Source organism: Dipodomys spectabilis, unplaced genomic scaffold (genome assembly GCF_019054845.1).
Source record: "Dipodomys spectabilis isolate Male_0828 unplaced genomic scaffold, ASM1905484v1 ptg000098l, whole genome shotgun sequence".
Classification (NCBI taxonomy): Eukaryota; Metazoa; Chordata; class Mammalia; order Rodentia; family Heteromyidae; genus Dipodomys; species Dipodomys spectabilis.
Window position 1 is genome coordinate 13,137,335 of NW_024870775.1, and position 144,179 is coordinate 13,281,513.

General features: G+C 42.7%; 1 protein-coding gene across 4 annotated transcripts; it reads left to right on the top strand.

Annotated features, from left to right (window-relative positions):
- The first annotated feature begins 52,325 nt into the window (after positions 1–52,325).
- Positions 52,326–118,605, top strand: Spin1 (spindlin 1). Of its 4 annotated transcripts, none has more exons than XM_042686666.1 (6): positions 52,368–52,436; positions 78,273–78,482; positions 96,561–96,609; positions 104,669–104,922; positions 109,373–109,606; positions 115,037–118,605. In XM_042686666.1, the coding sequence occupies exons 2-6, from the start codon at positions 78,431–78,433 to the stop codon at positions 115,234–115,236; spliced, it is 789 nt and encodes a 262-aa protein (XP_042542600.1). In that variant the 5' UTR covers positions 52,368–52,436; positions 78,273–78,430; the 3' UTR covers positions 115,237–118,605. The 4 variants fall into 4 exon arrangements, with proteins under 4 accessions (XP_042542603.1, XP_042542600.1, XP_042542601.1 ...); XM_042686667.1 differs by lacking the exon at positions 52,368–52,436 and adding an exon at positions 52,487–52,508; XM_042686669.1 differs by lacking the exon at positions 78,273–78,482 and having other exon boundaries at positions 52,326–52,436.
- The last annotated feature ends 25,574 nt before the right edge of the window (positions 118,606–144,179 follow it).

The window sequence follows — 144,179 nt, forward strand, 5'->3', positions numbered from 1 at the left end:
GTGATGTCTGTATTTTCTTTTTTTTTGGTCGGTTGTGGGGCTTGAACTCTGGGCCTGGGCGCTGTCCCTCAGCTCTTCAGCTCAAGGCGAGCGCTCTACCACTTGAGCTACAGTGCCACTTCCGGTTTTCTGGTGGTTTATTAGAGATAGGAGTCTCACGGTCCCTCCTGCCCGGGCTGGCTTTGAACCGAGATCCTCAGATCTCAGCCTCCTGAGTAGCTAGGATTACAGGCGTGAGCCACCAGCGCCCGGAGTCTATATTTTCTCCATTGAACAGTCTCCACTGGGCCTCACAACATTCCAATTTTCACCAGGAAAGTCCATCAAGCCAGCACATTCTTAGGCAAACCAAGAAATTTGGTCAGTGACTTGATCTTTGTGGGCTCAAGATGAATTCATCCACAGAGCCCCTAAAAAGAGATGCTGTGAGAGCCACAGCTCTTCGGCTGTCCCTCAGCTCTTCGGCTCAAGGCTAGCGCTCTACCACTTGAGCCACAGCACCACTTCTGGCTTTTTTCTTTTTGCTTATGTGGTGCTGAGGAATTGAACCCAGGGCCTCAGGCATGCAAGGCAAGCGCTCTACCACTGAGCCACCTTCCCAGCCCCTGGGCTATTTGTTAAATGCTTCTATGACTGAAGGGATTCTTTGGGTTCTGAACATTCTCAGATTTAGAGAAAGCTGGAATCTATGTGTGTACCACTCTGAACACACGGATCTGGTCTGAGCTCAGCAGCTAAGCAGAGTGGGACCTGATTAGTGTTTGGATGGAAGAAAGCTGAAAGGTTCCACCATTCATGGGTTGATAAACTCAGGTTCAGTCAGGAGAAGTCCCAAACCTAGGGTTATATCAAGGGAAAGTAGGTTGTCTGTTCTTCCTCCACCTTCTCTTCCATCTGCAGTTCTAATTCCTCTCATGTCCACAGGAACCATTTTATCCCAGAGATCAGAAGAGAAACAAGCTTTCTTTAACACTTGTGCTTTCTTCCTGTGTTCTATATTTAGCCCTTCAGGTTGGCAACCAAACTGTGCTAGGCAGTCTCCACTGGCATTCCTCCCTGCATCTTCCATTTCCATGGTTTCGGTATTTTCCCATTTTCAGAACCAATTTCATTATTACATCTGAACGATTTCATGAGCTCAAAAAAAGTCTAGGATATTCACACCTTAAATTTATAATATTCAGAGGCCAAGCTATTTATTCTCACTGCATGTTGTCATTCCCAAACAGGAGAGGGTCTAATGACAACAGAGTCATGTAGGTGAGTAATTCTCACTGTGTAAAAGACACCAATAGAACTTTATTGAGATAGCACATTTAAAGTACATTTTAACAAAGCTGACAAATCTATCTACAATCAACATGGGGGCATTTAAAAGTTCACCCAAGCACTGATTGGTTTATGCTTATAATCCTAACTACTCAGGATGCTGAGATGTAAGGATCACAACTTGAAGCCAGCTAAGGCAGACAAGTCCATGAGACTCTTATTTCCAGTTAACCAGCAAAAAAAAAAAAAAAACAGAAGTGGAGATGTGGCTCCAGTGGTAGTGTGCCAGCCTCAAGTGAAAAAGTTAAACAAGGGCCTGGGAATGTGGCTTAGTGGTAGAGTGCTTGCCTAGCATGCGTGAAACCCTGGGTTCCATTCCTCAGTAACACAAAAACAGAAAAAGCTGGAAGTGGCACTATGGCTCAAGTGGTAGAGTGCTAGCCTTGAGCAAAAGAAGCTCAGGGACAGTGCCCAGGCCCTGAGTTCAAACTGCAGGCCTAGAGAAAGAAAGAAAGAAAGAAAGAAAGAAAGAAAGAAAGAAAGAAAGAAAGAAAGAAAGAAAGAAAGAAAGAAAGAAAGAAAGAAAGAAAGAAAGAAAGAAAGAAAGAAAGGGAAGAAAGAAAGGGAAGAAAGAAAGGGAAGAAAGGAAGGAAGGAAGGAAGGAAAGAAGGAAAGAAGGAAAGAAGGAAGGAAGAGAAAAAGTTAAACAAGGACTCACAGTCCTGAGTTTAGACCCAAGTATTGGCACAAAAATAGATGACAGACATACAAATAGACAGAAAGAAATTAAAGGCAGTCAATGCCCCAGATCCATGAAGTGCACCATATTCACTCGATATAATAAAATACTTGGAACTAATCATTTTATAAAAAACAAAAATAAAGGTTCATGGTCCTGGAAACTTGGAAAGGCTCAGGAGCTGGTATCTGGCTTCATGATAAAATGGAAGAGGGCATTCCACAGTAAGACACAGCAAGAAAATACTCAGGTCTTTTCCTCTTCTTATAAAACTACTAATGCCACCATGGGGTCCACCTTAATGACCTCATCCAATCCTAATCACCTCCCAAAGCCAACACCCACAGCATATGTGGGAAACTGCTATCCAACAGACGAAATTTGGAGGTCAGAGTTAAATTAGAGCATATAGTCATCTAGACATTTTAACAATTTTTTTTTGTTTTTGTTGGTCATGGGTCTTGAACTCTGGGCCTGGGTGCTGTCCCTCAGCTCTTCAGCTCAAGGCTAGTGCTCTACCACTTGAGGCATAGAACCACTTCTGGTTTTCTGATGGATAATTGGAGATAAGAGTCTCACAGATTTTCTTGCCCAGGCTGGCTCTGAACCATGATGGTCAGATCTCAGCCTCATAAAAAGCTAGGATTACAGGTGTGAGCCACTGGTGCCCAGCTAACAATATATTTTTGTATGAAGTTTTTTTTTTTTGTTTTTTTTGGGGGGGGTCCAGTCGTGGGGCTTGAACTGTGGGCCTGGGCGCTGTCCCTCAGCAATTCAGCTCAAGGCTAGCACTCTACCACTTGAGCCACAGCGCCACTTCCGGCTTTTTTTCTTTTTGCTTATGTGGTGTTGAGGAATCGAACCCAGGGCCTCAGGCATGCAAGGCAAGCACTCTACCACTGAGCCACCTTCCCAGCCAGTTTGTATGTTCTAGGCAGAGACAGTAAGAGGATGAAAATCTTTAGTGCTGCTGTGGCACAGAAATTCTCAAGAAATGCTCATTGACATTCAACAGAAATAATCATTGATGTTAAACAGAACTTACCTTTTTCTTTTTTTCTTTTTCTTTTTTGCTATGACTCTGTGTTATCCTTTTGCACAGCTATTGTTGGGGATTTCTGAGATAAGAGAGATTTATTTGCAACCTACGTCTCCTAGTGAGAGGTAAGAAGGTCCAGCATGGCAATCCAGAACATGAAACTGTAGGACTTAACCCTAAACAAAACACTGAGGAATCGTCATGCATCTCTATTTGGGAGGTGGAGATTGGAGGATCTTGGTTTGAGGCCAGACCAGGCAGGAAACAAGTCTGTGAGGCTTCATATCAACCAAAGGCTGGGCACAGGGGCACAGACACATCCCAACTATAGGGGCAGTACAATGGCTGTCACAGTGGTGAGTGTCTGTCATCTCCAGCAACATGGAAAAGCACAAGAAAGAGGATTACAACCCAGAATAGTCCAGGTATCAAGCAAGAAAACAATCAATGCACGATGAGACTGGGAGCATGGCTCAGGTGATAGAGTACCTATCTAGCAAGAGGACGGCTCTGCATTTAATACCCAGTGCCACCAAGAATAATAAAATAAAATACAGAGGCATCAGCCCAGCACTAAAGGCTCATGTCTATAATCCTAGCTAATCAGGAAGCTGAGATCTGGGGATCATAGTTCAAATTCAATCCAGGCAGACAAATCCAAGAGACTCATATCCACAAGTAACCAGCAAAAAGACAGAATTGGAAGTATGGCTTGAGTGGTACATAGCCAGACTCAATTGAAAAAGCAGAGTGGCAGGTCCTGAGTTCAAGTCCCAGTCTTGATACCAATAACAACAACAAACAGAAGTACTTCTCCCTTATATTTTTAGATCTTTACTCATAATTGCTTATGGCCCATAGAAGCAAGGCTTGAATTCTTACAATACATCTGTCAGTATTTTTTTTTTTTTTGTCGGTTGTGGGGCCTGAAATCTGGGCCTGGGTGCTGTCCCTCAGCTCTTCAGCTCAAGGCTAGTGCTCTACCACTTTAGTCATAGCGCCACTTCCAGCTTTTTCTGTTTATGTGGTGCTGAGGAATCGAATCCAGGTCCTCATGCATGCAAGGCAAGCACTCTACCACTGAGCCACTTTCTAGCCCCTGTCAGTAATTTTTATGTGTAGACAGATTTTGGGGGGCGGGGTGGGGTGGAAGCTGGGCACTGTTGGCTAACACCTGTAACCTTAAGTACTCAAGAGGCTGAGATCTGAGGATCTTAGTGCAAAGCTAACCCAAGCAGGAAAGTCTGTGAAACTCTATCTCCAATAAACTGCTGCAAAAAAAACCAAAAAAACTGGAAATGGAAATGCAGCTGTGGCTCAAGTGGTAGAATGCTAGTCTTGATCAAAAGAAGCTTAGGGACAGTGTCTAGGCCTTAAGTTCAAGCTCCAGGGCATGTGCGAGTGGCAGGGCTGCTATTCCTAGAATAGTCCTGTTTGTGGTCAGTAGCCAGAGTGGGAAGGAAAAACCAGGACTCATCACCTTTGTGTCACTTGTAGAGACCAGGCCATTGACAGGTGCCAGTACCTTCTCCCTGCTTGGCGTCCATATTTTTATCATCCTTGATTTAAAAAAAAAAATCTGAAATCCAAAATGGGTCAAACTTTGAGACATTTTGTTGTTATGAGTCTAGTGATTCAAGACTGTACACAACTGTGATCCCAGCAGCTTGGAAGGCAGAAGCAAAAGGACCTCAAGTTCAAGGCCAGCCTGAGCAAAGTTAATGAGACTCTATCTCAAACACAAAATAAAAGCCAAAAAGGCTGGGCTAGGACAAGTGGGGGGTGGGGTAGGTACCAAGTGGTAGAGTGATTACCTACTAACATGAACTCTTGTGTTCAATTTCCAGTACTGAAAAAATAAAAATAAAAAAACCAGTGCTGAAATATTTATAAACTTCGTTTTGTGCACAAAATTATTTTCAACATTAATTAATATAACACGGGCCATGGTATCACATGCCTATATTTTTGGAACTGAGGAGGCTGAGGCAGAAAGATTGTGAGTTCAAAACCAGCCTGGCCTAAATAATCTTGTCTCAAAAACATAACAACCACTATCAAAGCATTTAAAAATCACCTTCAGCCTATGTGTATGAGGAGCATATAAAATATAAATTAATTTTATGTTTAAACTTGGGTCCCGGGGCTGGGAAGGTGGCTCAGTGGTAGAGCGCTTACCTTGCATGCATCAGGCCCTGGATTCGATTCCTTAGCATCACATAAGCAAAAAGAAAAAAGCCGGAAGTGGCACTTTGGCTCAAGTAGCAGAGCACTAGCCTTGAGCTGAAGAGCTGAGGGACAACGCCCAGGCCCAGAGTTCAGGCCCCACGACTGGACCCAAAAAAACAAAACTAAACTAAACTTGGGTCCCATTCTCAAGATACTTCATTACTCATATGCAAATATTCCAAAATCTTAAAAAAAAAAAAAAAAAAGAAATCCAAGGGCTGGGAAGGTGGCTCAGTGGTAGAGCGCTTGCCTTGCATGCATGAGGCCCTGGGTTTGATTCCCCAGCACCACATAAGCAAAAAAAAAAAACGGAAGTGGCGCTGTGGCTCAAGTGGTAGAGCGCTAGCCTTGAGCTGAAGAGCTGAGGGACAGCGCCCAGGTCCAGAGTTCAGGCCCCACGACCGGACCCAAAAAAAAAAAAAAAGAAAGAAAAAAAGAAATCCAATAGCCAACACATTTCTAGTCCAAGCATTTTGGCTAAGAAATACTCAGCCAGTGTGCAGTGTCCATTCCCCATATTTTGGCCTACAGCCAGAGTAAGTTGTGGCCCCACAAAGTTCCTGGGACTCTTTTCTCCTTATTCTGAGTTTACACATTTCATGTCTCTGTAGAGAACTTCGAGCAACATTCTAAAAATCATTTCTATCTTTAATTTGACCTTGTTTACTATTGAGACTTTTATCAAGGAGAAAGTTGACCTTTGGTCTTATTAACTGAAATGCCTTGTGACTCTACACTTAATTTATTTTTATTATATTTACTTATAATTATTATTATAAAGGTGATGTATAGAGAGATTATAGAGTGTATTTCTTTTGGTATAATGTCATTCCTTCCCTCACTCATTCCCAGTTTTTCCCTCCCATCCCCACATACCAGTTGTATAGTTCATTTTCAACAGTGTCCAGTGAGTACCGCTGCTGCATTTGTACATTTAGTTTATTTAAATTCAGACTTTTCCCCCTCTTTCTCATCCCTACTCTTCTTTTTCTCATGATATCCCCCAGGATTGGCATTTCAAAGATTCAAGTAACATGTGTCAGCAGTCACCAACTCAGAAAAAAGTCATCAGATGGATAATTTCTTCTATGGTCTGTAGATCTCTCCGAGTTCTAACTGCTTTGTCTCTCTCTCAACCTCAGCTGCCTGATGGCTTCTCCGAATGCCCTTGACATTTATTTAGCCTGAATTCTATACGACAGGTCTGTATCAGACCTGCCAGCTCAGCAGTATTCCTACTCCCATTAAGGCAAGGGTCACTTTGTTCTGTGCTGGCATCATCAATAAACATTAGCTAATTGATTGATCTTATGAGTTCTTGGCACTTAGGAAAAAAAAAAAGCTTGATTAATGTGCCTGGTAATTACCATCATTTATTGCTCCTGTCATTTCTAAGTTTTTCATATGGCAGAGTTCAATTTCACCATGATACATTTTATTTGGAGTTTTGTAATTTTTGTTTTTATGAGACAGTATCTTGATTGCTATGTAGTTTCAGGCCGGCTTCAAATTCATGATCCTCCTGCCTCAGCCTTCCCAGTGCTAGAATTACTACCACGTACAGCATCACCATCCAACCAATTTGAAGTGATAATGAGGCCTCTCAATGCAGATTTTGCTATGCAACCAGAATTGCCATGAGGGGCTAGGCTTGCCTTTAAAAGTGCCCCAATATATTATTATATGATTGATAGTGTGATTTTACCCTTGCTTGGGAATAAACCTTACACTCAGCTTGCTTTTCTTAATCTGTTCTATTTTCCATGGTGTGTGTGTGTGTGTGTGTGTGTATTCGCACACGCATATGCGCACATGTGTGCATACATGCACTAGTACTAGGGCTTGGACTCAGGGCCATACACTCTTGTGATGTTCTACCACTTGATTCATGCCTCTACTTCTGGCCTTTTGCTGATTAACTGGAGATATGAGTATCATGGACTTTTCTGCTGGATCTTCAGATCTCAACCTCCTGAATAGCGAGGAGTATGGGAGTGAGCCCCCAGTGTCCAGTGCCCATGGTATTTTTGAGTCTTCTACTGGCTCCTCTCCTGGATTAAATGATAATTTTCTCAAGGTAGTGCCACAAACCTAACACAATGGCCAGCACTAAGTCTTCAGTAAAGGTTAGTGAATAGGATGGGGCTCAAGTACCCAGTTTACAAAGGCTGACATGAATCAATCTTTTTCTTTTTTTTCCCTCCAGACAGTGGCATGCAGACTCAGTTTATTTCTGTTGAAAGCCTCCAGATCTTAAAAGGCAAACTTACACCAAATTTTCTCTTCCACACACCAGGTGTCAATTCCAGTGAAGTTTATTTCTATCTGCAAAGCTTCTGCTCATCCTGACAACCCACACATCCTGAGCTACATTGGGGTCACAGAGATGTAGGTCACTGCTCACAATAGAAGTAGCAATATTAGCTGTGTGTTGGTGGCTCACACCTGTAATTCCAGCTACTCAGGAGGCTGAGATCAGCAGAATCAAGTTTTGAAGTTTGTCTGAGCAACAATTCTTTGAGACTCTATCCCCAAATAACTAGCAAAAAGCCAGGCTAGAGGTATGGCTCAAATGGTACAACACTAGCCATGAGCAAGAAAGCTGAGCAAGAGCACAAAGCTCTAAGTTCAAGTCCCAGTACTGGCACACATAGGCATGAACACACACACACACACACACACACACACACAGCCGCAGCAGCAGCAAAGTGACTAAATGGGTTGATTTAATTGAGAAATTTGAACTTAGCAGATGGGAGTGTCACTCAGTGGTAAACATGCATGAGGCTCTGGATTCAATCCTTATGACCAAGAAGAAAGGAAGAAGAAAATGAGAAGGAGGAGCAAAGTAGGAAGAAGAGGAGGAGAGGTAGTAGGAAGAGGAGAAGGAAATATAAAAGAACTTAACATGTAACCATGCACTGGTGGCTCATGTCTGCAATCCTACCTAATAGGGAAGCTAAGATTAGAATTGTAGTTCAAGGCCAGCCAAGGTAGAAATTTTCTCAAGGTCTTGCTTACAAAGACCTGTTCACAAAGAAATGTGCCTGTTTCCCTTGCTATACAGGAAGCCTAACATAGGTAGATGGCATGCAGATATACACCCATGCCTGCAAGACCCTACCTTAAAAACAACCAGCAAAGATCAGGGCTAGAGGCATGGCTCTGTGGTAAGAATGCTTGCCTAACATCTGTGTGAGATCCTGATTTTTAACCCCATTACTGTTGGTGAATGTATTAAAAACAAACAAACAAATATTTTACTATAAGAAATTATTTGGAGCCTGGCACCGGTGGCTCACGCCTGTAATCTTAGCTACTCAGGAGACTGAGATCTGAAGATCGAAGTTCAAAGCCAGCCCGGGCAGGAAAGTGCATGATACTATTATCTCCAATTAACCTAGAAAACTGGAAGTGACACTGTGGCTCAAGCAGTAGAGTGCTGGCCTTGAGCTGAAGAGCTCAGGGATAGCACCCAGGCCCAGAGTTCAAGCCCCATGACCGATTTAAAAAAGAAAGAAAGAAATTATTTGGCTGGGTGCTGATAGCTCAAGCCTGTAATCCTAGCTACTTAGGAGGCTGAGATCTGAGGATCATTGTTCAAAGCTAGCCTAGGCAGGAAAGTCCATGAGACTCTTATCTCCAGTAAACAGCCAGAAAACTAGAAGTGGCTCTGTGGCTCAAGTGGTAGAACACTAGCCTTGAACTGAAGAGCTCAGGAACAGCGCCCAGGCCCAGAGCTCAAGCCCCACGACCAAAAACAACAACAACAAAAAGCACAAAGAAATTATTTGAATGCCATCATCTGAGGTTGTGTTGAACACTATCAGAAAAGAGGTTGTGTTTGCATGAGACCTTGGTTTTATCTGCCGAAGCAGGTGACTGACAGTTCTCCAAGCCATCTTGTAAATTGGCCCTCTGGAGGGATAATAGGAGAGACCTCTAACACACTTGAAATTTATATTTGGACCCTAGCAGGAGTCACCAATGGCTTAGCATAAATGGGGAATTGGTGAGAAAGGAATTGATCTGTAGAGGGATGGGCCCACATAGGACTTGCAAACCTTTCTGGTAGAGAGGTTCAGAATATGTTACCCCAGAATATACCACTTTGATGGGATATTTCTTTTGATCTGAAGACAAATTAGAAAAAGCAGGGTCAGGTAGAGCTATTTGCCTGAAAGCAGGACATAAATTTGTGTAGGTGTCCTTTCTCTTCTCTACAAGGAAGGACAAGCAGATCACAGAGATAACTGGACACAAGAAGAACCTACAGGTTGTCAGAAGCTGGTGGCTCATGCCTGTAATTCTAGCTACTCAAGAGGCTCTGATCTGAGGATTACGGTTCAAAGCCAGCCCAGGCAGACAAATTCCTAAGGTTCTTATTTCCAATTAACCAGCAAAAAGCTGGAAATAGAGCTGGGACTCAAGTAATAGAGCACCAGCTTTGAGAGAAAAACCCAAATGAGGACAGGAGTTCAACATACACACATACATTCTCTCTCTCTCTCTCTCTCTCCAGGTCAAGTCTTCCTAAGTAGTCTTCTCTATTAGTTCTCCATGTATACTTGCTCTTCAACTTACAAAGAGGTTAACATCCCAATCAGCCCTTCCTAAACTGTAAACATCATTAGTTAAAAATGACTCACCACAGAAGAACTCTAAGTCAAACCATCATTAAGTACTGTCTGCCCATGTCTGTAATTCTAACTACTATGTGGCTGAGATCTGAGGATCCCAGTTTGAAGCTAGTCCAGGTAGAAATTCCAGAATACTCTTACCTCCACTTAACCAGCAAAAAGCCAGAACTGGAGTTTTGACTCAAGCATCAGAGAGCTAGACTAGAGCAAGAGCATGTGGTCCTGAGTTCAAGTTCCATGTGTTTTTGCTTTCAATAAACCTAAGGTGAGTAGGGGAGGTAGGGCTGGGAAAGAGTAGAGGTAGGAAGGATTTAATTTTCCCCTCTACACATGGAAGTCTTGACAGGAAATGGGCAAGCAATACGGTTTCTGGCTCACACTCCACTTTTAAGGAGCTCTGCTTTGGGCTAGGAAGGTGGCTCAGTGGTAGAGTACTTGCCTTGTATGCATAAGGCCCTGGGTTCGATTCATCAGCATCACCTAAGCAGAAAAAAAAAAGCTGGAAGTGGCGCTGTGGCTCAAGTGGTGGAGTGCTAGCCTTGAGCTGAATCGCTGAGGGACAGTGCCCAGGCCCAGAGTTCAAGTCCCACAACAACAACAACAACAAATAAGCCCTGCTTCTTGGACACCTTCATCTGAGTGAAGACACTATGTGACATTTAAAAACTGTGAGAACTTTGTCAAGGCACACAGAACAGAAAGTCAAATTTTGAACTCGAAAACTTCAGCCAATTCCTCTTTGGAAATTACTCTTTTGTTTTTTTTGGTTTGTCTGTTTTCATGCTAGAGATGGAACTCAGGGCCTTTTATATATAACCTACCACTGAGCCATACCCCCAAATGCTTAGAAGTGACTCTTAAAATATATTCCTCTGTATTTTAAGATATAGCTTAAGTCACACCATATATAATATGACCAGTGTGTGTGTGTGTGTGTGTGTGTGTGTGTGCGCGCGTACACGCGCGCACGTGTGCTTGAACTCAGGGCATCACACTCTTTGCCTAGTTCACAGCTTGAGCTCTACCACTTGAACCATGTCTCCAGTCCAGCATTTTGCTGGTTAATTAGAGATAGTCTTTCAGAAACTAGTGTTGAACTGTGATCCTACAGGTCTCAGTCTCCTGAGCCCCTAGGATTACAAGTGTGAGCTGCAGACCCCGCCCCCCCCCCCAGCTCCTCTTCACTTCTCAAAGGTTCTACCTGGTACCAACCTTTGACTATTCTCATAACAAGAATTCATTTGTAGTATGAGTTTCAAAAGGGCCAAACCATATTGAAACCATAGCACAACCTGTAAGAATGTTTTATTTTTAGAAGGAATGTCACTAAGTCAATAGTAATGTTGTACAGTCTGAAGGGCTTTTCTTTTTCCTTTCCAAATCAGCATTTTAGAAAATTCCATGCACATTTGAAGAAAGAGAAGCCCCTGAGCCATCAGGGCTATCAGAGCCTGGGTCTGCCGGGTTTCCTGCCTTTTCCTCGGACAGCAGTAATAAATGCTAATTTGCGGTGGTGTGTCTTGTAACTTTGTCCCTGCACAGGAGAAAGTGCTTCTCCTTCCTTCTCCCATTTCCTTTTTCTTGCTGGTTTCTCCCTTTCCTGATGAGTTTTTATTATTGAAGCAGTTAACTGTATGTTATTTTGTATCTAGCAAGAGAAAATGAAAATGAAACTTAGGAGTCTTGTTGCTTTTGGCGTTGGGGGACAGAGATATCTGCCTCAGAGTATTACCTACTGTTGGGGTGGAGAAGTTACAGATGGTAGCAAGGAAAATACCAGGTTCCGAGACATGTTAACGTAAATAGCAGAGCAAGGCTATAGAGAAGTGGGAAGTGTCTGCCGAGCCTCGAGCTGAAAGCTTTTGTTTTGTTTTGTTTGGTGCTGGTTCTGAGGCTTGAACTCAGGGATTGGACACTGTTGCTGAGCTTTTTTGCTCAAAGCTAGCTCTTGACCACTTAAACTATAGCTCCACTTCCAGCTTTTTGGTGGAGATAAGAGTCTCACAGATTTACTTGCCTGGGATGGCTTTAAACTGGGATCCTCATATCTCAGCTTCCTAAGTAGCTAGGATTATAAGTGTGAGCTACCATCACCCAGCTTGAACATATTTTTATGACAAAAACTTGGGAATTGAAAACATAAGCTGTCTACATGGAACCCATTATGGCTGTAGATAAGAGGAGTGGGGTTATGCACATGAAGGAAATTTGGGAGGTAAGAGGGTTGTTGCTGGGGCTGGGAAGGTGGCTCAGTGGTAGAGCATTTGCCTTGCATGCTTGAGGCCCTGGGTTCCATTCCTCAGCACCACATAAGCAAAAAGAAAAAAGCCAGAAGTGGCGCTGTGGCTCAAGTGGTAGAACGCTAGCCTTGAGCTGGGGAGCTGAGGGACAGTACCCAGGCCCAGAGTTCAGGCCCCACAACCAGACCCCCCCCCCAAAAAAAGAGGGTTATTGCTAAGGAGATGTACCATTGCTTCTGGATGAATTGAGGTTAGTGATCCAGAACATCAACAGAGGGGTACAGTGTCCTGGTGATCAGCCATCAGTGGGTGAAGTTAAGGTTCCAACCCACAGGCAGGAATGTAAAATAATCTTGTGTTGGTTTCTACCCACAGTTGTTAACTGATAATTATCTCTCTACCACCCCCATCCTTGGCCCTTGTGATTAGATTTAAGACATCTCTGAATTTTTCTGTTATTACTTCTCTTTTTTTTTTTTTGTTGGTCGTGAGGCTTGAACTCTGGGCCTGAGCGCTGTCCCTCAGCTCTTCAGCTCAAAGTGAGCACTCTACCGCTTGAGCCACAGCGCCATTTCTGGTTTTCTGGTGGTTTATTGGACATAAGAGTCTCATGGACTTTGCTTCCCGGACTGGCTTTGAACTGCGATCCTCAGAACTCAGCCTCCTGAGTAGCTAGGATTACAGGTGTGAACCACCGGCGCCCGGCTCTGTTATTAGTTCTTTTTCTTCAAGTTTTTATCCTTTAGAAGGATAAGAATGATGTCTCTAGATGCAACTTTTCTAACTCATGTGACTAAGAGATATGCTCTAAAATGGGGAGGAGAGAGGGATGGCTAGTATAAAATCAGTCTCCTGTAACCATTTGATAAGTCCAAGTCAGAAAAAGACATACATAATCCCTGACTTCCTGGCCAATACACCAATGTTACCAGAAAGTTTAGGGCAGTTAAACAACCTCAATTATTGCATGGAACACGATAAGAATTCAAAAATGGCACAATAGAAGTCAAGGTGATAGAAAAGTTTATTAGAAAGAAATATGACTGGGCTGGGAATGTGGCTTTGTGGAAGAGTGCTTGGCTAGCATGCATGAAGCCCTGGGTTCGATTCCTCAGTACCACACAGACAGAGAAAGCCACAAGTGGCTCTGTGGCTTAAGTGGTAAAGTGCTAGCCTTGAACACAGAGAGCGGCTCAGGGACAGTACCCAGGCCCTGAGTTCAAGCCCTGGGATTGGGAAAGCAAGAAAGCAAGAAAGCAAGCAAGAAAGCAAGCAAGCAAGCAAGCAAGAAAGAAAGAAAGGAAAGAAAGAAAGGAAGGAAGGAAGGACGGAAGGAAGGAAGGAAGGAAGAAAAAAGAAATATGACTGAAAAAGAGAGCTCATGACATAGATATACCATGAAAAGATAGAACTTCATCTTGATCATCTTCCTCATAACAGAGCTTGGCCTTGACTTAAGTAGGGAGAACTGGAGTCCTTATGGCGTTCTGATTGGTAGGTATTCCTTTCTGTTTCCTGTAAGCTTATGACACCAGAGATTTACTGTCCCATCCTTATTTCCTCATTCTTTTGTAGCCCCTATTTGTCAGGCAGGTTTTGGTATATAAGTTTGCCCTGCCACTGCAAGCATCTATTAATGCATATCACCTGGACCTAAAATTTAGCTCCATTGCTTACTGTAGAATATTAGCTAAGGTAGTTAATATGCTTGAGCCTCATTTCCCTTGCCTGTTAAATGGGTTTGTGCACTGACTATATGTCTGTCTCCCTGATAATCTGTGCCAGGGAGTCCTGCCAAATCTGCTGTACCTGGGCCTGGCCCCAAGTGGGAACCACCCAGGCTCTGAGCTATAAAGCTCTCAGCCTCCCCTTAAGTTTGGTTTGCCTGGAAAGAGTTCTGAAGAGTCTTGCCTCTGATGCCTTTCTCTTCTCCCTTCACATGCTGTGTGGTCCATTTTCACAGAGCTCAGATAACGGAGGGAGGTGAAGGATCAGAAAAGAGAACACCAGAATGACTGAGTTAGAATTCCAACAGCCAATTTTTATGCAGAAGCAAATTAATTCTTCATTATTAGGCAAGAAATCCTCCGGATAGGGAACTCTAAATTATTTTTTTCTACTTTGAGTCTAATTCTATTTAAACAATTTTCTGTTTATTTATTTGCTTACAATGGCTTCTGTGTGCTGGGGCCTTGTTGAAACACAAATTATACAGTCACATGTATCCCTAGAGGAGAAGCCGCAGTTCTCCAGAAAGGACACATAAATATTTCTTAAAGTGTAATCAACATTACTAGGATAACGGCTAACGTGGTAGAGTACTTGCCTAGCATGCATGAAGCCCTGAGTCAAATCCACAGTACCATAACAGCAACAGCAACAATAACAATGTGGTCAACATGTTCTAATTTAAGGAAAACAGGCAGCATGCCTTAATAATCTAAGAGATCTCACTTGTTATGGCTAGATTCTGACTGTCTGAATTATGGTGGCTTTGGGTGGGGTCCCGGGTCTTTGGGATGAGTACCTGGTCTCACCCCAGCATACAATTAATATCTACCCAGTTGTGTTCTAAAAATCTAAGACACTAACACTTTCTGTAGTCGAGGTATTTGCCCTGAAGAATTCAGTGTTTACAATATCTTCAGTTTGCCATTATTTAAGCATAACTTACTTGTATAAAAAGAGATATCTCAGGCTATAAGTCACCAATAGAGCTGGTAACTTTTCAATAAGTTTGAAATATTCCCAGAGCTGGCAATGTAGTTTAATTGTTAAACATTTGTCCAGCATGGAACCAAGGGCTTCACACATGCTAGACAAGTGCTTGACTGTATATCTATATCGATATATAATTTTTATTTATTTATTTGTTTGTTGGATGTGGGTCTTTAACTCTGTGCCTGGGTGCTATCCCTGAGCTCTTCAGCTCAAGGTGAGAAGTCTACCACTTGAACTAAGCACCACTTCTGGTTTTCTGAGTGGTTTATTGGAGATAAGAGTCTCCCGGAGTTTCCTGCCCAGGCTGCCCTGATCCTCAGATCTCAGCCTCCTGAGTAACTAGGATTACAGGCATGAGCCACCAATGCCTGGCTTAAATTTCAATGTTTTTTTTTTTTTAAGTAACTGGATAATAATCCAGGTTCAGGTGGCTCATTCCTGTAATTCTAGCAATTCAGGAGGCTCAGATCATGGTTTGCGGTTCAAGTAGAAAAGTCCAGTCTGGGCTGGGAAGGTGGCTCAGTGGTAGAGCGCTTGCCTTGCATGCATGAGGCCCTGGGTTCAATTCCTCAGCACCACATAAGCATAAAAGAAAAAACCCGGAAGTGGTGCTGTGGCTCAAGTGGTCGAGCACTCGCCTTGAGCTGAAGAGCTGAGGGATAGCGCCCAGGCCTAGAGTTCAAGCCCCATGACCGGACCCCCCCCCCCCCCAAAAAAAAAAAAGAAAGATCTAGTCTATGAGATTTTTTTTTTTTTTTTTTTTGGGTCCCTCATGAGGCTTGAACTCTGGGCCTGGGCGCTGTCCTTGTGTTCTTCAGCTCAAGGCCAACGCTCTACCACTGAGCCACAGAGCCACTTCTAGTTTTCTGGTGGTTTATTGAAGATAAGAGTCTCACAGTGTTTCCTGCCCGGGCTGGCTTTGAACTGTGATCCTTAGATCTCAGCCTCCTGAGTAGCTAGGATTACAGACGTGAGCCACCAGCACCCAGCTTCTATGAGATTCTGATTTCCAATTAACCAGCAAAAAGCCAAAAGTGGAGCTAAAGCTCAAGTGGTAGAGCACCAGTGTTGAGGGGAAAAGCCAAGTGAGAGCATAAGGCCTGAGTTCAAACCCCAGTAACAGCATTAAAAATAAGTAAGCCTTAGCTAGGTGCCAGTGGCTCACGCCTGTAATCTTAGCTACTCAGGAGGCTGAGATCTGAGGATCCAGGTTCAAAGCCAGCCCGGGCAGGAAAGTCTGTGAGACTCTTATCTCCAATAAACCACTAAAAAACCAGAGATGGTGTTATGGCTCAAGTGGTAGAGCGCTCGCCTTTTACTGAAGAGCACAGGCACGGTGCACAAGCCCTGAATTCAACTCCAGGACAAGAAAGGGGGGGGGGGGAGGGAAAGGAAGGAAAGATGGGAGAGAAAGAGAGAAAGGAAGAGAGAGAAAGAGAGGGAATGAGAGAGAGGAGAGAGAAAAGAAAAAGTAAGTAGCCAGGTGTTGTTGGCTCACTCCCGTAATCCTAGCTACTCTGGAGGCTAAGATCTGAGAATCACAGTTCAAAGCCAGCCCAGGCAGAAAAGGTCCCGTCAGACTCTTACCTCCAATTAACCACTCAAAAACTGAAGTGATGCTGTGTCTCAAGTGGTAGAGCACTAGCCTTGAGTACAAAGAAGCCCAAGGAGAGCACCGAGGCCCTGAGTTCAAACCCCACAGCCAACAAAAATAAATAAATAAATAAAAATTTAAAAAATAATAAAAAATAATAAAGCAAGTTACTAAGTATTTCTAGATGCTCTCAAATTTCTATTTTTTTTTTTAATCAGTTATTTGAACTCTGGGCCCGGGCCGCTGTCCCTAAGCTCTTCAGCTCAAGGCGAGCTCTCTACCACTGGTGCCACAGTGCCATTTCTAGTTTTCTGGTGGTTAATTGGAGATAAGAGTCTCACAAAGTTTCCTGCCTGGGCTGGCTTTGAATCATGATCCTCAGCTCTCAGCCTCCTGAGTAGCTAGGATTACAGGTGTGAGCCACCAGTGCCCGGCTGAGCACACCTGGCTTTTATGCTCACAATTTCTTAATTTCCTTAGAGTGATACAGCAAGAGAATGGTCTTTCTTTATAAGAAAACCATCCAAATTGGTTATTCATGCTCCATCTTTACTCCTTTGATGAAGAAAGCAATAGTATTCTTCCCATAGCTAAGGTAGTAAAGTAGAAATGTATGGATGTCTTTTGTCTAGTGTGTCCTCCAAAGAGGCAATTTTCTCCTGGGGTCTCTTCTTACTACCCCTGGGAGTCCTCCCACTGCCCTGCTGGTTTACCAAGTATTATACTACTTGTCTTTGTTGTTTTGTGTAGAAAACAAATAGACTTATTTCTGTATGTCTTTCTGCATTGGAGGAAAGAGGGCAAGAGAGAAGGATTAGGAGTGAACCCTCTGGTAGTAAATAATAGGCAACAATACTTCCAGTGTGCCTCTCACTGATATCTGACACCTGCAGTCAAGCAGAATCGATATCTCACTGCATTGTTTCCATTTCAAGTAGCATTTGTCTGTGTTCCGTGGAGGGTTCACATTCCTCTTATTAGTGAGCTCTTAACAGTAAAATTGACTGCAAGTTGTCTTTGTGGTTATTGTTGTTGGTCATGGGGATTGAACTCAAGCCTTGGCACTGTCCCTGAGCTCTTTTGCTCAAGGCTAGTGCTCTACCACTTTGAGCCACAGCACTACTTCTGGTTTTCTGCTGGTTACTTGGAGATAAAAGTCTCATGAACTTTCCTGCCTGGGCTAGCTTTGAACTGCAGTCCTCAGATTTCAGCTTCCTGAGTAGCCACAGGTGCCTATGCATGACATAGCTTGTCATTTCATTATGGACCACTCCTGTCTAGGACATCACCAGAAAACCAAACCAACGTCATCCTACCTCTTACCAATTTTGCCCACTTTAATACTCAGTCTTCTCATCACCTGAACTCTTTATGACAGTTTCATTAATCCCATTCTTAACCACCTGCATTGACTCTTTGTTTTTGGGGGGGGGGGTCCAGTTGTGGGGCCTGAACTCTGGGCCTGGGCGCTGTCCCTCAGATCTTCAGCTCAAGGCCACGCTCTACCACTTGAGCCACAGCACCACTTCCGGCTTTTTTCTTTTTGCTTATGTGGTGCTGAGGAATCAAACCCAGGGTCTCATGCACGCAAGGCAAGCGCTCTACCACTGAGCCACCTTCCCAGCCCTGCATTGACTCTTTAGACTGACTAACTCTTACAGAATCTTCTCCCATTTCTGCAACCTAGATATAATTGTTTAGAATGTATTGCATGTCACATCACATTTGAGTGTCATGCATACTAACGATTAAGATTGAAGTAGAGGGGCTGGGTGGTAGAGTGCTTGCCTTGCATGCATGAGGCCTTGGGTTTCATTCCTTTTCCTTTTTCTTTTTCTGGGTCCAGTCGTGGGGCCTGAACTCTGGGCCTGGGCGCTGTCCCTCAGCTCATCAGCTCAAGGCTAGTGCTCTACCACTTGAGCCACAGCGCCACTTCCAGCTGTTTTATTTTTGCTTATGTGGTGCTGAGGAATCCAACCCAGGGCCTCAGGCGTGCAAGGCAAGCGCTCTACCACTGAGCCACCTTCCCAGCCCCTTGGGTTCCATTCCTCAGCACCACTTAAGCAAAAAAAAAAAAAAAAGCCAGAAGTGGTGCTGTGGCTCAAGTGGTAGAATTCTAGTCTTGAGCTGAAGAGCTGAGGGACAGTGCCCAGGCACAGGGTTCAGGCTTCATGACTGACAAAAAAAAAAGATTGAAGTGGAACAAAAAAATTTGCCTTTCCTATGGTCAGGACTCCAACCAAAACCAGGAGTAATCAGTGAAGTAAAGACAACAAAATCAATGAGCCTTATGAATCTACTGATGTTCAGTGTGTTCTGACAATGTGGAAAGATATAAGCCTGAGCGTATAGTCATTCGTGACATTCCTGCTACTTCCTTACTGCTGACCACTTCTCGCACATTCCTGAGCACCATGAATGAAGATCTAGCTTTCCTGAGAAAGAGCAGCTGGAGATAGAGAGTTATCCAGACAGCCTCCAGCTTCCTTAGCTCTTCCAACTAAGTCCAAATGTTTTGAGGGAACTGAATTGAATGTGTCAGTTATAGATGTTCTAGAACTTGGCACATTTGTTCACTGACCCCCACATGAAGGAGATATGTTGAGCTGAATTCATCTCCAACTCTGGACCTATAGAATTTTAGACAAAGAAAATGATTATATTCTCTCTCTCTCTCTCTCTCTCTCTCTCATTGTTTCAGAGTCTCATTTGTTTCACCTATGGCTAGGCTTGGACCTTGTTTCTCCTACCTATGATACTAAACGTAACTTTGATTACAAGCAGGGACTTGTAGGTGTGAGGTCCTGCATTAGCCTGATGATTATCTTAAGCCACAAAACATCTGGGTGATTTTTCATTCAGTGAAACAGCCAAGTGGCCAGATGTGGTCAGAGTTCCCAGCAGTCTGGCAGTGAATGGGAATAGGAAATCCAGACGTAGTAAAAGGGAAAGTGTGGACAGCCAGGCCACCATCGCACGCAAGTGCATCACTAGTTATTAATCCATAATCCCTGGAAGAACATTAGCTACAGGGATTCCACACATTGAACCAAAGCTGGATGCTAGAGCTGTCAATGGGCACAGATTTAACTCTAGAGTGGGAGGAAACATACTCACAGGACTCAAAGGCATCAGAAATGTGTCTCAGTAATTGAACCATGGACTTGTTTGCAGATGAGACAAAATGTCAGAAATAAATTAATAGTCTGTTAAACAAAACAACAACAACAAAAATAAACACTACTGGACACTACTGACTATCTACTCAGGAGGCTGAGATCTGAGAATTATGGTTTGAAGCTGGCAGAAAAGTATGTGAGACTCTCATTTCCTGTTAACCAACAAAAAGTGGAAGTTGAGGTGTGGCTCAACTGGTAGGGTTGAGTACAAGTTGTGAATGAAAAATAACAACAACAACAAAAACCAAAACCAGCTAGATGTTAAGACCTTGAGTCTAAGCTCTGGTACTGGCATACACACAAAAAAGTTATGGTGCTGGGATATCCTTTAGTGATAAGCGTGCTTGACTGGTATACACAAGATTTTGAGTTCAAATCCCAGTGCCAACAAAAATTAAGTAATTAAAATTAAAAACAGCTGAGTATTAGTAGTTCATGCTTATAATCCTAACCACTCAGGATGCTAAGATCTGTAAGATCACAGTTTGAGGCTAACCTAGGCGAAGGAGTTCATAAGATTCAGTCTCCAAAACAACCAGCAAAAAGCTTTGCTGGAGGAGTGGTTCAAGTGGTAGAATGCCAGCCCAGCAAGAAAGCTGAGCAAATGTGAGATCTTGAGTTCAAACCCTGCTACTTGCAAAAAAAAAAAAAAAAAAAAATCCAAACCAAAACGAAAGGGGTTATTAAAGAAAGTGGAGATAGTAGAAAACAAGGAAGAGACTCTGACCAGTTACTCGGAGTTCTTATCTTTGCAGTCGATATTGGCAAGGAAAGCGTGAGTAGTCACCCTCCCATTTGACAAAGCTTCTTAAAAAAGAAACCCACGCCAGGCATTGGTGGCTCATGCTTATAATCCTAGCTACTCAGGAGGGTGAGATCTGAAGATCAAAGTTCAAAGCCAGCCTGGGCAGGAAACTCTGTGAGACTCTTATTTCCAATAAACCACTCAGAAAACCAGAAGTGGTGCTGTGGCTCAAGTGGTAGAGCGGCTGCCTTGAGCTGAAGAGCTGAGGGATAGTGCCCAGGCCCCGAGTTCAAGCCCTAGAACCAGCATAGAAAAAAAGAACATACACGGGAATGTGCCTATCTGTCCTTTCTCTGAATGCTGCAGCTTCAGAGGGGACAGGAAGGGAGGCTGATATCACAGAGACTACAGCCACCCATCACACTGAGCTGAGAGTCCCCATAAACCTATGCAAGTTTCTCTGTTTCTCCTTTTTTTTTTCTTTTTCTTTTTTTGGTCGGTCATGTGGCTTGAACTCTGGGCCTGGGTGCTGTCCCTCAGCTCTTCAGATCAAGGGGAGCACTTTACCACTTGTGCCACAGCAACACTTCAGCTTTTCTGGTGGTTAATTGGAGATTAGAGTCTCACAGACTTGCCTGCCTGGGCTGGCTTTGAACCATGATACTCCGATCTGTTTCCTGATTTACTAGGATTACAGTTGTGAGCCACTGGCACGCGGCTTTCTTTTCTGGGGGCTGGCTTTGAACTCAAAATCCTGTTTTAGACCCTCAAGTACCAGGATTACTGGCCTGTACCTCCCATAGCTAGTGAGTTTGCTGCTGTTTGCCGCTAGATGCAAGCCTTCCCTGATACATTTGTTATGTCATTGTCTCGTTTCTTAGCAGCACTCCACAGTCCCATGGCAGAAAAGCCTCCCGAGAAATACTTTCTGAGTGCTAGAACTCCTCTCCCGATTGCTCTAAGTTAAGTCCAATGGAGAATAGCACCTTGGAAAGACATCCTTTAACAGCACCACCTCAAGACTGCCCCGAAGACCTGGCAAAGAAAACAGAAGCCTTCCCTCGGAAGGAGCACAAAGGACTGACAAGTGATCCCCAAGCTGCCTTCCATCAGTCCTGCCTAAGGAGCAAAGTGTACAGACCGTGCCAGGCAGATGAAGTAGCAAGACTAAGTCCCTCAGTGATTTACGCTCTTCAGTCCCCTGGGAAGCCAATTGTCTGCAGCCAATGAACTTGTGGGCATTAGTGCCATGGAGCAGGTGACAAATTGCCTTCTGCTCATTACAGATGAAGCCAGAATGCCTGAGCTCTCACAGAGACTAAAGTTAACCCCTCCCTGTCCACTTCTGGAGGGCTAGGTGCCTGTGGCTCATGCCTCTAATCTTAGCAACTCAGGAGATTAAGATCTGATGATCACAGTTTGAGGCCAGCCTGGGAAGAATAGTCCATGAGAAAATCTCCAATAAAGCAGTAAAAAAAACTAGAAATGGAGGAGTGGCTCAAGTGTTAGTGTACCAACCTTGAGTGGAAAAGCCAATGAAAGTACATGGTCCTGAGTTTAAGATCCAATATGCACACTAAACAAGAAAGAGAGAAAGAATAGAACAGAATGTTACTCTTTTTTCATGGCATCTCTTGGGCAAGCAGCTTCATCAGGATACAGTTGAACTATGTTGAAATGAACTATACAACTTGTGGGTGAGGATGGGAGGTAAAAACTGGGAACGAGCAAGGGAAGAGGTGATATTGTCCAAAAAGAAATGCACTCATTAACTGACTTATGTAACTGGAACTCCTCTGTATATCACCTTTATAATAACAATTTTCAAAAAAGATGTAGGTGAAGATCTCCTCCCTAGCCACTGACTTCCAGAAACTCACTGAAGTGGACTTATCTTTTTCATGACAAATGCATGGGCACAGAAGTTGTCACTGATGTTCTAGGGTGAAGAATGGAAGGTGTACCTGCTGCCAACCAGCAGGTTGGGAATGACAAACAAGATTTTCCCATGAAGCAAGTGTCTTGACTCATAGTCGAGTTAATTATGGAGCAAGGAGAACTGGAGAGAAAAAGAGCAAATATGTTTGAGGTTGCATTATAGATGTCAATCTGACTGGCATCAACTTAGAGTGGGAGAGACAGAGAGAGAGAGAAGGATATTTCTGGACTGTTCGATAGTGTTGCTCCTCATCATTTATGGCCTAAAAGAGCTAGCAGAATCCACAAACTTTTCAGTCTTTCTAAAGCTTTAAAGAGAGCTGGGAAGGTGGCTCAGTGGTAGAGTGCTTGCCTTGCATGCATGAGGCCCTGAGTTCAATTCCTCAGCACCACGTAAGTAGAAACAGCCGGAAGTGCCCTGTGGCTCAAGTGGTAGAGTGCTAGGCTTGAGCTGAAGAGCTGAAGGACAGCGCCCAGGCCAAGAGTTCAAGCCCCATGACCGATAAAAAATAAAAACATAAAGCTTTAAAGATAATGTCTACTAGGGCTGGGAAGGTAGAGCGCTTGCCTTGCATGCCTGAGGCCCTGGGTTCGATTCCTCAGCACCACATAAGCAAAAAGAAAAAAGCCGGAAGTGGCGCTGTGGCTCAAGTGGTAGAGCGCTAGCCTTGAGCTGAAGAGCTGAGGGACAGCGCCCAGGCCCAGAGTTCAGGCCCCACGACCGGACCCAAAAAAAAAAAAAAAAAGATAATGTCTACCATGTACTATCATAAAGCTTTGGAGTATAGGTTAGAAAATCAGGAGAAAAGCCACCAATTTTCAGTGTCTTGTTACTCCATGTGTCCTGTAGCACAAACACCATCATATTCTTCTAAAGAAACAATATACTAAGAAAAATATCGAGGGCTGGGAAGATGACTCAGTGGTAGAGTGCTTGCCTTGCATGCCTGAGGCCCTGGGTTCCATTCCTCAGCACCACATAAGCAAAAAGAAAAAAGCCGGAAGTGGCGCTGTGGCTCAAGGGGTAGAGTGCTAGCCTTGAGCTGAAGAGCTGAGGGACAGCGCCCAGGCCCAGAGTTCAAGCCCTACGATCGGACCCAAAAAAATAAAATAAAAAAAAAAAGAAAAGAAAAATATCGAGGAAGCTGGGCGTCAGTGGCTCACACCTGTAATCCTAGCAACTCAGGAGGCTGAGATCTGAGGATCTCAGTTTAAAGTCAGCCTGTGCAGGAGAGTCCTCCAGACTCTTATCTCCAATTAACCATCAGAAAACCAGAGGTGGCGCTATGGCTCAAGCGTTAGAGGGCTCGCCTTGAGCTGAAGAGCTCATGGACAGCGCCCAGGCCCAGAGTTCAAGCTCCATGACCAACCAAAAATAAAAAAAAATAAAAAAATAAGGAAGAGGGCCAGGCTTTCATGGTCATGCTTATAAGCTAGCTAGCCAGGAGGCTGGGATCCAAGGGTCATGATTTGAAGTCAGCCAGGGCAAACAAACCCAAAAGACTCTTTTATCTCTAATTAATCAGCTAAAAGCCAGAAGTGGAGCTGTGTCTCAAATGGTAGAATGCCAGAGCTAAGGGACAACTCCCAGGCCATGGATTAAAGCCTCAGTGTGTGTGCACATGCACTTTCTCTCTCTCTCTCTCTTTCTCTCTCTCTCACATACACACACAGAAATGATGTACTAAGAAAAATATGGAGGAGAAAGGTTCTGGTAGCTCATGTCTATAATCCTAGCTATTCATGAGGACTGCAGTTCGAAGCCAGCACAGGCAGAAAAGTCTGTGAGACACCTATCTCCAACTACTCAGAAAAAAGCCAGAAGTGGTGCTTTGGCTCAAGTGGTAAAGCACTATTAGCCTTGAGCACAAAGAGGCTCAGGAACAGTGCCCGGCCCTGAGTTCAAGCCCCCAGGACTGGCAAACAAAACAAAATGAAACAAAAACATGTGAAGCCAGGCACTGATGGCTTATGCCTATAATCCAACCTACTCTGGAGGCTGAGATATGAGGATCATGGTTCAAAGCTAGCCCAGACAGGGAAGTCCATGAGACTCTTAGCTACAATTAATCATCAAAAATCTGAAAGTGGAACTGTCACTCAAGTTGTAGAGAGCTCAGGGATAGCACCCAGTTCCTGAGTTCAAGCCCCAGGACAGGTACAAAATTTTTTTTAAAGAAAAAAAAAACAAAAACCAAACCCATGTTAGAGTGTGACGCCTTGAGTTCAAGCCCCAGTATGTACAAAGAAAAAAGAAAAAGAAATGAGGAAGAGGATGTAGAATATGCTATACTTTTGGCCAAGAAGATGAATGAAGCCAAAGAAAAATACCAGAGGGCTGGGAAGGTGGCTCAGTGGTAGAATGCTTGCTTCTCATGAATGAGGTCCTGGATTTGATTCCTCAGCATCACATAAGCAGAAAAAAAACAGAAGTGGCACTGTGGCTCAAGTGGTAGAGCGCTAGCCTTGAGCTGAAGAACTAAGGGACAGCATCCAGGCCCAGAGTTCAGGCCCCATGACTGACCAAAAAAGAAAGAAAGAAATACCAGAAATAGATTGCCAAGAGATAAAGGCTATCCTCTCTAATAGCTCCTACTTCTAAGTCAAAAATAAAAATCTTTATCAGGAACAGATGAATGATTACACCTCAAAAAATAGACTGTTAAACCACAAACCGCACTGGTCATGGAAGCATAGAAAAACACTCTGGTGGCTGGTCCCCTGGCCTGTTGACATCAGAAGCAGGGCTGAAGGGTCTGGGGCTGCAGCTCAGTGGTGGTCTGCTTGCCAAACATGTGCAAAGCCCATGTGTTCAATTCCCAAACAATAACAATGAACAACAACAAAAAAAGTGGGGGCAGAACTGGGTGCTGGTGGCTTACACCTGTAATGCTAGCTACTCAGTAGGCTCAGATCTGGTGGATCACAGTTCAAAGTCTGCCCAGCTGGTCTGAAAAGTCCAAGAAACTCTATTTCCCAATTAACCAGCAAAAAGCCATGCTGGAAGCATGTCTTAAGTTGAGTGACAGCGGAACAAGCTCCAGGCACTGAGTCCAGATCTTAGTACCAGCTTAAAAAAACAAAACAAAAAACTTAAGGCTAGAAAAGCTAAGTATTTATCACCAGTTTAGAGACTCAAGTCCATGCCTGAGAAAGTCTTAGAAGAAAAATGAGTGATTGTGATATATTTCCTAGTTATTCATGGATTATCCTAAATAGTTACACATGTACCATCATCTAGGAGGAAAAAAATATCCAGATGCCTGTTCTGTGTTTAAATCATCTGATTTATACTTCTGTCTTTCCCTAAGACTGTGCTTATAAAATGAAGACCTAGCCTCTTCGATGGTGGCTACTCTTCCCCTTTATTATTTTCTTTCTTTTTTTCCTTTGTGCTGGTACTGGGATTCACACTCAGAGTCTCCTTTGGTTTTTTTCACTCCAGACTGGTGCTCTCCACTTGAACCACACCTCCACTTCTGGCTTTTTTGCTATTCAGTTGGAGATAAGAATCTCACTGACTTTCCAGCCTGCACTGGCTTTGAATCACAATCCTCCCATCTCTACCTCCTGAGTAGCTAGGATTACAAGTGTGAGCTGCCAGACCCCTAGCTTCTTTTCTTAGTTTCCTTGATAGCTGGGCACTTTGCTTGGTATCCAGATCAAGAAATCAATCATACTCTGGCTAGATGGTCTAACATGTTAGTATAGGGTTAGGGCTGCTGTTTAGAGATAGAGGACTTATCTAGTGTGTATGAGGCATTGGGTCTAATCCTTAGTGTCCCACCAGAAAGAAAAAAACAGCTGTACAAGAAAGTGAATGCAAAATTTTACATACTCTTCTGGATTTTAGTTATCTTGCTATTTGTTTTTAGGTACTGAACACTGAATTCAGTACATTGAAAATGCTAGGGGTTATACCGTGGGGGAGGGACATACAAAGGAACAAAGAAATAATCTTATAAATGTGTTAGAAACAATCCCATGAAAGAAAAAAATATTTGAATACATATCTTAGGGTTCATTTCCCTAACATCAACTTATCTGACCTACTCTGCTTGACTCAGACATATACTAGTTATTGCAAATAAGGGAAACCATGGGACCTGTGTTTCTTTGGGCCTGGCTTACTTCACTTAATATAATTTTTTCCAAGTCTTTTCATTTCCTAACAAATGGGGCTATGTCATTCTTTCTGATGAAGGCATAGAATTCCATTGTGTATATATACCACATTTTCTTGATCCATTCATCTACTGAGGGGCATCTGGGTTGGTTCCATATCTTAGCTATGGTAAATAAGGCTGCAATAAACATAGTAGTGCTGGTAGCTTTAGTGTGGTCTTGTTTGTGAACATTTGGGTAAATGCCCAAAAGTGGGGGATACAGGTGGACCCATTGCAACAATGAGACGTACAAGTTGTTATGTCGAAAACGAACTTTACAACTTTGGTGGGGGCGGGGAGTAGGGTTGGGTGGGGGGATGAGGGAAGGACGGGATGGGAAGGGGAAACAAAGGAGGAGGCTACAATGCTTCATAAGAAGTGTACTCATTGTCTTGCTCATGTAATTGTAACCCCTCTGTACAGTATTTTCACACTAAAAAAAAAGAAAGAAGATGCTAGGCAAAGACTCTACCACTGAGCTATACCCATATCATATTCTGTTGTTGTGGTTGCTGTTGTTGTTGTGTATGTGTGTGTGTATATGTGTGTGATGGTACTGGGACTTGAACTCAGAGCCGCTTGCTCTTGCTTACCTTCCCATTTAAGGCTGGCACTCTACCATTTGAGCCATATTTCCCCTTCTTGCTGGTTAATTGTATATGTGTTTGTATATAAGAGCCAGACACCAGGGCTGAGAAACTTTCCAGGAAGAATATTCAAAGCACTTAGTTTTTTCATTTGCTTGTACAGAGGATCAATGTTCTTTCAAGGCAACTGTAGTTGCTTTGTGGAGGGTGAAAACAGAGAGTCAATATTTGCATCTGTAGCATTAATATACCTGGTCTTGCTTAACTGATTGATTTCCAATACTGGGCAGCATTTTGGATGGGGATTATGCAAGTAATATTGACACATTTGTAACTGATGTATGTTTGTTCATGAATCCATCTAGCTTTTTTTTTTTTGGGTCCTGTCGTGGGGCCTGAACTCTGGGCCTGGGCGCTGTCCTTCAGCTCTTTAACTCAAGGCTAGTGCTCTACCACTTGAGCCACAATGCCACTTCCGGCTTTTTTCTTTTTGCTTATGTGGTGCTGAGGAATCGAACCCAGGACCTTGAGCATGCAAGGCAAGCGCTCTACCACTGAGCCACCTTCCCAGCCCCTCAATCTAGCTTTTTTATTTTCTCCTTCCCTTTCTTTTTTTTTTTTTTTTGGTCCATCATGGGGCTTGAACTCTGGGCGTGGATGCTGTCCCTGCGCTCTTCAGCTCAAGGCAAGTGCTCTACCACTTGAGCCACAGATCCACTTCTGATTTTCTAGTGGTTTATTGGAGGTAAGAGTCTTATGGACTTTCCTGCCCAGGCTGGCTTTGAACCTTAATCCTCAGATCTCAGCCTCCTGAGTAGCTAGGATTATAGGCGTGAGCCACCAGCACCTGGCTTCCTCCTTCCCTTTCTCTTTACAAAAGAGTTGTTTAAAAAAATAAATAAATAAAGGGGTCGGGTGCTGGTGGTTCACACCCATAACCCTAGCTACTCAGGAGGCTGAGATCTGACGAGAGCAGTTCAAAGCCAGGTAGAGCAAGAAAGATTGTGAGATTCGGATCCCCAATTAACCACCAGAAAACCACAAGTGGCACTGTGGCTCAGTGGTAAAGCATTAGTCTTGAGTGAAAAAGCTCAGAAATAGCACCCAAGCCCTGAGTTCAAAACCTACAACTGACAAAAAAAAAAATCAAAGGGGAACAGATGGAAAACTCTTCTATATGTATTAAATCTTAAATGTGAAAATTAGGTGCTGGGAAGCTGGCTCAGTGGTAGAGTGCTTGTCTTGCATGCATTAGCCCACAGCACCTTAGTCTTCAGCACCACATAAGCACACACAAAAAAGCCGGAAGTGGCACTGTGGCTCAAGTGGTAGAGTGCTAGCTTTGAGCTGAAGAGCTGAGGGACAGTGCCCAGGCCCAGAGTTCAGGCCCCATGACTGACTCCCCCCAAAAAAGTGAAAATTAGCTGGAATTGCCATGTGCCAGAGATGCCATGTGCTGGTGACTCATACCAGTAATTCTAGCTACTCAGGAGGAATAGCTGAGATCTGAGGATCTCAGTTTGAAACCAGCCAGGACCAACAAATATGAGTGTGTTTTAAATCTCTATTAAGCTAACAAAAAAGCTAAAATGAGTGGTATGGTTCAAAACCAGCAATAAAAACCAACAAGTCAGAGCTTGAGGCTCTGAGTTGAAGCCTCAGCACACACACACACACACACACACACACACACACACACACACACACACACACACACACACACACAGAGAGTTAGCTGAGATTAAGAAATTGATGGAGGGCTGGGAAGGTGGCTCAGTGGTAGAGCGCTTGCCTTGCATGCATGAGGCCCTGGGTTCGATTCCTCAGCACCACATAAGCAAAAAGAAAAAAGCCGGACATGGCGCTGTGGCTCAAGTGGTAGAGCGCTCGCCTTGAGCTGAAGAGCTGAGGGACAGTGCCCAGGCCCAGAGTTTAGGCCCCACAACTGGACCAAAAAAAAAAAACAAAACAAACAAACAAAAAATTGATGGAGTGATCTTATGGTACTCCTAAACATGTTCCAAAACTCTGGGACATGTTTTGTTTTGTTTTTGTCAGTAGGGAGCTTGAACTCTGGGCCTGGGCACTGTCCCTCAGCTCTTCAGCTCAAGGTGAGCACTAATTGGAAATAAGAGTCTTACGAACTTTCCTTCCCAGCAGGCTTTGAATGAGATCCTCAGATCTCAGCCTGCTGAGTGTCTAGGATTACAGGCGTGAGCCACCAACGCCCCACATGCTTTGTTCTTTAAGTGCCCCTCCTGCCATGTTTCTCACAATTCTGGGTTACTCATGGCCACTTGCTCTTCCCCCTAGCACCAGAGACTAATTGGTGGGCATGGAGATTTCTCTCCTCTAGGAGTGGTGAACACTAGCCTTGAACTGAAGAGCTCAGGGACAGAACCCAGGCCCAGAGTTCAAGCCCCACGACCGACCAAAAAAAAAAAAAGACCATGACAGAAGCCAGGCACCAGGCACCTGTGGCTTACTCCTGAAATCCTACTTACTCAGGAGGCTAAGATCTGAGGATTGTAGTTCAAAGCCAGCCTGGGCAGAAAACTCCATGAGACTCTTATCTCCAATTAACCACCAGAAAACTGAAAGTGGTACTGTAGCTCAAAGTGGTAGAGTGCTAGCCTTGAGCTGAAGAGCTCAGGGACAGCATCCAGGCCCAGACTTCGAGCCCCATAACCTAAAAAAAAAAAAAAAAATTAAAAAAGACTATCACAGGGCTGAGGGTATAGCTTCATGGTAGAACTCTTGTTCAATATATATATGACCCTAGGGGAAAGTGGAAGACAGTTACAAAAGGGAAGAGAGAAGGGCTCAAGTTCCAATCAGCAGAGACCTCTGGGGATTTAGAGTTAAAGATCAGTGGCCCAGGAGGGTAAACAGATGAGAAATTACTAAGAGGGGACATCCAGCAGAGAAGGATGCTTGCTAAAGTGGCTGCTATCACTGAGATAGGACCCTCCAAAGGCTATGCGTTAAAAAGTTAGTCTCCAGCTTGTGGAGCTACTTGAATGTAGAGGAACCTCTAGGAGATGGGGCCTAGTGGGAGGAAGTTAGGTCACTGAGAAGTGTGTCCTTGAAGGAGATATTGGGACCTTGGCTTCTTCCTGTCTCTGGTAAGAGTTTGCTTAGAAACTTCATTTGCCATGTTGACCCTGCCATGTCATATGGCCTTACCACAGACCCAAACCAAGAGATCATGGTCTGAAATCTGTGAAAATATGAGCCAACATAAACCTTCCTTCTTTGTAAATTGACTATTTTAGATATTTTGTCACAGTGTCAGGAAGGCTGAGTAACATACTGGACTAACAGGTTTCCTGCAAAAGGCAAGCCAAGAACATAAACTTGGAAGATATCACTTCAGGGATGGGAAGGTGGCTCAGTGGTAGAGCGCTTGCCTTGCATGCATGAGGCCCTGGGTTCGATTCCTCAGCACCACATAAGCAAAAAGAAAAAAGCCGGAAGTGGCGCTGTGGCTCAAGTGGTAGAACACTAGCCTTGAGCTGAAGAGCTGAGGGACAGTGCCCAGGCCCAGAGTTCAGGCCCCACAACCGGACCCCCCCCCCCCAAAAAAAGAAGATACCACTTCATCAAAAGTGAGGGCTGGGAAGGTGGCTCAGTGGTAGAGTACTTGCCTAGCATGCATGAAGCCCAGGGTTCAATTCCTCAGCATCATATACACAGAAAAAAGCTGGAAGTGGTACTGTGGCTCAAGTGGTAAGAGCTCCAGCCTTGAACAAAAAGAAGCTCAGGGACAGTACCCAGGACCTGAGTTCAAGCCCCAGGACTGGCAAAAAAAAAAAAAAGTGAGAGATAAGAGCTAGGCTCTGGTGGGTCAAAACTGTAATCCTAGCTACTCAGGAGGTTGAGATCTGAAGATCACATTCAAAACCAACTAAGGAAGAAAGAAAGAAGGAAAGAAAGAAAGAAAAGAGAAAGAAGGAAGAAAGGAAGGAAGGAAAGACAGAAAAAGAAAGAAAGGAAGAAAGAAAGAAAGAGAGAAAGAGAGAGAGAGAAAGAAAGAAAAATGAGGGAGGGAGGCAAGGAAGGAAAGGAAAATATCTATGAGAATTTTCTCATTAACCAACAAAATTCTGGAAGTGAAAGTGTAAAAGTAAAAGCCTTTCCTCTTCAATTTCATTATCTTAGGCATTTTGTCACCCTCACAGAAAGATGGCTTACACAATACTTACTAAAGTCTTAGAACAATACTCAAAACATAGTGATTCTATAAATGCCATTTTATTAGTTAGCCATTAAATGAATTTAACAGTATTTATCCTTATAGAAATCTTAGGAACTTTGGGGTAAGCAAACTATAAATCAGACAGAAATAAAGAAATTCAATATTGTTGCAAGAAGCAACATACTTTTTTTTGGCCACAGACAGAAAAGTGAGTGAAAAAAAGTCATACTAACATAATTTACAGAGGAGGGGATATAAAAAGAAAAGCTTGGGCTGGGAAGGTGGCCTAGTGGTAGAGTGCTTGCCTTGCATGCATGAGGCCCTGGGTTCAATTCGTCAGCACCACATAAGCAAACAGAAAAAGCCAGAAGTGGCACTGTGGCTCAAGTGGTAGAGCGCTTGCCCTGAACTGACGAGCTGAGGGACAGCGCCCAGGCCCAGAGTTCAGGCCCCATGAAAGACTGGAAAAAAAAAAAAAAGAAAGAAAGAAAAGCTTTGAAAAATGATAGCATTTTATTCTATTGAAAACTATAAGCTATTACAAGGATGGGAGGTCAGTCATGACTAGGTTAAAAATATTAGACTGGCTGGGCATCAGTGGCTCATGCTGTAATTTTAGCAACTCTGGAGGCTAAAACTGAGGATCATGGTTCTAAGCCATCCTGGGCAGGAAAGTCTGAGACTCTTATGTCCAATAAGAGAAGAAGCCCTAAGTGGTGCTGTGGCTCAAGTGGTAGAACACTAGCCTTGAGCCAAAGAAGCTCAGGGATAGAGCTTAGGCCCAGAGTTTAAGCCCAAGGACTGTTAAAAACAGTTAACAAAAAGAAACAAAAGACGAATATTAGGCATAATAGTAACATCTCCTAAGGACAATGATAAATTGCATCCCTCCTTCCTCTGTGTTCTGGAACCTTCTGCAATAGAAATGACAAAGTAGCAGAGCACAATGTCCCTCTCCCCAATGATAATAACCATCCTTGGGCCTATAACTGGAAGGCCAAGTGAAGGGAGTAATGTATAAGGTAATTTTAGATTAAAAATTGCTAATGTCCCAACAATGGAATGTTATTCAAGTTGTTCCTAAAAAGTAACAAGCTATCAAGTTTTAAAACGAGGAAGAAAGTTCCTGCTCCACTGTTGTTGTGAATGTAGAAGTGCTATAGAAAATAGTGTATTAAAAAAAAATTTATATGCCTGTACTGGGGCTTATACTCTTGGCCTGGGTGCTGTCCCTTAATGTTTATTCTCAAGGCTAGAGCACTATCACTCAGGCCACAGCTTCCCTTCTGGCTTTCCAGTGGTTAACTAGAGATAAGAGTCTCATAGACTTTCCTGTCTAGGTTGGCTTTGAACTTTGATTCTCAGATCTCAGCCTCCTGAGTAGCTAGGATTACAGGCATGAGCCATCAGCTCCTGGCCTACAATAATGTTTGAATAAATACTTTTTTATTGGAGACTCTTATCTCCAATAAAAACCACTAGAAAACTGGAAGTGGCTCTATGGCTCAAGTGATAGATCGCTCGCCTTAAGCTGAAGAGTGCAGGAACAGTGCCCAAGCCCAGAGTTCAAGCCCCATGACCCACTCAAAACAAAAAATATTGTAATAAGTGTGCAAGGACAAGGAACAACATTGTAGTTTTTGTTGTTGTTTTGGGTTTTGTTTTTTTTTTGCCAGTTCTGGGGCTCAAACTCAGGTCTTGAGCATTGTCCCTGAGCTTCTTTTGCTCAAGGCTAGCACTTTGCCACTTGAGCCATAGCTCCACTCCAGGCTTTTTGTTTTTTGGAGATAAAAGTTTCATGAACTGGGGGGAGGGGGGAGGCTGGGAAGGGATGTGAAGGGTAAACCAAAGGAGGAGGCTGCAATGCTTGGTAAGACATGTACGCATTATCCTGCCCATGTAATTGTAACCCCTCTGTACAGTATGTTCACAAATAAAATAAAATTAAATTAAAAAAAAAAAGGATTTAGCAATATAACCAAAATTGTTGTTACTCAGAAAAGATCATTAAATTATGTGTACATATCCTTATAGTTTTATATCCAATAGATCTCTTTTTGGTAACAGGGTCTCATTTTTTCCTGAAATTTCTTCAAATTTAATAAATTAAACATTTTCCACACACAAAAAAAAAGTTTCATGAACTGTTCTGCCAGGGCTGGCTTCAAACTGTGATCCTCAGATCTCAGCCTTCTGAGTGGCTAGGTTTACAGGTGAGAGCCATGGGTGGCTGGCAAAGGAAGTATCTTTAGATACTTGTGAAAACATAAAACAAAACAGGGAGAAGATGAAAAATCAGTGTCCAAGGAATTTTTTTTTTTTGGTTGGTCATGGGGCTTGAACTTTGTACCTGGGCGATGTCCCTGAGCTCTTCAGCTCAAGGCAAGTCCTCTACCACTTGAGCCACAGTGCCACTTCTGGTTTTCTGGTGGTTTTTGGAGATAAGAGTTTCAGGGCCTTTCCTTCCTGGGCTGGCTTTGAACTGCGATCCTCAGATCTCAGCCTCTTGAGTAGCTAGGATTACAGGCATGAGCCACTGACACCTGGCTTCAAGGAAATATTTTTAAAGAACATAAGGAAATGGTGTTGCAGATGCTTTTAATAATTGTCTATTAGTATTATTTCTCCCTTGGCTTTCTGCCTGGGCCTCTCCAGAAGGTACCTATCAACTTCACAGGTATCAACTACATGGTTATCTAACACAATTTGGTCACTGGGCAGCAGTCCTACTGGGAGACACTGAATCCTGTGTCAATATCAGTCTCTGTAGACAGAGCAACTATGTGTATGACTATAAGTCCATAGGACCTTTCTTTTCATTGATTAGCTAGCTCCAAAAAGATGAGGTGATAAAAATGCAAACTGAATATCTTCCTTCATATTGTTCAGGATATGCTCCCCTCAAATATAGCACCATAATATTTGAGAAAGCAGCGAGGCAAGAACGTCAATCCTACCTTCCTGACACTTCTCTTCTGAAGCAGGTCAGAAAGCCTCCATTCCAGAAGTGCCTTCCTACTATCTGGAGAAAAAGAGAACTCTGATCTCTGAAGACACAGGGTCATCGGAGAAGAATCTGAACAAACAGGCCTTCCTAAGTCCTTCAGTGTAGCACTATTAGGTCCTATCCCTTTGACTAATCTTATTTCCACTTTGGGGGGATTTAGACCTGCCTCCCTGGCAAGGAACAAGATGGCAGCCAAAAACAGCTGCATCATGGCACAGGGAAGAGGATGATCAGCAAGATGCATGTGGAGATGGGGAAACCAATCACAAAACTGCCCACAGTGCAAGTCCACTCCTTGACCAATCAGCTGGAGTACAACTCTAAGGGAGAGGAGGCAATGGACCCTTTAGATATGGATCTGGGAGAGAGACTTCAGGACACTGGGTTTGAGGACTCCTTCTTGTATAAGGAGTCCAACCAATGTTTCTTTCACTATTTCCTTAGCTTTCATATAAATCTACTCTGCTTTAAACACTTTCCTGTGCTTTAGTTCTTTAGTCCATGAAGAAAAGGAATCTGAATCCTAGACAATTTTACACTCTATCTACTTTAGCATAAAGGTGTAACAGTTTCCCCTAACCAATAGTTTTGTACTCTGTGATTTCAGTTATGCCCAGTCAACTACAGTCCAAAAATGCAAAAAAGGGACAGTGCTTACTTCCAGCTGCAGTACCAGCATACACATACAAAACAAAGACAAAAACAAAACAAGAAAGAAAGATTACAGAAATAAATTTTAATTCTGTGCCATGTTGAGTAGTGTAATGCCATTTTTTTTCCTGGTTGCAGGGCTTGAACTCAGCCTGGGCACTGTCTGTGAGCCTCTTTGTGCTCAAGGCTAGTGCTCTACCTCTTGAGCCACAAAGCCACTTCTGGATTTTTTTGAGTAGTTTATTGGAGATAAGAGTCTTACAGACTTTGCTTCCCTGGCTGGCTTCGAACTGGGATCCTCAGATCTCAGCTCCCTAGGATTACAGGCATTATCCATCAGTGCCCAGCTAGTGTGATAGCATCTTGCACCATCCTGCCTGAGGACACCAATCATATCTTTGTCGAGGGAATCCAGAGTGTATATGTTACCCTGCTGTTAGTCACTTAGTGGTTATCTCAGTTATTAGATCAATTATTGTGGTACTTGTGTTCAAGGAATCCTTATTTTCCTTAACAAGGACTTCAAGCACAAGAGTAGTAAAACTTGATTACTATAATTATTCTATTTCATTGTTCTAGATTATTATAATGGTTTGATCTTATATCTTTTTTTGGTGGAGGACTTGAACTCAGTGCCAGAGTACCAGCTCTTAGCTTTTCTGCTCAAGACTGTTGCTCTGCCATTTGGGCCACAGCTCCACCACCAGCTTTTTACTAGTTGGACTAACACACACACACACACACACACACACACAGGATTAAGTATTGTAGCAAACCTGGGCAGAGAAGTATATGAAATTCTAGGGCTGGAGGCATGGCTCAAGTGGTTGAGCAGTAGCCATATAAAGCAAGTCAAAAAGCTCAAGTCCTAGAGTTCAAACTCAGGTATCAGCAAAAATTTAAAAAGTAGCCTTTCTGGGGCTAGGAAGGTGGCTCAGTGGAAGAGTGTTTGCCTTGCATGCATGAGGCCCTGGGTTCGATTCCTCAGCACCATATAAACAGAGCTGGAAGTGGAGCTGTGGCTCAAGTGATAGAGCGCTAGCCTTGAGACGTAGAGCTGAGGGGCAGCACCCAGGCCCAGAGTTCAGGCCTCATGACCAACAAAAAAAAAAGAGAAAGAAGGTAGTCTTTCTTCACACTTTTTTACCCAAAATCTACTGCTGATTTTTTTTTTTTTTTTTTGTCAGTGGTGGGCTTGAACTCAGGGCCTGGTCTGGGCGCTCTTCCTGAACTTTTCTTGTTCAAGGCTAGCCCTCTACCACTTTGAGCCACAGTGCTACTTCTTTTTTTCTGGTAGTTAATTGGAAAGAAGAGTATAACAGCCTTTCCTTCCTGGACTGGCTTTGAACCACAATCCTCACCCTCCTGAGTAGCTAGGATTCCAGGGCTGAGCCACCGGTGCCCAGCCTGCTGGTCCTTTAACACTTTTGCAAATTTTCCTATTCTAGTCTCCCTTTTTCCCACAGGGGATTGCTCCAGGACTGCCAGTGAACACCTGACCCAACAGCTAGTTTCAAACCTTATATGAACCTTGATTATTCCTATACATAAATGCCTACGTTAAGGTTTAATTTATGTTAGAAATAAGAGATTAACAATTCTTAAAAATGAAGTAGAATGACTACAGAATATATACTGCAATAAAAGCCACATGAGTGTGAATTACCTCTATCTCAAATGTCAAAATGACCACATAAATAAACTGGCAAGAAAACAATCCTGTCATGTGAGGATCATGTGAGACTGGAAGTGTGGCTCCATGGTAGAGCACTTGTCCAGTAAGTCTAAGTCCCTGTTGGCCACACCCATCCCTCACTCCAGTCTACAAGTATGATCTCATGATTGTGTCTTAATCCAAGTAGGGGTGTGTGTGTGTGTGTGTGTGTGTGTGTGTGTGTGTGTGTGTGTGTGTGTGTGTGTGTGTGTGTGTGTTAGTACTTGAACTCAGGGCCTGGGTGCCGTTCTTAGCTTTTCTTGCTCAAGGCTGGTTCTCTACCACTTGAGCCATAGTTACAGTTCTGGGTTTGTTTGTTTGTTTGTTTTGGGGTTTTTTTGGTCATTTATTGGAGAAGAATCTCAAAAACTTTTCTGCCTGTGCTGGTTTTGAACTTTGATCCTCAGATTTAAGCACCCTGAGTAGTTCAGATTAGAGGCATGAGCTATTGTCCCAAGATGAGTTTTAAAAGTTAATGTAGAGCCGGGCGTTGGTGGCTCACGCCTGTAATCCTAGCTACTCAGGAGGCTGAGATCTGAGGATCACGGTTCAAAGCCAGCCCGGGCAGGAGAGACCATGAGACTCCTATCTCCAATAAACCACCAGAAAGCCGGAAGTGGCGCTGTAGCTCAAGTGGTAGAGAGCTCACCTTGAGCTGAAGAGCTGAGGGACAGCGCCCAGGCCCAGAGTTCAAGCCCCACGACCGACAAAAAAAAAAAAAAAGTTAATGTAGGGGGCTGGGAAGGTGGCTCAGTGGTAGAGCGCTTGCCTTGCACACATGAGGCCCTGGGTTCGATTCCTCAGCACCACATAAGCAAAAAGAAAAAAGCAGGAAGTGGCGCTGTGGCTCAAGTGGTAGAGCTTTAGCCTTGAGCTGAAGAGCTGAGGGACAGCGCCCAGGCCCAGAGTTCAGGCCCTATGACCGGACCCAAAAACAAAAACAAAAACAAAAAACAAAAAAGAAGTTAATGTAGGGGCTGGGAATGTGGCTTAGTGGTACAGTGCTTGCCTAACATGCATGAAGCCCTGGATTCCATTCTTCAGTACCATATAAACAGAAAAGCCAGAAGTGACACTGTGACTCAAGTGGTAGAGTGCTAGCCTTGAGCAAAAGAAGCTCAGGGACAGTGCCCAGGCTCTGAGTTCAAGCCCCAGGACTGGCGATATAAAAAGCAAATGTAGGGCTGGGGATATGGCTTAGTGGTAGAGTGCTTGACTAGCATGCATGAAGCCCTGGGTTCCATTCCTCAGAAATAGAAAAAGCCAGAAGTGGTGCTGTGGCTCAAGTGGTAAAGTGCTAGCCTTGAGCAAAAGAAGCTCAGGGAGAGTGCATAGGCCCTGGGTTCAAGCCTCAGGACTGACAAAAAATAATAGTAATAAGCATAGACTTAACAAAGTAAATATAACACATAGTATAATATTTTGATGTTAAGGGATAGCTGTGTATGCTTGGTATTTTAAGTCATTTTAAACTTTAAGTGATTGTGGGCTCAATAGTTCTGCGATTTTAGTATAAGTGTGCAAAGAAACAACTGATTTGACCTTTTTTTTTAATTTTAAAGGGAAGCTTTACTCTTTGCAAACAATTTCAGACTCTTCAAAAGATTCACCATCTATTCATTTGCAAAGATAACAGTCTCCCTGGGAAAATGATGTTTGCTAATCAAACAACCCAGGTTCTTACTATGGAAATGAAATACCTTGTAAAGTGTTTAAGGTAAAGAAGTTTATAGTGTAAAAGCTGTTCCTTAAAATTGATTTAAATGGCTTGCTAGCAGTATAAATAGAATAGTAACATTTATAAGTTTAGCTTAAAGAAGTTCTAGGTTTTTTTTTTAATTTCGCCAATTTAAAAATTGTAGTTTAGATAAAGTAAGTATTGACTTGAAATCAAAATTTGTAGGTGGGAGTGGCGCCTTAGCTCAAGTGGTAGAGCACTCGCCTTGAGCTGTAGAGCTGAGGGACAACGCCCAGGCCCAGAGTTCAAGCCCCACGACCGACAAAAAAAAAAAAAGAACTAGATAGAGCATTCAGAACCTCGGCGATTTAAAACATTATGGGGCTGGGAAGGTGGCTCAGTGGTAGAGCGCTTGCCTTGCATGCTCGAGGCCCTGGGTTCGATTCCTCAGCACCACATAAGCAAACAGAAAAAAGCCGGAAGTGGTGCTGTGGCTTAAGTGGTAGAGCGCTAGCCTTGAGCTGAAGAGCTGAGGGACAGCGCCCAGGCCCAGAGTTCAGGCCCCACGACCGGACCCAAAAAAAAATAATAATAATTTGTAGGTGGGAAGGGTAGCATACCTATAATCTCAGCACTTGGATGCCTGAGGCAGAAAATCTAAAACTCCAGGCCAGGCCAGACTTGGTGAAACCTTGTCTATACAAAACAAAACAAAAGCCAAAACTTGCTCCATCAATAGTCTGTGTATACAGAGTGACTCCCAAGGATGTTCAAAAATGTACTTTGAGTGGTAAAGTAGTCACAATTGTAAGCTTAGCTAAGGAGGCTGAGACCTGGGGGATGGAGGTTTGAAGCCAGCCTGCACAGAAAAGTTCAAGAGATTCTATCTCAAATTAGCCATCAAAATGCCAGACTGGAGGCATGGCTCAAGTTGTAGAGTGCCACTCATGAGGGAAAAAGTCAAGTGAGAGCCCTGAGTTCAAGTCTGGTACCAATAGATTTTTTTGGGGGGGGCGGTGGGTTGTAGAACTTGAACTCAGGGCCTGAGCACTGGTCCCTGAACTCTTTTGCTCAAGGATAGTACTCTATCACTTTGAGCCATAGCTCCACTTCCTGTTTTCTGGTGGTTAATTGGAGCTAAGAGTCTCCTGGAGATTTTTCAGCCTGGGCTGGCTTCAAACTCCTCAGATCTCAGCCTCCTGAGTAGCTAGGATTACAGGTGTGTGCCACTGGCATGCAGCCAGACATTCTTTTAATGTACTTCATAAACAACTTCCACCTAAAGAATTACATTGCAGGTTATCAGCTGCTGAGCAGTAAATGGCACAGTTTCTGTTATTTAATAGTTTTAGAAATATAATTTGAAAAAAAAGCACACACAAAAAAAGAAATATAATTTGTTAGACTTAAAGACATCCTTATTAGTTTCATGCACTATGTTACTCACAGGTGGGTTACAGGAAAGCACCCTTGTCAGGAGCATGGCTGCTACATCAAAACAGAGCAAACCGAGACCAATTTGCCCCTCTTCGGAGGTACGCAGGATCAGAGCTCTGTCTTGGGACACTACTCCTGGGCCTATAATGAAGCCTGCCTTGCAGAACTACCTCTGCAGCCTGGGCCGTCCCTGAGCCCAACAGACCAAGCAACAGCAGCAGTCCTGAAACAGACAGTTAGGACAGTGCTGGGGTAAAGATTTATTATTAACCGCGTGGCATTAGTAGAGTGATGTAAATATGAGAGTAGTATGTGGGTGAATAAATACCTTTAGGCATCCTAGTGCATCTGCATAATTACTGTGCTCGCTACACTACACACTCAGAGTTGTCAAGTTTTCACTATTACAGGAGAGGGCTGTTTTAGATAGCCAGCCCTAACTGGTTAGCTATGTCTCCCAGAATTTGTAACTTAGCATTTAAATAGAGGGAAGCTTAACTGTTCTGTTTAGTTGCTTCCCAGGATTCAATTTCTGTTGTAGAACTTTCTATATTTATTTTAAAAATCACGTAGTTGCTGGGCACTGGTGGCTCACACCTGTAATCTTAGCTACTCCAGAGGCTGAGATCTCAGGATCACCATTCAAAGCTAGCCTAGGAGAGAAAGTCCACAAGGCTCTAATCTCCAATTAACCACCAAAAAGCCAGAAGTGGAGGAGTGGCTCAAGTCTACTAGCCTTGGGCAAAAAGCTCAAGGACAGTACCAAGGCCCTGAGCTTAAGCCCCAGGACGTGTACCTGCCAAAACAATTCATGTAATTTCCCTGTCTCACTTATCTCTCTACTCACAATTTCCCCATTATCGTTGCTTCTAATCTTAAAAGAGGATGCTGGAAGAGAAAGAACTCCCGAGTGTCTCTTGAGGACTCTTAGTGATGGGAGAGGGTGGTGGGTTTCAGCATTCATTCCCTATAGCTATCCTGCCTCAAAATTACAGATGTTTGCATTTACAGTACTCATCCCAAATTTCTTTTTTTTTTTTCTTTTTCTTCTTTCTTTCTTTTTTTTTTTTTTGGTCCAGTCGTGGGGCCTGAACTCTGGGACTGGGCACTATCCCTCAGCTCTTCAGCTCAAGGCTAGCACTCTACCCCTTGAGCCACAGCGCCACTTCCGGCTTTTTTCTTTTTGCTTATGTGGTGCTGAGGAATCGAACCCAGGGCCTCATGCATGCAAAGCAAGCACTCTACCAGTGAGCCACCTTCCCAGCCCTCATCCCAAATTTCATGCTCTGTGTTTTTAATCCTGCAGATGCTTGATTAATTTGTCCCAAAATGCCACTCAAGTTCCACTGAAGTCATGCTACCTTTTAACAAATTCAAAGGTTGCATTTATAACTTTAACTACATTAACATTTACCCTGCCTTTAGGGGCACCGTTTGCTTTTGGGGGAGGTATATTTTCACAAAACTAAGAGCAGCAAAATGCACAGAAGGATCTACAATGACTTCAAGACAATAACGTAACACTGATAGAGCTTCTCCACATCAACTGAGCTGTGGAATGGACACATAGGCATTTTGTTGTTGTTGCTATTTTTGAAGAGCATAAAAAGGAGATTTATCACATGGCAGAGTTGGCCAAAGAAAAGAGGCAAAGTAAACAATTCCATCTTCAGCAGAGAGACATAGCTTTAGATTGACAAAAGAATTGGGGGAGGAAGAGAGGTATGCATACTTATTAAATAGTTGTGGGCACAGGTGTGTTCTGCTGATTAGCTCAGAACTTGTTTTGGGAGGGGGTTCTTGATATGGTTAGATGCCCAGATTCTTTTTTTTTTTTCCCTGCTCTTTAAAGAACAAAAAGGCAGGGAAACGTTTAAAGAGAAATGAGTTTATTTGAAAGTGAAAGACAGCAATGAAAGAAAGAAAAAAAAAAACCATTAGCAGATGCTGGGTGAAGGGGCTTCCCAGTTGCCCCAGGAGGGAAAAGCCAAGGCTTCTTTGTCTGGTCCTGCTTCCTATTAGGTCTGTATTTCCCTCCCCCAGGGACAGGGGAAAGCATCTTTGGTTAGATTTGCTAAAGGGTGATCTTTCACTTGGGAGGGCTTTTCCAACTAGATGTAAGTTTTGTTTGGTTAGGTCCCGCCCTCCCTGGGTGAAAGTGGAAGGGCTTGCCTTGTGCATGAGCTCTAAGCACCAGGGACTGTTTCCTGCATTGTGAACCTTGGTCTCAATTGCCTTTTGGTATCTCTAACCACCTAATCTGGGCCAGATGCTTGCCCTCATTCTGAAGGACTATTTGGTTTTTATAGTACTAGGCTCCTTTCCTATCTCCTCCCCTGGGTTTTGTGCTGATTGCAGATAGCACGTGCTTGTGCTGCCCAGGCTCTTTTCATTGGTTGAACAGACACCAAGGGCATTTTGGGAAGAAGCGCTTGAGCAGGATTCTTAGGCACTTATGGGAAGGAGAGGTACCAAGATAATCTGCAACACATTAGGTCTACCACTTTTTATCCCTATCCTACAGTTCCTCTTTCTCTGTCAATTTTCCCCCTTTGGGGATCTACCACTAAGTGAAATTGCTTTCTAAGTTTCATTTTCCCTTTGCTCATTGCTAGTATATAAAAATGCAACTTATTTTTGTGTATTGATATTGAAGGAAGGAGGCTGAGTCTAAGTAACTTCTTATAGCCATCCTGGTTTCTCTTGCTGGGGAGATCAGGTCTGGCTGCTGCCATCTTGGCCACATGGTGGATGGTAGGGTCTGACATCTTGTCTTCAAAGTCGAGGAAGGTGAAGCCCTGCCTTCCAAATGATGGGCATGCCTGAATCCCTGGAGGCAGGGGCGGTACTTGGCTGGTAGGTTACTATACCTAGTTATCAACTCTTAACAAGGAAAATGCAAATCTAAGCTATCACGGACTACAAAGAAAATCTAAACTGATAAAGATTTAAATTTTTGATTTCAAAGATTTAAATTTTTGACGCCATTGTATAGGCTTTTTGTTGTTGTTGGTAGTCTAGGGGTTTTAACTCAGGGCCTGGGTGTTGTCCCTGAATTTTTTTTGCTCAAGGCTAGAGCCCTACACTACTTGAGCCACACCTCCACCTCCAGCTTTTTCTGTGATTAATTGGAGATAAGTCTCACAGACTTTCTTTTAGGTCTGGCTTCAAACCACAAGTCTTCCTGTTGAAAGAACTGTACAAAACAAAACAATAAACAACTGACTTCTTTAAAAAAAAAAAAACCAGCATCCTCAGATCTCAGCCTCCTGTGTAGCTAGGATTATAGGCATGAGCCACCAGTGCCTAGCTATATGTTTTTGTTTTGTCAGTCATGGAGCTTGAACTCTGGCCTGGGCGCTATCCCTGAGCTCTTCAGCTCAAGGCCAGAGCTCTACCATTTGAGCCACCGTGCCACTTCCAGTTTTCTGAGTGGTTTATTGGACATAGGAATCTCATGGACTTTGCTGCCCTGGCTGGCTCTGAACCATGATCCTCAGATCTCAGCCTCCTGAGTAGCTAGGATTATAGGCATGAGCCACCAACACCTGGCTACATGTCGGTTTTGGTGGGTTTTTTTTTTGTTTTGTTTTTGTTTTGGTCATGGGGCTTGAACTCTGGGCCTGGCCACTATCCCTCAGCTCTTCAGCTCAAGGCTAGCTATCTACTATTGAGCCACAGTGCCATTTCTGGCTTTTTCTGCTTATGTGGTGCTGAGGAATCGAACCCAGAGCCTCATGCATGCAAGGCAAGCACTCCACTGAACTACCTTCCCAGCTCCCTATATGGTTTTTTTTTTTTTTTTTTTTTTAACAAATATTCGATCTTTATTGAGTGATTCTGCTTTTAGGAATATATTTTATAGCAACTGTCTTTCTGTTTGGGTATGTAACAGGTACTTAAAAGCTATTTTGTTTTGTTTTTCTGAAAAGCACTGACTTCTTACTTGGGGGGTATGAATTAACTAAAAGAGAAAAGCATATGACAGCCCTGCCTTCATTTGTTATAATACTTTATCTAAGCTATTCACTTTAGCCTCACCTTGGAAGGACAGTTGAGGAAAGTGCTCCAAAGGAAGGGCAGGTCAGAGTGTCCTCAGGACAGAGTTAACTTCTTTAGACCCCTCCCAATACTAGTACTGAGATAATGGTCAACCAGGTCACCCTAGACCTGGAGTGTTAAATCATTATACATACCACTCTTCCAAGGTCTCCATTGCTTTGTTGATTTAAACCTATAGCTCATGTCTCTACTCCAAACATAGCTGAAGATGAACCAAGCACTATCTTCCCATGTCTGCTTGTGACATGTAATAAACTTCCTTTCTTTTGACTTCACCATTACTATCTCTCTTAGTATATAGTGGCAAGTAGCTGGACTTGACATACAGAACCTCAAGAATTTAGGCCTGGACTATACATCCCTAGTACACCTAGGGATATATAAACAATACTGAAGGAATATGTGATATACAGGTAATACTTGATGCCATTTTTATGAAGTTCTAGGCTAGGCAACACGAATCTGTTAAGAAAACTGTCACCACCCTATTGCTTAGTCAAAATCCTTCAGATTGTTTTTCTTCTTGATGAAGACTTCCTCCTCAGTTGAAATACTATTTCTTATTCTCCAAAGGAACAACCCTACATGATCAACAAGTATCCTGTGGCCTTGCAGTTGGAAATTATGATTATGTTACCCTTTGAAGAAGCATTACATCAGTTCAAACGCTGCCTTCAAAAGGGAACTTCTAGTCTCCTATATTTAAAACTTTTCCCCTTAAGTTCTTTATATAGTACCAGATTGGTTCTACTGTTCTAAGGTGAATCATCCCAGAAGCCACACTTTAAAATATAGAATATTGGAGTCTTTATTATACAGTTAACAGGCTGCAGTTGTTACAAAGGCCTGCAGCACGCAAATACACATAACACAGCTAGGAAACATGCTAAAAGAGGAAAGAAATAACAAGAACAATACCAACAAACCAATTCAGCTCCAGTGGAGAGCTGAATTGGGACACCATGATGACTAGAGAGGAGCCAGGAGCCAGGACACAGGACATGATCACAGAGACACATGTGGCGAGGTGTCATGGTGACTAGCCGGTCTGGGCCTAACTAGGTTGGTGCAGGGGGCAGATCCTCAGGAAATTCCCAGTCCCAGGTACTAGACTGACAGATTCAGTAACCTATCAGCTAAGTGCCTGCCCCTGCCTCCAGGGTTCTGGCCATGCCCATTACCTGGGAGGCAGGAGTATGTGTGGGGGGGTTTCCAGCATGAAGACAAGATGCCAGACCCTACAATCCACCATGTGGCCAAAATGGCACCGGCCAGATCTGGCCTCCTTACTTCACTACAAAGTTTACCCCGAAAATTGTACTGAAACCATCAATTCTTTCCTACTATGAGACTCCTTTATATGTGTGAAGTTCTGTGAAGAACTTATTTTAACCTTTGACAAAATGTGGTTAAATAGCTTAAATTCTCCCATGTCCTATTATTCAAGACCCTTCATAAACTGTATGTAATAAATCCACATTCCTAGATAAATGATGTATTCACTTATGGCTAATAATAAGGATCCCCAAAGACCACCAAGGAGTCGATTCCGATGCAACCACATGAGAGTCGCTTATTGCAAGCTGGAGCCTGGACTCACAGTCACCGACGCAGCGGGTCAGAGTTGAGAGCCCAGACGCTACCTCTAGCAGGGTTTTTATAGGGTGTTTAGGGACTTCTATGAGTCATCGCAACACTTAACAAATCATATCACACCGTGAGAAAATCATAAAATAATTCTAAAAGATGATTAGTGTAACCAGTGGTGAGAACCAACCAGGTATTGGGGATTGGCTGGTTCATGAGTTGATGCTCTTCAAAATGATTGGCTAGAACAGATGGCCTGAGCCCCGACCAAGTGGTCTTTAACTTGCAGGAACATCTGGAACTTTGGCTTTTTCCTATTATCTGCTAATTAGCTGTGGTTAGTTGGAATTTACTGTAAAGAGGGTTGTTCCTCGAATTTGGGCTCAAGGGGATCAAGGGGAGTTGCTGACACATTTCCTGGACAAAATGGAATCCAAACCTAAAATTGCTATATTTTGTTCTGTAGTAGGAAGACCCTTACTCAGGCAGGTAAGCGCACCCAGTTGCCCGGAGTGATGGAGCCCACCGCAACAAAGTTGTTAATAAAGAAGCAACTTTATTGAGAAGGTTCCTACACTGACCGGCCAGGGCGACAGCACAGGCTCGGGAGCTGATACTGCGACCCCAAGTAGCCCCCATTCTTTGGTTTTTAAAGGCAAAATCCATGAGTTCGAGCCTGGTCACGCACAGGTGACCAATGGGATTGTAACACACACAAAGGATTGTACGGTCATACCAGACCACACACAGGTGGCCAATAGGCAGAGTTTACTGTAAGCATGTGCAAAAGACAGGGTTTACCATAAGCACGTGGTGTCGCCAGTAGGAGCCAGATTACAACCTATCTGTTTTATGGGTCAGTCCTTAAGTGAACAATCAAGGTGGATGAGGTTGTTAAGGGGAGGGGGACCTAGAGGCATTCTTTCCATTCTAAGAACTGGGCTGGTTGGAGCCACGGTCGAGTTATCCTTTTTTAGAGGTTTTTTTCCCCCTAAAATCCCTAAAACAAAGGCAAAGCCTGGAATGAAGCTGTACCAGCTTGAGTCTCCTCTCAGGGCCTACTTCAGTTCAGGCTTCATAAAACCTACTGGATTCCAGGGAGCCAGTAAACAGACCACTACTAGTCTAATGACAACAAGGATCAGCATCTGACAGTGTTATATGGGAATTTAGTCATGAGAAACAGAGAAAGTCTCTTGTCACAAATACCTGTAGCCCCCCCCAGAATACACTTAATACAGTTAGAAACTGAGCCATGAGAGGAAGAGAGGAAAGAGTGGAAAAACAATACCAAGAAACCAACTCCAATGGAGAACTGAAGTGGGACACCATGGGGACCAGAGGAGAGCCAGGAGACATGAGGCATGGTGTACTGGCACCTGAGCGGGCCCAAGCCTAAATAGGGTCAGGATCACGGGGAGGCACAGAAGTGACAAATCCAAATCCCTGCCCCTGCCGCTAGGAATTCAGGCACACCCATCACCTGGGGGGGGGGGGTGGGACTTCACCTTCCTCTACCATGAAGACAAGATGGTGCCAGTTAAATCCAATTCCCTATCATCTACTATGTGGCCAGATGGCACCAGTTACACATAGTATCCTTATTTCAACAGGGGACAATAAAAAGTATGAACTGAGGTCAGGGGAGGTTTCTGTGAGGAGGTAATCACTTGAGGCTGGGTGAAAGCTTCCCTCAGGTTTCAAAAACACAGTTCTTTGAGATCCACTCAGGAAAAGAAAGGAATCTCACAAGGTGAACATTTTAGAAGGGATTTATTTTAGTTCTTGTAGTATTATGGAATATTAATGTAGTGTGTTATTGAATATGGACTATGGAGTGTAGGTGTGCTCTGAAATATATTATGTTAGAAAACTATGTAGAACGGAATACAGAGATAAGGACACACCCAGAGGGCCGAAGACGTGACCAAGGCAACTAGCTGACGTAAAATCTGCCGGGATAACCAGATACGAAGTGACAACACCCAGCCAGAAACATACAAAAAGCTGGCACAAGGGGCTGGGAATGTGGCTTAGTGGTAGAGTGCTTCCTTAGCATTCATGAAGCCATGGGTTCAATTCCTCAGTACCACATAAGCAGAAAAGGCCAGAAGTGGTGCTGTGGCTCAAGTGATAGAGTGCTAGTTTTGAGCAAAAGAAGCTCAGCGACCGTGCTGAGGTGTTGGGTAAATTAAATTGGCAGCCAAGGAAAGAAAGGGCAGCACGAGGTATTCAGGCAAGGGAAAGGTTTCAAGCTGCAGGCTGCTTCTGGTCAAGTTGGAAGCCCACGTGGCTAGGGGAGAAAAAGGGTATGAAGTACAGCCAAGCCAAGACTTATCAAGACCAGGGTGTGGGAGGTGTGGCCACACCTATTCGGATATGACCTCAGGGAGGGGGGAGGTGACTGCCTCCAAGTGTGCCAGTTACAGAGGTGATGCAGGTACTGGGCAGAGACTTAAACCAAGAGGAGGGAGGAGTCTGCTCTGCCTTCCCAGGGTGGACCTTACACCCAGGACCAGCAAAAAACAAAAATGAACAACAGCAACAACAAACACACACACACAAAAAACCTCTAAAACAAAACAAAAATCCAAAACCCAGCACAGCGACCTCCCAGTGAGACAACCTCCCCAAATAGGACTACTCCACCTTGGACTGACCCTCCACTGGAGCGCCTTGGTAAGGTGGCTGCTACTCCCTCCAGGGATTTCGGAGTAGCAAGGAGGACATCCTCAGCAGAATCCCCACAACCTCTGGACCAAGTGGTGTGCACGTGAGCTCTCTGGGTGTGAGACAGGCTAAGCAGAATTAAGTGTTAAGAATTAGTTATTGGTATGGATTAATACTGGTGTATTTGAAGTGTTTCACAAGTGAGACTTATTAGTCTAAGCATGATGCTATATGCTTGCTCGGCACAGTTGTGGTTGCCTTGATGACATCTTGGGCCCTCTGGGTGTGTACTTATCTCTGTATTCCATACTACAGTCCTCACTCAGAATTTCACCGCTTAATATATTTCATAGCACACTTATACTCCATATTCCATAACACACTATATCAATATTCCATAATACTCACTACCATACTGAAATCAGAATTTTAGTTAATATTCCCAGGCCCAATGTCTAGGAATTCCAAGTTAGGTCTGGTCCCTCACCCCCATCAGTCAAACAGAAACACAGTAAAGGGTAGCAAAAGATTTATTACATGGCAGCCAGGGGAAGATGGCACTATAGTACTTCTTCAGCTGTCTAAAAGGGTACAGACATTGGCTTTAGGTTAAATAAGGACAATTAAGGATAGAGGGGTGGGATAGGGATGTATAGTTAAAACAGTCCTGGGTCATAGGTATGGCCTGCTTGACCTGTCACTCAGCCTTTGTCCTTGGAGGAGTTCCAGAGAATTGTTATCACTCCACTATTGGAATGGGGAACAGGAAGAAGTTGGCTGGTGAGTGACCTTCTGGTTTTTGGCTGTTATTTCCAGAAGATGGTTAAAGAAAAAGACATTGTCCATTTGAGGGGCAGCTGGCCTTCCACACAAGATGCTTCTCCATGAGTTTTCTCTTTCTTGGAGCCCAGCGTGATTGCAAAGAGACTGCAGTAGAGAATAGCTCAGATCAAACACCACAGATACAAAGCTGAGGGATAGCCCAGGAAAACCATCTTTTAGGTTGCCTATTACAGTATGACCAGAAGTACAGAGAAATGGAGAAGAGAAGGAGAAATGTTTCCAGCTCTTCATGAAGGAAATGAAGGTTAAACACTCAGAATGGTAGATCCTACCTGTAGCTTTTATACTGGTCAGTCTAGCAACCTAATCCTTACACAATGGTTTTAGATAGGTAAGAAGGGTGAGGCCTACCTCAAGCCCAGGTAACCATCAGAACTTTGGTTTGCCTGACATACCTTTCATTCTTTCTGCCTCCATTCATACACTCAAGAATTCCTGGATTCTTACCAGAAGGCAGATTTAGATAGCTCCTCTCACTCCCGGTAATACTCATTTAATGACCAGAAAAAGACGTGGTGGGAGGAGAGCTTAAATACCTTTTCAGATTACTTCCTGTTTTTAACTATTGACTCTTACCCTTTTCTTTTTTTTTTTGCTGGTTCTGGGGCTTGAAATCTTGGCCTGGGCATTGTCCCTGAGCTTCTTTTGGCTCAAGCTTAGTGCTCTTACCACTTGAGCCACAGTGCCAGTTCTAGCTTTTTTTATGTGGTACTGAGGAATGGAACCAAGGGCTAAGCAAGTACTCTACAGAGGCACATTCCCAGCCCTTTATCTATCCATCTATCTATCTTAATAACTTCATTTTCTCCTCCACTGTCTATCCTGCTACACTATAGTTGAGACTCAATTGTTTGGATTTCAAGCAAAAGCCACTGGTACCTGGAAAAACTGAGAAATTTAGTAATACTCTCCAATATGAACAAAGTCCACTAAGAAAGTTCCCATTTGTTCCTCAAATCTCAGCTTTTTCCTTCGGATCAGTTGATGGACTTGGCTGTGGTCTTCTTTGGTCCAATGCCTTAATTTTCTTTGTATTTTTCCTGATACTGACTTTTAAAGTTAACATTTATTGTCTCTCTATCTCGATTTATCTGAGTTTTCACTTTGCCTCAATTTAGTTTAAATATATTTTTTGGCAGGAATACACGGATGATACAAAATCCTTTGGACAATCATAGCTCTTGAGTATAGTCCTTTCCGATGGCAAATTGTGAAATGATATTGGCTCCATCACTATTATTTCGTGGTCCTGGATATTGAACTCAAAAACTCCTGGGGCTTTAACTCAGTGTTTGGGTGTTGTCCCAAGCTTCTTTGTCCAAGGCTAGCACTCTACCACTTCAACCACAGTTCTATTTTGGCTTTGTGTGTGGGTGGTGGTGCTGAACTGGAGATAGTCTTTGACTTGTTCCTGCTTGGCCTGGCTTTGAATCATGATCCTCAGATCTCAGCCTTTTGAGTAGGTAGGATTACAGGGGCAAGCCACCAGTGCTGGGGCATCCCCAAGTTCCTAAAAGTCCTTTGGGCCTACAGATGGGAAATTTAAATCAGGGGTTGGGAGAGGGGCTTCTGCCAAACATCCCATTATACATAGGACGATTTTTCTTTCTTTCTTCTTCTTCTTTTTTTGTTGGTTGTAGGGCCTGAATTCTGGGCCTGGGTGCTGTCCCTCAGCTCTTCAGCTCAAGGCTAGCGTTCTACCACTTGAGCCATAGCACTACGTCGGGCCTTTTCTGCTTATTTGGTGCTGAGGAATGGAACCCAGGGCCTCAAGCCTGCAAGGCAAGCACTCTACCACTGAGTCACCTTCCCAGCCCCAGGACAATCTTTCTAAATAAGTCATCCAATAGGTAATCCTAGCATTCTGGAGGCTGAGGCTGGAGGATCTTGAGTTGGAGGCCACCCTGGACTATTCAGGTAGACCATCTTATACAAAACAAAAACAAAGCAACCTTCTATATTTTCCGGCTCAAAATGTCAAAAATGTTGAAAGGAGAAATCCAAGGAGTTCTTACCAACAACAAGAAGGTGTTGTCACTAGCCCTCTTCCCACCATACCCTCCTGATTTCTGACAAACTCTGCCACAGAACATTAAACACACAAATGAAAGCTAATCATTTCTCAAGATGGACTGGTGGTATCTGTGTATTGAAATGAGTCCATCCTGAGCCTGCCAAGTATGTCATCTGAGACAAGGACTTTAATTAATGCAGGTATATATCAATCATATTTGGTGTTTGGGGGGGGGGTGCTAGTCAAATCCCAAAGAACACTGCTAACGACAATTGTGCTGTAGTTTGGCGTGTATCAAGTGCTTTCCAATAACTGCTTGTAATTTGACCTGACAACACCGTGGGAGGCGGCTTTATTAAGATGTGGCAGTGCAGTCGTACTCGAGGAAACAGGTCGGTGACCCGCTGGCTCCGGACACTGGGAGAGACCGAGCCAGGCTGGATTTAGAGCCAGACTCAGCCTCCAAACCCTCACACTCCACTCCGCAGGGATAAAACCCATCCTTGACGCGTCCTCTCCTCCTGCCCAAGAGCAAGAAGATATCCCCAAGGCGCCCTGACTGAACCCGGCCAAACGCACGTCTGTGCGCTCGTGGGAATTCTGAGCCCCAAACCTTGCAAGGCTCTGCGATGGAGGTTGGAGAAAGCAGGTTTCTGGCCCGGCAGAAGCCACATCCCGGTCCTTACCCAACCCAGGCTAGGGCTCTGGGTGTCAGCTAGGCGGCAGCTGCCGGGCGAGGCGGGCTGAGCCGCGGGGCGCCAGCGGTGCGGCGCGCGGACGCCGCCGCCCGGCCCCTCCGCAGTGCGGTGAAGGAGGGAGGACGGCTCTCTTCCAGGGAGTCACGGGGAGCAAATCCATTCTTTTAAAGGGCTCGCATCCCGCAGCCCCGAACCGGGACCGCGGAGCCGAGCTGCGGGGATCCGCGTCGTGCCCGGCGCACCACTCCTGCGCGCGGCCGCGCCATGTGACCCACCTTCATCCATCTTCCAGGCGAGCGAGGACGGGCTGCCGACGTCCCTGGACAAAGAGGACGGAGATCTTTGGAAAGCCCTCCTACTGCGCGAAAGCAAAACCCGCCAGGCTTCCCGGAGAAGCCGCGCCCAGGCGGGCTCCGGGGTTCGTGGATGGGGGGGGTGGGGGAGGGAGGAAATCTGCAGCGCGGAGCTCAGCTGCTTTGCAGCGTGCACCTAGCTTTTCCCGACTGCGCCCCGCCCTCCAGGTGAGCGGCGCCAGGCCCTGCCTCCGAGCTAGCCCCGCCCCCCTTAGCGCATGCGCAAAACGACCGTCGGCGCCAGGCGCCGGGGCGGCGCGGCCGTCGCAGTTCGGCGGGCGCAGTGCGCGTGCGCCGTGGCGGCTGGGGGGCGGGCGGCGGCCGCGGCAAGGAGCGGGGGTGGGGAGGAGCCGTCTGGCTCGGGCTGGGCCGGCGGGAGCGCGAGCAAGCCACGGCGGACCCTCGGGGCCCGCGGACTGCGGCCTCGGCGGCCGGCAGGTGAGATGTGCGGGTCAGGCGTGCACCCCGAAGGGCGCGGGCGCTGGGTGCAGCGGTGGTCTGGGGACTCAGGTGAGCGCGGGCCCGGGGCGCATTGTCCGCGGGCGGCGCCCCTTAGCGCCCCCTGCCGGCCGGGCGTGGCGGGCCGGGCGCAGCAGGCTGGGCCTGGGGCGGGCGCGCGCTCCTTTGTTCGTCGCCCCCACCCGGTCCCCGCCGCCCCCGCCAACATGGCGGCCGCCCCCCCGGCCCCCTTCCCGGCTTCCCGGCCCCTTCGCCCGCGCTTTGTTCAGCGCTGGGCGGGGGGCTGAGGGCGGAGGCGGCCGCCCCGCAGCCTCGCGCGCGCGGGGGGGGGGGGGGGAGCGTTGCGTAACCCTTGCCGGTGGGGGGAGGGGCGTGGCGAGACCCCCGGGGTCGGGTCACCCGGGGAGCGCGGCGCGGCCCCGCGCGGCGGCTGGCCGCAGCTCCACTGCAGCTGCGTGTCCCGGGGGGCTCCGGGGACGCCCCCCCCCCGGCCCGGTGCGCGCTGTCGGGGGGCGCGGTACCCCCTCCTGCGTGACCTTGGGTGTGCGCGCAGGAATGCGCCCGGCTGGCTGTGCGGCGCGGGGCTGCGCCGCGCCGGGGGTCGCAGCCCTCCCGCAGGGGTGGCGCGTTCCGGGGGCGCACCGGGGGCTTCCCGGCGAGGGATGGCATCCGCCCGCGGTGTCATTCCTCCGCGCACCGCAAAGTTTGTTTACGCAATCGTGTTCACATTGGTGTGCTCTCCTCTCCGTGTGTGAACTGGATTTCGGGCTTTGCGGAGGATTCCCCTGCGTTGTGGAAGTGGCTTTTGGTTACGTAGCGTGTTCATCCGAAAGCCAGGCGAGGTACGTGCAAGTCTGGTGAAGGACTTCACCGTGTAGCGTGACTGACTGGTGCCCGAGACTGTATCAACGCTGACCTGGGAGAAGACCTCCCTAACTTTGTTCTGTGCGGATGTCCTGGATGTGAAACTGCAGTCGGAAAGGGTTGATGGGCAGGAGAGAGAGTAATTGCGTTCTCCAAAGCTTTTGTTAGGCGGTGGAAATTAAACGTGAACTTTGGGGAGAGCCCGCCTGTGAACACTTTTTCAGAAGTGGTGAAATTTCGGAGCGGTCAAGTGAAGTGAGGCTACTTGGTCCCATCGCTTCCCATCTTCCCCACACCCCGGCTTTAGTTAATGGGAAAACACTAGTTATCATCAGATTGGGTAATTATGTATTCAGGTTGCACAATAATGTTTATGTCGAAATTTTGGGTAGCATTAATTTCTTACGGGAAATAGAATTTATTTGAATTTTTTGAGTAGCAGAGTAGTTAGTGCTAAAATGATTATGAAGTGGGTCAGGCAACAAGGTCTGGTTATACCTTCAGCCCTTTTTTATGTATTGGGGATAAGGTTTCACTGTATAGCCTAGGTTGGCATTGATTTGTGGTCTTGCCCCAGTTTTGGTAGTGTTGGGATTACAGGTGTGCGCTACCATGACCAGCCATGAGGTACCATACCCAGCCACTTCCTGCTGGCATGCCCAGTTACCGTGTGAATGCTATGTAAGTCGTTATACTGAATTGGGTATGGAATGATAATGAGAGAATTGTGTACAGTTGAATACAGACACAACTTCTTGAACATTTTCAATTAGGTTGGTTGACTCCTTGACCGTGGAACCTGTGGATAGGGGAGTGCTGACTGGCCTGCTTTTGATTGCCTGTAATAGCAGTAATACTATTGGCAGCAGTATTGAGTTGGCTTTTTTGTGTGCTGGGACTAGGGCATGAACTTGTGGCCTGGGTGCTGTCCCTTAGGTTTTTTTGCTCAAAGTTTAGTTGCAGCTCTGTTAATGTTTTTTGCTGGTTGATTGGAGGGAGATAAGTTTCACAGATTTTTTTGCCCAGATTTTCTTTGAACTGTGATCCTCAGATCTCAGCCTCCTGAGTAGCTGGGGAGGATTAAATTTGTTAGCCACCTGCCACCTGCTGAGGTGAAATTCTTTATCAAAACCTTGCTAGTTCTGAGATTGGAGATAATACTGGGAAGATTGAGATTCCTCAAGTAGATTTGGGAAGCAGTGCTACATTCCTTCCTTTTAGGGTTGCAATCCACTCCACCATATTGGAGGCTCTGAGAAGTGTTGCAATCCTGTTCTCCATATTTGCCTTTGGCCTGCTTTTCTTTTGTTGTTAGTGGGGTATCAGTGAAACTCACAAAATCCAGTGGCAGTGGATATATCCCCGGAACAGCCTTTGAGAAATGTGAATCGTTGGTAATTTTTGTTGTTGTTGTTTTTTTTTGGTCAGTTGTGGGGCCTGAACTCTGGGCCTGGGAACTGTCCCTCAGCTCTTCTGCTCCAGGCTAGTGCTCTACTACTTGAGTCACAGCGCCACTTCCAGCTTTTTTAGCTTATGTGGTGCTGAGGAATGGAACCCAGGTCCTCATGCATGCAGGGCAAGCACTCTACCTCTGAACCACCTTCCCAGCCTCAAGGTCATTGGTATTTTTTTTTTTTGTCTGTCATGGGGCTTGAACTCTGGGCCTGGGCACTGTCCCTCAGCTCTTCAGCTCAAAGCCAGCACTCAACCACTTGAGCCACAGCGCCACTTCTGGTTTTTTAGTGGTTTATTGGAGATAACAGTCTCACAGTCTTTCCTGCCCGGGCTGGCTTTGAACCGTGATCCTCAGATCTCAGCCTCCTGAGTAGCTAGGATTATAGGTGTGAGCCACCAACCCCGGCTTCGTTGGTATTTTTAAAGAATAAAATGACACTTTAAAGATTTTGGCTGTGTGATTCCAGAATTAGACAACATTTGATTTTATAAAATACCTGTTCCAATGAGCTGAGCAGAGAAGTTGGTTTTATTTTATTTAAAGGTTTATTTTTAAATGTTTCTTATTTCAAACCTGGGTCTCATTGTGTTGCCCAAGATGGTCTCAAACTCCTGAGCTCAAATAATCCTTGGTTTCAACTTTTCCAGTACCCTACGCAACAGGCTCTGGGCTTAGAAACTAGTCTCAGACCAAAAAGGGACAAAGAAAGGAGAAATAAAGAGCAAAGAGGCCTGGTGACTTTAAAGGTACTTTTTTTTATAAGTGGAGGGCAAGGACATAGCAATAAGAAAATAACAGATTACTTCAGTTACTTTTTTTGGGGGGGGGGGGGCGGGGTCCGGTCGTGGGGCCTGAACTCTGGGATTGGGCGCTGTCCCTCAGCTCTTCAGCTCAAGGCTAGCGCTCTACCACTTGAGTCACAGCACCACTTCCGGCTTTTTTCTTTTTGCTTATGTGGTGCTGAGGAATCAAACCCAGGGCCTCATGCATGCAAGGCAAGCGCTCTACCACTGAGCCACCTTCCCAGCCCCTTCAGTTATTTTTTATAAGTATTAAAGCTGAGGGAACTTTGTTATGTGGATTGAAACTGGCCTGTTGGGAAATATGGTTGTCATCTCCTGAATCCTTTGAAGGTCAGTTAACAGCTTGGTTTCAATTTGAGTATGAGTGACTCCATTTTGATACATAGTGCAGTCTTGGGCCTACTATAGGACCCTCCTAGGAAACAAACAGTGGTCTCTTGTGGTACTTGACAGTGTCCTTCTGCTGTATCTTAGAAAAGTGGTGCCTCTCCCTTACTTGCGAACTGAGAGTTCATGAAATTAAGGTTTGTGTGTGTCTTTATATTTTGTGGGTACAGTATCAAGTTTGGCTCTTAGATTGATAAGAGTGTAACTGGAAGAAATTTTTAATTACAGTATTTTCAGTTTCCATTGGCCACCTGATTACAGTTAAATCTTCACTGGCTGTACTCCTTGTTAGCATTCTTTTTTTCCATGCTAACATAGAAACACATGAATCATAAAAGGTAAAACTGTGACTTGAAAAGGATTATTTAAAAGTTGCAAATAATGCCTTCCAGAATTCCTAAGCCATTAGCAGAATCTCCATTTGTGGAAGAGCACATAAGTATCTGGCTAATGTGTATTCCTTTTCTTTTCCTGAAGAAGAAGTTGAAAGAAGAGCATCAACTATTTTCCCCAATTATTTTTTTTTTCAGTCTGAAAAAAGTGGTGTGTGAAGGATGTTGGCTCTGAAGTGGCAAGGCCATTCAGGTCAGGACCCTGTTAGCTGAAATCAAGCACAAAGCTGTGAAACTGATTCATTGTGTAGGCTTTTAAACCTTCTGTACCTTAAGCTGCAGACTGGAATGAAACTATCATATATGGCTGTTAGGAGAATTAAATGAGCCTTCTAGAGTTCCCAGTATAGTTCCTGAAATACAACAGCTGGTGCCAGTGAATGTGGATCTCCTCCTCCGCCCCCCCCCCTTTTTTTTTTGTTGGTCAAGGGGCTTGCACTCTGGGCTGGGGCGCTGTCCCTGCGCTCTTCAGCTCAAGGCGAGCATTCTACCACTTGAGCCACAGTGCCACTTCTGGTTTTCTAGTGGTTTATTGGAGATCAACATCTCATGGACTTTCCTGCCCGGGCTGGCTTTGAACTGCTATCCTCAGATCTCAGCCTCCTGAGTAGCTAGGATTACAGGCATGAGCCACCAGCGTCTGGCTCTAGAACAATTCTTATATGATCTAAGTTTGTAACCAGAGGTGTATCTTTACAGTCTGCTGTAAAGGAATGTTGTGCTAAAGGATATCTTGATATTAGAGTAGGGAGGAAGTATTAGCTATCTTGTATTTGAAGAGAGAGGACAGATATCTACAAAGTGGGGACTGAAGAGGAGAAGAGTTTGGAAACTATCCAGGATTTGAATCCTAGAGAGTTCAAGTTATGGTTTGTTCCTGTGTGGATGTGTGAATCACTTCTAAGGAATGAGAAGACCTACCTCATCAGGTGAAAGCTTAAATTCTGTGAAGTAAATAGGGCTCCTGGCATGAGGTAAATGTCCAAAGACATTTTGTTGATAACAACACTGGTAGTTTTGTATGGCTGCCTAGTCTAGTGTGTGTGTGCATGCGTGCGTGCGCACGCACGGCAGTTTTGAGGCTCTTCGTTGGCTTTTTCACTCAAGGCTGACATTCTACTATTTGAGCTGGAGCTCCACTTCCAGCTCTTTGCTGTTAATTAGAATAAATGTCTCATAGACTCTTCTGCCTGGGCTAGCTTGGAACTGCAATTCACAAATTTCAGCTTCTGAATAGTTAGGACAGGCTTGAGCCACCACCAATACCCAACTGAGGCCAGATTTTGAATGTTATATTTCACATAAATACAGTTGTACTTCTTTGTTTTAGGTTGGATGCAACTATTAATGTAGGCCTAAGTTGGACCTTCATTTTAGAACAGAAGGTATGCTGAAGAATTGCTGGTGTAGCCAGGTTCCAGTGGCTTATGGCTGTCTATAATCCTAGCTACTCAGGAAGCTGAGATCTGAGGATGGTGGTTCAAAGCCAGCCTGGGCAGAAAAGTCTATGAGACTCTTTATCTCCAGTTAACCACCCAAAGCCAGAAGTGGAGCTGTGGCTCAAATAGTAGAGAGCACTTGCCTTAAGCAGATAAAGCTCAAGGACAATACCCAGGCTCTGAGTTCAAGCCACAGGACTGACACAAAATAAAGAAGAATTAAAGAATTGCTGGTGAAAATCACTAGTCTCTACCATAGTTTATATTTGTTTATATTCAGTTTGCCTGTAGTTACATCCTTTCTCTTGTTAGCCTGAGTTGAGTGAGAAGGAAGGGGAGGGAATCTGTTTCTGTTGTTGTTTGTGGTACTTAAACTCAGGGCCTGGGCACTGTCCCTGAGCTCTTGTACTCAAGGCTAACACTCTACCACTTTGAGCCACTTTTGGTTTTCTGGTAGTTAGTTGGAGATAAGAGTCTCACTTTCTTGTCCAGGCAAGAAAGTCACTAAGCCACTAAGCCAGATTCCCAGCCAGCTGTTTTGTTTTTGAGAACAAATCTTGTCATACTCCCCAGGCTGGTCTTGAACTCACTTGAAATCCTCCTGTCTCAGTCTCACAAGTGCTGAGAACATCCATATGCACTACCATGTTCATCCTGCTTTTAGTTTTTATTGTACTTTCTCACCATGTCAAATATTTATGTGGGTATTTATGCAGTTCAGAAAGCAGAACTGTTTTAAGGAATCATAATCTTTGTCTTCTGTTTCCTTTCTTAAAGTCTCTTGCTCTAGTAGTACTATCACTAGTTTTGCACTATTTTTCTGGGGTTTCTAGTTTTGCATATAAAAACACATTTCTCTTGCTTAGCCACATACACATAGCTATTCTTTTTACTGATAGTTGCCTCTTGTTTCTATGGGTTTTGTATCCCAGGATTCAACCAAGCATAGGTTGGAAGAATTTTTGGAAAAAAATGTATCTATAGTGAACAACCACAAATTTATTTTTCTTGTCATGATTTCCTAAAGAATAGAATACAGATAGCATTTGTACTGAATTAGTATTATAAGAAAGCTGGAGGTGGTTTAAAGTATGTGAAAAGATTTGTGTAATCTGTATGCAAGTGCTACCCCATTGTACATAAGGGATTGTAGCACCTTAGGACTTTGGCAGCCTGTGGTGGTGGCACAGATGGTGGGGGAATCATGGATACTGAGGAAGTGCTAATTCTGGAGGTCATTTCATAAAAGCTCTGCTATCTGTGCTTGCATCTTTAATTTAGTTGCTTTTTGGTCAGTCCTGGGGCTTGAACTCAAGAGCTTGGGCCCTGTCCTTGACTTTTGTGCTCTAGGCTTGTACTCTACCACTTTGAGCCACAGCTCCACTTCTGGTTTTGGGGTGGTTATTTGGAGATAAGAGTTTTACATACTTTTGTGCCCTGGCTGGCTTCAAACTATGATCCTCATATCTTTGCTAGGATTACAAATGTTAGCCACAGGTACTCAGAATCTAGCTCATTTCTTTTTTTTTTTGGTCGGCAGTGGGGCTTGAACTCTGGGCCTGGGCTCTGTCCTTCAGCTCTTGAGCTTAAGGCAAGCGCTCTACCACTTGAGCTACAGTGCCACTTCCGGTTTTCTGGTGGTTTATTGGAGATAGGAGTCTCACGGTCTCTCCTGCCTGGGCTGGCTTTGAACCGCGATCCTCAGCTCTCAGCCTTCTTAGTAGCTAGGATTACAGGCGTGAGCCACCAGCACCCGGCTTCTAGCTCATTTCTTTCCTTCCTTCCTTCCTTCCTTCCTTCCTTCCTTCCTTCCTTCCTTCCTTCCTTCCTTCCTTCCTTCCTTCCTTCCTTCCTTCCTTCCTTCCTTTCTCTCTCTTTCTTCCCTCCCTCCCCCCTCTCTTTCTTTCTTTCTTTCTTCATGGGGCTTGAACTCTGGGCCTGGGTGCTTTCCCTCAGCTCTTCAGCTCAAGGTGAGTGCTCTAACACTTAAGCCACAGCACCACTTCCGGTTTTCTGGTGTTTTATTGGAGATAAGAGTTTCATGGCCTTTCCTGCTTGGGCTGGCTTTGAACCATGATCCTGAGATCTCAGCCTCCTTAGTAGCTAAGATTACAGGTGCCTGGCTTGTTCTGTTACTCTTATAAATCTGCTGCAATGAACCTTGTGCTTGTATTGCTTTATATTTGTGCATGTATAAAAGGTTTAAGTTGGTGAGGTTATTTGGCAAAAGGAACATACATTCCTTTTTTTTTTTTTTGGTCTGTCATGGGGCTTGAACTTTGGGCCTGGGTGCTGCCTCCTCAGCTCTTTAGCTCAGGCTAAAGCTCTAGCACTTGAGCCACAGCACTACTTCCCGTTTTCTGGTGGTCTTTGGAGATAAGAGTCTCATGGACTTTCCAGATCTCAGCCTCCTGAGTAGTTAGGATTACAGACATGAGCCACCAGTGCCTGGTGGCATATACATTCTTAATTGTAAGGTTCTCAGAAAGGAAATTGCCACGTAGTTCAGGCAGAAAAGAGTTTTTTTGTGGGGAGAGCAAACTGCTGGCCTGCAGGAGGTGGAGGTTTGAGGAGACAGCAGGGAAAAAAAAGAGGAGGGGACTTAGACTTGTGTTGAGCCAGATTATATAGGGAAAGGCCGGAGGTGGGGCCACAGTGGATATGGTAGTGATCTCAGAGCCTGGGGAACCTCTCACTGTCTGAAGGAGGTATGACTAGGGTAGTTTAGGAAGTGACCTTGGGATGAGGAAGTGACCTCAGTCTGGGGTCCTTTGCTGATCACAGTCAGGTGATTGATAGTCAGGTGATTACTGGTTTCAGTCTAGTAAAGAGGAAGGGGAGAGGGGCTGTTCTCCTAGGCAGACCTAAATTAATTTTGTTAATTAATGTCAAAAATTAATGTGACAGTACTGTAGCTTGAACTTGTGATCTCACTTAGCTTTTTCGCTCAAGGTTGGAACTCCACCACTTGAGCCACATCTCCACTCCCAGCTTTTTGCTGGTTTATTGGAAATAAGAGTCTTACCTATTTTTCTGCCTAGTCTGTCTTCAAACTAAGAGCCTTCAGATCTTAGCCTGAGTAGCTCGGATTGTCCATCACCAAACCTGGCTCATTGTTATTGTTTTTGTTGCTCGTGGGGCTTGAACTTAGGGCCTGGGCACTGTCCCTGAACCTTTTTTCTCCAGGCTAGTGCTCTACCACTTTGAGCCACCATATTACTTCCTTCTGTTTGTTTTTCACCAAGTTCAATGTCTTCTCCATTTTTCTTAAGCGCTTACCTTTTACTATAGCTGTTACTTTCACAAGTTGAGCAGTGACAGCAAAATTAGTCTGAATTTCTTTTTGCTCACAATTTTACTGAGAATTCTTACTATAGCTCTTTGGCATATGATTTTTTTCTTCATTTCTTAATTCTAGAACTTTTGCTTTTTCACTAAAGGAGACATTATTTTATACATCTCTTTGGCATATCCAAATTGCCACCCACCATCACTGTTTCTTGTACTTTATTTTACTTTAGGTAAAATAAGAATTGGTTGAACACATGTACTTTGATTTTGCCACTAGAGGATTTGACAGCCCAGGTGGGCTTACTGTATATACTTACTAGTGCCAAGTGGGACAGTAGTGTACATAAGTATAGTCATACTGGGCAGGTGATAATTGGGCAGGACAGAGCAGGTAGCACAGATACTGTCATACTGCTCAGAACAGTGTACAGTTTAAAGGTTTGAATTGTTCCACTTAATATTTTCAGTCCTCATTAACTCACTGATAACTGAAAATGGGAAGTAAAACCAAGGATGAGGGAGGACTGTAATTTCTTAGCTCCTATCCTTAACTGTGTTCTGTGCTTTCTTACCTCTAGCCTTACTGGGCTGGGCCTATGTTCAGTGTGCTTTCCTCCTTCCAGGATTTTGATATTTTTCCTTTCCTCTGTCATGTTTTTTGTTTTAAATACACCTGTGCTGGGGCTTGAATGTAGGGCCTACACATTGTCCCTGAGCTTTTTTTTTTTTTTTTTTTTTTTTTTGCTAAAGTTTAGTGCTGTACACTTGAATCACAGCTCTGCTCCTAGCCTTTTTTTTTTCTTTTGGATACTTATTTGGAGGTAAGAGTTTCACAGACATTCATTCTTGCCTGGCTGGCTTTGATGTGAGCCTCAGATCTCAGCCTCCAGAGTAGCTAGGATTACAGGCATGAGCCATTAGTGCCAGGCCCCCTTATGTCTGTTTGTGTGGAGAAATCAATCTTCATTGATGCCCATTGCCTGCTACAACTATCAGTTATCTGAAGTCCTTGAGATTTTTTTTTTCTTGACCTCCCTAAAGTTAAATCTTGCTTTTTAAAATTACAGTGGTATATTGCCGTAGTTTAATGTGGGGGATGGAATGCAGTGCAAACTGCCCTGCACAGAAGGCTAGGATGAAATGGTTAGAAAACTGAGCATTTAAAGGGCTTGGTCTGCTCCCAACATACCTATCTTGGGATTGTTCAGGGAATATTAGCTGTGGTTTTGACTCTTCCCTCTCCTGATATTAGGGATTGAACCTGGGGTCTTGGCACATGCAAATCTCTATCACTGAACTGCACTCTAAACCCTGTATTTTTTTCTTTTCAGTATTATATAGAATTCAGTCAGAAATAAAAATTACATGTAAGTAAATACATGGATGTATGTGGTGAGGAAAACTGTCTTTCCTATCAGTGTGTTGCTTAAAAGTTCCTGCTTTGGCTTGGTGGCTTGGCTCTTGTTAAAGAAAAGGATTTTTGAGATGTAAAGTTTTGTCTTAAACTGGTTTCTTTTCAAAGTGGGATTAAGACACACCTGATTGTTCAAAAAATAGCAGAGGTACTGGGCACTGGTGGCTCAAGCCTGTAATCCTAGCCAATCAGGAGGCTGAGATCTGATCTCAGTTGGAAGGTAGCCTGGACTGGGAAGTCCGTGAGACTCTTATCTCCAATTAATTACCAGAAAACTGGAAGTGGTGCTGTAGCTCAAGTGGTAGAGCGCTACCTTGAACATAAGAGCCCCGAGACAACACTCAGGCCCCAGTTCAAGCCCAGGACAGACAACAGGAAAAAAGAAAAAGAAATAGCAGAGGTTGCCGGTTTATTTTCAGATTACTTGTTTACTATTTATGTTATTTCAAAAGTCACCTTATGTAAATACGTTTTATACCCTTTTCAGACTAGCCATCACCAGCAGATTGTGAACCTGAGCTCAACCCAATCTGAGCAGAGAGCAGGGTCTGCTGTGTTAGTGATGAATGGGGAGCAGCTTGCTTTCATGGTGTGCTTCCTTGCCAGATTTTTAGCTGATGGCACACCCTTCTGCAGAAGTAAATTTTGCCTTGCTGAGACAGTTCTTCATTTTCGTGTCTGTTGTGACTCCAGTGGTTCTTGGAGAGCCTATTTATAACAGTGTGTTATTTAAGGGACTTGGTTCAGTCAGTTGAGTTTACATAGACTATGAGCTGGCTAAGCGGTGGTCTTTGTGCCTGATAATAGCATATGAAGTGAAGAGAGTGGACACTTGGGAAAGGAAGGTGAGTGCAAAGGAGGGACGAATGAGCTCGAAGCCACAGGCAGGATGAGGGGAAAGCTGTGCCAATTCTGATTGCCTCTGGCTTTGGTTGAACAGGTGTCCTGTAAGAGCAGGCAGGAAGCTGAATACATACATCTAGCATGGGAGCTACTTGGGGGGAGAGCTGAGTCAGAAATTGGCCCCAGAAATGGTTTCATGAAACTGCTGTTCCTCCTGCCTCTATGGCTGTACAAGACTCTTAGGACCTACCCAGACCAGAAGCATATAGGGAAGGGGATTCTGGGAAATGTAGTTCAGCAAAGCCCAGCTTAAACCTCTCTTCCTTCTCCCCCAAGAAAGCTGGGTGTTCTTTCAGGGATTGCCCTTAAAGACAGGCAGATAAAATTTCTAATTTTTGAGTTGAGAGAGGATTGATTGGGAAGGAACAGAATCTTAAAAATGGGATTAGAGCCACATGGTTAGAAGGCTGTGAGTTAGCTAGGGCTCAAGTGCTACTGTTTTGCCTCCTGTCACAAGGAGCAGCCTGTCCAGCCATCTCCCCTGATGCTGGCCTCCTTTGGGCAGAGCCTTCCCACCATTGCTCTTGTGGGTTTGTGATGGGTAAGTCATGAGCAGGTATACTTACAGTCTGAAAAGACTGTAATTTCACCATAGAAACAGGAACCTCAGGCAGTACTTGGGAATGGATCTTAAGGCTGTGGATGGTTATGGAAAGACGAGAAAGATTAAATTAGACAGAATTTATTGAAGGACCTTGCAGGTAGAGATTCTAGACTCAGAAGTGTGGGTTCCAGCAGTTTAGTGGTTGGTTGAACCTAAACTAAATGGAGTTGAGAGTTACAAAGCCAGAACTGTCTCGGTATACTATTGAAGGAAGGGATTCAGAGGCTTAGAGAGAGAGGCAGGTTGATGTGGATTTATCACACAGTGGCATACCTCCTCAGCACTTCTGAGAGGATTCAGAAGTCATTCTGGAGATTGCAGCTGTAAGAAATAACTTTGTGAGGGGAGCCCCAGTATTCTTGAGAGTGCTGGATATTTTTCCCTGAATGTCAGAAATTACTGTGGGACTAGGTGCTAATGACTGAACTGGGATTTTAAGTGCAATCAAGTGGAGGGAGGGTGGCAAAGAAAAGGTGGGTGTGGTTACTATAGTGGACAGCGGTGCCAAACCTGGAATCAGAACAGGTATGGCCTGTGGTATTAGCCAGTTGATTATGCTATCCCTAGAACTAAAATCAAAGTGTGGCAGCCTATGGAAGTCTGCATTAATCTGTTTAAGTAGAAAAGCTCTAGCTCTATTGTTAGATCAAGGCTCAGTTGATTGGTCAGACTGGAGTTGTATTTATGTTTTAAGTATTGAGGATGGGACCCAGGGCTTTGTGCCGGCTAGGGAAATACATTACTACTGTACTACATTTCTAGCCTCAAACCATATTTGGTCTCAATTTGCAGACTTCAGTTAGTTTATAAAACAGTTTGAATGAAGTAGAGAAGCCAGATCTTACTCAAAAGATCTTTTGTTTTCTTTAATAGAGTATGTTTGGGGAGGAGGATGCAACCCACTTATTTTTTGTGTGTTGTACATGACTGTCTTTGCCTGGGTTTTTCCTCTTACCCTCTGCACTTAAAGGCTTTCTTTCTTTCTTTCTTTCTTTTGATTGAATAACTCGGTTTTTTGAAGTTTTTTTTTAGGTTTTTTTATTTGCTGGGAAAGACAGGTTCAGAGCATGTTAACTTTCTCTTTTTCTTTAGCCCTATCTGTGGAATACTTAAATTTGAGCAAAAGTCATCTATAAAGGTCCAGGGAAATGAATGTTTCATATGTTTCTGTATGTACACATAAGATCTGTGCAGGTACATATTCAAAACATGCATATATATATATATATATATATATATATATACACATATATATACCAACCACGAACATTTAGGAATCAAGTATTAACACAATTCTGAACTTATTTTTATTAATAATACAGACTATTTCATTACAATTCTCAGTAATACAGAACTGGTAGGATCAAAACAAATTATACAATGCTGGGGAAGTTTATCAATGTATTATAGCTCAGGTTTTGATATAACATTTACAGTCAAGAAGTGGTGCAGTATCTCAAAGTGGTAGAGCACCAGCCTTGAGCAGAAAAGCTCAGAGACAGCACCCAGGCCCTGAGTTCCAGCACCATGTCCAACAAAAGCAAAACAAAACATTTATAGACATAAAAGTGTACACAGTCTTCTGTTAAGTACTTGTGATTTTTGTGGGCACTTCTGCTGTTAGTTTCTTGTATATGCTTTTAAAAATGATATGTACATTCTGACATACTTTATTTTTTAAAATTCCTCTAAAACAATTCCACATCCCAGAAGCAAAAACATGTAACCTTTTCCCTCCATATGTAGATTTTTGCTTGAGCTTTATTCCACTTGCAACAGGGAACATGAAAAGCTTTATTGTAGATGGTCTGGATCACTGGTTCATCCTGTTGTTGACAGCACCTTAAAACTCAGAGAGGGGGTTTGAAGAGCAGACTGCTTTTCTGAACTGAGGCAAGATTGAAAAGCTAAGCAGTGTTTTCTGCCCTTAATGTTCTTTGAGATGGGATCTTGCCCTATTGGTCTTGAAGTCCTGGGCTCAGGCAATCCTCCTGCTTCAGCCTCTTCAGTAGCAAGGACTACTGTTGTGTACCATCATGCCTTGGCTCTATTAACAAATAGTAAGACTCTTTTGAATCACTTTTCTCTCTTCTTGAATTGGAGAATGTGTATGCTACTGGTGCTATTGCTGCCCTGCTGCCCAGCTACCTGCCCTGTCATCTTGTTCCAGGCCCACTCCCACTCCTTGGGTTTTTCTTTCTTGTTTTAATCTGTGAGTATCAAAAATTTCTTCAGTAATACTACTGGTGATAACATATGCTATAAAAAATTGTCTGAATTTTATTGCTAATGGATTTAGAAGTATTATTCCTTATAGTTTCTCACTTGTTACTGACCATTTTTCTTTGTGGAAACCAAAGGAAGATGGGTGTGTGTGTGTGTGTGTGTGTGTGTGTGTGTGTGTGTGTGTGTGTGTCTGTCTGTCTGTCTGTCTGTCTGTCTGTCTGTCTGTGTGTGTCTGTGGCATCTGATGATTCACAGAAACTCCAAGGGCAATTTTTTTTACATTTCCTGGATGCAATGATAATACATTGCTGGTAGGTAGGTGACTCTTAGAGTTTACTCTCAGTTTTTTTGTGTTAATTCTTATGCTGTTAATTAGGAGTGTATGATTCCAGGTTGCACTGAGAATGAATTAGAAAGGTTTTGGGGATGGGAGTGGGGAGCTAGAACCAGGGGAAGAAAGTAGATGAACCAAAAAATAGTCTCGGACACAAAGTACAACAAATGGTGCAAATGTAAAATCCAGTGATGTTGGTGAGGTCATAGGATTTAGCAACATGAAAGTCATTGTTGAATGACATTGTAAGCCAGATTAAGTGGGGTAGCATAAGAGAAGGTTTTTTTTTTTTTAACAATTTTAACAGTTTGAATCAAGGGAAGGAGTGGAAAAGTAGAGATCAAATGAAAGAACTATCTGGAGCTTTAAACAATGACTTTCTGCGTCTCTATGTGTCATTGTTATTTATCAGGGAAATGAACTTGCTCTGACTGATGTTTCTTTTGGGAAGCAAGGAAGTACGGTAAGTAATCTGGACAGACAGAAAGTAAACATGAAGTTGGGAGCCTGCCCATCTGTTCTTCCACTCCAGTGTGAACCTGCTTCCATTTAGAGGTTCTTTGTCTGACAGTGTTCTTATCTTGCATTTTCTTATGCTCCAGAAATGCAGTCCTTTATTGTAGGCCTGTCTGGGTTTGCTTCTGAAAATGTTTTGTTGAAGTTTAGTTGGTGGTGAAATTAACTAGTAATTACTCTGAAAAATGTTTTTTATCAGCTCTCTGCAAAAACCTTGTAGAGTATGAACTCCAAGTTAACCAAGACCACCTGGCTCTACGGGTCTTCAGTGTGTGTTATGTCCACATTCTTCCCTTCCAGTTTGGACACTAATACTGTTGACATCATTTCTCTCTTGAGCTCTGGGCCTGGGCGCTGTCAGCTCAAGGCTTGCGCTCTACCACTTGAGCCACAGCTCCACTTCTGGCTTGTCTGTTTATGCAGTGTTGAGGAATTGAACCCAGGGTCTCATGCATGCGAGGCAAGCACTCTATCACTGAGACATCATTTCTTTATTGGCTAATTCACAGGACCGTTTCCTAGAGTAATTTTTACATATTGTCAGTTGTAGGGCTTGAACTCAGGGCCTGATGTTGTTGTTGAGATTTTTAGCTCAAAGCTAGGTCTCTACCACTTTGAGTCACAGCAGCACTTCCGGTTTCCTGGTAGTTAATTGGAGTTAAGAGTCTCACTGACTTTTCTGCCTGGCTGACTTTGAACTTTGATTCTCAGATCTTAGCCTCCCTAATAGCTAGGATTACAGATGTGAGCCACTGGTGCCTGGCATGCAAGATAGAGATCTGAGAGTGAGTACTGCTGATGTTTGCTTTTTATTTATTTTTCGGTAGCTTTTGCTTAAAGACTGACTTTTTTTTTTTTAATCTTTCTCTCTTGGTCAAGGGGCTTGAACTCGGGGTGTGGGCTCTGTCCCTGAGCTTTTCTGCTTAAAGCTAATGTACCACTTTGAGCCACAGCTCCATTTCCCTACTGATGTTTAATAATTAAAATCATTCTCTACAGAGGTTTTATTTAGTATTTATAATGTTCTCCTTTCCTTAATATCCTGAAAATAATAATAATGATAAAAATGCATTGTTTCACCCAATGATGAAAAAAATGCATAGTTTCACTCCAGTGCCAGTGGCTCATGTCTGTCTGTAATCCTAGTTGCTCAGGAGGATGAAACCTGAGGATCTTGATTTCAAGGTTAGTGCTCTACCACTTGAGCGACAGCATCGCTGTTGGCTCTTTTGAGTAGTGTATTATCCACAAGAGTCTTAAGGACTTTCCTGCCCTGGATGGCTTTGAACCACAATCCTCAGATCTCAATCTTCTGAGTAGCTAGGATTACAGGCATGAACCACTGGTGTCCATCAGTACTTTTTTGTTTGTTTAATGTGTATGTGTACTGTAGCTTGAATTAAGAGCCTGTCAGTCAATCTTGGCTTTCTTGCTTATGACTAGTGCTCTACCTCTTGAGCCACGCCTCCAGTCTAGCTTTTTGCTGATTAATTGGAGATGAATCTCTTGACTACTCTGCAGGCTGGCTTTAAACAGAAATTCTCCAGATCTGTCTCCTGAGTAGCTAGGATAACAAGTATGAGCCATCAGGGCCTAGCTTAGAACCTTTTGAAGGACGATTTCATTACACTTAAATGAGCTTTATTTATGTATGTGTGTATGTATATATGTGGTGGATCTGGGGCTTGAGCTTCAGAGCCTAAGCTCTTTCCCTGAAAACTTTTCTGTTCACGGCTGGTAGTCTGCCACTTGAGCCACAGTTTAACTTTTGGCTTTTTGGGTAGTTAACTGGAGGTAAGAATCTTGGACTTCCTTGCTCAGGCTAGCTTCTCACTGCAGCGGATCTCAGCCTCCTGAATAGCTAGGATTGCAGGTATGAGCCACTGGGATGAAGCTTAAATAACATTTTAGATACATTTCCTGTGTTTAGTCAGCAGTTACACAGGTAGGAGTTTATTGAATAGATGAATTTGTACAGGCATACAATAAATATGTGTAAGGTATTTCACTGTAGTGGCATTTATGACAATTAGAAACAATTCATGGTTAAGGCAAAATATTTTTTAAAAATCATATTTCAGAGGTTGGGAAGGTGGCTCAGTGGTAGAGTGCTTGCACACATGAGGCCCTGGATTCGATTCCTCAGCACCTCATAAGCAGAAAAAGACGGAAGTGATGCTGTGGCTCACATGGTAGAGCACTCGCTTTGAGCTGAAGAGCTGAGGGATAGCACCCAGGCCCAGAGTTAAAGCCCCACGACCAACAACAGCAAAAAAAAAAAAAAAAAAAATCATATTTCAAGCTGGGTGCTGGTGGCTCCTGCCTGTAATCCTAAATACTCAGGAGGCTGAGATCCGAAGACTATATGGTTCACAGCTAGCCTGGGCAGGAAAGTCCTTGAGACTCTTATCTCCAGTTAACCGCCAGAAAACCAGAAGCGGTGCTGTGGTAAAGCACTAGCTTTTGAGCAAAAGAGCTCAGGGACAGTGCCCATGGTCCGAGTTCAAGTCCCATGACTGACCAAAAGAAAAAAAAATCACATTTCAATGTCCTGATATTTGATTATTAAAAATAAGAAGCTAATAAGGAATTCACTATACTACATGGGAGACTTAACATTTGATACCAGAACTAAGCGGTGCTAGTTGCATAAAAAAGTGTGTTTTTGTTGTTGTTGTTTGTGCCAGTACTGGGGCTTGAACTCAGGGCCTTGCTCTCTTGCTTAGTTTTTTTTAGTCAAGGCTGGCACTTTACCACTTTGGCCACAACTCTACTTCCAGATTTTTGCTAGTTGGAGATAAAAGTCCCATGGACTTTTCTTCCCAGGCTGGTTTTGAACCACAATCCTTAGATCTCAACCTCCTGAGTAGCTAGGGTTACAGATATGAGCCACCAGCACAGCTTGCTTGCTTGGCTTCCTCCCTCCCTCCTTCCCTCTCTTCCCTCTCTTCCTTTCCCTTGGGGGGGGGGGGGGACCTCTCCCTTCCTATGTTGGTCAAGGGCCTTGAACTCAAGGTCTGAGCACTGTGCCTGAGGCGTCCCCCCCCACCCCCCACCCCAGTAGCCCTCTACAAGTTGAGCCACAGGTCCACTTCAGGCTTTTTAGTGGGTAATTGAGTATAAGAGTTTTGCAGATTTTTCCTGCCCAAGCTAGCTTTGAACTGTGATTCTTGGATCTCAGCCTTCCGCGCGCGTGCGCGTGCGTGCCTGTGTGTGTGCGTGCGTGCGTGCGTGCGTGCGTGCGTGTGTTGGGCCTTTGGCTTGCCGTGCAGGTCTGGGCACCCTGAGTTCTTTTGCTCAAGGTTAGCACTTGAACCACAGCTTTACTTCTGGCTTTTTGGTAGTTTATTGGAGATAGATATCACAGACTATGCTGCCTCAACTGGCTTTGAACCATGATCTTCAGATCTCAGCTCCTGAGTAGCTAGGATTACAGGCATGCGCCACCAGCATCTGTCTCATTTTTATTTTTTTTTTTAACTACAGGCTACAAAAGCCTGTACTCATAAAGAATATTTCCATATTTGATTTCTATCTTTGTCCTGTCTGTCTGTGGTCCTCCTCAGAATTACTTTTTAGGTCTTAATAAATCCACTAGAGACTCTTTTATCAGTTTTGAAGTGTTTCCAATCCTTCAATTTTGTTCAAGAATTTCTGCTGTCTCCTATTCAGAATCTATTTAAATGCATGTTTGATCAGATCTTTCTTTGCTTACTAATTTTCAACAAGATAAACATCCTGTTAATTGAACTTACTACATTTATTTGGTGTTTTATTTATTTATTTATTTTTTGGTCGGTCCTAGGGCCTGAACTCTCGGCCTGGGCACTGTCCTTCGGCTCAAGGCTAGAGCTCTATCACTTGAACCACAGCGCCACTTCCAGCTTTTTCTGCTTATGTGGTACTGAGGAATTGAACCCAGGGCCTCACGTATGCAAGGCAAGCAACTCTACCACTGAGCCATCTTCTTGTATATTTTTTATGTGGTTTTCCATTAATATTTTCAGTCTTACATTTCTATGAGCACACTAATTATTTCAAGTTTTATTTAATAATTGTATTTCAGGGTCTATAACTCCTAAGTGTAGAGCATCTGCTTAGCATGTGTGAAACTCAGGATTGATTCCCATCACTGCAAAACATTAAAAACAAAATATATGTACTATCCTCCCAGTTTGAAGTATTATTTGAAAAATAACACTAAAATCCTGAGTTACCCATGATTTTTTTTTCCTGCTGAGTTTTATTCATTTTTTTATCTCTTTATGGGTTGTTTATTATATTTTACGATAGATGGAGATAGGATTTATGCTTGCTTCTGCCAAGCATGTGAGAGTCTGGGTTCATCTCAGTTCAGTTGTAAGGATAGAGATGAATCAAGATTGTGCCATGCATCTTAGAGCCTGACTACCCCTCCAATTCAGACAGTCCAGTATTTCAACTGAAGATGATTCTAGTTGGTTCTAACCAGTTCCCCTCTTTTCAGGAGTCCTTAAAATCCCAATTCTTGTTTCTGAGTTGCCCCTTAACACTTGTCAGATACTCTTTGATGCTGTACTCTTTCCAGTTCTTTGAATATGTCTAGTGAATGTGTTCAGCTTTTATCATGAAGCTTTTGTTTGTACTTGGGAGTTGAGAAAATAGCGGGAAAGAACCTTCTTTATCCCTTCAAACAATTCCAGTAGGGTTTGACAGCTTCCTAGATTCTGGTAAAACAAGGTATTCTAGCCCTTATCTGGAATTGGCTATCTCTGTATGGGACACCCATTCCTAAGTTGTTTTTGCTTAGTTGTTTTTGATTTTGTATCAGGAGAATTGTCTAAATGACTAGGCTATTATTACTGTGAATTGATCATCTTTTCCATTGAAGTTTGCTGGTGCCCTTGACTACTCATCAAAGACTACCTAGAGGGATTGCTGCTGTACATGCCTGTAGGCAGGGGACCTATGCCAGTCCAGTGAAACCCATATATACCTGTTTAGAATGTTTAACACAATGAATAAAATACACAGCTTTACCAAGGGAGCCAATTATATTTAAGTAGTTATAAACTATTACTAAACATAGCAATGTGGGCAACAAGACAATATTAACATCTAAATAACTCAACATTCACTTTTATGGTATTAAAATAAAGCGATTGATGTCTGTAAAAAAGATTATGGGATTATCTGCGACTTACTTCCTTTTTTATTTTGGTGACCAATTAATTATTTTAGGGGAGGACTGATGGGCATTGTAGATAAGAGTCTTTGTAGTGCAGTTCCGACACTGACCACCCAAGATAGCTTTTACCTTCCCTGCGACTCACTTCAGACACAGGCCTCAAACTAATGGAGTTGGTCTCAGGTTACCTGTACTCTAGACTACCTCACTACAAATTTGGAGGTTCCCACAATCCCTGTCAGGTTTGGTAACTTCCTTAGAGTAACTCACAGAACTCAAGGAAGTGCAATAGATGTGATTATAGTTGTTTTTGTTTTGGTCTCGGGTCCTGGAACTTCAACTCAGGGCCTGGGCACTGTCCCTGAGCTCTTTTACCCAAGGCTAGAGCTCTACCACTTTGAGCCATAGTGATACTTCTGATTTTCTGGTGGTTAATTGGATATAAGAGTCTCACAGACAATCCTGCCGTGGCTGGCTTCGAACTGCAATTCTCAGATCTTAGCCTCCAGAGTAGCTACAATTACAAGTGTGAGCCACCAGCACCCTGCTTGTGATTATAGATTTATGTCACAAGAGTATACAAATTACAACCAGCCAGAGATGTATAGGATGAAGACTGTGAGGATACTGAATGTCTGCATTCAGTCTCTCCTTTGTGCCCTCCAGTGTAATCAGGTCAGATTATTTTCCTGGTGCATATATAAGTATGACTGCAGTATGTAGAGTACTGTCAGGAGAGTGCACATGGGCCTCTGTCCAGAATTTTTACTGGTGATTCATTACATCACCAATAAAATTCTGTTGGCTTTGTGCATGTGTGTATGCCAGTACTGGAACTTGAAGACTTGAGGTGCTGTTCCTTAGCTTTTTCTGTTCAAGGCTGGTGCTCTACCTACCATTTAAGCCATACCTGCATTTCTAGTTCTTTGGTGATAATTAGAGATAAGAGAGAGTCGAAAGCACTTTCCTTCCCAGGATGGCTTTGAACTGCAATCCTCAGATCTCAGTCTTCTGACATTATAGGCATAAGATAGGAGTGAGCCGCTGGCACTTAGCAAAATGATGATGATGATGATGATGTAGTTGCACAAAGGGGTTACAGTTCTGTGTCAGGTTATGAATACAATGCTTCTAGGTCAATGTCACTTCTTCCTTTGTTCCTCCATTATCTCCACCTGTTGTACCCTCAATTTATGTAGGGTTTTTAAATTTTATTTTTACATAATGTACATAGGCTATTGTGACTACATTCTCAGCATAATTCGTAGTTGAATTATTGACTAGAGTTTGGACTCCTTCCCTAGTACCTTTCTCTGGATGTTGAACTGCTGTCTTGGGGCACAGAGCCCCAACCTTTTAATCCATGATTGGTCTTTCTATTGTGGCTAGCCTCTTAAAAATTAAGCACAGCAGCCGGTCGCTGGTGGCTCACACCTGTAATCCTAGCTACTCAGGAGGCTGAGATCTGAGGATCATGCTTCAAAGCCAGACCGGACAGGAAAGTTTGTGAGACTTTTATCTACAATTAACCACCAGAAAACTGGAAGTGGTGCTGTGGCTCAAGCGGTAGAGCGCTTGCCTTGAGCAGAAGAGCAAGCACAGCAGGAAATCATTGTGGTGATGGACCATCCCTAGGATTTTAGCTAGTGGTTCATCCAGGAGAGTCATAATGGGACAATAAAAATAAAAACAAAGATTGATTTTTAAAATGAAAATGTAAAAGCTAAGAGATCTCTGGAATAAAATGATTATTAAACTGTTAACAATATTAGCTAAAAAATAAAGGACTAGTCCTTGGACAAATTCTTTTTGTTGCTGTTGTTGTTATTGATCATGGGGCATAAGTTCTGGGCCTGAGCCCAGTCCCTCAGCTCTGCAGCTCAAGGCTAGCGCTCTGCTACTTGTGCCACAGTGCCACTTGCAGTTTTCTGGTCGTTTATTGGAGATAAGAATTAAATGGCCTTTCCTTCCCGGGCTGGCTTTGAACCTCAATCCTCAGATCTCAGCCTCCTGAGTAGCTAGGATTACAGGCATGAGCCACAGGCACTTGGCACAAATTGTATTAAATTATTAGCATCTTAGCCACAAAGTGCTTGAAAAAAGTATGCACCAGATCTTAGAAGCCAAGGTATTTTTTTTTGGGGGGGGGAGGGGACCCGGTCGTGGAGCCTGAACTCTGGGCCTGGGCGTTGTCCCTCAGCTCTTTCAGCTCAAGGCTCTACCACTTGAGTCAAAGTGCCACTTCCGGCTTTTTTCTTTTTGCTTATGTGGTGCTGAGGAATTGAACCCAGGGCCTCATGCATGCAAGGCAAGTGCTCTACCACTGAGCCACCTTCCCAGCCCCAAGCCAACGTATTTTTATAATGAAAATCTATAGAGGGGGTATAAACTGCTTATATTGAGTCTACATTTGCTGGGGCTAAGTGGGATGGGAAACTGGAATAGGCAGAGCCCTAAGGTGGATTGTCTTGGTTGATTGGTTATCCAAACAGAATGTGATTTGCTCTGATAGCTAATCTTCAACATACTGGAAAGAAACATAGTAGGTTGTTTCCCCTCTGTTGGTTTAGTCCGAAGTTGTGGTATAAGAACTCTTATCTCTTCTTTTCCTCCATCCTCTGTTCAGTAACCAAATCAGACATCCAACAAATCAGACATCTCCTTTTATCAGATTTATCTAAGAATTGTTTGAGTGTACTGGTGTTTTAAAAAAAAATCTGGACTAGCCGGGCGCTGGTGGCTCACGCCTGTAATCCTAGCTACTCAGGAGGTTGAGATCTGAGGATCGCGGTTCAAAGCCAGCCCGGGCAAGAGAGACTTTGAGACTCCTATCTCCAATAAACCACCAGAAAACCGGAAGTGGCGCTGTAGCTCAAGTGGTAGAGCGCTCGCCTTGAGCTGAAGAGCTGAGGGACAGCGCCCAGGCCCAGAGTTCAAGCCCCACGACTGACCCCAAAAAAAAAAAAAAAAAATCTGGACTATTCAGATGATTTTGAGTGAGATCTCCACATAAAGATTTTGGAGATGCTGCAGTCATTGCTGATAAAATGATCTAACCTGAGAAAGCTGCAATAAGTGGTTCAAGTATGGCAATAGTTTGAAGTGAGGATTTCTAACAGCTCAAGGGATAGCGTTGAAAAGATGTGTATGGATGCTAGGATTGCAGGAATGTTGATAAGAATGCTGGTGGAAAGGAAAGTAAACCAGACAGCAGTCTTTTTTTGGGGGGGGGGGGGCGGGGGGGCTCGGTCATGGGGCCTGAACTCGGCCTGGGCACTGTCCCTCAGCTCTTCAGCTCAAGGCTAGCTCTCTATCACTTGAGCCACAGTGCCACTTCCAGCTTTTTTCTTTTTGCTTATGTGGTGCTGAGGAATCGAACTCGGGGCCTCTGCCATGCAAGGCAAGCGCTCTACCACTGAGCCACCTTCCCAGCCCAGACAGCAAAGTCTTTAAAGTATGCAGATGACTGGAACATTAGGTAAAGACTACCAGAAAGGTATATTATTATTGAGTATGCATGTGTTTTCAAGTGGAGGATTAGGGTAGGAACATTTAGTATAGTCAGTGAGAAATAGAAACAACTGTGGCCTCACATGGAGGTGAGTGGACAGGTATTAAGGGTGACAGTAAACCACATTTTGCTTAAGCACTGTTTTCAAGAGAGTTTGGCCATGAAGGGAGAGGAGAATGATAATATTAAGATAAACCAGTGTGGAGGTGGAGTTGAATTACCTTTCTGGTGGTAAATCGGGTAAATGAGGATGTGAGGCTTGGTGTGATGGTTATGGATAGTCTGAAGAGATGGGTAACTGGTTAGTTACCAGTGAATGTTGTAGCACTCATCCTAGGAAGTTACTATTTGACATACTAGTTATTTTGCTTATTTATTAACTTTTTAATTGTGTTTTTTACAATGATGAGTTTTTGCACTTACTGGACAAGTGTTTTGCTTCTGAGCTATATCACCTTTCCTTGGTTGCTTCATGTTTCCTCTCCAACCTGTTTCTATCACTAGGAACTCAGAATATGTGTTGGATCAGTTAATTATAAAATCATTGATTAAATGATTTTTGAAAAGGTATTTCTGGTTTAGAGTTTTACATTTTTGTATCATTGGAAGTTTGAACTCAGAACCTTGAGCTTTGCTAGTGAGATGTTCTACCACTTGAACTATACATACCCCAGCTCTTTTCCTTTCATTCCTTTTCTAATAGGGAATTGCTTTTTGTCCTGGTTGACCCTCGTAGCTAGGATGGCCAGCATGAGCCACTGTGCCTAGCTTGTTTGCTTTCTTCAGATCGATTCATGCTATATTGTTTAAGCTAAACTCAAACTTAGATACTAAACTATTCCTCCTGCTTCAGGCTCTTAAGTATGTGAGACTTTGGGTGCCTTGCACACCTGGCTAGTTTAGATTTTTTTTTTTTCCTGATGATGCTGAAGTTTGAATTTGGGAGCTTATACTTGCTAGGCTAGGCTCTACCACCTGAGCCACACCCTGTAGCCCTTTTTGCTTTATCAAACAAGGTCTCACTGTTGTCCCAGGCTAGTTGGACCACCATCCTTCTATTTACTCTTCACATGTAAGTTGGATGACAAGTGTATGTCAGCTTTATTGGTTGGGGTGTGGTGGTCTTGTGAACTTTATACCCAGTCTAGCCTTGAACCATGATTCTCTCTAGTAGCTAGGATTGTAGATGTGAACCACTGTACATGGCTTAGTTTAGGATTTTTATCTTAAAGTTAGATTTATTTTTCTCTTCTTCACTAGACATCTTGTTTTAATGATTTTCAATACTTTAATTTCTAGGCAATTAATTAAGCATTCTGTTTAATTCTTTAAATTCATCCAAGTAATTGTTATTAAGCGTAAGCATCATAAAGGTTAATATACAAAGGCTGGGAAGATGCATGAGGCCCTGGGTTTGATTCCTCAGCACCACATAAACAGAAAAAGCCGGAAGTGGTGCTGTGGCTCAAGTGGTACAGCTAGCCTTGAGCTGAAGAGCTCAGGGACAGCGCTTAGGCCCAGAGTTCAAGCCCCGTGACCAACCAAAAAGAAAAAAAGAGTTTACTATATGAGAACCAAATGTCATCAGTGAAATTTGTAGTGATTTTTCATGTCTTATGAGAATATCTATGAAAATATGTTTCACTATGTGGACTTTAACTTTTGAAACCAAATTTGTTCTCAATGATAAGACTGTTTTCATAAAATTACTTAAATGTGCATGAGTGAGGAAGTTTCTTTAAGGTTTTTCTCTAGTTTCTCAAAAGTTGGGAACAGAAAGAGAAAAGCAAAATTTTGTTGGTTGCAAGCCTTGGTCCTGTCTACGCCCACTGATTTTCCTATCCTCCGTCCAGGTGAGCACCTCTCACTCCTCTCCACTTATACCTGCCTCCATAATCTAGCTCTTTTTTTTTTTTTTTCTCCTACTGGGATATAAACTGTGCTAGAATAAGCCTTTTCTGTAATCCTAGGATCCCCCCTTTTTGATATCTAAGAGCAGATGCATTAGAATATAGTGAAGTATCTTTTTTTTTTTTTTTTTTTTGGGTCCGGTCGTGGGGCCTGAACTCTGGGCCTGGGGGCTGTCCCTCAGCTCTTCAGCTCAAGGCTGGCGCTCTACCACTTGAGCCACAGCGCCACTTCCGGCTTTTTTCTTTTTGCTTATGTGGTGCTGAGGAATCGAACCCAGCGCCTCAGGCATGCAAGGCAAGCACTCTACCACTGAGCCACCTTCCCAGCCCCAAGTGGGGAAGTGTCTTGAGCTGATGTCTGAGTAATTTTACTTTGGAGTCTTGTTTTCCTCTTCCAAAGAGTCTGTTGCCTCCTCTTAGCCCTTTTAGTCTGTGCTAGGAATCCAGGTCTTCAGGAAATGCAGGTAATTGCTGTGGGGAATGGCGGGGAGAAGCACATTTTACTAAAACTTAGGTCTACATTGTATGTTCTGTTTAGTGGCTCATGAGGCAATTTGCTCTCACTGCTCCAGTAATGAATTACTTCACTATTTTGCAGTGTGCTTGTGAGTCCGTGTAATTTTGCTAAGCTCCTAGAAGAGACACTTGGATGGTGGATTAACGAAAACACTGACATTCCTTGGAAAGTTTCAAGTTGGAGAGTATTGAATTTTCACCCTAGTCAAGCAGCTCTGCTGCTCACATAAATACAGATGAATGAAGACCCCATTCGGAAAGACACCTGGCCAGCGGTCCAGAGCTGATGCAGGTAAGCAGTACAACTGCACTTCTAAAAACAAGAACTTTGACATGTATCTAGTTATTTGCTATTCATGGTGCTTAGTATTTTCCAGTATTAAAAAAAAAAACAGGTCTAGTTTTTGGAAAAGGGACAAATCATAATAAATACTTTCTGAATATAGGTTGATAACATTTATTATTTTTTATTGTTTATTATAAAGGTGATGTACAGATGGGTTGCCATTTCATAGGTCAGGTAATGAGTACATTTTTGTTTAGACAATGTCACCCCTTCTTTGGCTCTTTCCTAGTTTTTCCCTCCTGCCTCTACCCTTTCCCCCAGCTGTATAGTTCATTTTCACAATAGTATCTACTGAGCACTGCTGCGTTTGTTCACCCTTTGTCCCTCCAGTTCTGTGCCCTTTCTTAACTCCCTCCTCCAAAGACAGATCAACAAGACAACAAGGGGGGAAAAAAAACCCTTTTGTTTCCACTTTTTGGAGTTCATTTTTTGCTAATCAGAGGCATAGAGGCATTGCATCTTTGTGTTCTTCTCCTAAGAGTATCTTCCTTTTGTCCCACTGTGTATGAATGTGTAGAGTCCTGTATAATTTATCATATGCTGGTGTATCTTAGATCTAACTTCCCCATATGAGAAAAAATATGCTCCATTTGTCTCTGAGCTTGGCTTACTTAACTAGTACAATTTGTTCTAGATTGTCCATTTTCCCTACATGATAAGTATTTTTATCTGGTAAATTTAGCAAGTGAATTGTAAATACCTATTAATGGGATTACAGTAAGTAAATCAAGGTTTTTACATGTGTATCTATGTCTATCTGTATGGGTGCCAAAGTTTGAACACAGTGCCTTGCATTGCTTTTGGTTGGTAGTAGGGCTTTAACTCAGAGTCTGGGCACTGTCCCTGAACTCCTTTGCTTAAGCCTGGCTGTCTACCATTTTTTTTTTTTTTTTGGTACGGTGGTGGGGCCTGGGCGCTGTCCCTCAGCTCTTCAGCTGAAGGCTAGCACTCTGCCACTTGAGCCACAGCGCCACTTCCGGTTTTTTTCTTTTTGCTTATGTGGTGCTGAGGAATCGAACCCAGGGCCTCATGCTTACAAGGCAAGCGCTCTACCACTGAGCCACTTTCCCAGCCCCTGTCTACCATTTTGAGCCATAGCTCCACTTCAGTTTTCTGGTGGTTAATTGATGAGTCTCACAGACTATCCTGGGCTGGCTGGCTTTATACCACTAACCTCAGATCTTAGTAGCTAGCATTACAGGTTTGAATCACCATTGCTTAGTGTGCCTCATACTTTTTTTTTTTTGGTCGGTCATGGGGCTTGAACTCTGGGCCTGGGCACTGTCCCTCAGCTCTTTAGCTCAAGGCTAGCACTCTACCACTTGAGCCACAGCGCTATTTCCGGCTTTTTTTTTCTTTTTGCTTATGTGGTGCTGGGGAATCAAACCCAGGGCCTCATGCATGCAAGGCAGGTGCTCTACCACTGAGCCACCTTCCCAGGCCCTGGTGGTTTATTGTTGATAAGACTTTCACGGCCTTTCCTGCAAGGCTAGCTTTAAACTGAGATCTTCAGATCTCAGCCTCCTGAGTAGCTACAATTACAGACATAATCCACCAGTGTCAGCTTGCCTCAAACTTTTGAATGGACTTTTTGCTCCTGGCTGGTACTTTACCATTTGAGTCACACCTCCAGTCTGGCATGGTTGGTGGTTAATTATTAGAGATAAAAGACTTTCATCCTCTAGCTGGCTTCAAACCTGGATCCTCAGATCTTTGCTTTCTGAGTAGCTAGGATTACAGACATGAGCCACTGGATACCTGGAGAACTTTGTTGGTTGTGGGGCTTGAACTCTGGGCTTGGGTGTTGTCCCTGCACTCTTAAGCTCAAGGCAAGTGCTCTAACCACTTGAACCACAGCACCACTTCCCATTTTCTAGTGATTTATTGGAGATAAAAGTCTCACAGACTTTCCTGCTGGGGCTGGCTTTGAACCGTGATCCTCAGATCTGAGCCTCCTGAGTAGCTAGGATTACAGGCATGAGCCACCGTTTATTTTAGATGAATGTGATTTAAAGAATCAGGATATTTAACATCTTTAAAGAAGAAAAATAGTAGGTTTATTTAAAGGAACTTTACTAGTATGAATATGGAATTAATATCTAAGAGGAATTAAACCAACTGATATTTGTTAATATAATAAGAATAAACATTTAGATTTTGGCTGATCGCCCTCCACCCAAGATAAAACCTTAGAAGGTATTTTATAAAATAGGTAAATGATATTTTCTATGGTACTTAACCTTATTTCAGATATAAAAATGTGGTAGAAAGTCTGTGATAAAATTGTAAGATTCTTTGGATCTGAGAATTATGCTAGCAGAATCACTAAGATTTCAAAAGTTGTTACACTGTGATTGAGAGCTATTTCTCAGATTTGTGGGTGTTTGTGTGTGTGCGTGCATGCATGTGTGAGTGTGCTGTTCCTGCGGCTTGAGCTCAGGGCCTAGTGTGAGAAAAACTGTCTTTTTTAATCACCATGTGTTCCTTAAAAGTCCCTGTTTTGGCCTGGTGCTCGGCTAGGTATGGCTTTGTCTTAAACTGGAGTTAAGATACACCTCAAATCATTGAAGAAATAGCAGAGGATGCAGATGTATTTTGAGATTACTTGTGTACTGTGAATGTTATTTCAAAATCATCTTATGTAAATACATATTACCCTCTTCAGACTAGCCAATCACAAGCACATTGTGAACCTGAGCTCAACCAATCTGAGCAGAGGGGCAGACCTTGATGATTTAGGGGATAAATGGGGGGCAGGGGTAGGGTAGTCTGCCTGTTACTTTGTGCTTGCTTGCCAGATTTTTGATTGATGTGTCACTCTAATGCAGAAATAAATTTTGCCTGGCTGAGACAATTCTTTATCATCTGTCATTGTCTATTGTTGTGATTTCAGTGATTCTTAGAGATCATATTTATAACAGTTAAGAACTAAATGAGATGCTAGGTACTTGGCACATTGATATGATTATTGTTGATCATTCTGTATGTAATAAGATGCTTTTATATTACTAATAAAAAATATGCCTTCAGGTTTATTGAGCAGGGACTGAAATCACCCAGGTTTTTGTCATTTGAAGTAATAACTACTTTTCAAAGTTCTTTTTTTTTCTTTTTGTCCGTCGTGGGGCTTGGGTGCTGTCCTTCAGCTCAAGGCGAGCACTCTACCACTTGAGCCACAGCACCCACTTCCGGCTTTTTCTGTTTATGTGGTGCTGAGGAATCGAACCCAGGGCCTCATGCATGGGAGACAAGCACTCTACCACTTTGCCAGCCCTCAAAGTTCTTTTATGCATACCATTCTAAGTTCTAGCTTTTCTGATTTTAGCCATCCTCTAGTTGGGAGTAGCATTGTAGGAGTAACTATGGAGTTCAATCAAGAGATTTTTGTTTGTTGTAAGGGGGAGATTATGTTTACAAGTACTTTTGATCTCCCATTTTCTATTATTGTTATTATTTCTTATAGTACATGGCATAGGCCAAAGCTAAATAAGTCCTCTGTAAATGCCAGTTGGCCTGTTATTTTTTGCATGAGAGACTATGAAGATATTGCTTTCTTTTTCACTATTGGGTGGGGAGACTAAGTGTTTTATTCCCTATTTTTCAAACTCAGTACAACACAGTACCTCTAATCAAAATGTTATGGGGTGGATTTCTGTTGTCCAGCACCCAAGCAGTTCTATTGGGACATACCATCCAGGCAACATCTCACTCCCTCATTTCAGTTCAGTTTTACTTAGAGATAGTGTCAGAGCTAGTTATAAATTTGATTTTCTTTTTTTTTTTGAGTCCGGTCGTGGGGCCTGAACTCTGGGCCTGGGTGCTGTCCCTCAGCTCTTCAGCTCAAGGCTAGTGCTCTACCACTTGAGCCACAGCACCACTTCCGGCTTTTTTCTTTTTGCTTATGTGGTGCTGGGGAATAGAACCCAGGGCCTCAGGCATGCAAGGCAAGCCCTCTACCACTGAGCCATCTTCCCAGCCCCATAAATTTGATTTTCCACAGCCTTATTTACAAAACTCCAGAAGCACTAGCATCCCTCTGCTTATTATGAAAAGTATTACTCAGAATATGGATGAATGAGTTGTTTAGGATGAAGTATGTGGGAAGAGGCACAAAACTTCCTACCTTCACCAGAGTGCATCGTCCTGCAGGCACCTCTGAGTGTGAGACAGTCAGGAAGCTGTCCAAACCCAGATTTTTTACTTGTATGGAGTTCTCATTATAAAGACACAATTGATTACATCATTGACTATAGGTGATCAAAACACCTTGACTGAAAGTTTTAACCTTTATAATTCTATTTTGGTCTTTTCCATTGACCAACTTCCCATCCTGAAGCCTTCATTCAGCCACTGATTATTTTCTTGAAAACACAAAGATGTGGGCTAGGAAGGTAGCTCAGTGGTAGAGTGTTTGCCTCACCTGCATGAGGTCCTGGGTTCTATTCCTCAACACCACATAAGCAGAAAAAGCCAGAAGTGGTGCTGTGGCTCAAGTGGTAGAGTGTTGGTCTTGAGCTGAAGAGCGCCCAGGCCCAGAATTCAGGCCCCAGGACTGACAAAAAAATTAAAAAAATAAAGATGCTCTTACCACTATAGAGATTCCCCCAGTTTCTAGAAACAGGAGAACCAAATACATATTTTACAAGTATTACAGTAGTATATATCTTATTTGGGGAAGATTGCTAACTTCTGATTGGTATTGCTGGTATTGCTTATGAAATCTTCACTGGTTCTTTCTGACAATGGATATATGCTCTGTCCTTATTGATTTGTCTATTTGCAAATACCAGGAAATTTATCCCTCAAAAGGCCTCAGCTATGCTCTTAGGCAGGGTCCATCACAGAGGCTTCTTGGCTCACATGTTTATGTCCTGGCCTGGTTGGGTTCTAGTGCTTTAACTGCCTGCTCTCCTAGGGCTTTCATCTTCTGACCTGTAAGCTCCCAGAGCAAGTGGAATTCAACATAGGCTGACTTCTGCACTCATATTCACTAAGACATCTCCAAGACTTGACAAACTTCAACAGAAGGAGCTTGACCTTGGTCTGATGGGGAGGCTTGTCAAAGGAATAGTAGCTTTTTTTATTTTATTTTATTTTTTTGTAGCTTTGTTTTAAATGGCCATGCTAAATAGATTATTGCCAACTCCTATTTCTTTCAATATATTAGGGATTTCTGTTTTGAAAATAAGGCTTATCTATGTAATTATGAAATAGTTGATGTTGCCTAAGAACAATGAATAGCAAGTACTTTTTTTGGTGCACTAAGTTTTTCTCAGGGCCTAGGCATCTGAGACAAGGGCTTTCTCACTGCATTCTATTCTCAGTCCAACAAATAATGTTAAGTGATTTTTTTTTTCTTAAATTGTGTAGCTTTTCTTTATTTTACTTTATTTTACTGGTTTTCCAAAGCTTCTGGTATTCCTTTTTTCTGACATTTTAATTATATTAACAAGTACAAGGAATGATACTAATGTGTATTTATGTACCCAGTTTATGTTTAGCTAACATTTTTGCCATTATATATATATATATTATTTATTTATTTATTGTTTTGGTGGGTCCTAGGGCTTGGAATAGGGCTTGGCCACTATCCCTGAACTTTTGTTAGGTTAGTTGGAAATGAGAGTTTAGTGGACTTTCCTGCCTGAGCTGGGGCTGGCTTTGAACCACAATCCTCAGATCTCAGCTCCTGGGTAGCTAGGATTATAGGCGTGAGCCATCGGCGCCTGGCTACCACTAGATTTTTTTAAAGGGTTCTTTGCTTTAGAAAACTAGATTTTTTTAAAAATTAATAAAAATGTGTGCTTGAATATGTCAAGTTTTGCTGAGAAGCTTTTAATGAGAAGTAGGATCAGGTACCACAGGTTCTCACCTGTAATCCTGGCTAGTCAGGAAGCTGAAATAAGAGTTAAAAAAAAAAAAAAAAGAGTATGGTGGTTTAATACCAGCCTTGGCAGATAAATCTTAAATTAGCTATAAAAAAGCTGGAGCTGGAGGCATGCTCAAGTGTTAAAACACCACCATGATCAGAAAAGGCTGGTGGAGAGCCCCGAGTTCCAGTATCAGTACTAACATCAAGACCAACAACGAAAACAAAAGGCATAAACAAAACCAATAGATTCTTGAAAAGTAACAGAATTTGTAAATAGTAAGAGTATTCTATGTTTTGCATTTGGCCCCTCATGAAGAATTTAGGTTTCTAGCATATATCTTCTTCTACTATGCTCCTAGTGGTTTTGGTTATGAAAAATACTTTTTTTGTTTTTTTTTTGGTCCGGTTGTGGGGCCCGAACTCTGGGCCTGGGCACTGTCCCTCAGCTCTTCAGCTCAAGGCTAGTGCTCTACCACTTGAGCCACAGCACCACTTCTGGCTTTTTTCTTTTTGCTTATGTGGTGCTAAGGAATCGAACCCAGGGCCTCAGGCATACAAGGCACGCGCTCTACCACTGAGCCACCTTCCCAGCCCGAAAAATACTGAATATTATTGAGCCAAGTGCAATTCCTTGTGTGTATAGTGGGTTTTTTGTTTGTTTGTTTGCTTTGTTTTTTTGGTCCTGGGGCTTGAACTCAAGGCCTTTGTTTTGTCCCTAAGCTTTTTTTGCTCAAGGCTAGCGTTCTACCACTTAAGCTACAGCTCTACTTTAGGCTTCTTGGTGACTGGAGATCAGAGTTTCACAAAAAGCTGGCTTTATCCTCAGAACACAGCCTCTTGAGTGGCTAGGATTAAAGGTGTTAACAGCCAGCACCTGGTATGAGCCACTAACACCCAGCCCTTGTTTGGTTTTGGGGATTTTGATAACAGCATTTTGTTTTTCTTGGGCTTTAATTTTTGATTACTTATGTTTTATTTGTTAAAATTTGTTAGAAACTTAAAGCATCATAAAATGCATCTATAAAATTCTTAGTCTAATTTCCCGCACAGTCAAATGTGGTACAATAATTGTTTATATTCATGCTTTTCTACAATTTTTTGTATGTTGTTTATTATTTTGTATGATGCATCATTGCCACCTTAGAATTCCGTTTCCATTAATAAATTCATTTATTTTTGGTGCTAGTGCTAAGGCTTGAACTCAGGTGCTGGCATTTTGTTGGTTATTTAGAAATCAGAATGTCGTGGTCTTTCCTGCCTAGCTGGCTTTGAACCACTATCTTCAGATCTCAGTTTCCTAAGTAGCTAGGATTACAGGAATGAGCAGCCAGCACCCAGTTTGGTGTTTTTTTCTTCTTTTTTCCCCATGTTGTTTTTTTCTGGATGCTATGCTTCCACTTTGGGTGTGTACTCTGTCTAGATTAAGAGTGTGTCTTCAGAAAGTTTCAAGAGGAAGCAGCAAATGAGTAGACTGTGGAAAATATAAATAGAGTGTGGGGGTAATCTGTTCATGTCCTCTACATTTGTATATGCTTGAATGGTAACAGCTTTTCAGAAATAGGCATTCTTTCTCTTTTTCTTTTGGAGACAGGGTTTCACTATATAGACTTGAACTCATGATCCATCTGCCTCGGTTTCCCAAGTCCTAGGAAGAAGAGAGATTTTTGAGCCATCCCATTGACACTGTCTTTACCCTACCTTCCTGTTTGATCATTTGACTGGGTAAGACTAAGTTTGAAAATCCTTTTCAGTCAGAATTCCAAAGCATTGTTTTATTCATTGTCTTTGAGGTTCTGTTGCTATTTAGGGAAGCTGGTGCCATTGTTATTTCTTATGCAATGTAATAGAACTCCTTGGTTCTGCTTGATATTACTCCATTTTGAAAGTACCCCCACCCGTGGGACTAGTTCCTTGAGGGTTGGAAAAATGTACTCAGTGTACCATAAAAACAGGTCATAGAAACAGGTCTTAGAAAGAAAGGGATCATGCTTGCTTAAAGCATTGTTTAGCTTCTGTAACTTCCCACTTGGCTCACACCTGCAGGGAAAGAACCCTTTAGGGACTTTCCACCCCTGAGCAAACAAGGATGTAAATTATCTGCATAAAAGGAGCCCTGAAAAATGGCTCAGCACTGCACTTTGGTCTAAGATGCCCAGTGTAGAAGCTGGCTGGCAATAAAGACTGTGTCTGTGTGGTCCTTTCTGGTAGCACAGCTTAGTGTGTGTCCAGCAGTTTCTTTCCTTTCTGGGAACTCTGAAAATTGTCCTATGGTTTTGATCATACCAGAGCTTGAGTTCAGGGCCTCATGTTTGCTTGGTTGCCACTCTACCACCTGAGCTAAATCTGCAACCTGGCTTTTTGCTGGTTATTTTGGAGATGAACTCTCTTGGACTTTTCTGGCGAGGATGGTTTTGAACTGAGATCCTCCATGTGAGACTCCTAAATCGTTAGGATTACAGGTGTGAGCCACTGATGCTTAGCTGAAATTGTCTTTTTTTTTTTTTTTCTTTTGGGTGTGTGTGTGGGGTCAATGTCATGTGTCTTGAACTCTGGGCCTGGGCGCTGTCCCTGAGCTCTTTAGCTCAAGGCTAAACTCTGCCACTTGAGCCACAGTGCCACTTCTGATTTTCTGGTGGTTAACTGGAGATAAGAGTCTCACGGCTTTTGGCTTTGAACCGAGATTCTCAGATCTCAGCCTCCTGAGTAGCTAGGATTATAGGCATGAGCCATTTGTGCCCCGGCTGAAATTGTCTTTGTTAATGTGTTTTAGAATTTTATGATAATCTCAGTTGGTGTGTGGCTTTTTTTTTCTTTAAATTTATTGTTTCAGGCTTTCAGCCTATAGATTAATCCTTCAACAACATGAAATTTTGTGTCCCTGCTTTGATTCTTTCTCTCATCTCTAGATACATGTGCCTCTTGGTTGATGTTTTTCATTTTATTTTTCCAATTATTCATTTTATGATCTTACTCCTTTTTTTTGGTTGGTCGTGGGACTTGAACTCTGAGCCTGGGTGCTGTCCCTGAGTTCTTCAGCTCAAGACTAGAGCTCTACCACTTGAGCCACAGTGCCACTTCTGGTTTTCTGGTGGTTAATTGGAGATAAGTAGTCTCACAGACTTTCCTGCCCTGGATGGCTTTGAACTGTGATCCTCAGATCTCAGCCTCCTGAGATTCCAGGCATGAGCCATGGGCGCCTAGCTAGTTTTAATTCTTTTTAGGGAAAATTTCTTGAGTGTGTATATGTATGTGTTTCAAATTGTAGTCAGCATTTTTTTTTTTTTTTTTTTTGGGGTCCGGTTGTGGGGCCTGAACTCTGGGCCTGGGCGCTGTCCTTCAGCTCTTCAGCTCAAAGCTAGCACTCTACCACTTGAGCCACAGCGCCACTTCCGGCTTTTTTCTTTTTTCTTATGTGGTGCTGAGGAATCGAACCCAGGGCCTCGAGCATGCAAGGCAAGTGCTCTACCACTGAGCCACCTTCCCAGCCCCTGTAGTCAGCATTTTAAAGGTCCAGGAGCCTTTTCAAAATTCTGTTATTTCATGAATGCAAGTAGCTTATATTTCTGAGAATATAAAGTAAGTATGTCATCAGCCCTGCTTGTGAGTTTCTCTGTTTGATACGTTTTCCTTAACCCTGTTGTGATCCTGTAGCAGGGCACTAGAAGTTGGTGGGAGCTGTATGATAGGTGGCATTTGTAGCCTGGTAGTATTCACTTACATTGTAGGGGAGTTCATGCATCCATATTTGTGGGTGTTTTCTCTGGAGATAGATTTATTCTTTTGGATATTTGATACCAGGGCTGAATTTAAATAATGGTTTCTCCCTTAAAATTATTTAGTCATATGCCCCTACCTTGTGTTGAAACTGCATCACTAGAGACTGCTGCTTGTTGTACAAAGTAGGGTTCAGTGAATTTGCTGGGGAACAGAAAGTATCGAGGAAACTACTTAGGGGAAGGAATGGGTCACTGGGTTGGAGCCATGGAATGCGATTTGGGTGAGGATTGTTTAAGATTTCTAATCCAAGTGGACTGCTGAATGGGCATTACTCTTGATCTTTGGAACACTGAATCCACACCATGTTCTGTAGGAGTTGGTCTTACTTCACAATGTCTGAATAAACTTGAGTTAAAACAGATTAGATTGTTTTTCTTATGCATCATGGTTTTTGTATAGAGTTGATGTTTTTCAGTCATATCACAGTTTATTTTATAAATGATGGTTCTATTTTTTCTAACAAATTGATATGATAAAGCAATTTACATTACAGAGGGTTTTGTTGTTGTTATTGTTTGTTGTTTGTCGTCGTCCCCCTTAATGTTGGTAATCCTTAGATGGATGATGTAACTCACATTCTCAGTGACATACTGATACCAGTGCCAGGTAGTATGTATAGTACTTCTTTCCTTCTGTTACTTGCTCATTTCACTTAACAGTGTGTTAGTAATTGCTCCAAGTAGCTTATAGAGATCTTCTTGTTGCTTTTTACAACTGGATAGCACCGAGATTCTGTTTTTGTTTATTCTGTGACTTAGGTAGTTACTGAGCATTTGGGTTGTTTATACTTTGCTGCTTCAAATAATATCTTCAAGATACTGTTTTCATATCCTGGCAAGAGACTATATCTTGCCAGTGTGTCACTGAACGGGTTTCTGAAGTAGAATTTTATTTAGATTAAAACAGAGGTGTAATTTTGTGAGAATCAAAGGATTCTTCTCCATAGATGCTGCTACAGTTTTATAGTTCTACTAGTAATTTGGAAGTTTCTTTTTCTCCACAGGCTTGCTAGTGATAAGTGTTGTCTAAACTGTGGATTTTGTTCACCTTATGGTTAAGAAACAAACTGTGTCTTACTGCTTTTTATGTGATGCTGTCTATCATGTACTACAAAGGCTCTATTTGGCCTCTCTTGTTATCACATCCCCTTTTCACTTTTACAAGCCCTTTTTATGTTAGTGTTATTACTCTCTTGTCTGTGATATAGGTTATTATCTTTTCTGTGGTCAGTTTTGTTTCTTGCTCACATCTGTATGGGTCTCAGCCTTTATCATGGAAGTCATACTGGAACTGCTCTTCTAAGTTGGATCTCTGGTTTCTAAATTTTATGTTTATATTTCTTTTCTCTGAATTTTCTGAAGGATGATTATGAGTTGTCAGTATTAGCTTATGTATGTGTGGAAGTATATGTCCTGAGTTGGTAGTTTAGCTGGGTGTGAGTTTGGGTTCGGTCATTTTGCCAACACTTTGAAAGCATCATTCACCATCTTTATTTTCACCCAGTGCTGATAGGCAGAAGAGTAAGTCTAATGCTTTTTTAAAGTTTTACTTTGAAATAAGTATATATAAAGTTACAAAGGTGGAACCTTTAAGGACTTTAAGCACTTAATTTTTTTTTTTTTTTTTTTTTGGTCGGTCATGGGGCTTGAACTCTGGGCCTGGGCACTGTCCCTCAGCTCTTCAACTCAAGGCAAGCACTCTACCACTTGAGCCACAACACCACCTCCAGTTTTCTGAGTGGTTTATTGGAGATAAGAGTTCATGGACTTTCCCTGCCCAGGCTGGTTTTGAACTGCGATCCTCAGATCTCAGCCTTCTGAGTAGCTAGGATTACAGGCATGAACCACCCGTGCCTGGCTAGCACTTAATTCTTTAAGGACTTAAAAGGGTATATTTAAAAAATTGTCTTTTTATAAGCAGTTTTCACTTTCTGCAGCCTTTGCCTCACTGACTAGCAATTCCAGGTACAGACAGTTTAGGTTTTCCTATCCTGGCACTGGTTCTTATGGTAATTGTGATTGGGTAAGTTGTGATCCTCTGTATTTGTATGACTTTTTCTCATTTTAGGGACAGTGGTTTGTTCTGTAGCATCAGTTCTCTGGCCAGTTGGAGAATTGTTGATTCTTTCGTTAAATGTTTTTACTTGCTAGAATATATTAGTAAATATGAACCCAACATTTTGAGCTCTTCTTGCATTTTTTTAATTGTCAAGGCTGGCTTTCTACCACTTGAACCATATCTCTACCAGCTTTTTGCCAGTTAATTGGAGATAAGAGTCCCTCAGCCTTTTCTGTCCCAACTGACTTCAAACTGTTACTTAGATCTCAGCCTTCTGAGTAGATAGGGTTGTAGGCATGAGCCATCAGCACCCGGCCAGAAAGGTAGGGGTGTGTGTGTGTGTGTGTGTGTGTGTGTGTGTGTGTGTGTGTGTGTGTGTGTGTGTGTGTGTGTGTGTGTGTGTGTGTGTGTGTGTGTGTGTGTGTGTGTGTGTGTGTGTGTGTGTGTGTGTGTGTGTGTGTGTGTAGGCATGAGCCCATCAGCACCAGAAAGATAGGGTTGTAGGCATGAGCCATCAGCACCCGGCCAGAAAGGTAGGGGTGGGTGGGTGTGTGTGTGTGTAGGCATGAGCCCATCAGCACCCGGCCAGAAAGGTAGGGGGTGTGTGTGTGTGTTGTGGACTCTGGGCTCTTCAGCTCAAGGCTACCACCACCACTTGAGCCACAGTGCCACTTCCAGTTTTCTGAGTGGTTTATTGGAGATAAGTCTCAGGACTTTCCTGTCTAGGCTGGCTTTGAGCCATGATCCTCATGTCTCAGCCTCTTGAGTAGCTACAATTAATGTGAATCACTGGTGCCGGGCTAGATATTTGTATCTTTAAAGTGTAAAATTTACTATATTAGGCCAAGGAACAGGAACTGCAGAATGCCAAGGTCAAACCCCATTGTTTTGATTTTAAAAATCCCTCTTTTCCTTCCTACTTAGATCTGTTCAGTATCTATGGCAAGTACTCCTAATGATGCAAACCCAGAGTCCATAATATTTTTCACAGTATTTGATTTTTTTTTTTTTTGGTCAGTCCTGGGGCTTGAACGCAGGGCCTGGGCACTGTCCCTGAGCTGCTTTTGCTCAAGGCTAACATTCTACCATTCGAGCCACAGCACACTTCTGACTTTTTCTGTTTATGTGGTACTGAGGAACCCAGGACTTCATCCATGCTAGACAAGCACTCTACTACTAAGCCACATTCTCAGCCCTGAAATTTTTAAAATCTTCATTAAGTTTCTTTTTTTAGATCCATAGATTTTGTTAAAAAAAAAAACAACAAAAAAGCAAAAAACAATTTTATTGTTATTATTAAGGTGTTGTACAGAGGGCTTACCATTTTATAAGTCAAGTGATGAGTACATTTCTTTTTTAGACAATGTCACTCCTTCCTTTGCTTTTCCCCAGTTGCCCCTCCTGTTCCTGTCCACAGGTTGCAAAGTTCATTTTCCATATAGTATCTACTGAATATGATGATTGTATTTGTTCACTGTTCTTCCCCATTTGTTCCCCAGCCCCCAAGACCCCCCCCCCAAAAAAAAAAAAAACTAAAGCAAATACAATAAAATGTTTCCATTTTCTGGAATTTGTTTTGATAAATAGTATTTTACTTTATTATTTATTATTTTGTCAGTTGTTAGACTTGAACCTCAGGGTCTGGGTACTGTCTATGAGCTTTTTTTTGCTCAGGGTTAGTGCTCTACCACTTTGAGCCACAGCTGTACTGCCAGTTTTTGAGTGGTTAATTGAAGATTAGAGTCTCACAAGGACTTTTCTACCCAGTCTGGTGTTGAACCGTGATCCTCAGATCTTAGCCTCCTGAGTAGTTAGGGTTACATGTGTGAGCCACTGGCACCTGGTGATAAATAGTATTTTAAATGTTCAGAAGACCATTTAAACATTAATCCTTTGGGTTCTTCCCCTAAGAGTATTTTACCTCAGTCTGATTGTGTGTAAATGCTTGTATAAGTTACCATGTCCCATTGTATTTCAGATCCAGCTTTCACATATGAGAGAAAACATGTGCCATTTGTCTCTCTGAGTTTGGCTTACCTCTGTTAGCAGGATTTGTTCTAGGTCCATCCATGCAAATGACATAATCTTTTTTCTAACGGATGAGTAAAATTCATTGTGTATAAGTACCACATTTTTCTTTGTTTTAATTTACTTGTCTATTATAGAGCATCTGGGCTATTTCCGTAACTTTACTGTTGTGAATAATGCAACAATGAACATGGACATTCAAGTGTCTTTACAGTATCCTGGCTTATTTAATGTTCTGGATAAAGGCCAAGAATGATAACACTCTTGGCTGGTATCACTCTTGGCTAGGTCATAGGGTCTACGTTTAGTTTTTTGAGGAACCTCCCAACCCCCTTCCAGAGTGGTTGTACTAGTTTACATTCTCACAACAGTGCAAAAAGGTTCCTTTTCCCCCACATGCCTGCCAGCATTTCTTGTAGAAGTTTTTAATAAGACTGTTGTTTAGTGTTTTACATAACTTTTTAAAATTTTTTGTAATTTTTATTTTTTAATTTTTTAAAATTATTATTAAGGTGATGTACAAAAGGGTAGTAATTACATGTCGGGTAAAAGAGTACATTTGTTTTTAGACAGTATCATTCCTCCCCTTGTGCTCTCCCAGTTTTTCCTCCCATTCCCAACCACAAGTTATTTAGTTCATTTTCTTCATAGTATTTATAGTGAGTATCACTGCTGCAGAAAGCTTTGTTTTTTGGTCCTGGGGCTTGAACTCAGAGCCTGGGTACTGTCTCTTAGTCTCTTTGTACTCAAGGCTACACCACTTTAAGCCACAATACCACTTCTGGCTTTTTCTGAGTAGTTTATTGGAGATAAGAGTATCGAGGACTTCTGCCCTGGCTGACTTGGAACTGCAATCCTCCGATTTCAGCCTCCTAAATAGCTAGGATTTTAGGCATGTGCAGTGCCTGGCTTGATAACTTAAAAATTTTTTTTTATTGTTAATAAAGGTGATATACAGAGGAGTTATAGTTACATAAGTGAGGAAAAGAATACGTTTCTTGGGCTGGGAAGGTGGCTCAGTGGTAGAGCGCTTGCCTTGCATGCCTAAGGCCCTGGGTTCGATTCCTCAGCACCACATAAGAAAAAAGCCGGAAGTGGCGTTGTGGCTCAAGTGGTAGAGCGCTAGTCCTGAGCTGAAAAGCTGAGGGACAGTGCCCAGGCCCAGAGTTCACGCCCACGACCCGACCCAAAAAAAAAAAAAAGAAAAAAGAAAAATAAGAATACGTTTCTTTCTGGATAGTGTCACCCTTTGCTCTCCTAGTTTTCCCCTAGTTTTTCCCTCTTAGTTTTTCCACTGGTTGAGATAGCTTTTTAGTATTTATTTCTAGTTTGATTCTGATGTGGTAAGAGAATATTTTTCCTGTTTTCTATGAAGTGTATTGAGATTTGTATTATGATTCAGACTATGTTTTTTTCTGGTTCAATGTTGCATGTGAACTAGAGAAAAATGTATATTTTGGCATTTGTTTCAAGTTGGCTGTTCATGATTTACAGGTTTTTTGAATCCTTTCTGATTGTCTGCCTACTTGTATCAATTGCTAAGGAGGAGAGTTATATAATTACATGTAATTATATGGATATGACTTTGTCTTCAGTTCTGCCAGTTTTACTTCATGAATTTCAGTACTCTTAATTACATTTATGTGTATTTAAGATTATTATGACTTCTTGATTAATCAACCTCTATCATTTTGAAATGTCCTTTGTGATCTATAGTACTGTTGTTTTTCCTGAAGTTAATTTGTCTTAATTTTTGGATCTTCCCTTTCTAGTCTCTTAGTTTGGTTCATTTTAGACTATTTTCATCTACTGTACTTGTCCTTGGTGTTGGGGGATGGAACTAGAAGACTTGACTAGTAGTAGTACTCTGTGCCCATAGGTGGACTGGTTTGCTTCTTTTCCTGTACCTGAGAGATTTATGCTGGTGTCTCCTAGCTTACATTGATAGTTCTTGGCTTTAATTTATATTGTAATTATAAAGGTACAGAGGGATTACAATTTACATGAGTCAGGTAATGAATATATTTTCTTTTTTGGGGGTGGGAGGGAGTGTCAGTTGTGGGGCCTGAACTCTGGGCCTGGGCGCTGTCCCTCAGCTCTTCAGCTCAAGGCTAGTGCTCTACCACTTGAGCCACAGCACCACTTCCAGCCTTTTCTGCTTATGTGGTGCTGAGAAATCGAACCCAGGGCCTCATGCATGCAAGGCAATCACTCTACCACTGAGCCACCTTCCCAGCCCTACATTTCTTTTGTACTGTGTCTTCTGTTTGCTTATTCTCTTCTATTTTTACCACGAGTTGTATAGTTCAATTTTCTGTGTCCAGTAAGCTCTGCTGCTGCATTTTTTCACCCTCTCTCCCCGCCCTCCCCCAAGTTTGTACAAAAAAAAAAAAAGAAAGAAAAGAAAAAATAAATTGCTTTTATTAGGAAGTAGTGTGGAATGGTTTTCTTTGAGTTTTCATCTTGTTCTACCTTTGATATACTTGTTATTGTTTCTTTTATTTTTCTTTCCTTTTTTGTTTTGGTTGGTTGTGGGGCTTGAACTCTGGGCCTGGGCACTGTCCCTGAACTCTTCAGCTCAAGGAGAGTGCTCTACCACTTGAACCACAGCACCACTTCAGTTTTCTGGCTGTTTATTGGAGAGAAGAGTCTCACTGACTTTCCTGCCAGGCTGGCTTTGAACCATGATCCTCACATCTCAGCCTCCTGAGTATCTAGGGTTACAGGTGTGAGCCACCAGCACCGGCTCCTTCCCACCCCCCCTACTGTTAATGATTGCCCCAAGTGTCTAAGACAGGCTGAATAGAATGTAACATCATTGTTTTATTTCCCAGAACTCTTTATGTGAAGGTCTGTGTTTAGCTAAAGACTGAGTCTCCCCTCCAGATTACTGAATCAGTAATATATTTCCCCTCACCCCCATTACTGAAGCTTCTCTTCTGAGAAGGCCCCTCCTGTGCTATCTATCCTCTGTTCCATATTTCCAGTCACCATTTCCCCCTAATTGCAGTCTGGTTCTCCACTTGACAAGGCCAGTGCTCCTTTATATACCATCACCCAAATATTGGTCTCAGGAGTGACTTCAGTGTTAGGCCCCCTTGCTTGCTTTTCTGCTCCCAGTTCCTGTAATGTTCATTGCCTGACACCCCAGCGTGGAAGCCAGATGCTTATACATTTTGCTTGTTTTCTACTTGTTTATGAAAAGGGAGTTCTGAAGTTCCAGGTTCATAGCAAAAATTCTCCATTCTTACAGCTTTGTTTATGCAGCTTTTGTTATGTATAAACACACAGAGAGAGCCGGGTGCCCGTGGCTCACGCCTGTAATCCTAGCTACTCAGGAGGCTGAGATCTGAGAGTCATGGTTCAAAGCCAGCCCGGGCAGGAAAGACCGTGAGACTCCTATCTCCAATAAACCACTAGAAAACCAGAAGTGGGGCTGTAGCTCAAGTGGTAGAGCGCTCGCCTTGAGCTGAAGAGCTGAGGGACAGCGCCCAGGCCCAGAGTTCAAGCCCCATGACCGACAAAAAAAAAACAAAAAAACAAACAAACACAGAGAATGTGTGTATACATGTGTGCATGTGCAGTTCAAACACTGGAACTTGAACTCATGGCCTTTGTGCTGTCCCTGAGCTTTTTTTGCTTAAGGCTTACATCCTATCACTTTGAGTCACAATGCCACTTTTCTGGTGGTTGATTGGGGACAAGAGTCTCACAGCCTTTCCTGCTAGCTTTGAACTGCGATTATCACAGCTCAGCCTCCTGAGTAACTAGGATTACAGGCATAAGCCACCTGCACCTAGCTTGGTTTTGCATTTTATTTTATTTTATTTATTTATTTTTTTTTTGTCGGTTGTGGGGCTTGAACTCTGGGCCTGGGCGCTGTCCCTCAGCTCTTCAGCTCAAGGTGAGCGCTCTACCACTTGAGCTACAGCGCCACTTCCGGTTTTCTGGTGGTTTATTGGAGATAGGAGTCTCACGATCTCTCCTGCCCAGGCTGGCTTTGAACCGCGATCCTCAGATCTCAGCTTCCTGAGTAGCTAGGATTACAAGCGTGAGCCACCAGCGTCAGGCTGGTTTTGCATTTTAATGGCTGATTTGGGAGTGAAGTATTGACTGTCATTTTGTCTGCCCAGACTAGCTCCTTTTATAAAAGTTAAGTAAATTAAATAATTGCTTAAACCTGTTGGTTTATTTACAAACTGATGTAACAGTTTTGCAGAAGTTAAATTTTCCCCAAGATCTGAGGTATTCTCTCTGCTTTGCACTGACTGTAGCATACTTTCTTGCAGGCCATGCTGGAGTGTCTGCAAACATGATGAAGAAGAGGACATCCCACAAGTAAGTAATTTGGAAACTTGTTTAGTTTTTACTGGTTTATATCAGTTCTTATGGGTAGCTTGTTTCATTTTTAACTCTCTGCACGTTTATACTCTATTCCAGTCAATTTAACCCCTTTTGTCACACTTCATGCCCCTGAGAAACACATTTTTAGACAGCTGTGACCCTAGTTAACTAGCACACTTAAGTACCTCTTTAAAAAGCAGATTCCCAGCTCACTTTAACCCAATGCCTGGTAACAGTGGTCATGTTCCCATCTTGTTTCCTCTGCTTGGTCTGGCTGAACTGGGCCTGGTCTGCCTTTCATCTTTTGAAACCTTTAAGAATAATGGTCTGGTCGGGCGCCAGTGGCTCACGCCTGTAGTCGTAGCTACTCAGGAGGCTGAGAGCTGAGGGTCATGGTTCAAAGCCAGACCGGGCAGGAAAGTCTGTGAGACTCTTATCTCCAATAAACCACTAGAAAACTGGAATTGGCGCTGTGGTAGAGTGCTTGCCTTAAGCTGAAGAGCTTGAGTGATAGCTCCCAGGCCCAGAGTTCAAGCCCCATGACTGATCAAAAAAAAGATTAATCGTCTGCTCCCATTTCTGTGGAGCAGCTTAGCTATAGGAAATAGCAGTGGTCTGAGAATTGGCACATGAACCTCTCCCATGTCTCTGTCAAGTCTGATCTGTCTAGATGCAGGGCTTTTCTCCTGGTCTATATCTGTGATTTACAGGAGGAAGCTTCTTTTGTACAGAAACTGGGTTTTATGCTAGAGGGTTGCCTAGCATACAGCACTGTCTACTTTCTCTAAATTAGCCATTTAGGGAACACCTGCTACATTAAAATGTGATTAAGTAGCCTTTCTTTGTTTTGCATTGCTGATGGTCTCAGTATATAATCTATGGTGGTATCAAATTTATAGTCCCTTAGCCACTCACATGCTGGCAGTATAGGTGTCCATCCCCACATCCAGAAGTGACAAGTATGTTCTCAGTGCTATAATCTGTAGGTATCCAGGTACCGAAGCTCTGCTGTTCACTGGTAGCTGTGCTCCTCCACCTTGGAAATACCATGCTACAAACACCTTTCTCACTATATAGCAGTTACTTCCAAATTACTCATGCTGAACATTTGTGCCTTTACTGCATTCTAGTGACCTCAAGTGTGTGATATGTAAGCAAGAATTCATAATATGCAGTTTAAGAAATGACCTAGAGAAGAGAAAATTGAAGATTAGATGAGTATATTCTTGTTTCTCTGATGATTGCTTATGTGTTAAATTTCCTTTTCATTGTTGCCTTTATGGTTTTTCCATATCCAGTGATAATGCCAGTTAATGTGATAGCTGTACTTAATACCATCTCACTACCATAAATGGTAGGCCACTTTTTGCCAAAAACAGAAGACAAAAATATACACAGAAATATGTCACAAATTTTAGTCATTGGCAAGGAATCAAGACCAAACAGTACATTGAAAATAGATTTTGCCACTGAAAAGATTTTGAGAATGTTAATGTGCATTTTTTTTGACCATTTTTACTTATTTTTAAATATATTACTAAAAGATTATTTATTTCGGATGAATTTTATATAATAATCACTAGAGGCAAGAATATTGGTAATATATACAACTAAGAACAGTATGTGACTTATTTGGACTGGCTCATGGTAGAACTGTGACTGTTGAAGAGTATTTTGCATATGGTGCCTTTAATTTAATATAAAATACTTAAATGCTGGTTAGGAAGAGTGAGTTGAAGGCACCTAGGGAGTCTGGGTAAAGGAAGAAAGGCTTTTTTTCTTTTTTTGACAAAATATAACGGATATTTACTGGAGTAGAGTACTTAAGTGTCTCCTACAGTCTCAGTTTACCTTGTTTGGTACATGAACACTGAAGTTAGTGTTTGATCTCAGTTATTGCTGTCTACCCAGAGTGTGACCCATGGATCAGCAGCAGCTTGAGATGAATGGACATGGAAATAAGTGGCTGTGTGTTGTTATTTTTTCCCTTTTGTATTCATTTTGATAAAAACCGTCGATTTAAAATACAGATTAATCAGCTGGGTGCTGTTGGCTTATGCCTATAATCCTAGCTACTCAGGAGACTGAGATCTGAGGATTATGGTTCAAAGGCAGTTTGGACAGAAAAGTTTGTGAGACAACTATCTACAGTTAACCACTAGAAAACTGGAAGTGGTGCTGTGGCTCAAAGTAGAATGCTAGCCTTGAGCAAAAGAGCTCAGGGACAGCACCCAGGCCATGAGCTCAAGCCCCACAACTGACACCGCCCCCCCCCCCCCAAAAAAAATATATATATGTATATGCACACATGTGTACACACACACATTCCTCTACTTGGAATGTTCTTGAAGTAAATGGTTCAGAAAAGACTAACAGTCTTTCCTTAGTAATTTGACATATTTCTAACACTTTGTCTTGTGTTCCTATTCATATGTTCAATTCATATGGAAAAGCTTTAACTTTTATTTTTCCTGATTTCAAAATTCTAATTAGCAATTTGAGATTAAAATATTTTAACGTGCTTATTCAGTATTTGATCTTTTGCTTTTCAGCTTATATCATTCCATTTATATAAAATAAAATGTTCAGATTCAGCAAACCTATCTGTACAGAAAGTTAGTGGATGCCTAAGACCAAGGGAGAAGTGGGTAGTAGCTTTTAGGAAAAGAGCTTGTTTGCAAATAATAAAAATGTTCTAAATTTAGGATGTAATGATGGTATCACAGTTCTGCGACTATACTGAAAACGATAGATTCGTCAATGCTACATTTGTTTCACCATTTCTGTGTTGTCCCCGTTACTCCAAAACATCTACAAGTAAACACTCTGGATGGCAAAAGACGCGCGCGCGCGCGCACGCGACAGGATAAATCACACAGGATTCCAGACATTGACACAGTGAGATAAAAGGAGGATATTCCCAGGAGAGGACCACCAAGATCAATTCACATGGCTGTGTCACTCACAACTGGTGCTTTACCACTTAAGCCATGTCTCTAATTCCAGCTTTGTTTTTTCAGTATTTAATCTTTACCATGGAAGATCTTACACACACACACACACACACACACACACACACACACACACGTGTGTGTGTGTGTGTGTGTGTGTGTGTGTGTGTGTATAAAAGTGAAGTAGTATATAAATCTAGCATCACTTACCCAGATTTTAGGCTTAGGGTATAGCTTGGTGCTAGGGTACTTGTCTACTTTGAACAAGGCCCTAAGTCTGATCATCAGCACTACAAAATGGATGAACAAATAAATGAAAATGGCATATTGTCAGATATGAGACGTTTTTAATAAGCTGCATGTTACTTAAGGAAGTTCTAACTCTGTCTTTAATTAGATGCAGGTTGGAAGAACTTTATTGTGTCTGTCTGTCCTTCCATTAGTCTTTTATCAGTGCAACTAAGGAGGTGTGAACTCAGAGCCTTGTACTTGCTGGATAGGAGTTTATCATTTGAACCTTATCACCAGTGCCTTTAAGTCTTCTTTTATTATTAACAACTTGTGTTTCTCTGTCCTTTCCCCTCCCCCCAGTCCTGGGTCTAGAAGTCAGGGCCTGGGCACTTTCCCTGCTAGCACTCCACCACTTGAACCATAGCACCACTTCTGGCTTTTCTGTTTATGTGTTACTGAGGAATGGAACCCAGGGCTTCATGCATGCTAGGCAAGCACTCTACCACTAAGTCATATTCCCAGCCCTCTATGTTATTAATATTGAAGATGGTCTGATCTTTTTTTGTGTTTCTGCTTTAAACACTCTTGCTTGTAATGTTGGCCGCTTATTCATTCAAGTTCAATAATCAGAAAGATTGATTCCTGATTATAATAAATAGGTAATTTTAAATTATTTATTTATTTTAGGCAATTTTAAATTATTTATTTATTTATTTTAGTGCTGGTTCTGGGGCTTGAATCAGGGCCTGAGTGCTGTCCCTGAGCTTTTATGCTTAGGACTAGTGCTAGTGCTTGAGCCTAAACTCCCACTTCCAGCCTTTTGGTAGTTAATTGAAGATAAGACTTTCCTGCCTATATGCTGGTTTTGAACCACATTCCTTAGATCTCGACTCCTGAGTAGCTAAGATTACAGGTGTGAGCCACCAATGCCTGATTTAATTAATATTTATTTTTACCACCAGCATTTGTTGGTAGAAAACCTGTAAGTTGTTCGTTAAGTGAATTGGACAGAAATAATATCTCTCTTAAATATGTGAGTTCTTTTGGGAATAAGGAGATGGCATTCTAAAAGTAATCTAAAAACAATTAAAAAGAGAGAGAGAGAGAAAAAAAAAAAGAGGCATATAGGAATTGGGACAAGCATGATGGTTCATGCCTATAATTCTAGAATCATGGGTTGAGGCCAGCCAGGGCACAAAGTAATGTAGGAGAATGTGATTAGAGGCATCTACCAAACATCAAGAAGAACTGTAGGTGATTCCTATTTACAGAAGAATTTTGCCCATGTGGTAGAAGGGATGTGAAATTGAACCAGAAATTCTGCTAACTTTATAGTGGTTATGTTGAATTTCAAAGTGATCAAAATTTCATGGATCTAGATCTATTTCATTTCTCCAATGAACAAAATAGGAGAGAGAGGGATAGGAGAAGTAGGAGAAGGAAGAAGGGAGGACTCAGAAAGGAACTGGCTCACATATGTAGTTGTTAGCAAATCTGGAATCTAGAGGGCAGGCCAGCAGAAAGAACTGATATAGCAGCATTCTTCATCCCTAAGACTGCAACACTGGTAGTGTGCAAGTTTAAATAATAGAGCTTTAAAAAAACCTTCACAAGCTACGCACTGGTGGCTCATGCCTATAATCCTAGCTATGCAGGAGGCTGAGGATCATGTTTCAAAGACAGCCCTGGCAGGAAAGTCCATGAGACTCTTTATCTCCAGTTAACCACTCAAAAACTGGAAGTGGCACTGTGACTCTAGTGGTAGAGCGCTCACCTTGAGCTGAAGAGCTCAGGGATGGCACCCAGGCCTGGAGTTCACGCCCCATGACCAATCAAAGAAAAAAGAAAAACTTCACAGTCATATCTATACTGGTATATGACCATATTCTTGGGTACTGTGACATAGCCATGTTGGCACATAAATTAACCACATTGATGAGCCTGTTGTATTTGTGAAAATACCGTAGACAGTACATGCGATGGATGGTACATGTGATGGAATCCTTTCCTCCTTATGCTAGGAACCTACCTTGGCCCTTGCTCTTAGTGTGAAGAGTGCCTCATCCTCTAAGGGAGTCACTTGGACTGAAGCCTCACAATCAGAAGATGTGGAATTGATTGACTCTTGGGAGGGAGCAAAGTATTTCTCAGAAGAGTTCCCATGTTCCAGAAGGGCCAATTGGATCTCATTGCATATTTCCTAGCAATTATGAAAATATCTAGAAATCCACTTTCTTTAAGATCTGAGTGTCACTGGTTATTAGGCACAGACTTGATAATGTTTAAATTTCAGATTGCAATCTGTGCATTTGCTGGTGATTGAATGCAGAGCCTTGTTCATGTGTTTCAGGTTGTTGTTTATAGCTTTTGTACTGGGAACAGTATTGAATTTTCTCTTCTTTCTCTCTAATGTGAACTTAGGCACTTTGGTTTCAAGCTTTGTAAGGGAGTCAGACTGCTTATTGTATTTTACTTTTTCTTGTATTTTGAGAGGAAAATGAAAATTTATAGTCAGAACAGATGACAGTTGCTCACTGTGATTGAGAGGGTTTGCTCAGATAAGTAGATCTGACCTACTTATCTACTCTGGAATTTTGTGAGGAAATGAGCAGCAGTTTGAAAAAAATTGCAGATGAACCTTGCTGAGAAAAAAGGTAGGTCATGAAAGCAAAATTTGCCCATATGTCTGTGATACCGTTTTACCACCGTATGCACAAATGCCTGTATAAAAAGGCAAAGTGTACCAAAATCTAGGTACACAGGCCCTGTTCAAACCTGTACATGGTGCCATTCTCAGAGATCTATACACACATAAGTTATAATGGCATGAAAGGCTGTATGTGCCACTGTAATAGTTTCATAGTCTCCTCCTGTTTGCTGTGTCTGGGTCTCCGTGGAAAACTGCATATATTCTGTGGGCAATTCCTCTAAGAAATGAAGCCGCATGTTAGCAAGTGGGCTCTGCTGGCTCTTGCCTTATTTTCTTTACCACATGTGATATATGTAGAAATATGTTAATTGTCTGTATTATTTATTGTTGGTAAGATTCCTTTCCTGGTCAGTAAGTAGGCTACTAGTGTAGTTAAATGTCTAAAAATTTCCAGATGCCAATGGCTCACGGTTTGAAGACAGCCCAGGCAGGAAAGACCGTGAGACTCTTACCTCCAATAAACTACTCAGAAAAAGTCAGACGTGGTGCTGTGGTTCAAGTGGTAGAGGGACAGCGTCCACTCCCTGAGTTCAAGCCCCAGGACTTTCAAAAAAAAAAAGTAGAGGATTTGTTGCTTTTTTGTTGTTCTTTTGAGACTGCCTTTGCTGTAGCCCAGGCTGGCCTGATACTTGCAGTCCTTCTTCCTCTTCCTACATTCTGGGTTTACAGGTGTGAACCACCATGTTGTGCTAAGTGGGGATTTTTGACTGAACGTAGGATTAGTGCTCTTAACTGTCTCTGCCTTGTTCAAGAGCCAGCTGTGTTCTTTTTTTTTCTGTCTTGTCCCCAACATTTATTCTGTTATTAAGTACATCCATTCTTCCTGCCAGTCTTGTGCTGAGACATCGCCAAGTCATTTGGTTATTTGAAGCCCACAGAGGTACAACTTCATCAGGCAATGTTTATGAGAGGAGGATTCTTTACATTCTCATGTTCATAACTGCTCTGTCTTTGAAGGGCAGCACACAGTTCTTAAAACCCCATTGTGTACTAGCATTGTGTGCTGCTGTCAAAACCCAGGGTTCTTTACCTTACACATGATTTAGTCATTTTGCCTGGATGCCCAAAATTATTATTTTCATTAAAATCCATCAATTAGGAGATCTCTTAGTACCAGCCATTTTGTGTGATTTCCCAGAAGGGTATATTTGTTCTGGTGTTTGATTTTAGGAACGTTCTCTAGAAATATGTTTTTAGTATGCTTCTAGATCATTAGTTTAGGTTACAGCACGTCTATGGATGTTTTATAGATGTTTCTGTCACCATAATCATTTTGCCCTGTTTCTCTTTTTCAACTGTCTGTCTGTTTCCCTTGTGAACTCCTATGGTTTAATTTCCATGTACATCTTCTGGTTTAGTCTTCATGTCTCAAGCACTTTTTCCAAATTACTGGATTCTTGATACCTTCTCTAATTTTTCTTACATTATGTCATAGTTAGCTGTCGCATTGTCCCATTCTTGAGCTTTTCTGTTTCTCATCTCTCTATTATATATATATTTGTGTGGATAGATAGATAGATAGATAGGTAGATAGATAGATAGAGCTAGATCTCTTTAAATCTATGTGTATATTCCTCTCTGGATACATATATATACATATATATATAGTATGTAATGTGTATTTAAACAGAACCATTGAGAGATGGATGGCTGTGATGATTTATTATGTGTAATTGACCTGTAGTGTGGAGTGAGAGAAAGCCTATGGTCTGTGATCTGTTTGCTAGAGGGAAGCTGATGAGGTAGTGCAGTCTTGCTGCCCAGGCTAAAAACCAGGGGAGCTGCTGATGTAACTCCTAGCCCAGGATCCTCAGGAAACAAACCATTTTACTCATTTGGTTCTGGACGAGGCCTCACTCATGAGGGTCCACTCAGATCTTTGGATGCAGGAATGTGGTAAATAGGAGGGTTTTAGCTTGCTTTATTTTTCTTTGAGACTGGGTCTCAGCAGGCTGATCTAGAACTCCTAATCTTCCTGCCTTAGCTTCCTGAGTGTTGGAGTTCCAGGTACTACTACACACCTAGCTTTCTAATAGGAACTTGCACCTGCCTTGATGTTGTCTGTAATGAGAGCATACCAGTCTGTGCTAGTGTTGGATCTTAAGTATGAATACTTGTGAGATAACACCTTATGTGTGTGTGTGTGTGTATGTGAATACAGAAAACATCGGAGCAGTGTGGGGCCCAGCAAGCCTGTGTCCCAGCCCCGGCGGAACATCGTAGGCTGCAGGATCCAGCATGGGTGGAGAGAGGGCAACGGCCCTGTCACCCAGTGGAAGGGGACTGTCCTGGACCAGGTGCCTGTGAATCCTTCTTTGTATCTTATAAAGTATGATGGATTTGACTGTGTTTATGGACTAGAACTTAATAAAGATGAAAGAGTTTCTGCACTTGAAGTCCTCCCTGACAGAGTTGGTAAGTTGTTTTGTTTTTTTGTTTTGTTTTGTTTTGTTTTTATTTATAACTATTTGCACATTATTGTTTTGAAAGTGATCATTGAAATGCATGTTTTTGGATTATTCTTTGACAATATTTTTACTTCTGTTTGACTTAAGCACTCTTGATGAGCATTTAAATCAGTCATCTAAAACCACAAATAAATCTATAATGTTCTGAAACCATAGCCCAAAGAATTTGAAGAATATGTTTATATAACATATCCACCAAGAAGCGTACAGTCTGTTTTGCTCATTGTTACCTAAGGTTCCAGTAGATAAGATTATCATTATCAGTCCTGTGATGTCATCATGTACAGTAAAAAGGGAACTCTTACAGGTTGACTTTTAAATCTTTGTGTGGAGTGCATTTTTATTTTGTATTACATTTATGATTATTATACTTGCTACTTTCATAAGGGTGTTTATTTTTAAATGTTTTATTATTACAGTGTTGCTCTTGTTCTTAAGATTCTGAATTATGCTTTTTAGAATTGTCTCTTAAAGGTTCATTTCAGTAGATCTAGAGTTTTAGGATCAAATTGCAAAGGAAGAACCTAATCCCCCTTTTTGGTTTTTCTTCATAATGTGCCATTGTGTTCTTAGTATAAGAGTTTCCCCCAACAAATTAATAAATCTTTACTACAGCAGCAAATTCTTATTCTACCTTGTGGGTGTGCACCCTCTATTTCTTCTTGATCTTAAAATCAATCCGATTCCCATGTTTGTAATTTGTTAACATATTCAAGAATCTTGCCTGCAGAACTTAAAGAATAGTATTAAAAAACTTGTATCAATTATTTATGCTAAATAATTGTCATGCAATGTTTTACCCCAAATTTTAGTCTATACCTATTCTTAGTTAGGACTGCTAGGTCACTTGAACTTTGTCAGGTATTGGTCAGTTACCAGTGGTTAACTGTCCTTTTGTAAATATGGGACAGATAAAAAGCATACTGGTATCTCTGGTGTTTGGATTCAGGTTAGGTAGCGCTGCTTGTAGCTCCAGGCTACTGCAAATCAATTCTGTACTGTGTGCCTTATTTAGAGAATAGTCATTTGCTCCTAATTTAAAATTATATTCACTGAAACTAGAATTTAAAGTTTTTGCCCTTTATATTGTAGATAGGAAGAAAACTTGAGATGGTACATTGGACTATACTTACAGTTGTGTTTTCCTCTACTTAAAGGTGGTAAAAAGTCAGCTGAAAGGCACATAGTGAAAGGACAATGGCTCCCACTGCAGTGACTTCTCTGTCCCTGAGAGCCTTAGCCCTGAGGGATCCCAGAAGCCAGTCCAAAAGTGTGAAAGGCCATAGTGTTTTCATAATGTTGAGATGGGTTCTACCCTCTTCATCTCATGCTTTCATCAGTTCAATGAAGCTTCCACTACCCATTTGCAACCACTCAGCAAAACCTGATGCCAACAAACCATACGTTGGTAAAAGCCATTCTAAGGGCAAGGGAAACACTGACAGTTCTTATACCTTAGAGTCAAAGACATAAAACCTTTCCCTTCTCCTTTTCATCTGAGGTTTCTAAACAGAGGCTCTACCACTTGAGCAATGCTTCTGCTGCTTTCTGCTTTTTTTAAAAAAAATAGGATACTCCTTTTGACGTGTGCATGGACTGATTTTCCTGTTTATACTTCCCACGTAGCTGAGATAACAAGTGTGTGTCCCTGTGCCCAACTTTTTTTATTGGTTGAAATGAGGTCTCACAAGCATTTTGCCTAGGTATCCTTAAACTGTGATCTTCCTTAATCTCCATCTCCCTCAGCAGCTCCCCTAGAGATAATAAGCATGTGCAACCATGACCTGCGTATTTTAACCATTTGAAAATAAGTGTACAGTTTAGGAGCATTGGTATGCTCAGTTGTTGTAAAATACATCTCCAGAACTTTAGCACTCCACAAGTCTGAAACTGTTGCCTTTAAACAGCTCCCCATTCTCTCCTCTGGCACTTACTATTCTCCTTTCTGTCTCTGAATTTGGCTATTATGAGTACCTTATAAATGGTATCATACAGGAGTTCTGCAACTAGCTTATTTCATTGAGAATAATATAGTTGGGGTTCATCCATGTAGGAGCATGTAACAGGATTTCCTTCCTTTTTAAGGCTAAAAATAATACTGAAGTATATGTATATACCACATTTTGTTTATCCATTCACTCCTCTGATGGGCTTCTACTTCTTGGTAGTTTGTAAAATGATGCAGTGTAAAAGGAATAGTATTGCTTTGAGCACAAGTATACAAATAGTTTTTGAAATCCTTCTTTCAATTGAGTATCTATCCAGAAATAAGATTGCTTGGTCGTCCAGTAAGTCTGATTTGGCTTTTATAAATGGAACTGCCATACTGTTTGCTTCAAGGTTGCCCAATTTGTAATCCCATCAGTGTACACACGGGTTCCATGCTCAGCTCGCACTTGATTTTTTTTATGGCCATGCTAATAGGTGTGGTGTAGTATCCAGCTCATTGTGGTTTTGATTTGCAATTCATATTGAGCCTCTCTTAATTTGCTTGTTAGCAATTTGCCATGTTTAGAGAAATGTTTCTTAAACGTCTTTGATGATTTTTAAAATCAGGTTTCTTGTTATCATTGTTGAGTTACTAGAATTCTTTGCATATTCTGAAAGCAATTTTTTTCTTTAATGTAACAGCACAGGTTTATTGGAAATTGTTCAGATTCTATGTTCAACTGTTGACTTTTGAAGAAGAATATGTAGAATTACCTTAAAGGCCATCTAGAGTATTTTCAACAGTGTTATCTTTGTGAGGCTGGATTTTATACATAAGCTTAAAGACTAGATCTTAACAGGCTGATAGAATCAGGCTTCTCTTTTTTGGCTGTTGTTAAAAGTTATTTTCATTTAAAGCTTATTGTGTAGGTGTTTTATATAAATTTCTGTTTAATAGGGTACACATAAACACTTAGCTTTTTTAGACTCTAAGTTATGATTAAGAATGTGAAGGAGTCCTGAAATCTGACATAAAGTAGTGTTTTAGTGTCATAGAGGGGAATTCCTTGTCATCTGTGATGGTTACTACAAAGAAGGATAGACCATTGTACCCGGCTGATTAAACTGGAGTCCATTTGTTGAGAAAAATCTCACTTTTGTTCTTTTGATTAGTTTTAACAGAGATTGATGTGTAATGAGAGAGAAAAATGTTTATTTAAAATTTGAGGACTGGCTGAGTGCTGGTGGTTCATGCCTGTCATCCTAGATAATCAAGAGGCTCAGATCTGAGGATCGTGGTTCAAAGGTAGCCTAGGCAGGAAAGTCCATAAGTCTCTTTTATGTCCAATAAACCACTCAAAAATTAAAAAAAAAAAAGTCACTGTGGCTCAAAGTGGTAGAGTGCTAGCCTTGAACAAAGTTGCTCAGGGACATAGTTAGAGCCCCATGACTGACAAAAGTAAATAAGTAAATAAAATAAAAATTTGAGGATGAGAAACTAAGTCAGTAGGGTCCTCTATAATTTCCCTAGTATTAGAAACAAAAATTGGAGCTGGTAAACTTTCACCTACTGAAAAGAATTAGGGAGTAGGTAAGATCTGTAGGCCATTTGATTAAATCATAGAGGAAGAAGGCCTCTGCTATCATGAAGCCATTCAAATGCACAAGCCCTGCCATGGGGAATGTTACTACTGAGAGCTGTGACTATGTTACGTGACTGGGACATTGGGCTGTTTCCACCTGAGTGGCCATGGAAAGTTCCCCAAAGGGAATTTGCTGGAGAAGGAGCCATCCCTGAAGCACTGCAGAAGCGTAGCAGGCAGAGGTAGGCGCCCTGCATAGAGGAAAGGAGTAACAGAGAGGAGCTAATGAATGGACAGCCAGGAGGTACATGGCAAAAACCTAGGTAAAGAAAGGCAGGCTAGCCTAGGTCTGGTAGCCAGGGAGCATTTTAAATGATGTAATCACATATTCACAAGATGGTTAATGAGAAACGATTTTAACATGGAAGCAGTGTTGATGAGAAGCCACCAGCTTCTTTTAAAACAGCAGTAATAAAAACTCTTTGAGCCGGGCACCCATGGCTCACACCTATAATCCTAGCTACTCAGGAGGCTGAGATCTGAGGATCAGGGTTCAAAGCCAGCTGGGCAGGAAAGTCCATGAGACTCTCATCTGCAATAAACCGCTAGGAAACGGGAAGTGGCGCTGTGGCTCAAGCGGTAGAGTGCTCACCTTGAGCTGAAGAGCTGGGGGACAGCGCCCAATCGCCAGAGTTCAAGTCCCATGACTGACAAAAAACAAAACAAAAACACAACAAAAAAACCTCTTTGAGCGGGTTACTATTAATATGAAGGGAAGCAAGATGGACTGTATGCAGGTACTTTTTAAAGCTCTCTCTGTGATTCTTCATCTTAAATATTCAGTAAGATGGTTTATCAACTTTCTTTTCTTCTTTTAATTCCCAGCAACATCTCGAATCAGTGATGCACACTTGGCAGACACGATGATTGGCAAAGCAGTGGAGCATATGTTTGAGACAGAGGATGGCTCTAAAGATGAGTGGAGGGGGATGGTCTTAGCACGGGCACCTGTCATGAACACATGGTTTTATATCACCTATGAGAAAGACCCTGTCTTGTACATGTACCAGCTCCTAGATGATTACAAAGAGGGCGACCTTCGCATCATGCCCGATTCTAGTAAGTATATACTGGCAGCTCTTAGTTCTCGTTCAAGGGATTAGATTTTGACTGAAGATTTTGATTAGCTTTTGTGTGTGTGTGGTAGGGCAGGGGGAGGGGGTGTCCTGGGCTTAACCTCAGGGCCTTGGCACTGTCTCTGCTTTTTTGCTCAAGGCTAACACTCTCCTACTTGAGCCACAGCTTCCACTTCCTGCTCTTTGGTGGTTAATTGGAGATGAGTCTCAAAGACCCCAATCTGGCTTCAAACTGTGATCTTCAGTTCTCAGCCTCCTGAGTAGCTAGCATTATAGGCGTGAACCACCAGTGCCTGCTTTCATCAGCTATTTTGCAGATACAGTTTTATTTTTGGACATGTATTTTAGTCAGGGGAATCTTAGAGGGTCATAGGACTTTCTTGCCCTCTTGTGATGAATTTTAGATAAGAAAATGTTTGTGAATCCCTTTTGCTTGGTTTTCTAAATAAAATGAGTTACTGAAAAATTATTGACAATAGTATTTATTTTTATTATTATTATACTTTTTGTCTGTCGTGGGGCCTGAACTTGGCCTGGGCGCTGTCCCTCAGCTCTTCAGCTCAAGGCTAGCGCTCTACCACTTGAGCCACAGCGCCACTTCCTGCTTTTTCTGCTTATGTGGTGCTGAGGAATTGAACCCAGTGCCTCATGCATGCAAGGCAAACACTCTACCACGGAGCCACCTTCCCAGCCCCTATTTTTATTATTTAGAAATATATGAAGATACAAGGAACAAAACACCTGTAACAGCTATTATATCATCTCAAGCCTTGTTTTATCTATTCTTCCTTTACTGAATAACTTTGAAGCTAATCTTAGTCATTGATAATTTTATCTATAAATATTTGAACTTCATAGAGAACATTGATCTTAGAAAACTATTGGGTGCTTCTAATGTGGTTAAGTGGTTAAGGGCGTGTTGAGCATGCATAAGGTCCTATGTTCATTCTCTAGTGCCACAGATCAAGAGTAGCAAATAGATTACAGGATCAATATTTAGACTCCTAAATACCATTTAGTTATTTCTACAGTAGTCTCTGGTAATGTAAATTCACCACATGGGAAAAATAGAAAAAGGATGTGTGTGACCTGATTTTCAAAACATGAAAACCTTTTCGTTGTGATGCAATTGTATGCATGTAGTCATTCCATGTACAACATATACCCAGTCAGTAGTTTTAGCATGTTTGCTGGTGTGCAGTTCCCCACAGCAGTTCATTTTCATCACATCAAAAGAAACCACGTCTTGTATCTCACTCCTTACCCTGCCTCATGGCCCTAAACAACGTTTACTTTCTGTATAGATTTTCCTATTGTGGACTTTTCATGTGATTGGATTATATCATGTGCTTTGTTAGCTAGCATATTTTACATGCATTACAAACATCAGTACTACGTTCTTTTCAATGACCAAATAATGTTTGATTTCCATTGATGGTAGCTTGAGTTGTTTCTATCATGTTGTTATCTTGAGTTTCAGCTGTAAACATTTCTGTCAGTGATTCTGTTTTGGCCCTTGTTCTCTTCAGTATGTAGCTGGGAGTGGAATAATAGCTGTGCTATAATGCTAATTCTAGGCTTTTTGGATAAACTGTTAGACTAATTTTCATAATGGCCGCATCATTGTACATTTACACCCAGAGTGGGTTTTGTTGTTTGTTGTTTGGTTGGTTGGTGTTTTGAGACAGATTCTTTCTAGGTGGCCAGGGTTGGTCACCTTAGTCTCCCCAGTAGTAAGTTTTGAAACCTGGAAATGTTAGCCTTCTTTTTGTGTTTATTTTCAGGATTGCTTCTATTTTGGGTCTTTTGCAACTTCATAAGTATTTTGAAATTGTTAATTTCTATAAAGAAGTCTTCTGGGATTTTGATGTGTTTAGTCACTGTGGAATATTTACATTTTGGGAATATTAATAAATCTTAAAGTCTTTTGATCTATGAGCATAGATATAAAAATTGTTAGCCTATTTATGGTGGGGGTGTTCATTATTATCTTTCCACAAATGTTTACAGTATATTCCAATCATCCTCTCCCCCTCTGTCAATCTCCTGCCACCCTTCCCAGCTCCTTAAAAAATTTCAATAGTTTTTACTGTTCTGTTTTTCATAGCTGCAAATAATCTATTTTGACTATGTTTAGCTAGCTTCCTTTACCTGCTTGCTTAGCCTACCTCCTTCCTGCTAGTCCCCAGCTCACAGCAGTCTGGTTTTTTTTTTTCTCCTTGCTTTTCTTTTGTTAGGCTTGTTTCCTGAGTTTTGTTTTGTTCAATACTTATTGGGACTATAAATTTTTTTGTTCTGAGACCAGGACTTGAACTGAGTACCTGATGTTTTCATCATTGGCTGACACCTCCAACCCTCTGGAATTGTATAACCTGTTGTATTTTATTTTGTGGGGTTTTTTTGGGGGGGGTAGGGGGTGAGTTGTAGGGCTTGAACTCTGAGCCTGGTTGCTGAGCCACCAGAGCCTGGTTTATTTTGTGTTTTGAGACAGGATTTCACTATGTAGCCCAAGCAGACCTCAAATACCATCTTCTAGCTTCAGCTTCCCAGGTATTGAGATTACTGGTGTGTGCTACCAAGCCTGGCTAAACTTGTTGTTTTTAAAATTAATCCCACCTGGTGCATGTGGCTTACGCCTGTAATCCTAGCTATTCAGGAGGCTGAGATCTGAGGATCCAGGTTCAAAGCCAGCCGGGGCAGGAAAGTCCTTAAGACTTATCTTCAATAAACTACCAGAATACCAGAAGTGGAGCTGTGGCTCAAGTAGTAGAGTACTAGCCTTGAGCTGAAGAGCTGAGAGACAGCGCCTAGGCCCAGAGTTCAAGCCCCAGGACCTAAATCCCTGGTCTTGAACAAATTGCAACTGACAGGCATGCCATATGTTAGGATTATGGCAGTCATCTGTTCTTTTTTTTAAGGTTCTTCCTAAATCAGTGAACTGAATAATAAGGTCATCTGGTCTTGAGTTTCTAATAAGATTTTTTTCCAGTTTGTTTACATTTGTTACAGAGATAACAATGGGAATTAGTTATACACTAAGCAATTTAATTACCCAAGAGCATTTCTTCAACCTGCACGAAGTTCATTTTTAACATTGTTTCTTGGGGGGGTGGCGGTGTTGTCAGTCCTGGGGCTTGAACTCAGGACCTGGGTTTATCTTGGAGCTTTTTTTGCCTTAAGGCTGGTGCTTTGCCACTTGAGCCTCAGGACCTAGATGCTGTCTTTCCTTTTTTGCTTAATGCACTGTTTTTCTTCTCTCCCCCCCCCCCCCCCCCCATCCATCCACCCACTCTCCTCCTCCTCCCCCCCCCCCTTGCTTTTCACTCTGCCACTTTAGCCTCAGCTCTACTCCAGGTTTTTGGTAGTTAATTGAGATAAAGAGTCTCAAGGACTTTCCTGCCCTGGCTGGTTTTGAAATGTGATTATCAGATTTCAGCTTCCTGCGTAGCTAGGATTACAGGTATAAGCCACTGAGGCTCAGCTATTTTTAACATTCTTGTAAGAAAATTGCCACTGAAAGTAAGTCCTCGTAATAGTAAGTGTATGGCCATACCATTGTCTTTCCAACCACTTGCTTACTCATTTTTTCATTTTTTTAACATCTGTTTTTATGAATGGAATTTTATTAGAAATTGTGATGCTCTAAGAGGTGAATTGTTCCGTCCCAGCTGTACTGCTGATAGAATAAGCCTTAGTAGGAGTTCTTTCAGATTTATGAATTACACATGTAAACTCCAAAGATCTGGAAAAAGGTGATGATGCTTGAGGGAAGAGAATTCTAGAAGAAAATAATTCAGCTTAGATTTTCATTTCCTTGTTTAAAAGAACTGATTATGCCAGGCACTGATGGCTCATCCCAGTAGTCCTAGCAACTCAGGAGGCTGAGATCTGAGGATCACGGTTCAAAGCCAGCCTGGGCAGGAAAGTCTGTAAGATTCTTATCTCCAATTAACCACCAGAAAACCGGAAGTGGTGCTGTGGCTCAAGCGGTAGAGCTCTCTCCTTGAGCTGAAGAGCTGAGGAACAGCACCCAAGTCCAGAGTTCAAGCCCCACGACCGACCAAAAAAAAAAGATTATGTATGTGTACTTAGTTTGTACTGCATGTGTGTATTTCTACCATAGATCAGAAAAGCAGTGCTCTAGTCATTCAGTTGAAGGAACTATCAAAAAGATAAACTATTGTTTATATAAATACATTATATGGTCCAAACTTGGATACTTAGAAGAGTATAATGATACCTTACTGCTAATTATGCCAGGATAGCACAGTCTAACTAGTACAGCTGAGACATCTGGTCTCCCTACCGGAACACCGTCAGCTCCTATAAAGAAAAGTATCTTGAATTAGTCAGGACACAGGACGGATTTCTCAAAATAGACTTACCCCTACCCCTGCTCCAGTAATTTGTTTTTGCTTTTGTTAATGATGGTTGCTGTCAATCTGTTCTCCTAGAGAACCATGGGGTACTGCCCAGGTGCCTGGGTCATCATCAGAGATTCTTCTGTATTTTGGGCTATGGTTGTAGTTTACTTGGCACCTATTTTTAAGACATGGATAGTTTCTTTTCTTTCACAACTGGGTTAGGAAAATGATGTAGTATTCAGTGAAGTTGAGGGAAAAGGAACTTGTAAGAGCTTTTAGAGTAACTATCAAAAAAAAGTTTTAGCCAGGTGTTGGTGCCTCACCCCTGTAATCCTAGCTCTCAGGAGGCCAGCCTGGGCAGGAAAGGCCGGGAGACTCTCATTTCCAATAAACCAGAAAACTAGAAGTAGCACTGTGGCTCAAGGGGTAGAGCACTTGCCTTGAGCTGAAGAGTGCAGGGACAGTGCCCAAGCCTAGAGTTCAAGTCCCACAACCGACCACCCCCCCCCCAAAAAAAAAAGTGTTTTAAGTGTCATATTCCCAGTAAATCCTATAGCAATTGTCTGCTTTGAAAATTCTTTCTCAGAGTCATTCAAAATTATTTTTAGGAATATCATCTATAATTTATCATGAGTTAAAGGGATTTTGGTTATAGTTTTTTTTAACTGTTCATCTATCTATCTGGGTTTGGCAAACAGTTATGTAAGGGGATGTTTTATTGGAACACATTTCTCTGCGTTCACAAAGTTCAGTGGCTTGGCCGCATGGTCCTCAGGCCTACAGTATTTACTGGGTGGCCCTTTAGCTGTATATTTTTTTCTTTTTTTGATACTAGGGATCTAGTAGTTGCTAGGAAAGTGCTTTTGCCACTGAGCTACATCCCAGCTCTGGGTTGCCATTTAAAATAAGTTGGCTGGCTGCTAGATGATCATGAAGAATTCAGGATTTTTAGAAACAAAAAACAACTTTTTGTAATTGTTAAAATTAACCTGTGTTTTGGTGCATCTAAAAAATTGGTGCATTTTTTTTTCTTTCCCTCTGAAAAACAGATGATTCTCCTCCAGCAGAAAGAGAACCAGGAGAAGTTGTGGACAGCCTGGTGGGCAAACAAGTGGAATATGCCAAAGAAGATGGCTCCAAAAGGACTGGCATGGTCATTCACCAAGTAGAAGCCAAACCATCCGTCTATTTCATCAAGTTTGATGATGATTTCCATATTTATGTCTACGATTTGGTGAAAACATCCTAGATGTCATCACGAACTTTGCCAAATTTGTGGAACTATTAAGTGTATAATTTGTAGACATAAAGACTTGATTGCTTTCCAGTTTAATGAAAGCTTAAATGTCCCTGCGAACCCACAATCTCTGCCAGCAGAACTGGCTTTGTTCTGAGTAGTACAGATTGACGTGAACACAAAGCATCTTGTGTGAGGAGAACTCCTTCCTCTTGCAAGAAAGAAGTCTGTCTGTTGGGAGGGGAGTTTCCGGCAAGCTTGGTAAAAGTTAAGCTAATTATAATGGTCATTTAAATTTGGATAGATCTTAACCATTTCTTTTCACTCTAATACTGTCTTACTCTGCTGCCACAATGCAAGCATAGTTCGTTATTTTGTTACTGCCTCTTTTGAGAGCTGTGTATCTATTATCTACCTGTGTCTGTGTGCCAATGTATATAATTATATACACACACACAGCGTACCCAGGCACACACACCACTGGCAGTCCTTTCCTCTTGGATTGGGATGTGGGTGATAAAATTTTCTCCAGTTTAACAGGAGCGCTTGACCCAAGTCAGTCATGATATGCCTGCTTTTTATTTAAAGTTAAATTGGGGCCCAGGAAGCACATAGGGACATTTACGTTTTGAAAGTCAGAGGTTCAGAGCACCTTTTTGTCTGGAGGCTTTCAACCACAAGCCCAAAAATGACTTAGTTGTGAATAGTTAATGACCCCACATTAGAACTTAATAAGCTGGTGAGAAATCTGGATAAAAGACTGCCTTCAGTTCTAAGCTTTGTAAATGTTTTTGTTTACATTTTGATCACGTTATAAATGCTTTTTAAGTAAAGCCCAGGTCCTTGGTCCACATGGTATAATGTAGGTGTATTTTGGATGGCACATTTGGTCCGTTATTTGTACAAACCCGTAATCTAGATTTTAGCACATTGATTTAAAAGGCAACAGTACATCAGTGATTTGTGTGTATGTGGTTAAGTTCCTAGAAGAACAGTTTTTGTATGAAAAATGCAAGTTTGAAGAATGGCATTGTTGCCTTCTAACAGGTTCTCTGGGACTTTTATTTTCTATTTCTGTTCTTGTTGATACATAATTATGGTCAGAAGGTTTCTCCCCTTCTCCCCTCTCTGGCTTCTCCCCACCAAGAATGTCTCACAAATAATGGCGTCATCGATCTCTGACACCTTTTGTGATGATGTATGTTCTGTTCCAGGTTTGCTGTTAGTGTGGGTTTGTTTCCTTCCATGGCCCTTGGGGCTTTGCATGTCAGTTATGTGTTACTGTAGAAAGCCCAGTCATCCAGGTTGGCTTGTGGGTGCACTAGCAGTTCTCTGCCACAGATTCCTTTCATGGTGTCTTCTTGCAAAGTGGTGTGAACCAGAAATGGAAATGCAAATGTGGTAGGTCTGTCAGTCAATCAGACAGCTACTTTCACTCATTGGAAGAACCCTGTTGGTTTGACAGCCTGGAGGAAGACTGTATGTGAAACCAATCTCTTGTGGAGATTGAAAGGTCTTACCTGTACTTTGGGCAAAGAGCCTACCCAGGGTGCATGCTGTCAGCCAAACACCAGAACTTTGGTTCTGAGGTCTGCATTGACTTCTACTGGGGCTGTTTTCCATACTCAGATCATTCCATGGTTTGCTTGATTTCCATTCCAGCCTTCACAAAGGCAAATGACTTGTGCTTTTTTTTAGATGGTAGTGAGCACTCACCATGTGCACACACAGTTACCCTGTGCCCAGCACTTCACCAAGGGCAGCCAAGGGCGAGCTTCTCAAAGCTGTGTGGGATCCCAGTGTTAGGTGCTTGTCATGTGTGCGAACAGGTGTCGTCCTGCAGATCTGCCGTGTGTCCCCATGCATGTAAATCTCAAAGCTGAGCCTGGCCTCCAGAGCCCACACTGACATTGGTGGCACAACTTGAGTGTGTTCAACGTGCACACAGTGCAGAACATGGTGCAGTGAAACTTCAGGTTGGAAAGTAAAGTTCCTTTTGAAGTATCCTGAGGGTTGGGTCAATTGAAATAATTGTAACATTATATAAAGGCTTGCATTGTGGTTTTTCTGCAAGCAACTTTAATATACCCATGATCTCCCAGTCTCTAGAGGAATGTAACATGATGATAATGATGGTTTTAATCATTGTTCCATTTATTGCCTTTAGAGCCGAGGGAAAGGGGAAGGTTTTTTTGTTTGTTTTTTGTTTCCATTTTTTTCTCCCCGTTTTTTCTTTTCTCTTTGGTGGCTTACACCACAGTGAATGGCTGTCACTGTGACTTAAGTCACTCTGCTCTCAGCCCACTTGTCCTGGGCTTCACTTTAGGCTCATGTTTCAGATCTGCATGCATTGCTTGCATTTTCCTGGTATCTGGATGTTGATTCCTTGTCCTAGGAATTTAACATTATTTCCAAAATTATCATGGGACTTGTGGCAACACAAGACATGAATCTATGTATAAAATTTATTGGCCTTTCTCATTTACCTGCTCTAGTATTGTATCGTGTGTGCGTGCGTGTGTGATGTCAGGCTGCCACGTAAAAAAATAACTTCAGAGAAGAACCTTGAAAGCAGACCATCCTTTTTGCATGCTCTATTCTAAGTAGAATGTTCAATGTAACTAACTAAAATTGCATGTTAAAGATATTTAGGTTTTGTTTTGTTTTCTTTTTTCTTTTTCTTTTACTTTCAGTTTCCTGTATATTTGCTTACTGTGCTGTTCTAGTGGTTGTAGGATAAAAAAAATGCACTGGTGAAGCAGATGTAGTGCCAACCGAAGGTGATTTTCCAGTTGTAAATGTCATGCAGCATTTGAAGGGACTGTGTATTCCCTACAAAATCACAGTGACTTCTAAGCCAGATTTCGTTTCTGTTGTTTTATGTGCCAAACCTCGAAGTGCATTGGGCTTGAATCTCTGAACACTGTTAGACCCATTAGAAGACTGTTTTTGATTGTCACAAATTGTAGTGCCTGAAAACATTCAAAACTGATTGTCTTAAAATAACAAAACAAAACAAAGTGAAAGTCCTCCAAAGATGAAACGGGAACAATTATTATAACAAAACAATTAAGGTCAAACTGTCTGTGGTTCCTTGGAAATGCTGCGCTCTTTGTATTCTCCATCATTAGTGCAGTTCAGATGAATGTGCATAGTTCAGAGGTCTTCGTGTTCACACTTTAAAACTAGCTAAATGACCTCATCTTTCAAGCTTGAATTTATTTTGTTTTAATTTTATTTTATACAGTGTGTAGACAATTCCCTGTTCTCTGCATTTAGACGTATACACAGTATAAATCTGTCAATTCTGTAAGTAATTTTTATAATTATGATGTAACTCCATCCTTCCTTAAAAATTCAAAATAAACCCTTTATGTGCAACTTCTGGCTGTAGATTTTGTGCTCATGAGCAAAAATGTGATGTGTTCATTAAATCGGCCTTGGAAGGAAGTTTCTAAATCAAATGACCCACTTCAGCACCAATGAATCAATATCAGGTATAGATAGAAGTTTTGTTTGAATGAGAACAGTAGTATTTCAACTTCACAGGAATTAGAAGTGTTTGCTTATCTTTTTTTTTTTTTTTTTTTTTGTCGGTCGTGGGGCCTGAACTCTTGGCCTAGGTGCTGTCCCTCAGCTCTTCAGCTCAAGGCTAGCACTCTACCACTTGAGCCACAGCGCCACTTCCGGCTTTTTCTGCTTATGTGGTGCTGAGGAATCGAACCCAGGGCCTCATGCATGCAAGGCAAGCACTCTACCACTGAGCCACCTTCCCAGCCAAGTGTTTGTTTGCTTATCTTAAGACTTGAAACTTAAGGAATTATCTTAGGAAGAATTCATAATGTGTATTTTATTTTTTTACATATATTTGAGTTTTATTTATAGCACTTTTATTCATAACACCAGTGAGACTGGCAAATGCAAAAACTTAAGTTCTCAGCACCACTGGTAGTAAAGAAATGAAGGTAAGGCTAAAACCTGTATGTGGCCTAGTTTCAATCAGCAAGATAAATGTAGCATTTTTGATAAGCGTGTGTGTGTGTGCACGTGCGTGCTGGTACTGGAGCTAGAACTTGGGACCTGGGTGCTCAGGCTTTTTTAAAAGCTCAAGGCAAGGGCTCTATCACTTAATTCCATTTCGACTTTGTGGTGGTTAATTGGAGATGAGGTCTCAGGGACTTTACTGCTCAGGCTGCTTTGAATGTGTTCCTCAGATCTCAGCCTCCTGCATAGCTAGAAGTTAAAGGTGGTGTGAGCTGTTCTATAAACTCTTCATGAGTCAATAGCAAGAAAGTTTTCCTGGTTCTTTTTTTTTTTTTTTTTTGGCTGGTAGTGGGGCTTGAACTCTGGGCTTTGGCACACTGTCCCTGCACTCTTCAGCTCAAGGTGAGTGCTCTACCACTTGAGCTACAGCGCTACTTCCGGTTTTCTAGTGGTTTAATGGAGATAATAGACTCATGGACTTTCTTGCCTGGGCTGGCTTTGAACCATAATCCTTAGATCTCAGCCTCCTGAGTAGCTAGGATTACAGGCCTGAGCCACCGGTACCTGGCTCCTGGTTCTTTCTAATCTTACTTACACACTCGGAAGGACAACAGTTTTATTTGTTTATATCTTTAAAAGGAGTCCTGCTCTGATGAGACAAAGGCATGAACTGTTTCTCAGCTGGTACCATGCATACTAATGTGTAACAGCTTGGGCTGCTCTAAATTCCACAGATTTGGTAGTGTAGTCATCAGATATTTATGGCTGGAAAGCAGAGATCTGGTTGTTGAGAGGGTTGGTTTCTTTGAGGTTTCTCTTCTGCTTGCATTTGGCTGTGTCTTCTCATGGTCATTCCTCTGTGTCTGTGCCCTAATCTCATATAAAGACATCGGCTAGATTGAGTCTCTAAGGGCCTCTCACATTACTGTAATTACCTGGTTTTCTTTTTGTTTCTAGGCAGGATATTGCTATATATCTCCAGGTGTCTAAACTCATAATCCTCTGCCTCAGCCTCCCAAATTCTGAGATTACAGATGTGTGCTACCATACCAGGCTGTACAATCACCTTTTGAAGACCTTGCCCAAATGCAGTTTATAGCTTCAACATAATGACTTTAGGGATGACAGAATTCAACCTATAATGCCATATTGATACAATATTAAAAGTTGGTTGGATTTTTTTTTAATGTTGGTTAAAAAAGAAATCTTACTGTCAGAACATTGTTTTTTGGCAGTACTTTTTTTTCTAGTACTTTTTTTCTGTTTTTGGTGGAGGTGGGGCTTGAACTCTGGGCCTGGCTGCTGTCCCTGAGTAGCTGGGATTACAGGCATGAGCCACTAGCACCTGGCTTTCTAAGACTTTTTAATGTTAATGTTCCATTTTGGTAGAACATGACCAGATCCAATGCAGAGACAAAGAAATATGGAAAGAATCAAATATCAGTTTCAATTATAGTGCACCAATTTTTATGTCTGTAGATGCAAGCAACTCTTTTAGCTTCTCAGACTTGTTCTCTCCTGCAAAATAGGGAGAGAGGGAATGTCTTGCCCTCTAAGGCTTCTAGTGGGATCCAGGCCCTGTGCAGGATGTACCCCCACTCATTGTGGGATTTGTTACCTGACAAAGAAGGGTACTTTTGTCATAAAGCCATTTCCTTGTTCATTCTCAGCTAGATGTTTGAGATCACACTGGAGTTCCCACATAAGGTGGCCTGTCACTCATCAGTTGGGAAGATTTCAGTTCTTTAGTGTATGTGTATAGGTACTAGACTTGAATACTGCCTGGGTGCTGTCCTTTAGCTTTTTCACTCAAGGCTGGCACTCTACCACTTGAGCCACAGCTCTGCTTGTGCCTTTTTGCTGGTTAATTGGAGATAAAACTTTTGTGGACTTTCCTGACATGAACTGGGATCCTTTGATCTCAGCCTTCTAAGTTGTTAAGATTACTGGGGTGAGCCACCAACACTCAGGCAGGTCTTCAGATTTTTTTTTTTTTAAGCACTTCTATCAGTGTACTTGAGTTGTTTCCATGTTAAAAGATTAGTAAACTATTTCACACTTTATTCTTTCTCCTAGCAGACTTACACCTCTGATTTGTGAAAGAAGATTGCATCTATATATTAGGTCTGCTTTGTCCTCATGCTCATGAGCACTAAGGAGCTTCCTCAGTAAAGGGAGCTGCTGGAATTTACAGTGGAAGCCCATGGCCAGTGCCATCTAAACAGGTCTCTTTTCAGAGAGGGCTCTTGACAGAGGGCCATGGCACTCCTTAGAAAAACAAGCTCTTGGCAGATGTGTGTACAGGAGGAGAACTCCTTCATCCTGGTCATCCTCACTCACTTCTTTGGGTCCCACAGGCACTATGTATTGCACTATACCCTCTTCTTTGATTCAATCCCAAAGAAAATTTTATTTTATTTTATTTTTTTGGGTCCGGTTGTGGGGCCTGAACTCTGGGCCTGGACGCTGTCCTTCAGCTCTTCAGCTCAAGGCTAGCACTCTACCACTTGAGCCACCTTCCCAGCCCTTTTTTTTTTTTTTTTTGTCGGTCGTGGGGCTCGAACTCTGGGCCTGGGCGCTGTCCCTCAGCTCTTCAGCTCAAGACGAGCGCTCTACCACTTGAGCCACAGCGCCACTTCCCCCAAAGAAAATTTTAAAGTTTAGAAACTTTCTGAGTTAAAATTTACCATGTAGGCTGGGAATGTGGCTTAGTGGTAAGAGGGCTTTCCTAGCATGCATTAAGCCCTGGGTTTGATTCCTTAGTACCACATAAAAAAAGCTGGAGGGGCTGGGAAGGTAGCTCAGTGGTAGAGCGCTTGCCTTGCATGCTCGAGGCCCTGAGTTCGATTCCTCAGCAGCACATAAGCAAAAAGAAAAAAGCCGGAAGTGGTGCTGTGGCTCAAGTGGTAGAGCGCTAGCCTTGAGCTGAAGAGCTGAGGGACAGCGCCCAGGCCCAGAGTTCAGGCCCCACGACCGGACCCCAAAAAAAAAAAAAAGCTGGAAGTGGCACTGTGGCTCAAGTGGTAGAGTGCTAGCTTTGAGCAAAAGAAGCTCAGGGACAGCGCCCAATCCCTGAGTTCAAACCCCAGGACTGCCTCCCTCAAAAAAAAAAAAAAAAAATCACCATGGGCTGAGATCTGGAGGCTCAAGGTTCAAAGCTAGGAGAAAAGTCTTTGAGACATACTTTCAATTAAGCAGAAAGCTGGAAGCGGATCTATGGCTTAAATGGTAGAAGCACCAGCCTTGAGCAAAACTAAGGGATAGGCCCTGCATTTGTTGCACTGGCTTACATTTCAGTAAAGCTACTTTTTATAAGTGACAACACAATCACTTTCTATTTGAATGCATACTCAGACATTGTTTTGCTTGTAAGATTTTCTAAGTGGTTGTTTTTAAGACTGGTGTGTAACTGAAACTACTCTGGTCTTCCCACAGAGCTGTGTAGAACACCAGAAGGTACGAGCAGTTGACCTCAGATATGAATGGAGAGGCACAGCTTATGTTCTGGTTCTGACAAGTGAAGCTAGCTATGAGGTTACTTTTCTGGAGAGTTAACAATTTAGGGGAATATTCTACCTCAGCTAGAAAGTGTAACTGGAGGTAAAGGCTGGCACTAACCTTAGGGTTTGACTTGGTGTAACTTAGAAATAAGTTAGTTCTAACCTTGCTTTGCTTCATTGTTCAGATCGTAGCATTCTATACACAATATATTTTTTTCTTGAGTATATTTTCTAAAGGTGATTATATGAAAATAAATAGGTAAGTTACCAAAATGCTGTTATGGAACAAAATGGGTATATATGATCATCTTTGAATCATTATTCTTGTAAATTCTTCCTGTTTTAGTTCTAATTTTTCATCTGTTCTGTTGAAGATTGCTTTTTTCTTTCTAGATAAATGTGAACTGATACTGTACTATCTGCCTTCTAATAGACAATTAGCAGAGCTTGGTCACTAGTAACATTTTCAAAATTGACAGTGGAGTTCTTGGAGATTATGGTTTGGGGAACTGGAGAGGTGCTCTGCCAGGCAAGTTAATCTTCTCAGATAAATTAACAATGTTAAGAGTTAAGGAATTGCAGAGTTAGAGTTCTGTCTTCATTTTCAACATGCTTGGGCCTGTGCCTCAGTTCCTTCCTGGGCAAGATTTTCTTTCTGGGTTCTTGATTGCCCTTTTGGGGAGAGGAGGGGGCAGGGAACTCAGGACCTCATGCTCTTGTTCTGCTTTTTCGTCTGCCTGAGTTGACTTGAAATTTTGATCCTTAGATCTCAGCCTGCTCAATAGCTAGGATTATAGGCCTGAGCTGTGCCTTCTTTATCCAGGATAATATGGTTTCCTGTGTTTTCAGAAGCAGTTTGTTTTTGCAAAATTTGTCAGAATCAATAGCAGTCCCTATTGTCTATGAAACTTAAGATAATTTGGAATCTTTTAAAACTTCTTGCTGTTATATCATTAGAGTGTGTATGTGTTTATTTTTGTGTTGGTCCTGGAGCTTGAATTCAGGTCCTGGGCACTGTCTTGAGTTTCTGTGCTCAAGGCTAGCATGCTGTACCACTTGAGCCACAAGCTTCACTTCTGTTGTTTTTTTTTTTTTTATGGTAAGAGTCTCATGGACTTTCCTGCTCAGGCTGGTTTCAAACCATATTCCATACATATATATCAGCCTCCTAAGTAGCTAGGATTACAGGTATGAGCCAGTAACGCCCAGCTTTAGTGTATTAAGTATTATTGTGTCCCAGCCTTGTCATTGCTTGCTAGTCAGAGCTTTTCACGATTTGTGCCCTTGAACCAATGTAAACCAGAGCACTTGTCCTTTGTGTTCTCTAAAGCTTGCCTGGTAGGCATTTTTACTCTTTTTTACTCAAGGCTGGTACTCTACCACTTGAGGTCACACCTCTACTTCTGGCTCTCCCCTCCACCCCTCTACACCTGTTTAATTGGAGATAAGATAACAAACTTCTCTGCTGGACAGATGTGGAACCATGATTCTCAGAGCTCACCTTCCTGAGTAGCTAGTGTTATAGGCTTACAAACATACTTTATGAATTGGAGCAAGATCCTTGCTGCCCTGTTTGGGACCTTGGCTGGTTAGGTGAAAGGTCTGCTACTAGGTTCCATGTGCATGCTATCTATCCTATAAAAATCCAAAACCTTGCTTAGTTTCTGTGTCTTCCTACCATTGTTTAGTGCATGTTTCTTCTGCTTTACATTGGTTAGCATGTTGAACTGGAGCAGAGGAGTGATGTGCTGGGCTGTGATTTGGCTCGTGTCCTGTCCTGTTCAAAGTCACTGGATGCATTAACCCACTTAGACAAAATCCTATGGCCTTTTTTATTTTGTTTGAGACAGTGTCTCTGTGGTTCCAGCTGGCTCTGATACTGGTGACCCTTCTCATGCACACTCCTGAGTGCACCACCACACTAGGTGCACCTGTGTTCTTTCTCGCCCTCCCCCCATTGTTGTGGGTCACGGGGCATGAACTTTGGGCCTGGGCACTGTGCCTCAGCTCTTTCTTTATCTCAAGGTGAGTGAATGTTCTACCACTTGAGCCACAGCGCCACTTCCGGTTATTTGAGTGGTTTATTGGAGATAGGAGTCCCACAGACTTTTCTGCCTGTGCTGGCTTTGAACTGTGATCTTCAGATCTTAGCCTCCTAGTAGTACCTAGGATTACAGGCATGAACCACTGGCATCTGGCTTTACGTTGCTTTTACAAGTAATCATAATATCAAATGTCCTTGCACTTTGTGAAAAATTGTAATTTTTATAAATTAAAATTATATTTTTATTAAGGATCCTTATTAAGTGTACATTAAATTTTTTATGCTTTAAAATTTTCTTTTAAAGGCTTTTTTTTATGCTGGTACGGGGACTCAAACTCTTGCTCACAGCTGACTCTACAACTTGAGGAAAGCTCTAGCTCTAGCTTTTCCCCCCTCCCTGTTTTCACAGATTTAGCTGCATGCTGGTGGCTCATGCCCGCAGGCTGAGATCCGAGAATTGAATTTCAAAGCCAGCCCAGGCAGGAAAGACCAAGACTTATCTCCAATTAACCACTAGAAAACTGGAAGTGGTGCTGTGGCTCAAGTGGTAGAGTGCTAATTTTGAGCAGAATAGCTCAGGAAAGCACTCAGACCCCATGTTCAAGCCCCATAACCAAAAAAAGAAAACCCAAAAAACAAACTTCATAGATTTAGCCAGGTGCCATGGCTCATTCCTGTAAACCTAGCTACTTAAGAGACAGATCTGAGGATCATAGTTCAAAGCCAGCCTGGACAGGAAAGTCTGTGGGACTCATCTCCAGTTCACCACCAAAAAGCCATTACTGAGTGTTAGCTCAAGTGGTAGAGCATTATCCTTAAGCCCAAAAGCTTTAGGGACAATGCCAAGGCTTGAAGTTCAAGAAGGGTATGAAAAGAAAAAAAATAGGTTTGACTGCCTGGTCTGGCTTTAAACCATGAGGCTTACATCTCAGCCTCCTGAGTAACTAGGATTGCAGGCATGAGCCACTGGCATTTATCATTATTAAGTTTAATCTCAGGGTTTCATGCTTGCTGGGCAGGCATTTTACTGCTTAAGCCATTCTCTGGCTGTTTTTGGAATGAAGGGGGGTCTTGATTTTTGTCTAGGCCTAGACAAAACCCATTGTTAGATTATAGGCATGCTTCACTACACCTAGATTTTTCCATTGAGATGGATCTCTTGAACTTTTGACCTGAGCCAGCCTTAAACCATGATTCTCATGATCTCAACCTCCTGCGTAGCTAGGATTACATGTCTGAACCACAGTTAGAGACAAACTAAGACTTGTGTCTCAAAGGATTTTTTTATTTTTCAGAAGAAGTTTTAGTTCATTGTTTGAGAATTACCATCTGGAGTTAGTATCATTCTGGGCTTAAATAGATTTGAGAAGAAAATCTTCCAATAGGGAAAAGTATGATAGTATATTATTGAGTAAATTAATTCACTTAGTTCCTGAGGTGCTTTTAAGCTTTAGAAGAAACACTAGGCAACTTCTTGTCAGGTTCAGCAGAGTCTATCTTTAAACAGGCCTTTGTGTCAGGCTTCCAGACCCCCAGCTGTCTCAGTTGGCTCTCTTAGCTCTGACAGCATCTCTCATGTCGTGATTGGTGTTATCAGGTCACCTGTTGGCATTGTCACCATGGAGAGCTCTAGCATCTAAAGAGCAGTGCAGACACTGTAGGGATTACCAAAAGTGTAGATTCCATCCATCGAGGTAGTGGTGGCTCATGCTTGTAATCCTAACTACTCAGAGGATGAGATCTGACGATTGAGGTTCAAAGCCTGGGCAAGAAAATCCATGAGACACTTACCTCCAGTTAACCACCAAAAAGCCAGAAGTGGAGCTGTGGCTCAAGTGGTAGAATGCCAGCCTTGAGAAAAAAAGCTGAGGGACTGTTCAGGACCTGAGTTCAAGCCCCATTCCTGGTATTTAAAAAAAAAATCAATCAGGTTCCTGAACTAGAGGTATGGCTCAGACTCCTGCCTGGAAAGCAAACTAAGTGCAAATCCAAGTACTGCCAAAAGAAATAAGAATATGGGCTAGGAATGTGGCTTAGTGGTAGAGTGCTTGCCTAGCAGGCATAAAACCCTGGTTCAATTTCTCAGTACCACTTAAACAGAAACTTCCAGAAGTAGCACTGTGGCTCAAATGGTAGAGTGTTAGTCTTGAGCAAAAGATGCTCAGGGACAGTGCCCAGGCCCAGGCCCGGCAAAAGAAGGAGGAGGAAGAGGAGATTGGGGGGGGGGGGAGGGAGGTGGTGATAAATCCTTGTTGATCTGAGATGAATCTGAAAGATAAAATGTAAGTTCAGGTTCCTGAGGGCTGGGATTAGGGTGCACTCTCCCCGCTAAGCATTCAGGTAATAGGATGGAATCCCTGCCATGAGGTTTCAACAGGGTGGAGTCTTAGCTAGCCTATGGTTAGAGTTTAGAGGTGGGGCCCTGAGCCCCATGGTGGCATGCATACTGCTGGGAGGGAAACCAGAGGAGATGCAGGCCCCACCTTGAGGCTCAGCCAGCAAGAAGGCCATCACTAGATGCAACCCTTTATCCTTGGATCAGATGTGGAAGCCAAAACTTCTTCCTTATAAAATTAAACCAGCCTGGGATACTTTGTTACAGTAATGCAAAATGGACTGATAATATGGGTTTTATGCAGTCTGAAATGGAAACCTACGAAACATCTTGGATTAGGTAAAGTTAAAGTCATAGAGGTGTTTTTGTAGTTTTAATATTTGCAAGGCTAAATTTCACGGATAAGGAGAAAATGCCTTTATTTTTCCTTAAGATTTACTGCCAAGAGTCTTCTCATTTTAAGCCTCCAGATTACTTTTTTTGTGCTGGAGTTTGAATTCAGCGCCTTCATTTTTGTGCTCAAGGTTAGCACTTTACCACTTGTCACGACTCTACTTCTATCTTTTTAGTGGTTAATTGGAGAAAAGAGTTTCATGGACTTTCTTTGCCCAGGCTGGTTTTGAACTATAATTCTCAGATTTCAGCCTCCTGAGTAGCTGGGATTACAGGCATGAGCCACTTGTACCTATTTCAGATTAGGGTTTTTGTTGTTGTTTTGTTTTTCATTCAGTAGTTGTACAGAAAGGTACAATTCCATAAGTCAGATTATGAGTACATATGCTTCCTGGTCAGTGTTACTTCTATCATTCTCCATTCCCCCTTCTTGTTCCTACACTCAAGTTAGGTAGTGTATTTTTTACATAATAAATATTGAGTATAATGACTACATTTGTTCACTCTTCATTCATGTTCAGGTTACTTTTTTTTTTTTTTTTTTTGTGCTGGTCCTGGGGCTTGAACTCAGAGTCTAGGTGCTGTCCCTGAGCTTCTTTTGCTCAAGGCTAGCACTCTACTACTGGAGCCACACCTCCACTTCCACCTTTTTCTGTGATTAATGGAGATAAGAGTCTAGTGGAAGCCGGGCGCTGGTGGCTCACGCCTGTAATCCTAGCTACTCAGGAGGCTGAGATCTGAGGATCGAGGTTCAAAGCCAGCCCAGGCAGGAGAGACCATGAGACTCCTATCTCCAATAAACCACCAGAAAACCGGAAGTGGCGCAGTAGCTCAAGTGGTAGAGCGTTCGCCTTGAGCTGAAGAGCTGAGGGACAGCGCCCAGGCCCAGAGTTCAAGCCCCATGACCGACCAAAAAAAAAAAAAAAAAGTCTAGTGGATTTTCTTTCCTCCAGCTGGCTTGGAACTGTGATCTTCAGATCTCAGCCTTTGAGTAGCTAGGATTACAGGTGTGAGCCACCAGCACCTGGCTCAGATTACATTTTATATTGTTAATAAGAATCATTTCTATGACTTTAGGCCTATGAAAACAGGTACGGTTGCTGAGTTTGCAATGTTGCATATCTTCGAAGTTAATAAGCTTTTGAGCAGGTAGGATATTAATGTTTGATCCAGCTGCCTTTTAACTCAGATCTGCCTGTCAGGCTGTTTCTGATGGGCTAAACCTAAAGTTTATAATCAAAATGTGGGTATCTTTATTTGAAGAAAACTTAGTCACCTTCAGATTATCTCCGTCTTGCCTGAAAGAATACAAAACACAAACTATTTGGCATGGAAATTGTTAGGATCAAAACGAATAACTTTGGAAGATACCTGTTTATGACTAACAACTACAGCAGATCCTTGGTATCAGTGGATCTGAGGTTGGGAGGGGTCAGCTGTGTATGCGCAGAGTACAGAATGCAGTACTGCAGATACTTGGCACCTTTTCCCATAATGCTACCCAACTTGCTAAACATGTGCCACCTCAGCAAATCTCAGATTTCACTTGATCACCTTCATCTAAGCACATTCACTTTTGCTTTGCTTTGGGGTCACCATTTGCTCTTGGGGAAGTGTATTTTCATAAGATTAGGGGAGGGCAGATCACATTGTAACTTAAACAAGATTAACAGTAACACAGGTTGAGCTTTTCCTAAATTCACTGGGCTACATTATGGTTTTTGAAATATCTTCATTTTTCACATTTAGGGATCTTTCTACCATGCTTGATAAAAATGTGTATAATAAATTGACAAATAACTGGGATATGTGTGTGTGTGTGTGTGTGTGTGTGTGTGTGTGTGTGTGTGTGTGTGTGTGTATTAGCAAGGTAGTGTCTTCACAATTCACTTTCAGTGTGTAATGTTTTTCTGAGCAATCACATAGGAACAAAATATCTAATTCCTCACATGCATTCGAGTTTCTGTACCATCCATCATTGTGTGTTTCATTGAGTTTGTGTTTGTCATTAAGAGATGGGAATTTGTCTGTAAGCCATCAGAGCAACGGTATGTGTTACATGTGCACAATAGCTTTAACACAGAGCATGCTTACACACAAGTCTGCTCACAGTCTTATCAGGCTGTGTTTCTGAATTACAGCAGAGAGAGCCTGATAACACTCAGTGTCACCTTTCAGAGTCTTGAGATACAGAATTTGATTTAGGTAATTAATAATTTAATGTGTTATGTAAACCCTTTGTTACCACAGTAAGTGATCTTTTAAAAAGAGCTGTAAAGAAAATCTGAACTAGTATCAAGGGACAGTTTCACCAGTGAATGCTGACAAACATTTAAGGAAGAAAATAGAAAAGGAGGAAGTACTTAATGCTTGTGAGTGTCTCACAAGCAAACATGTATTACAGGGTTGGGTCCATGGTGGTGCTGTGGGTGGGTGTGGGACCTTTGTAAGGTAGTGAAACCTGGGTGGGTGGTGGAATCTTTGTGCCGTGAAGTCTTTGGAGGAGGGCAGGACTTTAGGAGGTGGAGCCTCTTGGGAGGTCTTCGTGTCATTGGAGGGAGCCAGGCTCTCTAAGGGGTCCTGCATATTTTCTTCCTCTTGCTTCCTGGCTCAATAGGAACAGTTTTCTCCATCACATGGCTCCCACTGTTGTGTGTTGGCTCATCAAGAAACCCAAAGAAATGGAAACCGTTTGATCTGGGACTAGAGCCTCCAAAACTGAACGCCAAAGCAATCATTTTCTCTATAAGTTAATTGCCTCAAATATTTTGTTGTAATAATAGAAGACTGTAAAGCTAGTATTATATTGACAACAGAGCTAGGCAAAACATTACAAGAAAACTGCAGATCAGTATTTACATGAATATTGATTCTTAAAAAACGGATTGAATACATACAGGATACATGACCAAGTAAGGATGTTTAATATCAGAAAATCAATTAGTGTATTTTACCTATTAGGACAGGGGAGGATAAAAGACAGGGATCAAAATTAAAAAATAAGAACATTTAACAAAACCCAACATGTAATTGTAGATAAAAAATGATGGGCTGGGAAGGTGGCTCAGTGGTAGAGCGCTTGCCTTGCATGCCTGAGGCCCTGGGTTCGATTCCTCAGCACCACATAAGCAAAAATAAAAAAGCCGGACATGGCACTGTGGCTCAAGTGGTAGAGCGCTAGCCTTGAACTGAAGAGCTGAGGGACAGCATCCAGGCCCAGAGTTCAGGCCCTACAACCGGACACCCCCCCCCCCAAAAAAAAAAAAAAAAAGAAAGAACTTAGCTAGGTTCTGGTCACTCACACCTCTAATCCTAGCTGCTCAGGAGACAGATCTAAGGCTTGAGGTTCAAAGCCAGCCAGAACAGACAAAACCAAGCGATTCATTTCCATTTAACCAGCAGAAAGCTGGAAACAGATGCAGCTCAAGTGTTATAGCATCCGCCTTGACCAGAAAAAGCCAAGTAAGAGCACAAGGGCTGAGTTCAAGTCCTATTACTGGCACCAAAATTAATTAAAAATAGAAGGCATTACCTTCGGAAGTTGTACAGCTGACTTACTGCTAGACTGCCCCTGGCTTTGACTGAAGCCACTGAATGGATTAAAAGTATTTTGCAGCAAGTGTTATAGTTGAGGTCCTGCCCTCTGGAGGGACAGTTACCTTCTCTACCTCGCCTGTCCTTGACAAAGTAGCCATTTGTTACCTTCCCTTCTCTATTCTCTAGAAACTATTCCTTTGATATCCTAATAATTAAATGCAGAATTCCCCAGAAAAAGGACTGAAAAACAATATGCTGTAAGAATTTCTACCCAATAATGTTTCTTTACCAAATCTAGAACATCTAATAACCCATGCCTGTGTCAGACAAGCAGAACCTCCATGTCTGTAAGCATCTTAGTGCTAGTGCTGCCTGTCTGGTAGACTGTCACCCCATCATGCCCTGTTCAGCCCTTCTGCCTTCAGCCTCTTAGGGAAGATGATTGTTGTTGGTCATGGACACCATCGTGGTTTCTAGCTTTCTAGGTAAATCTTTTTCCCTTCCCAACATGATATCCTTGAGTCATTCACGTGGGAAACATTGGACATGGGCTCCCCAGAGACATCAGTCTGGTTGGTCGAGAGGCGGGTGTTCCCCTTTAAATGGCTACTAATGTGATTCTCAAGTTTCTTTTCTAGCAGAGTGTGGTGGTGCTGCATGCCTGATCCCTGTGCTGGAAAAGCCAAGGGAGTAGAATCCAGAGGTCAAGGCCAATCTGGAGTGTGTCATACCAAAACTGTCTCAAAGCAATAGCAAGGTTAGGAGGACAGATTAGTAGAAGTACTTGTGTTTGATGTGGTTACTGGGGCTTTAACTCCTGGCCAGTGAGCTTACACTGTTTTAGCTCAAGGCTATACTCTGTCACTTGAACTACAGCTCTGGCTTTTGGTGGCTATTGTAGTTTAAAATCTTACAGACTTTCCTGCCCAGGCTGGCTTTGAACATTGGTCCTTCTGAGTAGCTAGGATTACAGTCTTGAGCCAAACATAGACAACTTATATAAATTCTAATAGTATAAAAACTATTTTACTTTCAAATAGAGTAAATCAGTATTTTTAAGATTTTGTTGCTATTATAATGTAAAAGAATAAAATTTGAAAAGTTTAATGCAACCTATAATTTAGATTCAAATTAAGTGGTTTGTATTGAGGATTGAACTCAGAGACTAGGCGGGCATTCTACCACTTGAGCTACCACCCTCACCCCTTTTTTTCCATTGACTATTTTCAACATAGACTCTTGCCTCATGTCCAGACCAGCTTAGGGTATGGTCCTACTTAAGTTTCTCTATGTGTTGGGGATCACAGATGTGTACCACTGAGCTCAATCATTGGTTGAATTGGAGTTGCTCCAACTTCTTTTTGCCCTGGGTTGACCTTGATCCAAGGTAAATCTCTGTCTGATTTCTACCTCCCTAAAGTAGCTAAGGCTTGACCCAGCACACCCAGTGTAGATTCAAAATAGTTTTAAATAATTGTATATTCTGAAATAGGAAATATCAGACCAAACTCAAGATGTATCTTTCTGCTTTTACATGTTTTTGTAGTCTTGACCATGAAAACTATTTGCTTTTAAGCTATGATGCTATAATAACCTAGTAGCAGTGGACACAGCATTCCTAATTTTCTTTTTTTTTTTTTTTTTTTGTCGGTCATGGATCTTGAACTCTGCACCTGGGCATTATCCCTCAGCTCTTCAGCTCAAGGCCAGCGCTCTACCACTTGAGCCACAGCTCCACTTCCAGTTTTCTGGTGGTTAACTGGAGATAAGAGTCTCACAGACATTCCTGCTTGGGCTGGCTTAGAACTGTGATCCTCAGATCTCACCCTCCTGAGTAGCCAGGATTACAGGAGTGAGCCACCAGCACCTGGCATTACTCTTAATTTCCTTGAGAAAGAAGCAAGCAAGAGAAGAAGACAAAGAGGAGGAGGAGATGGGAGAAGTAATGTCCAGAACAGAGAAAGAGGAAAGAGAGAGGGAAGGGAGGAAGGAAATGAGGAAAGTAAAGAAAGAGAAAAAGAAAGAAAAAGGAAGGAGATGGGTAAAAGTGTTTGCTTTCTTCTCATGGTTGCCCTCTCTGCCCTTTGGAGAGGGGGGAAAGGGAAAAGGAAAAGGAAGAAGGAACCAGGATTCCTCAGAAGTGACTGATTTCTGTTAGGGCAGGAAATGCCCAAGACAAGCAGTGACACCTTTTGTACACAAGACAAAAATTAATTAATTAATTAAAAAACAGTAGCCACTGCCTGCCGGTGGTTCACACCTGTAATCCTAGCTACTCAGGAGGCTGAGATCTGAGGATCATGGTTCAAAGCCAGCCCAAGCTGAAAACCAGAAAACCAGAAGTGGTATTGTGGCTCAAGTGGTAGAGTGCCTGCCTTGAGCTGAAGAGCTCAGGGACAGTGCCCAGGCCCAGAGTTCAAGCCCCACAAAACACAGGAGTCATTTAAGAGACACGAAGTAATCCTGAAAGGTCTCCATGGCCAAAGAAATGATAAATTTGAACATTAAGCAGAAAAATCACTGCAATAGATTGAAGCACATCAAACTTCTAGAAACCCATTTGTATTAATAAAAATAACTAAAAAATTGTTTTTGTTATTAAGATGTTAGCGGGGTTACTTCTTCATAAGTCAGGTAATGAGTACCTTTCTTTTTTGGACAATGTCACCCTTAACTTTCCTGAGTTTCTTTCCCTCCTCCGATCCCTGCCCACAACGTGGCATAGTTCATTTTCCACCTAGCTCTGCTGGGTAGCATGGTTTCATTTGTTCCTCCTTCATTTCTGCACTTCCTTATATCCCCCTCTAAAGACACCAAAAACCAAAAATCTCAAAAGCAAAAACAAATACTTCCACTACCATCAATGAAAAAATGTATTAATAAAATGCATTGGTTCACCTTCAAGAAATTATGAATACTCAAGAAGAATCAATAATGAAACCGAGACGTATCACGCAGCCTTTTTCTTCATGGATTGTCCATCGAGGAAACCACAGCAGAAAAAGTTCAAGCTTGTTCCAGGAGCAGCCAGTGCATGTAAAGAGGAAGACGCAGGACTGCACAGAGTGACTTGCGAAGAACTTCTTGACAGAAACAGGATCATGAACACCAGCAAGACCAGACCGATGGATGCCTGTGACTGAGTCTGAGGGAAGGGACATGATTATATCTTGGTTAGAACAAAAGTAGCATAGTCTAAGGCAGAATGTACCTGGTTTATCAAGTTAATGTAAAAGGCATCAGCACTCACCATTGGGATGGCTGTAATATTTCCTGTTTCAGTGTGATGGTTTTCTTTGTTTATAGTCTGCTGGGAAGTAGAAGGGATAGGGACGCAGATCAGGATTACAGCTCAAGATGGCTGCAGTCAGCTCAAGCTGGATCCTACAAGGATACAAAGCATATTGTAAAACATATGAGACAAAAAATGGTCAATGGATGCTAAAACCCTTGGGAATTTTTCTTTTCAGTACTAAGGATTGAATCCAAGCTAGGCATTCTATGACAGAGTTATATGCTCTACCCTTTCACTCAGCTTGCTTGCTCACAATTGGTGCTCTACCACTTGGACCACACCTCCAGCCCAGTTTTTTGCTAGATGGTAGTTTGGGGGGGGGTTCTGTTTGTTTTGTTTTTTGGTCAATCTTGGAGCTTGAACTCAGGTCCTGGGCATTGGAGTTGAGCTTGTGCTCAAGGCTTTGAGCCATGGCTTCACCTCTGATTTTCTAGTGGTTAATTGGAGGTAAGAGTCTCATGGACTTTCCTGCCTGGGCTGGCTTTAAATAGTGATCCTTATATCTCAGCCTCCTGAGTAGCTAGGATTGTAGAAGTGAGCCATCAGTGCCTGCTTTAGGGATTCATGAGTCAGTTGCAACAGAACAAACGCTGTAGGGACCCCACAGTCACCTGTGAGAGAGTCACCAAAATAACTGTAGTAACAAAAAGAACAACCAATCAACCAACCAGCCAGCATTTTACAAGAAACCAGGGTTACAGTAATACCATGAGAAAATAACCTGCTCAAACAGGGAAAATTCTGTCTGCTAGACAATCAGGCTTCATTGATAGTGGGAGGATAGTGGGAGGCTGTTGTACCAGGAAGAGCCTTGAGATAGTTCACAATGCAGTGTCTTATATCTTGACTTGAAGAAAGGAAGGATTACAGGCGTGAGCCACTGTGCCTGGTGTTTCTTTGCTTTTTAATCCCCCCTGGGAAAACCATTTTCCCTTTAGAGAGTCACCTACAGACAACCTGTTTTCCCAAACCCAGCCAATTCATGCATTTGTACTAGAGAGAGATTGGGGAGGGACTGGTAGAAAAAGGGAAGTAGGGACCTAGGGAAAGAAGAAACTTTCTGTAGTGGTTTTTGATATAGAGAAAGGTAAGATGATTTAGAATGCTCCTCTTCTCTACAGTGTGCATTCCACCTCTCAGGCTGCTAATTAGGGATGGTTTCAGCTCACAGCTGCTCTCAAGAGGACTTAGGAACTGTGCTTGGAGTGTGCTTTGAAATCTGTAAGTATGAATAGGGTACAGATATCATTGGGTTGGTGTCCTGGTGGCAATGGGCGCATCCACCTGCAAGCAGCCTCTTGAGTCAGAATCTGCGGCCACTGTGGCTGTGAGGACATCCTTGCAGAGAGAGGCACATGAGCAAGTGTGCAGTGTCCCTTCTCTTTCGGCTAAATATCTTACCACAGCTGCAATTGGAGGACAAAGCGGTTTATGTAGTGTCTGACTCACAACATAACGGCAGTGTCTCATGGATTTAGAACTGCTGGTGAGCCTTCCAGAATTGTTGGCTGCGGGCTTAGAAGGAGAAATGGTCTCCTAACTGGAACATGGCAGGAGCTGGGGGGAGTCACAGAGCCCTGACCAGGTAGGAGCTTGGAGATGACAGGTGACCTTGTTTCCTCCCCTAGTCAGGAAGCTGGCTCTCCCCTGGCAGAGCAAAACTGACCTCCCTCCTTCCCCCCCCTCCTTCCTTCCTTCCCTCCTTCCCCCCTTCCTTCCTTCCTTCCTTCCTTCCCCCCCCTTCTTTCCTTCCTTCCTTCCTTCCTTCCTTCCTTGTCATTGCTTTAAAAATATTTTTTTCTGGAGGGTCTTAGGCCATCCTACTCACTAGGGGTTACTGTTACTCTTCCACCTCACCAAACCCTCTGGTGTCCCCCCCCCCCCCTCCCCACACAGATACATGGTGAATCTGCCTGCCTGGCTCCACTGAGCCCTAACATCACAAAATCCCACCTGCTCCAGCAGGTGCATCCTCCCTTCTCAGCATCACCCCCCCCGCCCCCGTTTCAAAAGAACAAGAGGTGCTGTCCCATCCCTGAGGGCTCAGCTCCAAAAGATAACACTAGAGGGACACACTCTCTGGACAATGCTTGTCCTGGAGGTCAAGGATAGGAGTCACTGCCCTAGACTGAGCCCATTACAAGTGAGTCTTTCCAGGAAGACCTAGGGCAAGCATCCACTCAGACCTGAAATGGGACATTTGGGCCCAAAAGGGGAATTCTTCAACAAGGTAAGTTGCAAAACTAAGAGAACGAACCTATAGAGGCAAATCTCCACTGTGCCCTGGGTGATATCCCAGGGAAGACATGTGAGGGGTGGAAAAATGGCTTGGAGATGTGGCCTCCTTTCTGGGGAGGGAGGGAGTTTAGTGGAGAGCAGGAGTGAGCCTCAAAACTTCTCTCATCTAAAGAAGGGGTATAGGATGTTCCTTTTACAGGCAACTGGTTAAGCTATCTATTGGTCTCATGTGTTTTTGGATCCATTTTTCTGAATAAAAGTTTAAAGAAACATACTAGTGATGGTAATAAAAAAAAAATCACTGGGTACTGGTAGTTCATACTCTTAATCCTAACTACTCAGGAGGCTGAGGTTCGAAGCCAGACTAGTCAGGAAAGTCCATGAGACTCATCTCCAATTAGTCACCAAAAACCAGAATTGGAGCTGTGGCTAATCCTGGGGCAAAAAAAGCCAGGGACAGTGCCAAGGCCCTGAGTTCAAGCCCTAGCACATGTGTATGCACATACGTGTGCATAGGCATGCACGCACACATACTACAAAGGGACCAACAAAAACGTGAGGACAGATACACATCTACCAGGAGCTACTGTAAAGTCAACACAGGCACTTGTCCTGAGGTGTGGCTGAGATCTCAGGAAGAAAAGGCTCAGAAAAAAGCACTTGCCTTTGTCCTTGATCCTGTTCATTAAAGTGCATTTTCTTCCTAGTTTATTTTTTTCTGTGATCCTGTTGATGGAAAGACATTTCTGCCTGGTGACTTACAGTTTTATTATTATCCAAATGTGTCTCTTGGAGCCTCCAGGTTTGGACTGATGTAAAGCCCATGATTTCACCCAGGCTCTCAGGCCCTGGGCTTTGCACACAATAAGGATGGCCCTGGAGGGGTATTGGGCCTCATCTGAGCTGAGTCTTTCCTTCCCCCGGGGCCTCCCATGGGGTATGGGGGCTTGCCAGACTGCCCTGTGCCTTATGGGTGGCCCAAAAGAATGCATCATTTCTCTGTCTCGTGGTACTGGTGTTTGAATTGAGGGCTATGAACTTATTTAAGCAGGCATTCTACTACTTGAGCTATGCTTCCAGCCCTCTCTGCTCTGATTATTTTTGAGATAGAATCTTACTTTTTGCCCTGACCAGGCTGGACCACAATCTTTCTGTTTACTTTTTCTATTTTAGGTGAGATGACCAACATGTGCCACCACGTCCAGCTTTTTCTGTTGAGTTGAGGCATCTGGAGAATTTTTTTTTTTGGGGGGGGGTCTGGTTGTGGGGCCTGAACTCTGGGCCTGGGCGCTGTCCCTCAGCTCTTCAGCTCAAGGCTAGCGCTCTACCACTTGAGCCATAGTGCCACTTCCGGCTTCTTTCTTTTTGCTGATATGGTGCTGAGGAATCGAACCCAGGGCCTCAGGCATGCAAGGCAAGCGCTCTACCACTGAGCCAACTTCCCAGCCCCTGGAGAATTTTTTCCATGGCTCGCTTCCAACTTGGAGCCTCCACATTTCTGCTACCCAAGTGGCTAGGTGACAGGCATAAGACACTGGCAATCAGCTTTGTTTGTGTCTTGTTGGGTGGGCAGCTCATGATTCTTAAAATGATAACCAAAACTCTTCTGAAAACCAAATAGCTGATATAAAGCTTCTAGAAGAAGATTCAAAGGCTGACTTGTAAATCATTAGGAGCTGGTCAGTTCTCTACCAGTCAGGGAAAATTGCTGGGTCCTTGTTGGGCAGGATTTGTTGGTGGGTACAGAGACTCTTGCCTTCCTGGGTGAAGAGGGAAGTGAAAGGTCACACACATGGAACCCTCACAAAATAACTGCATCCCTTAGTTATTTTTCCAGTAAGTCCTCTTGTTTGGTCCACGGCTGGCCTTGAACCTTGGTGCTCTTCCATACACTTCTTGCATAACTAAGACTACAGTTGTAAGCCAGCAGGCCTGGCTCATATGTTGAGATGGGGGTTTTGATAACTTTTGGTCTGGCTGACCTCAAACTAAAAACTTCCCCATCTCTGTCTCCCTTGTAGCTGGAATTACAGGTGTGAGCCACGTGCCTGGCACATGCCCATAGCTTCTATTTGAATCCACCTGGCAGAAGCAATCCAACTGCTTTGAGGAAAGAGGAGAGCCTTGTCCTGGGACTCAGAGTTGATCATGGACACATCTCAGCTTCTGATGGTTGCTTCTGCATCTTTTCCCTGCAATAGACCAACTACTGTTCTGAAAATAAGGCCTGGAGCCCAGCCCTGGTACCTCATGCCTGTATATTTAGGATTACTGTAGCTGATTACAGGAGCCTCTAATCTGCTACTCAACCACCTGAGATCTGAGGATCATAGTTCAAAGCTAGCCCAGGCAGAAAAGTCCCCATAAGACTCCTATCTCTAATTAACCACTCAAAAAACTAGAAGAGGTACAGTGGCTTAAAGTGAGCAAAAGAGGGAAGGAGGGAAGGAAGGAGAGGAAGAAAAAATGAAAAGCAAAGCAAAGCAAAGCTGCATGCTGTCTAGCTACTTTGGAGGCAGAGATCTGAGGATTCTTGTTTGAAACCAGCTTTCTGGGCAGACAAATATGAGAGATTCTAATCTCCGGTTAACCAACACAAAACAGGAAGTGGAGGTTTGGCTGAAATAATAGAGCACTAATATGGCCAGAAAACACTAAGTATACTGGCACAACAATTTTTTAAAAAGTCAGTTTTGATTTCCTGTCAAACATCAAAGTCCCATTTTTCTCACATGTACCTCCTGTGTCTTGGAGAAGCCCTGGACTGTGTCTAGAAAGAACAGGACTGAGGGTTCATGGTGTGGCTCAACTGGTGGAGTACCTACCTGGCAAGTACAAAGCCCTGAGTTCATAGTCCATGCTGGAAAAAATAAAACACACTCAGAAAAGGTGAAGTGTACCAAAAACTGACTAAACCCTCAACACTCAAACTTATCCCTCACAGAAACAGCTGGGCTCAGCCTGCCTCCAAAGCTAGCAGAGAGAAGAGGTGTATAGGCCATTAAGTGTTCGTTTCTGGAATTCAAGACCCAGGAGCCAGAAACTGATAGAAGGAAATGTATTTATTCAAAGCTGGCTTTGGGGAAAATAGAGGAGACTTTTCTGTCTCTAATCTCAAACTTAAGAGCTTTAGGAGCCAGGCATTGGTGGCTCACGCCTGTAATCCTAGCTACTCAGTAGGCTGAGATCTGAGGATCAAGGTTCAAAGCCAGCCCAGGCAGGAAAGTCCGTGAAACTCTTATCTCCAATAAACCACTAGAAAACCGGAAGTGGCACTGTAGCTCAAGCAGTAGAGCACTTGCCCTGAGCTGAAGAGCTGAGGGACAGTGCTCAGGCCCAGAGTTCAAGCCCCACCACCGACAAAAAAAAAAAAGAGCTTTAAGTATTTTGAGGGTTTTGTGGGACACAAGGAGTTACAATAAGACAATGGAGAGAAATCCCAGGACTGGGCTGAACTGAAACTTCAACCTTTCTTTTCTTGCCTCAAACTTTCTCAGCTTGCTTGGCAAGTGTTCTACAACTTAAGCCACACCTTTAGCCCAGCTGTTTGCTGGTTAACTGGAGATGAAGTCTCTCAAACTTTTCTATCTGAGCTAGTTTCAAACAGATCCTTGGAGCTCAGCCTCCTGAGCAATTGGGATTACAGGTGTGAACCAGGGGCACCTGGCTTCTCATTTTGAAAGTCATCCAGGACCTGGGACTTTGACCTCCTGGGGCCCGCAGCTGCATTTTTCTTTTCCCTTTTCCCTTTTCCTCCCCTCCCCTGCTCTCCCCTTCCCTCCCCTTGCCTCTCCTCTCTTCCCCTCTCCTCTCCTCTCCTTTCTTTTTTTTTTTTTTGCCGGTTGTGGACCTGAACTCTGGGCCTAGGCGCTGTCCCTCAGCTCTTCAGCTCAAGGCAAGCGCTGTAACGCTTGAGCCACCGCGCCACTTCCGGCTTTTTCTGTTTATGTGGTGCTGAGGAATTGAACCCAGGGCCTCAGGCATGCAAGACAAGCGCTCTACTACTGAGCCACCTTCCCAGCCTATCCTCTCCTTTCTTGTTGGTCATGGGGCTTGAACTCAGGACCTGGGCACTGTCCCTGAGCTTTTTTGCTCAAGTCTACCTAGCACTTTACCACTTAAACCACAGCACCAATTCCGGTTTTCTGGTGGTTAATTGAAGATAAGAGTCTCATGGCCTTTCCTGTCCAGGCTGGCTTAGAACCACAATACTCAGATCTCAGCTTCCTAAGTAGCCAGGATTACAGGCCACCAATGCCCAGTAGGTACCTGCATTTTCAATTCAGACAAATGTGTTACCTTCTGTCACTCAGTTCATACTTGCTAAGCAGAATAGGAGGTGATTCAAAGCCTGCCTTTCTCCCTCTCTCTCCCTCTCTCTCCCTCTCTCTTCCTCTCTCTCTCTCTCTCTCTCTCTCTTTCTCTCTCTCTCTCTCTCAGGTGTGAGTCATTAAAGATAAGGAAAGCTGGGCCCCAGTGACTCACACTTGTAAGCTTAGCATCTCAGGAGGCTGAGATATGAGGATTACAGTTCAAAGCCAGCCCCTGGGCAAAAAAGTTGTAAGACTCTTATCTCCAATAAGCAATCAAAAGTCCAGAAGTAGAGCTATGGCTCAAATGGTAGAGTGCTAGCCTTGAGCAAAAGCAGCTCAGGGACAGTGTTCAGACCCTGAGTACAAGCTCCAGGACTAGTACAAAAATAAATCAATAAACAATAGGGAAAGGATTGGAGAAGGATGGCATAGGCAATATCTTCCTCTAAATCTGTCAACCACACTGGCTCCCACAGCTGAGAAAAAGAGGCATCAAGCCATTTTCCTGGCAAAGCACTACTGCACGGCAGTCTCATTTCTCATATGGCCTCTACACATCAGGGAGACATTGGAAGTTCTTATTTCTTCCAGCTGGTACACTCTTTCTTCCTGAGAGTCAGTGAAGACCTATCTTCACTTCTCTCACCATTGGCAGCTCTGGAAGCATCTCTCATTCAGGCCATGTCACTGCTGGAAGCCAATGGAGGTGTCACAGCCTTTGATCACTGCTAAGGAGAAATAGAATAAGAATCTAGTCCAGATTTTTACCAGTGCTCTTGCAATAAAGGAAGAAGCTGGCATGAATTCCAAATACTAGGACAGTGAGATTGATAGCCCAGGAACTATATGGGGTAGGATGGGGACAGTAGGTAGAAAATAACTTAAGAGTTGATATCATATATAGGGGTGTTCCTGCTAAACCCACTAAACAGGATTATTTTTTTTCCCCTCTTAGTCCTGGTTCACTGAACAGGATTCTTGCTGAAGACAAGCCAAGATGACCAGCCAGCAAGGCAGGTAGTGGGGAGGGGACTTAGCAAGATTCTTTGTGGAGGTAGGTCCAGGAGCAAGAACCCAGTGACCTGGAAGAGAAGCTGACTGGAGGGACTAAAAGTTTAGTCAAGAAGAAAGTGGAGTCATAACTATAACCAGATGGAAAGAAATGCAAGAAAAAAACCTAATTAAGAGTGAGTAAAAGCTGGGTGCTGGTGGCTCACGCCTGTAATCCTAGCTACTCAGGAGGCTGAGATCTGAGGATCGTGGTTCAAAGCCAGCCCAGGCAGGAAAGTCCGTGAGACTCTTCTCTCCAGTAAACCACTAGAAAACCAGAAGTGGTGCTGGAGCACAAGAGATAGAGCACTCACCTTGAGCTGAAGAGCTGAGGGATAGTGCCCAAGCCCAGAGTTCAAGCCCCACGACCAACCAAAAAAAAAAAAAGAGTGAATGAAGTAAGGCGTTGGTGGCTCATGCCTGTCATCCTAGCTACTCAGGAGACTGAGACTGAGAATCACGGTTCAAAGCAAGCCTGACTAGGAACAATAAGAGAAACCATGGGACCTATGTTCTTTGGGCCTGGCTATCAGTAAGACTCTTATCTCCACTAAACTACAAAAAAAAAAAAAAGGAACAACTTGTGGGTGGGGACAGGAGGGAAAAACTGGGAGAGAGCAAAAAGAAATGCACTCATTTTCTGACTCATATCATCCTTTGTACAATCACGCTTTATAATAACAATATATATTTATTTAAAGCTAGAAGGGGAAGGGGTGTGAGGAATGGTAAGTGGGAGAAAAATGGTAACAGTGTTTAGAAAGAAATGTACTCATTACCTTACTTATGTAACTGTAACCACACGGACCCCCCCCCCCCTTATCACCTTTACAACAAAGATATATCTTCTAGATATAAAAGCCAGAAGTGGAGTTCTAGTTCAAGTGATAGAGCACTAGACTTGAGCAAAAGAAGCTCAGGGTTAGCACTCAAGTCCTGAATACAAGCCCTAGGACTAGCTGGTATTGGGGCTTGAACTCAGGCTTAGGGTGCTCTCTAGTCTTTTGCTCAAGATTGGTGTTCTGCCACTCGAACCACACCTCCATTTCTAGCTTTTTTTTTGCCAGTTAATTGGGGATAATAGTCTCATGAACTTTCTTCTCAGGCTGGCTTTGAGCTATGTCTTTGGATCTCAAACCTCCTGAGTAGCCAGGATTATGGGCATGAGCCACAAACAACCAGCAATACATGCTATTTTGAAGTCAAAGAGAAGCCTTTTGATAGGTTAACTCATTTCCAGCTAGAGTAGGTCTGTTTTTCACTGTGTTTTGTTTCACTGCCCAAATAATTAACCAATAGCTCCACCTGAAAAGAAGAATAAAGAAAAAAGAATAATAAAGGAAACTACCAAAGAACAGTCATAGGAACTCCAAATTGGTCATCTTCCCTCAGGTAACCTGTGGACACCACCTGGTAACCTGTGGACAGTATTGAAACCACATCAAGAGAATTAATTACTATAAAAATTAATGCCGGGTGCCAGTGGCTCACGCCTGTAATCCTCACTACTCAGGAGGCTAAGATATGAAGATTGTGGTTCAAAGCCAGTCCCGGCAGGAACGTCTGTGAGAGTCTTATCTCCAGTTAACCAGCAGAAAAACTGGAAATGGTGCTGTGGTTCAAGTGGTAGAGTACTTGCCTTGAGCTGAAGAGCTGAGGGACAGCGCCCAGGCCCAGAGTTCAAGCCCCACAACTGATAAAAAAAAAAAAAAAAAAAGAAAAGAAAAGAACTAATGACCTGGCACTGGTGGCTCAGACCTGTAATCCTAGTTACTCAGAAGGCTGAGATCTGAAGATCATTGTTTGAAGCCAGCCCAGGCTGGCTGTGAGGCTCTTATCTCCAATTAATCACGCAAAAGCTAGAAGTGGAACTATGGTTCAAGTGTTAAAGTACTAGCCATAAGCACAAAAGCTCAGGGACAATGTTCAGAGTTCAAAGCCTCAAGATTGGCAAAAATAAATAAATAAATTAATTAATTAATGTTTATTCTGCTACCTAACCAAGATTATTTAGCTGCCTTAACCTTCTGGATACCATATTTGGTGCGTTGTCTCAGAAATTAGGGATTCAGTATGTCTTTTTCTGACTTGGACTTGTGGACTGGTTACAGTACCAGAGTTTGCATTCAGGGACTCCGGTTTACTTGGCTTGTTTGCTAGGCTTGCTTGCTCAGCTGGAACTTTCCCACTTGAGCTATACCTCCAGCCTAGCATTTTGCTGGTTATTTTGGAGATAGAGTCTTAGGGACTTTTCTGCCTGGGTTAA

Excerpts from the sequence above, each read along its gene's own strand:
- Spin1 (XM_042686666.1), top strand. The coding sequence starts at position 78,431 with ATGAAGACCCCATTCGGAAAGACACCTGGCCAGCGGTCCAGAGCTGAT. Across the intron at positions 78,483-96,560 it reads GCGGTCCAGAGCTGATGCAG|GCCATGCTGGAGTGTCTGCA; the intron begins GTAAGCAGTACA and ends ACTTTCTTGCAG. Across the intron at positions 109,607-115,036 it reads TCGCATCATGCCCGATTCTA|ATGATTCTCCTCCAGCAGAA; the intron begins GTAAGTATATAC and ends TCTGAAAAACAG.